Here is a 142,847-nt window from a genome sequence, read left to right as displayed (position 1 = left end):
GAAACGTCACGGCTAAAAGAGGCTAAATGCTAACGTTAACGTTAATAATTTCAAACTAAAAACATCACGATAAAAGGGGACAATAGGAAAATGAAAAAGTAAGCGGATCTCAAAAGACATTAAAGAACTGTGATAATACATTTTAAGTCCATCCAATAGATGTTACACTGTTTTGACCAACTGATGTTACACCTTAGCATAGCCAAAAGAGGCTAAGTGGTAAGTTTAGCATTACCAACTGAAAACTTGAAACAACGCAGAGGCACTAGAGGAAACATTATGGCTAAAAGAGGCCGAATGCTAGCTTTAGCATTACTAACTGAAAACTACAAACAACATGGAGGCGCTAGAGGAAACATTATGGCTAAAAAAGGCGAAATGCTAGCTTTAGCGTTACTGACTGAAAACTACAAACAACATGGAGGCGCTAGAGGAAACATTATGGCTAAAAGAGGCCGAATGCTAGCTTTAGCATTAATAACTTAAATAGATATTTCTATTGATTTCGTAGCGGCTATTGACAGAATACTAAACATGTATTTGTTACCAACGCCCTTAAGAGAATTCAGTGTTTTACCCATGGTTCAAAGTATGTCTGTGAAGGTTCTCAGTCATCCAGGTCATGGTATATCCAAAAAAGGTTAAAAAAAGGCAACTGGACTTGTAGAGTTTTTTCAGAAGACGTTTCACCACTCATCCGAGTAGCTTCTTCAGTTCTGGGGGACTGGAGGGAAGTCTGAGGTTTAAATAGGAACCTGTCCTCTTCCCTATGAATGGTTCTCTAACGACTCTTGTCCGTCAGGGGCTCCAGTGTCAAGGTGTGAATGAGACTGAAACTTCTTGGGGACAGAAGTTAAAACTGTATTGTAAATAGATGGCAGATTAAATCTTAGTCCACCTCTTCTGTTAAGTGAAGGTTTTTCCAGTCTGACATAGACGGCTTCCTTTACTCCTCTTTCAAACCATCGGTCTTCAAGACGGACAAGAGTCGTTAGAAAACCAATCACATATCAGTAACGTGTTCCCTGAGGTTTAAACTCTGACACACAATAATGTGCCTTTTATTACCATCGCAGTATGATATTGTTTTAACCGTTTTAAAAACAGGAACAAAATTGAAAATGACAAAAAAAAAAAATATTTGATAACAAGGTGATAAAACTTTGAAATAATAATAAAGAGAACCTTTACCTTTAACGATGTATTACTGACTTCCCCTTTTAGGTAGACGGACTTGTAGACGACATGTGTGATGTGGGATAGTGAGTTTGTGTTACGGATGGTGGTCTTTTCAGAAGATTGTGGGAGTAATAGCAGCATGAAACCCACATTGCTGTGAATATCTGTCAACATGGTACTTTATAAACATGCCAGAAAATGTTTTTGTTTGTCTATGAAGTGAAGTAAAGTCCACAGAAAATTACACTGGAGTGTCTCTCTCTTGCTTGTCCAAACACTGAAGCTAACTACCAGCAGTGAGCCAGGCCACATGCGTCCCTATTGGTGTATGGAGCCGTATTAAAAGCTATTAAGCTGAGGTTTGTTAAACAGCTCCTGCAGTAAGAAGTTAAGATATATTTATTGCTGAAAATCCCCTTAAACCCCCTGTAAACATCAATCATATCTTTGGTGCTTGCCAGAGGTGCGTGCACTCTAGTTTCCGATTATCCTGAGTCTTCCAGGTCATGATACGACCTAAACCACAGATGCCACATTCCGTAAACTCAATCAAAAGACTAAAACCAATGAATATTTCTCCAATCGTATGATATCCTCTGACAGCTCCGGGCCTAGTGATGCCGGCAGCAAGCCTGCAACGGTCACGAGAAGGACCTATATCTGGAAATATTTTGCTGAACGTCTGTTTAAACCAGAGCAGACGAGCAGAACTGTAAAGCATTGAAAGTTGGCATGCGTGTTAAACGGGGAACCCTCTCTGAACAGTGGAGGTGGACTCATTCATTCATCTTCTGTAACCACTTATTCCTGTTAAGGGTCGCGGGGTCTGCTGGAGCCTATCCCAGCTGTCATCGGGCAAGAGGCGGGGTACACCCTGGACAGGTCGCCAGTCCATCGCAGGGCTAACACACAGAGAGACAGACAACCATTCACATTCACGCTCACACCTACGGCCAATTTAGACTCACCAATGAACCTAATGAGCATGTCTTTGGACGGTGGGAGGAAGCTAGAGTACCTGGAGAGAACCCACAGGAAGAACATGCAAACTCCACACAGGAAGGACCAGTCAGACCATGGATTCGAACCCGGGACCTTCTCACTGTGAGGCACCACTGCTAACCACCTCTCCACTGTGCCGCCTATAGGTGGGCTGAGAGAGTTTCACCACCATTCACGGCTTTGAGTCTGGAACGTTTCCAAGCCATTAACCCCTTGACGTCTGATTTGATTTACAATTATATAAAAAAAATTAATTATTTGTGTTTGTGCTTTGAAGCTGATGATAAATTAAGTGGAGATTGTTAATTTGTCTATACAGTACACAATATAGATATAATTTTAGGTATGATTCAAATTAGACAACAGGCGCAAAAGGTAAACACGGTAAAACATTTACTGAAATTACAAAATCGATATGTACAAATACATTAAAAATTCAAATTACACACTATACCCTATAACACCAGCTATTATAATCCAATTTGAATCCAATTTGAGTTGAAGCGTTTCACTGAGGACTTCTAAACTTTAAAATGTTAATTCACAAATGAACTTCCTATTTGTCAGCTTCCATTAACCGGATGTAGTTCCTAGGTATGTACTGAATGTGCACAAGCCGACATTGGAGGATTACATGCGTTATTTCGGCTGCAGTCTGAGCGGAAACAGTCCGTCTTAATGGGTCGCTAGAGAACACCTAACCGTGGTTATTTACCTGACCAGAGTAGACACCGTGATCAATAAGGTGGTTTAAAAAACACTGTGAATTTCCAGATTGTGTAATCGCCAGTGTAGTGGATAGAGAAGCAGCTCTGGGACTGAAGGGTCACAGGTCCATAGTCTAAACTGTTGTCCCGGCATCCCACTCCTCTGAGTGCAAACATTACTGTGTGAATGACAGAATGAATGAATGAATGAATGGGTGGGTCAGATGCACGGGGGATTGATAAAGGAAGAATTAGTATTTATTGAACAGCTTCCTTTAGTTGCAGGCGAGTCAGTCTCTGGTTCCTGACTGTTTTAACTTTTTTAACAAAACACAAGCTAAGTAACTTCATTGTGAGAAAAAGATGCGAAGATAAAAATTAATAAATAAAAATAAATACCACCTGGTTATGAAATGCTGAGGGGTTTATCTGGAATAACATTTGAGTCGTGTGTCGTGTCCAAACAAACAGAGCTTGTCTCTGTTTCAGCTCGCTCTCGCTTTCAAACTCATTACTTCAATCGTCGCGTGTAGAGGTGTAAAGGGTATTTAGCTCTGACATGTAATGAAGAGGAAGCAGCAAATAGCACAGAGGTGTAACTATATCCTGGATGATGTCAGTAAATTTTAGTAAAATACATACTTTACTTCTCCTGTGCGAATGCGTCACATGCAACACAGATGTACAAAGCATGGCCATATGTAAAGCACCTGTTGCCACGGCAGTCAACTGTGAACAGGGCTTTATTCACTGTTTGGACGAGGAGGAAGTAAAACCTTTGTGTTTTATCTGTAGATTTGTGCCCAGTCTCACTGTGGTCTGGTGATAATGGTGGTTTATATTCAATAAAAGTCTCCCAAATGTCTCTCATCAGAGGAACCCAAAGGTTTTTGGCCTTATACACTCTCCGAGCTGATACGGACTGTTTCAGTAGCAAGCTGCCTGTGACACCAAAGAGTGCCGCTGGATTTCTGAGATTTGTGTCTTTGCTAAATACTTTAGCTTTGCCCTAAATCGTCAGGCTGATGTATGGCTTGGATGCAGCTGCTCACCATGGAAACCCATTCCATGAAGCTCTCTACTATTCTTGAGCTAATCTGAAGGTCACATGAAGTTTGGAGGTCTGTAGAAAATTGACTCTGCAGAAAGTTGACGACCTCTGTGCACTATGAGCTTCAGCATTCGCTGACCCCGCTCTGTCATTATACGTGGCCTGCTACCTTGTGGCTGAGTTACCGTCGTTCCCAATCGCTTCCACGTTGTTATAATACCACTGACAGTTGACTGTGGAATATTTAGTAGTGAGGAAATTTCATGAGTGGACTTGATGCACAGGTGTCATCCTATCACAGTACCACGCTGGAATTCACTGAGCTCCTGAGAGCGACCCATTCTTTCACAAATGTTTGTAGAAGCAGTCTACATGACTAGGTGCTTGATTTTATACACCTGTGGCCATGGAAGAGATTGGAACACCTGAATTCAATTATTTGGATACTGTTAGAGAATAATTTCTCTTCCCTATGGATAGTTTGTGTGGTTAATGTGTGATTACTTCTGGCGTCAGTTATCTGCCCTATTTTCTCTCTGAGGAACATACCAAGACCAAGGTCCCTCTGTTGGCGTCTTCAATCTCACTCTCTGGGGGATACTTTGCATTACAGGCACAGCTGTAGAGTTAGATGATAATGCCCTCCGTCATTGTCTGACAATTTGTATTACCTAGCTGGTGTGAATCCTTATCTTCATGTTTATGTACAATGGCCAATTGGATGCTAACACATCTCCCGTTTGCTGCTTCAGCCTTGCTTGCTAGTATAAGAATCTGAGTTCACTGTTTGTCCCTTAGAATCGAGGTGGACTCATGCACTTATGTTGTGATGACGAAGCTTCTGTTCTCCTCGTACGGGCCTAAATAAACTCCTTCAGGCATAAGACATACAGGACTCTGGTACTTCTTCTTCTTCATCGGCATCACCGCAAATTCCTCCCTAACAGATACAACTACAGATACAAATTACAGTAACTGTGCTGCAAGATCTTTACTGGTCTCTGACGGGGAAAATCTTTTAGAGCGCTTAAAGGTTTAAGCAGATTCTCTGTCATTTGTGGGTGTCAGATTTTCAGTCATCCAGGTCATGGTATATGAAAAAAATTAAACCCAAACAAAGAAACCGAAGTTTTCTTAAGACGTTACCACTTATTAAACTCCCAACCAGTCATTTAGACCTGAAAAAGCCACTTGGATGAGTCCAGTTGCTTTTGTTTCACCTTTGTTTGCAGAAATGTGTGCGAGGTCAATGACATGAAGCCACAAATGATAAACATAATTTCATTTTTTATTATTATTTATGTGTTTTGTGAACTCTCCTCTCATCCGTTCAACAGATTACATAAAATTGTTAAACGTAATAATCATCCTGAGTGTCCCACATCCTGACTGGTTACATGCGAGCGAGCAAATCGTTTTGCAGACGATGCTCGTGGGGAAGCCGGTTTCCAGAACTCTGCAGAAAACTAAAAAAATTAAAACATCTGTCTGTTTCTTCATCTCAAAGTGGTTATCAGGTACAGTGCAAAAGATCCCCTGAGCATCTCTAAATTAGTAAAATAAAAACACTTTATAAACAGTGACTCTCAGTATACAGCTGATAGTCTGTAATATCAGCTGTCTTCATTGGGTCACCACCGCTTTCAGTCTGTCTTCAGGACCGACAGTGTGAGGACGCTCAGCAGGAGCAAAACAGCTGGAAGAGAACAAGACATTTTATCTATTAATAGTTGTAGATTTTATTTATTTATTTATTTTAATTCATCTCAAACTGAGAGGCCCTAAATCTTCAGCCTGAAAATGGAAAGGGCGGTGTACCATGTGGATGGAGAGCACCACTGGCTCCTGATTCTGTCGTCATGGTGTTGAGGTTCCCAAGGACATCCTTGAGGTTCCCAAGGACCGCTGCATAATAATAATCATTATTTTATTTTTTTATAGCACCTTTAAAATTAAATTCAAAGTGATTAATATATATAAAAAAATAGTAAAATTGAACACATAATAAAACATTGATAAATGTGTGGGTATGTTGCATTTTGAGAGCATGTAATTGTCTTGGTGCAATCATATATTCAAATGTGGGTCTATTTATATGGAAAGACACAGGATAAATGCACTTACCTCCGTTTACCTCTCCTGACCCAAGGATAGTGATGAAGGGGGTGTTCACAACGGGGATGTTGAACTCGCACTGGATCAAGTTGCCTTTTACCACGCCTCGAATTTCTGTCACGTTCTAAAGACAAATAGGACACAAAGTATGGTGAGTTAATGTGAAATGCTCCTATTTTTTGAGCAATCGAGAGATACGCGTGGTGTTTTTGAGCACAATTTGACCAATCCTCCTACTCCACTGTGTATTTGCTGGTATGAAAGATTTAAAAGTGTTTTAGGTGCATTCATTTCTTATTAATTCATAAGTACAATATTTAACTGTAATCAAGGCCTCACCCTCTCTAGTTTAGTCAGCTCATTGTTGCTGTTGTCTCTTTGCATCGTCTGGAAGAAGAACGTCTCATTGTCACTTTTGGAGCTGTTTTGACCGCAGATGAAAAGAATGGGGGTGCCCTGAGGAGATGAAGCAGTGATAATGAAAGGTTCATACGATTAGCATTCTTGAGGAGAACACAATGGCACATTTCAGTGTCTATGCCAAGGTTGGAAATACGTCAATAAAGTGATGAAATAGTCCAGACAAAAGCTGAGTTTCCGACCTTGTTTCGTCTGTCTAACCCATTTTTCTCCCACTTTCTACGGGTTTCACATAACTCATGGCCTTTGTTTCCATGTCAAGCTCTCTCAAAGTTCTGGAAAGTCTTTTGTTTCGTGCAGTGTTTTCATTTCATCACAGAGCACTTAAAAAAGCTATGGTCGTAAAAATGTAAAGGACTTAAGTTAGTTGTAAAACAAATCTTGGTGTAGCAAAGCTGCCTGAGAATGTTCCAGTCAGCCAATGACATGGCAGTGAAAAAGTCACTTAATAGAACATGAAGACAGCCTCTTAACCCAATAAATAATATTAACGCATTAAACGTCACATGACTATGTTCTAGATGTTTGCATTTGGACCGATCATAAGTTCAATAAAAGTTTAAATAAAAAAATAAGCGGGGCGGCACACTAATACGCTCGTTAGATTCATTTGTGATTCTAAATTGGTCGTAGGTGTGAGTGTGAATGGTTGTCTATCTCTCTGTGTTAGCCCTGTGATAGACTGGAGACCTGTCCAGGGTGTACCCCGCCTCTCGCCCATTGACCGCTGGGACAGGCACCAGCCACCCCTTGACCTTTCTCAGGACAAGCGGTTACAGAAGATGAATGAATGAAAAAAAATATATAAGCAGGACACTTTGAATACAGATTTATACTGTATGGTCATTGACCTTGGTAGAGTTTTTGCCATGAGTCAATCATTAACCTGTAAAATCTAGGATCATACAACTAAGTTGCCTATATTTGCATTATGTTGCTTCAACTTCCTGGTTCAAAAATTTTACTTTGAAATGTTTGTTCGAACTGCTATCTGTATGTTATATAAATTAAAAGATACCTATTTGTCTGCTTTATTTTTTTTTAAATTTCATTTGATTGTTGCACTTGGCTTTTTTGCTTATAAGTAATTAGGTAAGGTTTTGCCAGCTAGCTAAGACAACCAGAAACTGAAACACTACTGATATTGGAGCTTTTCATTAACAAAGTTTAAATTTGTATAATCTGTAGATCAGTAACCCTGACAAACATATGACTTAACGAGTTGTCAATATTTGGTGCACATTCCTTTGGCTAATGATACCAGAATCTGAATTAGTCTATAGTTTTGTGCGCTGTACCTGAGTTGCGTTCATGGTGAGCCCCATAGCGATGTACCCAGCGGAGTTTCCACTGAGTTCAAAACCCCGCTCGACACCATTTGGAGCCATTGGTTGGATAGCATTCATAGACGTAAACAGACAGTTGTCGTTTCCTACAGGATCACATTTATATGGCACCTCCACACACAGTTTAGTGGTTCCACAACCGTCCCGAGTGATGGACACCTGGTAGGGACAAACACATATCAAAAGTCAGTATTCTTATTTCCTTATGTCATTGAAGTACTTTTAGCTGATTCTGCATTTTATATGATAGTTTTAGGATATTACTGGTGGTGGCTAAATTAAAGGGCCACTCAAGAATTTTGACAGATTATAATTATACACACTCATCTCCTTTAGTGTTGAATAATGGGGCTACAATGGAGACAAATGACCTCTGATTATGTCAGCTTATAAAAGTTGTTGTTGGAATGGATTTTGACCCGTATTAGGGACTACAACTACTACTACGTTTTTTTTTTATCTGCTCCTTTTGAGCTTCTCAAACTTTACTTTAGCGCACTTTGTAAAAACACAAACATATTTTGACCTGTGACATGAGGGCAGTGTGAAGACTTTCCTCTTATATTTAAGCCGAACAAAACTGCTTCTCGGAAAAGAGCCATAACCGCATCAACATTTCTCAATAAAAGCAGGAGCAGAGAGACCTACATGCAAAAAAATTTACATTTGGACACGAACTAAAAACCATCCTAGCTAACTAACGGCTTTATGGGCCCCACTATAACACCTGTATTCTTTGTGTTGTTGAAGCTGGTGCAGTTAAAACTTGTCAAAGTGTTTTTTAAACAAATGCACCTTATCGGCTTAGGACAAAGGTCGCTGTGGTGCAATCTCCTGTGAGGATTAAGCTCAATGAAAACCTACCTGTGTGTTATTAGGAGATGTTCCTTGGACACCTATTGCCACAAAAACCATCACTGTGGTGATCGACAGGATTGATCCTCGCTGCATTTCTGCCAGGAAGCAAGAGAAAATTAAAATGAGTCGGGCAAAATCTATTTGAAAGATCTTAGAAATTAACTTTTTAATTAGCATCCCGCGACTGGGGAGCTCTTAAAAACTGTTGAAATAACACATCTGATTTTTGTAAAGAACAATAATGTACAACAAGAACAAAATCATTTTAGTCAGATCCACAATGCGATAAACTCATTTTAAGTCAAGAAAAAACGAAGACAAAAACATAAATTAATGAGAAAAACTACAAATATAATATAATGCTTGCTGGGAAACCATTTATAGATAATGGATGGATGATTGGATACTACAATATAAATAATTACCAATTAAATCTACCATCCTCACTTTTTTCCAGACTTTTAAATAAATTTAAACACAAAACTTCGAGCTTTGTCGAACTATTTGATGGAAAATGAACTTAATTAAATAAACACATTCTGAATTATGTGATAAATCTCGTTACACTTACATGAAATCTTAAAATTAATCAAATTTATAACATCAGGAAAATAAATAATGTAGGAGAAAATGAGATTGGATAAAGATTTGAGGGACTTACTTGTTTTTGTTGTTTTGTTTTGTGACGACTAAATGTTGAGTTGAAGAAATGTTCTCTGTCGGGCTGTTGTTTCTCCTCCGAGTGCACTTGATCCCTGCGGGAATGAATTAAATCAGCAGATGTCAGACTGATGCTGTGCTGGTGATGCAGGAACGGGTGGGCGGGTGTGGAGCTTGTTGCAGCATCCTAAAAAGGGGCGGGGCTCTGTAAGAGTACACCTGTCTACCTTCCTTTCCGGAGGGTGTTTGAGCCACAGCTGCAGCAGTTTCTCTGAAACCAGCCTCGTCACCGCTGAGATAGAAATACTAGAACTTTCTGGTACGCTGAGTTGGATTTGTTGATCCCACCACAGATTTATTCATAATTATGTTTCTTTACCTTTATGAGGAAATAGATCATCTTTTAGCTAAACCAAATTAAATTTGTATAAACTGCTTAAAAGTTTACTGCACTCACTATCTCACTGGGATAGTCAAAATAACGGAAACGTGTGTCGGCACAACACAATAGTTCTACAAACCACAGCCTCTACAATGAAAGAACAGTTGAATCAACAACTGTCTGAGTTATTTTAAACAAATGCTGAATGCCACAACCTTCCTGAATGTAAGATTTAGTGCAGGACTGTTATATTAGCATGCGTTAGTTTTCACTAGTGTACCTAATGAACTGGCAAGTTAATAGTTACAGTCAAAGTCGGACCGTTTCAACTTTATTGTCATTACACATGTACAGGTACAGAGCAATGAAATGCAGTTTAGCATCTAATCAGAAGAGCAATAGGCAGTAAGTGCACATGGCATAAATATTATGGTAAATAAGTATTGTTTTTACAGCATATGGACAATATTTAACGATCAGAACCTACGTACAGGTGAGACCATATATACAGGTTAATGAGCAGGACATACATAATGATTGAATGAGGTACTATGAGCATAATATACAGATGGATTTTGTTCGTTAAATGTGAGTAGACTATAAACAGGAACTGTAGCATAACATAATTTACAATAGAGGAGATGGGCAGATGATGAATTAGGCGATACAAAAACAGATAACGTGAGCAATTTACAGTGCAAAAATAAACAGTAAGCAGTAGCTATCTAAGTTACTAAACTAGTGCAATATTCGGTACATAGTACTGTGCAAACAGATTATATAAAGTGAGCATGTGCAGAGTAGTCCAATAGTGCGGGGGTTCGAGTATAATAAGGTCACAGCTCTGGGGAAAAAGCTATTCCTCAGTCTGCTGGTCCTTGTCCGGAGGCTTCTGAAACGCCTGCCTGAGGGCAGGAGGGAAAAAAGTCCATGTGCCGGGTGGGAGGAGTCCTTCAGAATGCTGCGGGCACGACGCAGACAGCGCCTCTTCTGGACGTCCTCAATGGCAGGGAGTGGAGTTCCTGTGATGCGCTGGGCAGTTTTCACTACGCGCTGCAGGTGTTTGCGCTCCGCAGCAGAGCAGCGTCCGTACCAGACTGTGACACAGTTGGTTAGGATGCTCTCAATCACGCAGTGGTAGAAGTTCACCAGGATGGCTGAAGACAGATGGTTCTTCTTCAGTGTCCTCAGGAAGAAGAGGCGCTGGTGAGCTTTCTTGACAAGGCTGGAGGTGTTGGTGGTCCAGGACAGTTCCTCTGAGATGTGGGTCCCCAGGAACTTGAAGCTGGAGACACGCTCGACGGCCACTCCGTTCATGTGAATGGGGTCACGCGTGCTTCTTCTCTCCTTCCTGAAGTCCACAATGAGCTCCTTAGTCTTGCTGGTGTTAAGGACCAGGTTATTGTCGGCACACCATGAGGCCAGGTGCTGTATCTCTTCTCTGTAGGCTGTCTCGTCGTTGTTGGTGACGAGACCAATCACGGTGGTGTCGTCTGCGAACTTGATGATGGAGTTGGATCCATGCACAGGTCTGCAGTCATGGGTGAAGAGGGAGTACAGAAAGGGGCTCAGCACACAGCCTTGTGGCACACCGGTGTTGAGTGTGACAGTGGTGGAGCAGACGTGATCCAGTTGCAGAGGGCGGAGTTGGTGCCCAGGGCTCCAAGTTTGGTGATTAACTTGGAGGGGATGAGACTGTTGAATGCTGAGCTGAAGTCAGCAAACAGCAATCGTGCATAGGTGTGGTTATTGTCCAGGTGTGAGAGTATAGAGTGCAGAGTGCAGAGCTGTGGAGACTGCATCTATGCTCCTGTTGCTGCGGTAGGCAAACTGGTGTGGGTCCAGTGTGGAAGGGAGGGAGTCCTTCAGGTGTGCCAGGACCAATCGCTTGAAGCACTTCATGATGATGGGTGTGAGTGCTACGGGGCGGTAGTCGTTGAGGCACGTCGGGTTGGAGCGTTTTGGCACTGGCACGATGGACGTCGCTTTGAAGCATGTTGGCACAGCTGCTTGGGCGAGGGACAGGTTGAAAATGTCCGTGAAGATCCCGGTGAGCTGCTCCGCACATGCTCTGAGCACACGTCCTGGGATGTTGTCTGGTCCAGCAGCCTTGCGTGCGTTGATCCTGCTCAATGCCGTGTGGACATCAGTGGAGGAGAGTGAGAGGGGCAGGTCTGCAGGGAGTGTTGTCTTGGTGGCGGTGTCTCCGTTGTCCCTCTCAAAGCGAGTGTAGAAGTTGTTTAGCTCGTTCAGGAAGGAGACGTCCGTGGCTGTGGAGGTGGGGTTGCTGGGCTTGTAGTCGGTGATGGCCTGGATGCCTTGCCACATGCGTCGGGGGCCGGAGTTGGAGAAGTGACCCTCTATCCTCAGCTTGTAGCAGTGCTTGGCCTTTTTGATGCCCCTCCTCAGGTTTGCCCTGGATGTGCTGTAGGCCTGTGCATCCCCTGATCTGAAGGCAGTGTTACGGGTCTTCAGCAGGAGCTGCACCTCCTTGTTCATCCATGGCTTCTGGTTGGGGTACGCGTGATCTGCTTCTCTGTCGTGACGTCATCGATGATGGTGGTGATGTAGTATCACTTTGTATATCACATGGTGGTGATATACAAAGTAGGGTTTCCAAACTGGTTCAAAGTGTTTTACATTCACTGAGGTTCTGAATCAATAAAGGAAATGAACACAGAATTCAGAAAGCATAGAGCGTGATTATTACTGTAAACAGTTTGGTAACATACAGGATATAACTGAGTTTATAGGAACTGTAAGTGGATACGTCTTGGTCTAGCAAAATAAAAAGACAAGGAACACATTCCCATCAGATTACACCAGCGTACCTTTTAGTTTTTCGTTTCCCCATGATAAATTACTGGTTTGTTTCCCTATGTTACACAGCATTCTACTTAATGTGGCTTAGAGTAAGTAATAAAACATAAAACAACAAAGAACAAAGAACATCTGGGGAAAATTTTAATATAACCAAAAAAAAAAAGCTTAAAAAACAAGGCCAATGGACTTGTAGTTTCACCACTCATCCTTCTTCAGTACCGAAGAGGATGAGTTGTTTTCAGCTGTTTTGGATATACTATAACCTGGATGACTGAAAACCTTATCATGACAACATTGTCAAATATTTTATGTTCCCCTGAGAATTTACCCAAAAACCTCTCAAAGCTATATTTAAACCCTTGTGGGAGTCTCCTTTCCTGACACCCAGGCCTGATCAGATTTCTTTTGTTCTTATCAGTATTCTTTAAAAGAGGGCGTGGACCTCCTTCAACAACAGGAGAAACCAGCAAAATGAAGAACAAACACCCCAAAAGACACCACTTCACAAAGAACCAGAAGAGGGAATCCTCCATTATCTAAGCGGTGGCTAATCTAAAGAAGGTCAGCGTCAGATTTATCTTAACTAAACTGCCCTACCCATAAGTACCCAAACAATTACTCTGAAGTAGTGATGGGTAGATGAGGCCTCGTGAAGCGTTGCAGCACATTACCCAAACGGTATCGATACTGTGTTGGTACTGTGTCACTGTTACTCAATACGGACACCTGCTGGGCCGTAAACATTATTGCAGGCAACCTCGTTGAGATACTCCAATGACATACCGATTAAATTACCTAGTATATACACAATAATATTATTTGTTATTATATTTTATATTGTATTATTTTATATCTTAATCTAAGTGTAAAATATCTTCGATAACTTTAAAATGTACAGTCAATAAATAATGTAAACATCTGAAAATCATAGTGAAAGTGTGAATGTAATGTTTCTTATATCTACTCGTCTTTGAGGCAGGGAGTTTGTTTTTTTTTAAACAAATTTTTATTTAAAAAAAAAAAAAAAGTTTTTCTAGTGTCTTGACATTCAATCGATTACGTTTCTTTGAGGCAAGTTTTTCATTCTTCAGCTTTGGAGAACACCCGCTCGCAAGGCACTGAAAAAGCTGCTACTTGACATTTGCCCTATTTGAGCTGTTAGCATGCTAAGATGCTAACTGAAATGGTGACTTGATATCAGTTTGTCTACATGCTAATATTAGCTTTATGTTGTTTTGAGTGAGTCTGCCCTCTAAGGCCTCTTCACGTTCTGAAATGTGCGTGTGGGATAAAGATGGGTTATGAGCTGCATGCTCTCATCAAGAGTTGCCAAAGTCAGACAGACATGTTTACATCATCTTCCTTCCTCTCTTTTACCGCTGAAACTTCTGCTAGTTTCATTAAAACGGTGTGTGCGGTTTGTTTTAAGCCATAAACAAACAGGGGATCGCCTCACCTTTGAATATGTATTTAAAGCATGGTACTCTGCTGCACATGGTGTCTGTTACTTTCTGTATTATTGGTGTTTCAGGGTCAACTTATGGACTTATAGAAGTTTTTATTTCACTAGAAAGTGACTGAGTTGTTATATTTCATGTAATTTAGCCAGGAAACGTAACAGGTTAATAATAATTAAATCACCTGACACCTGTTTTGTTTTTTAAAACTCACCTGCACTTTAACTCTGATTTATCGCTTCTTACTGACGGTACGTTTTTGTCTTCACCACTATTGTCTTTTTATGTTCATTGTATGTTTTTTTTATATATATGGGTGACGTTTTTTTCTATGGTGCTGGTTTCTTATTGAACAAATAAATTATCAAGTTTCTACAATGTCTGTTGTGTCTCTTTTTCTGCTCGATTGCCTTTGAGGTGCACAGCATTTGATCAAGTTCCAGTTTTAGGCCATGAGCTGATTCAGATTTCTGTAAATATGCTCTGAGCTGTAACAGCTGATCACCACTGGAGGGTGACAGAGAGCCGAACTAGGACTTCAGAAACCTGTCTAATGATCATCAAATACATATTTTTATACTTGTAATCTCTATATTAGCGTATATTAGAGTGGTACAGTTAAAAGCCACTTTATACTTAAACTTTCCAACATTTCAAAGGGAAAGATTTTACTTTTTGATCAAGGACTACATTTATTTAACTCCAAAGATAAAGCAGAAGCTTAAATATCAGTTAAAATTGCCTCCATCTCAACTACACACGAGTAAAATGGTAATTAATGTGTATAAATGCATTATTAATAATAATACAAAACATTAATATGTAACAAAATACCATAGAAGCACTTTTCCGCATTGTTTTATGCATTAATTACATTTTGCTTATAAAACTAGCAGATTTTCACTTTACTAATTATGTATTTTTTTTTTCCAGTAATACTACGTATTACTACTTAAGAATGCAAGCCAAATATGTACTAAATGTGAAAGACTTAAAAAAAAAATCATTCAGGATGAAGTACAAATAGCATTCTTTCAAAATCCCATTTTATTCAAAAGGTAAAAAAATAGAAATAAAGTTTATAAGTCCAGTCTTAACACAGAGGTTAAGCTGATAAGAACAGAGTGAATGAGGTGAGGCTTTGTTAATCAGTGGTGATACTAGAATAATATCTTATTTCCAGAAGCTTTGTGGTGCTTTAAAGTTTAAGGTTAATAAAACATTAACACAATCTTGATAAGCTGGCCTATTGTGTCTATTGTGACTCTAGTGTAGGTAGCAGTTTATGTAATGCAATAGATAGTAGTAAGCACCTTACACCTTACCCTGTATGTATAATTTATATTCTTCCTTCTCTATTTCTGTACATTTGTCCATATGCTAATATGCTAACTTGTACATTTTTGCTTATACTATTTTTATTTTATTTTACTTTTTTTTTTATTTCTATTTTATTTTATTTAATCTTTTTTATCTGAGGTTCTTAAGTGTTTTTTATGTGCAACTAAGCTACTGTGACCAAGCAATTTCCCTTGTGGATGAATAAAGTTAATCTAAGTCTAAGTCTAAATGCATTAATTATTCAAAAAACAGAATATTTAATGAGAAAAAATAGGTAAAACTGACAGATTTATTGTTTAAAGGTCATAAATAAAAGTGTTGGACAAACTAAATTGAGGTTAAGGCGTCTTTTTAAGAAAAATACTACTTCCATTTGGACCAACTGACGTTATATCCTCTAGCACGGCTAAAAGAAGCTAAATGCTAGCTTTAGCATAACTGACAGAAAGGAAAGCGGTAGATGAAACGTCACGGCTAAAAGAGGCTAAATGCTAACGTTAACGTTAATAATTTAAAACTAAAAACATCACGATAAAAGGGGACAATAGGAAAATGAAAAGTAAGTGGATCTCAAAAGACATTAAAGAACTGTGATAACACATCCAATAGATGTTACACAGTTTTGAGCAACTGACGTTACATCCTAGCATAGCCAAAATAGGCTAAATACTAATTTTAGCATTACTAACTTAAAACTACAAACAACATGGAGGCGCTAGAGGAAGCACTACGGCTAAAAACAGGCAAAATGCTAGCTTTAGCATTACTAACTGAAAACTACAAACAACATGGAGGCGCTAGAGGAAACACTACGGCCTTGCTACGGCTAAAAACAGGCAAAATGCTAGCTTTAGCATTACTAACTGAAAACTAGAAACAACGTAGAGGCGCTATAGGAAACACTATGGCTAAAAGAGGCTAAGTGGTAAGTTAAGCATTACTAACTGAAAACTTGAAACAACACAGAGGCGCTAGAGGAAACATCACGGCTACAAGAGACTGAATGCTAGCTTTAGCATTAGTAACTGGAAACTACAAACAACATGGAGGCGCTAGAGGAAACATTATGGATAAAGGAGGCTAATTGCTAACTTTAGCATTAATAACTTAAATAGATATTTCTATTGATTTCTTAGTGGCTATTAACAGAATACTAAACATGTATTTGTTACCAAAGCCCTAAAGATAATTCAGTATTCTACCCATGAGTCAAAGCTTAATGAAGTAGGTGTTTCCAGAACTTTCTCCATGACCTTTTTTATTTTCTTTCCAATATCCCAGCAGCAGTGGGCCTTCCCAAAACACATGATAATGTTTGGCTTTTGTTGCTCCACAGGAACTTCCAGCATGGAGGTGTCTTTACCCGGAAGAAGTACTTCTGTACCAGTGTCCAAATTCCCTCCACGACAAAGAACCTTACTTTTCCCCCATTTGTCCAAATGTAAGGTAAAATTGCCTTCATTTTCCTATTTCTCCTTTATATATTATGTGTTTTCCCCTTTTAGTTCCTGCAGACCATTATATAGTTTTCAAATAATCTCTGACTTGTATACAATAAGAACAATACCTTCAACATACCCGACTCTGCCTCAGCCCAGCCCAAATTGTTTTATTGTTTTATCAATGTAATACCTAACTTGTGTCCATGGGTTGGCCTCACTTAATGAGTCTTGTGTCTCCTATTATAGTTTGCCAAAGGATGTGGCGCCTCCATCTCCTTCTATTTAGCCACATAGGATGGATGGATATAGTTTCTAGGGCTTTAATCTGTGCTGCACTGTAATAGTTTTTCATTTTTGGAAGGTACCCTTCCCATGTATTTGTCCAGTTTATGACAGTTTTCATTTGGGGAATCAACAGGAATGGTTTGGAATAGATATGAAGGTTTTGTTAGAGTGTTCGCTTTTATTGATTAAAACGGGATTAAAACGTTAACACCTTTCTGCGGAAAGGAGGAGTTTGGTCGATCCAAATATATCAACATATCGTCTGCAAATAACCTTGTGTTCACACCGTGGGTTTTCCCATTCATCACTTGTAACAAGACTATAAATAAGACAAACAAGAGTGTTGACATGGGGCAGCCTTGTTGACATCATATTTCCAATTCAAATGAATCCGATAGTCTGACGCTGATTTTGATTTTGGCAGTTGGTTCACTACATAAAGCTTGTATTGACTGAACACATTTACATTTACACGGAAATGGAATTTAAATAAAACTCTCAGTGTGAGAGCTTGCATGTTATTGTTTTTTTAAGGGGTGAATCACATGTAAAATATGTCTGGTCGAATTGAATAACATCCGGGAGGATTTTTGTTTCCTAATCTTCGAGCCAGAATTGAGGTGAAGAGTTTGTAACCTTGATTTAAAACACTAACTGGTTTATAATGCGAGCAGTCAAGTCTGTCTTTAGGTATTACAGCAATAGCTGCCTCACGACAAGATAGTGGGATGCTCTCAACAGTAACTACAGTAATAGTTCTTTAAAAGTCTTGTACTGCTCTGCTCTATCCACCTCTTCCTGGGGTTTTGTTAGTTTTCAGTCAGTTCTTCACCCAATAAATCAGCTAATAGGGTTTTATTTTGATCATCTGAGAATGATGGAACTTTTAATGCATGTAGTAATGAATCTGGTGAACTATCGCTGTTCAGATTTTTATAGTGTTCCTCAAAGCATTTATGAATTAATTGTATATTTCGGTTTGTTTGTTTCTGGATCTCTAATTTTGTGAATTACTCTCTCTGCTTTTTGCTTCTTTAAGTTTGTATGCCAGTAATTTAGTTTACCTGGTCCCTGTTTCATAGTATATTTGTCTAAAGAATGTGAAACCCTTTTGAATTTCTATCTTGTATAACACATTTTTTCCTCTCTTTAAGTTCCTTTATCTTTTGTGTGCTATCTAGTCCAAGGTTGTCTTTATGTTTACTTTACCGTACTTTCAGTTCTTTTTCCTTTTTGTTTCTTGTGCTGTGCAGGTTTTGCAGTTAATTTCCCTCCCCATTATCATTTTCTTTCAGATAGGTCAGAATATCTTTGCGAATTTAAGTATGGACAAGTTAAGTCTCCATAAAGATGCCTTGAGTTAGGTTTAGATATCTGGTTCCATATAGATATAAATAGTTCCAAACAAATCATATAAACATGATCAGATAAATTTATCAGTCCTATTCTGCAAATTTCTTTGTTGTACATAAAAAAAAAATAATCTTAAATTGAACTGGGCGGCACAGTGGCGAGGTGGTTGCCTCACAGTGGGAAGGTCCCGGGTTTGAATCCATGGGCCGACTTGGCCTTTCTGTGTGGAGTTTGCATCTTCTCCCTGTGTCTGCGTGGGTTCTCTCCAGGTTCTCCGTCTTCCTCCCACCATCCACAGACATGCTGGTTAGGTTCATTGGTGATTCTAAACTGGCTGTAGGTGTGAGTGTGAATGGTTGTCTGTCTCTCTGTGTTAGCCCTGAGATAGACTGGAGACCTGTCCAGGGTGTTTCCCAGCTGCCCGATGGGATAGGCTCCAGCGGACCCCGCGACCCTTAACCTTAACAGGAACAAGCGGTTACAGAAGATGAACGAATCTTAAATTGAAATCACCTCCACATATCACTAAACCCTGGGCCTTTGTCATCAATAATTCAGTAATGTTTCTGTAAAATGTCCATGAAGACCCAGGGGGTGCATACACATCTAAAAGAGTGATATCTGTCCCCTCCAGTCTTCTATATTCCATGAACATATTATATCTTATGCAAGGACATTTTAAAATACTGCACACTAATCCACTGATAATAATCTCCTCCTCATTCACTCACACTGAAACACCACTATGTATAGTAAACACATTCTTGTTATTCAGGGAAATTTTCATATTGTGTCTCCTGTCCTCCCTCCCTTCTTCCTGGTTGTTGGTCTGGGCTTATTTAAATTTTGTATGTTTTGTCTACCGCAGATTTAAATTTTGGTTTACTACACGAAGCTCGCATGGACTGAACAACGTTTTTCACGGAAATGGAATTTAAATGAAACGTCAGCGTGACGGCTCGCATGTTATCATGAGAATTTCTTTTATAATCTTTGAACCAGAATTGAGGTGAAGAGTTTGTAATCTTGATTTTAAACACTAACTGGTCTATAATTCGCAGCAGTCGAGTCTGTCCTTACCATCTTTGGGTATTACAGCAATAATGGTGGGATGACAAACATTTCAGAACTGCAAGACTAACAGAGTTACAGAGAAGAGCGATCAGTGTGAACAACCCTGCAGCCTGTTTGATGAGGGATCACCTAAACCCGTTTTAAACTAAATGTCCTCAACAGATTCCCCTAAGGAAGAACTCGTGGAAACGCTCCTACCAGTATTCGTTTTGTTTTTCATAAATATTCCCTGATTCTGAGCATGTTTTCCCATAAATATATAGTAGAGCCGTAGAGGGATGATGAGTTGTTTGTTTTAGGAAATGATTTCTAAGATTCTGCTTCTGTCATTAATAGTTATCAACATTACTTTCAAAATGTAAAATTATCCAAGTAATAAATAATCCGTCGTATGGTGATAGGAGAAAAAAACGCTTTGGCATGCAGCAGGTTGAACTAATCTCAACTTTAAGGCGACGACCAATGGGAGCGACTCTTACGGTTGATTGACATACGACACTTTTGCTCCTACCACCAAATTCCCCACGCCTTCAATGTTGTGTATTTTCCTTTCAAATACATTGTGACGACAACAAGAGCTGGTTCGGAAACATTTGGGATGGGATATAAAGAGGGTTACCTCGGCAACCAAAGCCTGAAACGTCCACTAAGCTAAACAAGAAAGCCTTTGAGGTTGTTCAAACAAGATTCTGAAAACAAGTTGGCCACTTTTACACCTCGCTGGTATGTAATTATGGCTCATTTTCCTGAATAAACAAACACAAAAGTATAGTATTTCTGTTTTATTTTGTTTTCTTCTGTTCTACTTTCACAACTTGTTGGTGCAGATACGTTTAAGCGGCACTATATGTATTTTATTTTAGGCTACAGGAGGGCACTTCATTGTGAAATGCAGTAATGTGTCTTAATTTGCCGCCTGCGCAAACAAAACAGGGTGTTCTCTCAGGAAAATGGGAAGTCAAGGCTGTCATGTTTAGTCAAATCAACCCAACGTCTTTACATATCCAAATACCCAGTATCTCATATTTGCCTTCAAGTGCTTTACACGTCATCCTTGGGTCGTCCCTTGGTTTGTTGGTAGGACGCTTAATGCAAACATAAGGGATCTGAGAAAATTTTAATCTTATGTCCTCCGTATATTTCCCACATCATATGGCCTTGTCTTTGGTGTATACATTTACTGGTGGTTTCTACAGCTTCATCACCAGACGTTGTTGTTCACCATTCACAGTTGCGTCTCAGATCTATGCTATGTTGTCATTTAAAATGTTAAACAGTGAATGCATTACTACACAGTAGAAGAAAATAATTATTGTTTGATTGCATGTTAGAGGGGTTGAATAATCATAATCAGCTTGTCTGTCGCCTGTAAAGCTCCATGAATTATACTAAGTAATACTTAAAGTGCTACAATGTCAAAGTTGTGTTCTGTATCAACAAAGATTTCTTTTGGTTTATAGGAACATGTTGCCTCAAAAAAAGAATCGCGACAACAAAAAATACCTTAGTTTATGAATGAATAAGTTACCTTGGGATATGAGGAAAGGTTCAAATCATTTAGAAAAAGGATTGCAGAGCTGCCTTTGATTGAAAACCCTATCTTTACCAACTTTAAGAAAGGACAGACAAATCCCCAAGTCCCTGAGAGATCAACAGGGCTTTAGGGGATTTCCATAAGAGCAAAATGCAGCTTTTTGCAAAGAGGGAAGTAAAGGGAAGTATGTTGGATTGTGAGGCACTGATAAGACTCCACGTACCACCACATAGTAAGGGTCCGTCTTTAGCTGGGTACCAAAAACTCTTGACGAAGTCGTAAAGATCCCAAAATACCCTAATCTGGGTCAAGAAAAGAATATTTAACTCGAATATTCAAGGTAAGGCTTAGTGTCTCTGTAATTGTTCTGGAGCACCTTAGATTGTGTAGCCAAGGACAAGGTGTACTAAAACCTTAATCCCACGGTTGGGCTATAACATCCACTCCCAACTCCTACCCCCAAAACAGGTCTCACAGTAGTAGCCGAATGTTCATTAACAGCAATGAGCTGTCCATTACACCTGTCAGCCATGTTGAGTAGATCTCCCTTGTCCCTTGTGACACCTACCAAACCTGCAGAATTTTTGGAGGAATGATTTTAAGATTTTCTTGCGCCTCCAACACAGTTGTGACTCCTCAGAGAATGGACATGGGCCTTCTGAGGGTGTCCTGTGGTGTCTGGCAACAGAATGTTGTTAGTGGGGGGCCTTTGAGGGGAGGGGCCTCTGTGGATCATCCCACAGATACTTGATCAGTTTGGGATCTAGTGAATTTGGAGGCCAGGTCAGCACCTTAAACTACTTTGTTTTTTGTTGATTTGTTCCTACGCTTGTAGTACACGGAACAACCTTAGGGTGATTGTCTTCTTCAGTTTCTTCGGCTGGCCACGTTGTCCTACCGGGAGCGACTGGTAGGAGTGTCGTTGCTATGAGGTGGTGATTTGTGTCTAAGTAGATGTGGATGTCCACATGAATGCCAGGACCAAAGGTTTCCCAGCAGGACACTGTAAAGAGATGATCAGTGTCATGTGTTGGTGGTTTTACTGTTGTGTCTGATTGGTGGATCTTCTAAATGAGTGGTTTCTGATGTGGCATTATAACCCAAATGTCATCCCATAGCTGGACGCCAGAAACAAGAAAGAAACAAGTCTAAAGTCTAGGGATTGGATCTGAGAAACTACAAAAGCTGCCGTATTTGCGTAAATCTTTAATGCCTCAACTCTGCCGGCTTTCAGACATTTGGACCAGTTTTAATGGTCCTCTACTAGCTTGTAAGTAGACCTTGAGCTTACTTATTTGTACATATAGTTTTAACTGATTAAATTCCAACTTGCTTAAAACAACACCAGGTCAGAGTTTAATCTTCCAAAGAGGAAAAACGAGTTTTCTGTGGACAAGGTGAACTTCCCTGTGATATTTAGATACCACTTCAGACTGGTCCTCTCTCGGTATACTAACCTTCGGAGTAATTGTTTGGGTACTTATGGGTAGGGCAGTTTAGTTAAGATAAATCTGACGCTGACCTTCTTTAGATTAGCCACCACTTAGATAATGGAGGATTCCCTTTTCTGGTTCTTTGTGAAGTGGTGTCTTTTGGGGTGTTTGTTCTTCATTTTGCTGGTTTCTCCTGTTGTTGAAGGAGGTCCACGCCCTCTTTTAAAGAATACTGATAAGAACAAAAGAAATCTGATCAGGCCTGGGTGTCAGGAAAGGAGACTCCCACGAGGGTTTAAATATAGCTTTGAGAGGTTTTTGGGTAAATTCTCAGGGGAACATAAAATATTTGACAATGTTGTCATGTGTTAAGGTTTTCAGTCATCCAGGTTATAGTATATCCAAAACAGCTGAAAACAACTCATCCAGCTTCTTCGGTACTGAAGAAGGATGAGTGGTGAAACTCTACAAGTCCAGAGGACTTACTCTAAGCCACATTAAGTAGGATGCTGTGTAACATAGGGAAACAAACTAGTAATGTATCATGGGGAAAACGAAAGACAAAAAGGTACGCTGGTGTAATCTGATAGGAATGTGTTCCTTGTCTTTCAGTGTAACATTTGGCAAGAAGTCCCTTAACGTTATGACACTGAGTCAGTAAAGGTTGTCGCAGGTTGTTTATTTTGCTAGGCCAAAACATATCCACTTACAGTTCCTATTAACTCAGTTATATCCTGTATGTTACCAAACTGTTTACAGTAATAATTACGCTCTATGCTCCCTGAACTCTGTGTTCATTTCCTTTAATGATTCAGAACCTCAGTGAATGTAAAACACCTTGAACCAGTTTGGAAACCCTACTTTGCATATCAGGATATGAAAAGCCTGAAAATTAATGAAGTTAATTGTCTTAAAACGGTCCGACTTTGACTGTAACGATTAATTTGCCAGTTCATTAGGTACACTAGTGAAAACTAACGCATGCTAATATAACAGTCCTGCACTAAATCTTACATTCAAGAAGGTTGTGGCATTCAGCACTTGTTTAAAATAACTCAGACAGTTGTTGATTCAACTGTTCTTTCCTTTCAGAGGCTGTGGTTTGTAGAACTATTTATTGTGTTGTGTTGTTTCCATTATTTTGACAAGCGTAGACTAAACAACAGAAACACCTTTATGTTTAATTCAATCCAGTTTAACAGCACCACAAACTACATCCTCCACACAACTCATACAGTTGAATTACCACCTTTCTGACGCTGTTCGAACATTATAACATTATAAGCTGTTAATCAGTTAATATAAATTTAATTTGGTTTAGCTAAAAGATCATCTAACTATTTCCTCATGAAGGCAAAGAAACATAATTATGAAGAAGTCTGTGGTGGGATCAACAAATCCAACTCAGCGTACCAGAAAGTTCTAGTATTTCTATCTCAGTGGTGACGAGGCTGGTTTCAGAGAAACTGCTGCAGCTGTGGCTCAAACACCCTCCGGAAAGGAAGGTAGACAGGTGTACTCTTACAGAGCCCCGCCCCTTTTTAGGATGCTGCAACAAGCTCCACACCCGCCCACCCGTTCCTGCATCACCAGCACGGCATCAGTCTGACGTCTGCTGATTTAAGTCATTCCCGCAGGGATCAAGTGCACTTGGAGGAGAAAAACAGCCCGACAGAGAACATTTCTTCAACTCAACATTTAGTCGTCACAAAACAAAACAACAAAAACAAGTAAGTCCCTCAAATCTTTATCCAATCTCATTTTTTAGATTTGGATTCTCCTACATACTTGTTTTAAATGATTTATTATTATTATTCTTATTATTTTCCTCATGTTATACATTTGATTAATTTTAAGAGTTCATGTAAGTGTAACGAGATTTATCACATAATGTGTTTATTTAATTAAGTTCATTTTCCATCAAATAGTTCGACAAAGCTCGAAGTTTTGTGTTTAAATTTATTTAAAAGTCTGGGAAAAAGTGAGGATGGTAGATTTAATTGGTAATTATTTATATTGTAGTATACAATCATCCATCCATTATCTATAAATGGTTTCCCAGCAAGCATTATATTATATTAGTAGTTTTTTCTCATTAATTTATGTTTTTGTCTTCGTTTTTTCTTGACTTAAAATGAGTTTATCGCATTGTGGATCTGACTAAAATGATTTTATTGTACATTATTATTATTATTCTTTACAAAAATCAGATGTGTTATTTCAAATTCACAGTAGTTTTTAAGAGCTCCCCAGTCAGGATGCTAATTAAAAAGTTAATTTCTAAGATCTTTCAAATAGATTTTGCCCGACTCATTGTAATTTTCTCTTGTCTGTAATTGCTTCCTGGCAGAAATGCAGCGAGGATTGATCCTGTCGATCACCACAGTGATGGTTTTTGTGGCAATAGGTGTCCAAGGAACATCTCATTTGTCATTTGCCAATAACACACAGGTAGGTTTTCATTGAGCTTAATCCTCACAGGAGATTGCACCACAGCGACCTTTGTACTAAGCCGATAAGCTGTGTTTGTTTAAAAACCACTTTGACGAGTTTAAACTGCACCAGCTTCAGCAAGACAAACAATACAGGTGTTTATAGTGGAGCCCATAAAGCCGTTAGTTAGCTAGGATGGTTTTTAGTTTGTGTCCAAATGTCCATTTCTTGCATGTAGGTCTCTCTGCTCGTACTTTTATTGAGAAATGTTGATGCGGTTATGGCTCTTTTCCGAGAAGCAGTTTTGTTCGGCTTAAATGTAAGAGGAAAGTCTTCACACTGCCCTCATGTCACAGGTCAAAATATGTTTGTGTTTTTACAAAGTGCGCTAAAGTAAAGTTTGAGAAGCTCAAAAGGAACAGATAAAAAAAACGTAGTAGTAGTTGTAGTCCCTAATACGGGTCAAAATCCATTCCAATAACAACTTTTATAAGATGACATAATCAGAGGTCATTTGTCTCCATTGTAGCCCCATTATTCAACACTAAAGAAGATGAGTGTGTATAATTATAATCTGTCAAAATTCTTGAGTGGCCCTTCAATTTAGCCACCACCAGTAATGTCCTAAAACTATCATATAAAATGCAGAATCAGCGAAAAGTACTTCAAGGACATAAGGAAATAAGAATGCTGACTTTTGATATGTGTTTGTCCCTACCAGGTGTCCATCACTCGGGACGGTTGTGGAACCACTAAACTGTGTGTGGAGGTGCCAGATAACTGTGATCCTGCAGGAAACGACAGCTGTCTGTTTACGTCCATCAATGCCAGCCAACCAATGGCTCCAAATGGTGTCGAGCTGGGTTTTGAACTCAGTGGAAACTCCGCTGGGTACATCGCTGTGGGGCTCACCATGAGTGCAACTCAGGTACAGCGCACAAAACTATAGACTAATTCAGATTCTGGTATCATTAGCCAAAGGAATGTGCACCAAATATTGACAACTAGTTAAGTCATATGTTTGTCAGGGTTACTGATCTACAGATTATACAAATTTAAACGAAAAGCTCCAATATCAGTAGTGTTTCAGTTTCTGGTTGTCTTAGCTAGCTGGAAAAACCTTACCTAATTACTTATAAGCAAAAAAAAAGCAGATAGCAGTTCAACAAACATTTCAAAGTAAAACTTTTGAACTAGGAAGTTGACGCCTCAAAGGCAACATAATGCAAATACAGGCAACTTAGGGGCCGTCCACACAGAAACGCAAAAACACCAGAAACGCAGAAGTTTTGCATCGTTTTGGCCGATCGTCCACACGTATCCTGTAAACGCATAGCCCTAAAACGCACTTTTCTGAAAACGGGTCCCAGGGTGGAGAAATTCGCAAACGCAGCTCTTGCGTTTCTGTGTGGACAGACACAAACGGGGAAAACGATGACGTCATCGCCACACCCCCGAGCAGCCTTCCACCTCCGGCGAGACGTCTCATAACAACATCAACAACATTGGCGGACTACATGCTAGTTTTCCTGCTGGAGAAGATATTGAGCCTATTAGGGTTACCAGGGCAACATATCATGCTCCTGTGCCACCACGCTGAGCAAAAAAGGCGATTTGTAAACAGCGCTCAAGATTTGTGCGCATGCTCCGCCTCTTCCTCTCCGTTTTTGGTGAATTTCTGAAACCGAAACAGCGCCACCTATAGGCCTGGAATAGGAAGTAGCGTTTTCGGTCGAGCTGAAACGGATCCGTGTGGACGCGGATGTTTCTTGAAACGATGCCCTCGAAAACGGAGAGGGAAAAGATCGTTTTCGTACGTGTGGACGTGGCCTTAGTTGTATTATCCTAAATTTTACAGGTTAATGATTGACTCATGGCAAATATTGTACCAAGGACAATGACCATAGAGTATACATTTGTATTTAAAGTTACAGGACCATGTTCCCATCAAAAGAGACCATGTTCTGCTTATTTTTTTTTTATTATTTATTTAGACTTTTAATGGAAGTTGCCTCCTCAGAAGCAACATAATGCATATACAGGATACTTGTATGATCCAAGTTAATGATTGACTCATGGCAAATATTGTACCAAGGTCAATGACCATACAGTATACATTTGTATTTAAAGTTACAGGACCATGTTCCCATCAAAAGAGACCATGTCCTGCTTATTTTTTTTTATTTAGACTTTTAATAGACTTAACTAGGAAGTTGTCGCCTCAAAAGCAACATAATGCAAATACAGGCAACTTAGCTGTATGATCCTAGATTTTACAGGTTAATGACCGACTCATGGCAAATATTGTACCAAGGTCAATGACCATAGAGTATAAATCTGTATTCAAAGTGTCCTGCTTATATTTTTTTTTCATTCATTCATCTTCTGTAACCGCTTGTCCTGAGAAAGGTCAAGGGGTGGCTGGTGCCTGTCCCAGCTGTTAATGGGCGAGAGGTACACCCTGGACAGGTCTCCAGTCTATCACAGGGCTAACACAGAGAGACAGACAACCATTCACAGTCACACCTACGACCAATTTAGAATCACCAGTGAACCTAACGAGTATGTTACTGTGCCGCCCCGCTTATTTTTTTATTTAAACTTTTACTGGACTTATGATCGGTCCAAATGCAAACATCTAGAACAACGCCATGAGACGTTTAAGGCGTTAATATGTTATTTATTGAGTTAAGAGGCTGTCTTCATGTTCCATTATGTGACTTTTTCACTGCCGTGTCATTGGCTGACTGGAACATTCTCAGGCAGCTTTGCTACACCAAGATTTGTTTTACAATGAACATTTTTACGACCATAGCTTTTTAAAATGTTTTGTGATGAAATGAAAACAATGCACAAAACAAAAGAGTTTCCAGAACTTTGTGAGAGCTTGACATGGAAACAAAGGCCATGAGTTAAGTGAAACCAGTAGAAGGAAGTAGAAGAAAAATGCACACACACGCAGACAAAACAAGAAAGGTCGGAAACTCAGCTTTTGTCTGGACTGTTTCATCACTTTATTGACGTATTTCCAACCTTGGCATAGACACTGAAATGTGCCATTGTGTTCGCCTCAAGAATGCTAATCATATGAACCTTTCATCACTGCTTCATCTCCTCAGGGCACCACCATGCTTTTCATCTGCGGTCAAAACAGCTCCAAAGGTGACAATGAGACGTTCTTCTTCCAGACAATGCAAAGAAACAACAGCAACAATGAGCTGACTGAACTAGAGAGGGTGAGGCCTTGATTACAGTTAAATATTGTACTTATGAATTAATAAGAAATTAATGCACCTAAAACTCTTTTAAATCATGCCAGCAAATACACAGTGGAGTTTGAGGATTGGTCAAATTGTGCTTTCAGATTTTTCCTTAAAGTCCTCAAAAACACCACGCGTATCTCTTGATTGCTCAAAAAATAGGAGCATTTCACATTAACTCAACGTACTTTGTGTCTTTAGAGCGTGACAGAAATTCGAGGCGTGGTCAAAGGCAACTTGATCCAGTGCGAGTTCAACGTCCCCAACGTGAACGCCACCACCACCAGGAGCAGCCAAGACACCGCCTTCACCATCATCCTCGGGTCGGGAGAGGTAAATGGAGGTAAGTGCATTTATCCTATGTCTTTCCATATAAATAGACCCACATTTGAATATATGATTGCACCAAGACAATTACATGCTCTCAAAATGCGACATACCCACACATTTATCAATGTTTTATTAATCATTATATGTGTTCAATCTTACTATTTTTTACATATATTAAATCACTTGAATTGAATTTTATGGATTAAAGGTGCTATAAAAAAATAAAATAATTATTATTATTATGCAGGGGACCTTGGGAACCTCAATGTCACCCTGACCAGCAGCCTTCTGGATGTCACCGACCCAAACAGTGACACTCCTACTACACCAGCAACCACCGCCACCGCCGCCGCCACCGTCACCGTCACCATGACGACAGAATCAAGAGCCAGTGGTGCTCTCCATCCACGCGGTAATCAGCAACACCGCCCTTTCCATTTTCAGGCTGAAGATTTAGGGCCTCTCAGTTTGAGATGAATTAAAATAAATAAATAAATAAAATCTACAACTATTAATAGATAAAATGTCTTGTTCTCTTCCAGCTGTTTTGCTCCTGCTGAGCGTCCTCACACTGTCGGTCCTGAAGACAGACTGAAAGCGGTGGTGACCCAATGAAGACAGCTGATTTACAGACCAGCAGCTGTATACTGAGAGTCACTGTTTATAAAATGTTTTTATTTTACTAATTTAGAGATGCTCAGGGGATCTTTTGCACTGTACCTGATAACCACTTTGAGATGAAGGAACACACAGATGTTTTAATTTTTTAGTTTTCTGCAGAGTTTTGGAAACCGGCTTCCCCACGAGCATCGTCTGCAAATGGCAGATTTGCTCGCTCGCATGTAACCAGTCAGGATGTGGGACACTCAGGATGATTATTACATTTAACAATTTTATGTGAATTTACTGTGACTGTAATCTGTTGAACGGATGAGAGGAGAGTTCACCAAACACATAAATAATAATAATAAAAAATGAAATTATGTTTATCATTTGTGGTTTCATGTCATTGACTCGCACACATTTCTGCAAACAAAGGTGAAACAAAAGCAACTGGACTCATCCAAGTGGCTTTTTCAGGTCTAAATGACTGGTTGGGAGTTTAATAAGTGGTAACGTCTTAAGAAAACTTTGGTTTGTTTGTTTGGGTTTAATTTTTTTCATATAACATGACCTGGATGACTGAAAATCTGACACCCACAAATGACAGAGAATCTGCTTAAACCTTTAAACGCTCTAAAAGATTTTCCCCATCAGAGACCAGGAATCAGCAATTTGTATCTGTAGTTGTATCTTGCTGTTGTTGAAATCTACTGTTTACTGTTATTTTTAATCACAACATGCATTTTCCATCTTTACAGTGATGTACAGGAGTTAATTAGATTCTGGTATCTTTAGCCAAAGGAATGTGCACCAAATATAGTCAACTAGTTAAGTCATATGTTTGTCAGGGTTACTGATCTACAGATTATACAAATTTAATTTGTATAATCTTTGTATAATTTTAAACTTTGTTAATGAAAAGCTCCAATATCAGTAGTGGTTCAGTTTCTGGTTGTCTTAGCTAGCTGGCAAAACCTTACCTAATTACTTAGAAGCAAAAAAGCCAAGTGCAACAATCAAATGAAAATAAAAAAATAAAACAGACAAATAGGTAGCGTTAATTAAGGTTAATTTGCACTTTTTTCACAGATTATAATACACTATATTGCCAAAAGTATTCACTCACCCAACCAAATAATTGAATTCAGGTGTTCCAATCACTTCCATGTCCACAGGTGTATAAAATCAAGCACCTAGGCATGCAGACTGCTTCTACAAACATTTGTGAAAGAATGGGTCGCTCTCAGGAGCTCAGTGAATTCCAGCGTGGTACTGTGATAGGATGACACCTGTGCAACAAGTCCAGTCGTGAAATTTCCTCTCTGCTAAATAGTCCACAGTCAACTGTCAGTGGTATTATAACAAAGTGGAAGTGATTGGGAACGATGGCAACTCAGCCATGAAGTGGCAGGCCACGTATAATGACAGAGCGGGGTCAGCGGATGTCGAGGCTCATAGTGCGCAGAGGTCACCAACTTTCTGCAGAGTCAAGCACTACAGACCTCCAAACTTCATGTGACCTTCAGATAGGCTCAAGAACAGTGTAGAGAGCTTCATGGAATGGGTTTCCATGGTGAGCAGCTGCATCCAAGCCATACATCACCAAGTGCAATGTAAAGCGTCGGATGCGGTGGTGTAAAGCACAGCGCCACTGGACTCCAGAGCAATGGAGACACATTCTCTGGAGCGATGAATCACGCTTCTCCATCTGACAATCTGATGGATGAATCTGGGTTTGGCAGTTGCCAGGAGAACGGTACTTGTCTGACTGCATTGTGCCAAGTGTGAAGTTTGATGAAGGATGGATTATGGGTTGTTTGTTCAGGAGCTGGGCTTGGCCCCTTAGTTCCAGTGAAAGGAACTCTGAATGCCTCAGCATACCAAGAAGTTTTGGACAACTCCATGCTCCCAACTTTGTGGGAACAGTTTGGGGATGGACCCTTCCTGTTCCAACGTGACTGCGCACCAGCGCACAAAGAGTTTGGTGTTGAAGAACTTGACTGGCCTGCACAGAGTCCTGACCTCAACCCGATAGAACACCTTTAAGATGAATTAGAGTGAAGACTGCGAGCCAGGCCTTCTGGTCCAACATCAGTGTCTGACCTCACAAATGCGCTTCTGGAAGAATGGTAAACAAATTCCCATAAACACACTCCTAAACCTTGTGGAAAGACTTCCCAGAAGAGCTGAAGCTGTTAAAGCTGCAAAGGGTGGGCTGACGACATATTAAACTCTATGGATTAAGAATGGGACGTCACTTAAGGTCATATGCGTGTAAAGGCAGATGAGTGAATACTTTTGGCAGTATAGTGTATCTGAGGTAATATACATAAGATGTTAATGTACACTGCTACGTACAAGTAGCATTCAGTGTACATGTAGTATATATTTTAAGATTTAGACAATCTTTGTACATTTTTTTCTACTACATTTGATAAATTGTTCCCTGGCAGCCTTGCTATAAAGATACCTCTTTTTCAACCAAATAAAAGCGCTAGAGCCTGACGATTTAGGGCAAAGCTAAAGTATTTAGCAAAGACACAAATCTCAGAAATCCAGCGGAGAGTGTATAAGGCCAAAAACCTTTGGGTTCCTCTGATGAGAGACATTCAGGAGACTTTTATTGAATATAAACCACCATTATCACCAGACCACAGTGAGACTGGGCACAAATCTACAGATAAAACACAAAAGTTTTACTTCCTCCTCGTCCAAACAGTGAATAAAGCCCTGTTCACAGTTGACTGGCGTGGCAACAGGTGCTTTACATATGGCCATGCTTTATACATCTGTGTTGCATGAGACGCATTTGCACAGGAGAAGCAAAGTATGTATTTTACTAAAATTTACTGACATCATCCAGGATATAGTTACACCTCTGTGCTATTTGCTGCTTCCTCTTCATCACGTGTCAGAGCTAAATACCCTTTACACCTCTACACGCGACGATTGAGGTAATGAGTTTGAAAGCGAGAGCGAGCTGAAACAGAGACAAGCTCTGTTTGTTTGGACACGACACACGACTCAGATGTTATTCCAGATAAACCCCTCAGCATTTCATAACCAGGTGGTATTTATTTATTTATTTATTTATTTATTTATTTTATCTTCGCATCTTTTTCTCACAATGAAGTTACTTAGCTTGTGTTTCGTCAGTTTGGGCGTTTGGGGGAAAACGTGTAAGAAAAAAACAATGTAAAGATGTCTTTGAAAGGTTTTGCCAGATTGGGAAGTAAAAGTTAAAACAATCAGGAGCCAGAGACTGACTCGCCTGCAACTAAAGGAAGCTGTTCAATAAATACTAATTCTTCCTTTATCAATCCCCCGTGCATCTGACCCACCCATTCATTCATTCATTCATTCTGTCATTCACACAGTAATGTTTGCACTCAGAGGAGTGGGATGCCACGGGGCAACAGTTTAGACTATGGACCTGTGACCCTTCAGTCCCAGAGCTGCTTCTCTATCCACTACACTGGCGATTACACAATCTGGAAATTCACAGGGTTTTTTAAAACACCTTATTGATCACGGTGTCTACTCTGGTCAGGTAAATAACCACGGTTAGGTGTTCTCTAGCGACCCATTAAGACGGACTGCATGTGTCGGCTTGTGCACATTCAATACATACCTAGGAACTACATCCGGTTAATGGAAGCCAACGAATAGGAAGTTCATTTGTGAATTAACGTTTTAAAGTTTAGAAGTCCTCAGTGAAACGCTTCCACTCTGTTTCAAATTGGATTATAATAGCTGGTGTTATAGGGTATAGTGTGTAATTTGAATTTGTAATGTATTTGTACATATTGATTTTGTAATTTCAGTAAATGTTTTACCGTTTTTACCTTTTGCGCCTGTTGTCTAATTTGCATCATACCTAAAATTATATCTATATTGTGTACTGTATAGACAAATTAACAATCTCCACTTAATTTAGCATCAGCTTCAAAGCACAAACACAAATAATATTTTTTTTTATATAATTGTAAATCAAATCAGACGTCAAGGGGTTAATGGCTTGGAAAATTTCCAGACTCAAAGCCGTGAATGGTGGTGAAACTCTCTCAGCCCACCTATAGGCGGCACAGTGGAGAGGTGGTTAGCAGTGGTGCCTCACAGCGAGAAGGTCCCGGGTTTGAATCCATGGCCCATGGACTGGTTCCTTTCTGTGTGGAGTTTGCATGTTCTCCCTGTGTCTGCGTGGGTTCTCTCCAGGTTCTCCAGCTTCCTCCCACCGTCCAAAGACATGCTGGTTAGGTTCAGTGGTGATTCTAAATTGGCCGTAGGTGTGAGCGTGAATGTGAATGGTTGTCTGTCTCTCTGTGTTAGCCCTGCGATGGACTGGCGACCAGGGTGGACCCTGCCTCTTGCCCGATGACAGCTGGGATAGGCTCCAGCAGACCCCGCGACCCTTAACAGGAATAAGTGGTTACAGAAGATGAATGAATGAGTCCACCGCCACTGTTCAGAGAGGGTTTAAACAGACGTTCGGCAAAATATTTCCAGATATAGGTCCTTCTCGTGACCGTTGCAGGCTTGCTGCCAGCATCACTAGGCCCGGAGCTGTCAGAGGATATCATACGATTGGAGAAATATTCATTGGTTTTGGTCATTTGACTGAGTTTACAGACTCTACCGGTGCTAAAAAAGAATGTGGCATCTTTGGTTTTCATCGTATCATGACCTTGAAGACTCAGGATAATCGAAAACTAGAGTGCACGCACCTCTGGCAAGCATTTAAGATATGATTGATGTTTACAGATGGTTTAAGCTTCTCTCTAAATATATCCGAGTGGCCTGGGGTCTAGTTTACAACCCGTTGTCAGGAGTTGAAGCTACAAAATGTCACTCAAGACCTTCTGTAAAGTCAGATATTTATAGCTGTGCAGTTTTTATTTTGCATCAGCCACACTGGGCTCCCTTCTATCTGTACTATTATATTTATTGACAAATTTCTCTTATGTTTATATTTTGATAAAGCAGATTTTAACAAAAAAAGCATAGGCATTAATCAGATTTTAATATTTTATTGCAATTTATTCCTTTACAGTCAAACTTAAACTGAATAGTATAAAAAAAAAAAAACTGACACCGACATACAGACACACAAGGTCAAACGAACTGATGCTAAAAACTGTTTACTGTAGCTGAAATATTCGTCCTCGCGTTAAGACAATGTCCGTCGAGCTGTCGTCTCTGAGAACATTAGCGGTCCGCGTCGCTGCCTTCTCTCTCTCTCTCTCTCTCTCTCTCCCGACGAAGGCAAGTAACGACGACGCAGTAAAAAACACAAACCTGCTGTTACAGTGACACCGGACAAAAAAAAAAATAAACTAACAAAACAAAAAGAAAGAAAGAAACTGCTTTAGGGACAATGTGACGATAGTTTGTGTGTGTGTGTGTGTGTGCACCATGCTTGTGTTTGTTTTTGTGTGTGTGTGTGTGTGCGCACATTTGCTTTTCTATCTACAACATGAGTGTTAAAACAGGAGTCCGAGTTCCTACGGGAAGCTGCGAGCACGCTGCGGTCCGAGCGCCTACGAGTCGTCGTCGCCGTTGACACTGTCGCCGTCGTCGTCCCCTTCCACGTGCTCGCCTTCCTCCTCCTCCTCTTCCTCCTCATCCCTCTCTTGGCTCTTCACCTGTTTGTGTGTGAAAAAAAACTGAGGAATCAGTCATTATGTCTGATCAAACGGCTGCAGGATTCAAAAATATCTCTGCCTAGGTGACCGACAAATGCGTCTGATGAGCAGCGTTATCAAATTTCCCCCACCTCTTCTTCCTCCAGCAGGTCTCCCTCCTCTTCCTCCTCCTCGTCCTCATCCGAGTCGTTCATGTCCTGGCTCTGCCGTTCTCTCTTGATCACGTCGTCCTTCTTGTTGCTCGAGTGTGGGGGTGAGGTCACCTCTCCCGGCTCCGGTTTTATGCTCTTAGCTTCTGCCAAACACGAAGGTACGTTCATAAACGATTCTCTTGTCACACTGAAGCAGGTTAAAGGAACACGGCGAGGTCAAGCGATTTTATTTGCCTCGGTCGGTTTCCCCTCCTACCTGACTTCTTGCTGTGGTCCTTCTCCATACGCTCCAGACTCTCCAGCAAATCATCCACTTTGCTCTTGATCTGGGTCAGCTCCTTCTTGATGGTCTGCAGCTCATCCACTTTCACTGCACAGACAGAAAGAAGGGAGGGACGTAGGGACGGAGGTTAGAAAAGACGTCCCATTGAGCAGTGTTCACAGTGTTCACGTTCAAACACTCACTCGTCCTGGATGAGTAAGTCCTCTGACTGCTCTTGGATGAGGAGGAGAAGCTGCTCTTGGTTCGCCGGCTGCTTCCTCCGCTCAGGCTGACCCGCGGGCGTTTGGACGGGATCACGGCCCGAGACAGAGGGGGAGGCGGGGCGGGGACACGGGACGGGTAGGAGTACATTCTGGTGTCGAGACAAAAGGGAAACAGATAATGAACAGAATTCGGGCTGTGATGGACGTGGATGTTTTTATAGATCTGAGTGAAGGCCCTACACTCAGATGCCACTTCATTAGGTACACTAGTGGAAACATTCTTCATCTTTATGAAGGTTATGGTATTTAAAGATTAGTTTAAAATAAATGAGAAAGCTGTTGATTCAACCGTGCTTTCTTTTTGGGGGCTCTGGTTTGTAGTACTATTGAACAGACACGTTTCTATTATTTTGACCACCCCATTTTAGCACTTAAGCGCTCAGTTCAGTCCAGTTTAACAGCACCATTAACTGCATCCTCCAAAAATGATCATAACAGTTGAATCACCACCTTTTTGACGCCGTTTCTACATAAACTGAAGATTCAGCGTGGGACTGTTATAATAGAATAAATTAGTTTATACTGGCGTACCTAATGAACTGGTGAGTGAGTGTACGCTACCATCCCTACGCTCTTTTTAAAGCTTTGTCAAGATGAAGGTTACGAGAACATTTCACTCACCTGTCGTAATAATCTCTCTGAAAATCGTAGTCAAGGTCAAATGATGAACTGCTACTGTAGAAGTAAAAGACAAATTATGATTAAAATATTATTCCAGGCGTTTTCTTAAAAAAAAAAAATATATATATACATATACATGTTAGTTATTACTCATACTGATTATGTTTTATTTTCATGCAGATAAAAACTCATTTCTGGCTAGCTCTGTGTCTGGTGTTGCTAACAGCCGTGACATTGCTGTGCTACTCTCACTGAGAAATGACCTGTACATGTCTCCAGCGGAGCGTTTGGTGGTTTTTGACCTGTGTGGTTTTGGTTCTCCAGCCAGGTTGATGTCTGAGGGGGAGAAACAGAGAGAACACAACACACAGAGACTTCAGATTTAGTCGCAGATTATCAGAAAAACAACAAGCATTGAAAGTTATACTCTTGCATCCTGCATATCTCACAAAGCTCAGGGGGTTTTCCTCAAACAAAAATACTCAGAATATTGACAGAGAGCCCAGGATCCAGCTTTAAGCATCACTTAAACAACTTTATCCATCTGTTATCCCAAATTTAAGTGCTGGAACTATAGATAGACAAATATACTAAGGAGTAACTATTAAAGTAGCTTCGATGCTAAATCCTCACCAAGTACTTGTCCAACAATCATCCTTCCATCCTCTCCCGCGACGGCAGCTCGGGCGTTCCTCTCGTTCGAGTACTGAACGAAGGCGTAGCCCTTGTGGATGGAGCAGCCGACGACCTTCCCGTACTTGGAGAAGATGGCCTCGACGTCCGCCTTGGTGACGAGCAGGGTGTTGAGGTTGCCGATGAAGACCCGGGAGTTGAGGGAGCGCGGGTCGGTCTTGTTGGTGACGTTGCTGCTGGCCATCAGGCTGGAGGTGGTGGGTGATCGACTGGCGGGGAGACACAACAGACACACGCCGCTCGTTTAGTGGGCAGGGCGAGACACGCGCGCCGCTCTCGGCGGCTGTCGTCGAGGCAAAACTCTGTGGCTACCCCAAGTGAAAGGACCAAAAGCGTGAGCGTTTGCGGCGGGTATCCTTTCTTTAGCTAATGCGTATTGGCTTTGGTATAATCAGCGAAAACAAGTAAAATATTTTTCAAAAGGAGCCCGAAAAGAAAGAACTGAGAGTAGTCAACTCAAACAGACAAGATATGAAAGTGAGGAAGTCTTAGCCTGGAAGCAAGACCAACAGCCCACCACCCACAATTATTATTATTATTTTTTTTTGCGGCATAAATCGGTCTGGAGTTGCTCCGTTGGAAAATGATTATGCTCCAGCTTTAGATCTTGGAGGCTAATCTGATTATATGGAAGCACTTTATGTTGTGATGGACAGAAGAGTATCAGCAAGGTTTGAGCACCATGGAGTTTAATTAGTTTACAACAAAATGGCTATTATTATTGGTTGTAGGACTATCTAATTGCATGCATTTGTTTTTTTTCCTCCTCTCCTCTGCATCGGTTTAAAAAAAAACGCGCCCTATAATGAAATCTAAATCTGAACTCATATTCATATATTTTGTCAGAATAATACCACAGTGTATTTGCTAACAACTAAACATAGCAGAAAAGCCTTTAAATTAAAAACACGTATAGATCTTTGCTAAACATGGAGCAAAACACAAACAGCTCTGCTATAAGAAGTGCAAAGGGTAGAGTCTGCACCGTTAGGATGTTGTGATTATAATAAGCTGCCTACCGATGGTTATCGTTTGTTTGGACACACATTCATCCAACCAACCAACACTGCTCTCTGGTGTTGATTTGAACATGCAAACTAAAATGTCTGAACTACTTAATTTAATCGGAAGGTTATTGAGAAAATTTACGAAGAGCAGAGATTTATATTCAAAGATATGCAACTGTTATAATCACACCAGATATTTGTTAATGTGACATTTATAACGTTTCATACCAGAAGTTCTCAATTTTTTCTCGAAGCTCAGTGTATTCAGGATTTAAAAGTTGGGTCCTACTCACAAACTAAGTATTTTAACTGATTATCTTTAATTCTGTTTATGCTTACGTACAATATTTAATTTCTTATGCTCAGAGAGTTGTATTATTTAGCTATACTTGCGGACAGAGTACATTTAAGCTATAATCAGATGGTGTTTTATCACAGAGTTTCCCTACGGAGCTGGTAGTTAATTATTAGTCAAGCAACAACAAAACCTGACTTATTAATATCCACTGTTATCTTTGAGGCTATGTATATGTGCTTATCTGGCGCCGTGTAGCTGAACAATCCTCTAAACGTTCCCTAAACAGAGTGAGCAACGTTCCTAACGGACACAGAGAAGAGTGTGAAGCCCAGAGGTGTGAGTGAGGGAGACGTGAACATGAAAAGCAGTGGCATCAGTAACAGTAACCCCCCGGCTCACAGGGGGGGGGGGGTTTAACATTCATCACTCACTCCATAGCGTCTGTGTGCAGGGCTGTCGTCTGTCTGATGTTTGACACTGGGAGGGGGGCTGGGTTCAGTTTGGGCTGGTGTCTCGACCTTCACCTTCGCCCCTCGCGATTTATACTGAGGTGACAGAAAACATACCTCAGTCAAGCTGAGCAGGGTTATCGTGTACCAAGTCTTACCTGGTTGGGAGGGTTGGGGGGTGGGGGGGGAAAAGCTGGAAGCTAGCCACAACTAGACTGGGACTAGATCTTAGTACAGGTAAAAGGGGGATCATCTAGTGTTTAAACATGAGCTGTGTGAGGAGGAGGAGGAGGAATACATGACAGATCCAAGACTAAAAGCAAAAATTATTACATTATTTTATTTTTTATCTGCAGAAAAGTGCACCTGTTTGCTCCACACGTGCTTTGTTTATGTGTAGCCCACAAAAAGCACGGTTGTACCAGCACATTTGAGGAGTAGTATCTGTAGAAATCTATTTAATCCTCAAGTCCTTTAACAAGAATAGATGCATAGATTAAAAAAAAAAAACTGTAAAAAGCTAAGGTCATGTTAAAGAGCGTTTCCTGTTTAGACAAACGGAAAGGAAATACTGATTAATGACGTGTCAAATCAACAAAACAGGAAATTTCTAGTTGGGTTAGTTTATCAGAGATGTAACAGATTAATAATCACTTTTAACCTAAAAATAAATTGGAGTGTAGCTTATAATAGTGTACACATGAGCGCTGTTATTGTCCACATTATTATTATTATTAGCCTTATTGCAGCTCTGATGTTGAGATTAACCACCACCATTATAGCATAGGGGACAATGCTAATTAAATGGGCGTAAAGTATGTGAGCGAGTCACTATTAGCTCTCAGTAATGTCATAAATGTTAGGGTGCATAATTACTTCCTACGTTACGTAAAAGGGCCCCTGTTGTACGTGCAGTTTCCCCTCTTATAAACATCATACAGTCACTTGCCAGTTCATCAAGTACACGTGAAAGTATTCTAATATAACAGCCCTGAAGTAAATCTTCATGATTTTTGTTGTGGCGATTTAGCATTTGTTGAAAATAACAGCTGTTAAATCAACCGTTTTCTCAAGTTGGAGGCTGTGGTTAGTACAGCTATTGAATTGCATTTTGAAAATCCCATTTTAGTCAATGGGCTCAGGTAAATAAACACTTTTGTTTTTTTAATTAGATTAAATTACTACATCCTCTTGAAGAACCACATTTTTTAAGCCATTTAAACAGCGGAGGATGGAGGATTTAGCGCAGGACTGTTGGGTTCCTTCCAACTAGTGTACCTAATGTATTGGCAAGTGATTGTATTTATTGGCTGCATCTCTAACGAACTGATTAAATGGGTTTAATGTGTGTTATCTGCGGCCTAGGGGTGAATGTGAAGGCGTCAGTAGATTCTTATACACATAAACAGCCATAAAACTCTTTCAGTTTAAAATGTTTAATTAATCGTACACTACCGGTCTAAAGTTTTAGAACACCACACTTTTTTCCAGTTTTCTACTGAAAATTATTCAGTTGAGTGTCTCATTGCACTCTGAAATGAAAGCATAGAACAATTAATTAATTTGAGTTGAAAAAGAAATCATGGAATCAATTTATAGACCAAAATGTAATCTAAACTTTTGACTCATTTTGGCAGATATAACAGCTGAACACACTCGTGGCTTTCTTTCTACAACAGAAATCAAATATTCTTCAGAAAGTTCTTCCCAAGTCTGTTGCAGAAGTTCCCATAAATGTTTGGCACTTGTAGGTTGCTTGGCTTTCACTCTTCTGTCCAGTTCATCCCAAACCAGCTCCATGGGGTTTAAGTCTGGAGACTCCATGGAGCCACTCCATGTTTTCAAGCTCATCATCTTGTTCTTTCTTCCTGAGGTAGTTCTGGCATAGCTTGGACCTGTGTTTTGGGTCACTATCTTGCTGTAGGATGAACCTCTGACCAACTAGGCGCATACCAGAGTGTATTGCATGGCGCTGCTGAATGCTGTGGTAGCCGTTTTGGTTCAGGATGCCTCTCACTCTGGATCCAGCAAAACAGCCCCAGACCATCACACTTCCTCCTCCATGTTTGACAGTCGATGTCACACACACAACCATCCTCTCGCCTACTCTTCAGCAGCCCAATGGCCCAGACGAGCCTTTTTGTCTTAGTCTGACATCTTAGCAACGGCTTTTTTGCTGCAACTCGTCCTGTCAAACCTGCAGCTCCAAGTCTTCTCTTCACAGTTGAAACTGAGACTTGCTTACTACGACCACTATTAAGCTGTGCTTGAAGCTGTTGTCCTGTGAGCCGCCCATCACGCAAGCTGTTAACTCTCAGAAACTTGTCCTCTGATTCAGTTGTGGCTCTGGGTCTGCCAGACCTCTTCCTGTCAGAGTTTCCCCCAGTTTCTGAGTGCCTGTACTCACTGACACCTTCACTTTCTTTGCAATTTCCCTGTAGTAAAGACCTACATTTTTAAGTTTTATGATGGTCTGTCTCTCTTCCATCGTTAATTGCCCTTTTGTCGCCATTTTTGTATCAACACACTACTTTCTGAAGCACAATACTGTTCACCTGACGCTCATGAGGGTCTGGTACCACAGTGTGTTCCAACGCTGCTTTTATGCAGACAGAGGGGGTTGTAAGTAACCAAGGAAAGTTGGAACACCTGTAGGAATTAGTAGCACCAGCTTTCAAGGCTGATTTAAGCTTCACTGCTGCAGAACAGCTTTAAGTTGTTAACCCACTCTGTGTTCCCTGAAAGAGGCCTTTTTGTATAATTCTGAAAAGTACATTATTTTTAAGATTTGGGTAACCAAACCTTTTTTTTTTTTTTTTTAAACCTCTGGCTGTTCAGTACTTATCTTTGTACCATTTCAAGCTATTCATTGGACTTGAATTGCAATAAATAACTGGAAAAATTATGGTGTTCTTAAACTTTTGACCGGTAGTGTATGTGTATTTGTAACATTATGCAACAAAACTGGCAGTCCAAAGCTTTCAAAATCAGCAAAATCCCTCTTCATCATCAAAGGAGAAAAACACGAGAAAAATCTAATCCACAAAAAAAAAAAAAAAAAAAAAAAAAAAAATCAGCCAGAAAAGTAAAATCTAATAATAATTAAAAAAAAAAAAAAAAAAATCCAAAAAAATCCAAAAAAATTACCTAAACCATCCACAACACACCCGCCTGGACCACGACAGCGCCCCCACCAGGCCTCAGTGTAAAACACAGGCCCCGCGCTAGCCTTGCGGGCTCAAAGCCGGCTAGCATGGAAACCGTTAGCCAACCACCAATTGAAAATCATCCAAAAAAAAAAAAAAAAAAAAAAAACACACCTCAGACTCAGTTCATTTGCTTGAGGGGAAAAAACAAAACCTGCAAAATTCAAGTAAACGTGTAGTCGATAATCTGCAATCAATCTGGGATCAGGATGACGCTGCAGCTATCAAACCAAAGGAGCCTCTGACGCTGTTAGCTAATGCTAACGTTAGCTGGCTGAAAAGCGTGCCAAAAACAAATCAGTCCAGTCAAGGAAAAGTCTTCACAATAAAGGCTACAAAAATAAAGCTACACAAACTTGCAAAAACAGATGAAACCGTAGCTAAGATGCATCCAAAGCGTCGTGTTTCTAAAAACCACAACCAGCGCTTTTTTTTTTTTTTTTTTTTTTTTGAGGGAGATGGGGGTTGAACGTCTCCGAGTTAGCTAAGCTAGCTACCTCGCTAGCCAGCACATAACGTCCTGTCCACTCGCAAAATAGAAAAAGCACCGTAGAAAAAAATCCAAAAACAAAAGAAAAAGGAAGGAAAAATGAAAAATGTCTGGGAACAAAATACTCACCACGACCTTTACGAGCAAAATGTCTTGCTTTCAGTAAAATCTGTCAAATTGTTACTTAGGTCGTCCTGTCGGAGCACAAACGGTTCGCCCCCTGAACAGCGAGCTAGCTTTCTTCTAGCCACACAGCTAACGTAACTGGCTATGGCGCAGTAGTGGCAAGGGGTGCTGGTTTTGTATCACGGGGCAGCCCGAGGGGGAGGAGTAAGTAACCACGGCATCACTCAAATAACACCGCCCATTTCGGTGTGACACGGTACATAAAACATACCCACATTTTGTCTTCGAAAATCAGCCCGTCTTGCCTTCACAATAAAACCTCCACAGACGTCGTCTTTTGTTTGTTTTTTTAAATCTACTTAAAACGTCGATTTAGGAGACAAGCGAGTAAGTTTGTGGTCACCAATTGTAAATTATATCCGTGTGACGTTACAAACACATTTTATTTATTTTTTCCCTGTTGCTTAAACACAAAAAATAAGCTATTTTTTTAATGAGGTACATTAAATTCTCTTTAAACATCGTTAAACTGTGATTTAATGTATTCAAAGAGCCACTGATGATTCCAATAAATAGATTTGTATTTAGAAATGATAATTATATTATAGTTTTTCTGCCAATCAGTCTAATATAAGCCATCTTTACGTATTCCTTTTCACAAATGTCTGCACCACATGTACAGCTTGTATTTTGCTAAATTATTATTTAAAATACGTATCGCAAAAAGAACTTGGCGTACAAATGGTACTGTGCTCACATCCTGTAAAAGCTTGCATGTGTCTTTGAACTGTGATGTTCTCTATAAATATTCTCCTTACTAAAGATTTAAAGACGCCTTTAGAGACTGGGGCCATGTGAAACTATCAGTATTTTATATTAAAACTAAATAACTGAATGGATGATTGAATTTGCCAAACAAAACTATATAATCTAGTCCTGTGAAATGAATTTATTTTTATAGGAAATTGAATTAAAACGTATGCAACCTGTCCCTGAGTTTCATCTGACAGGAGATAATGTCACAAGGTCTGCAAAACCTTTATGTTAATGAATATATAGGAAAGACAAATATTTAATGTTTTATTTCACTCAAATTACACGAACAAGGCCGGGAAGTTCTTGCCAATGTATTTACTCTGGAAACAGAATTTTGTAAATGGATATAGTGGATTATAATTATTATATATAACAAAAAACTGCTCATATGAAATAGTGTTATGTGCCTGACTTATCAGGTTAGTTGACGTATTCATATAATCATTGCATTGCTGCTTTCAAATGGTGGATCATGAGAACAATGTAAAAACAGAAGGTGGCAGTGTTGTTACAAAATTAAATGAATGAGATGAACGTTAAACAGCTCAAATTTGACATATTTTGACCTCTGAAGAAATGATTTGTAAGAAGGCTGTCTGGTACCCCCTGAAACAATCACAACAAAACACTCAAGTCACAAAAATGCAGATTACGATACAGTTTAATCTCACTGCAGCAGGTCAGGTATGTGCAAGGGCTGCATCCCCTTTATTATTAAGACTAAAATGCCTGGAACAGTGTGCTTTTGTTGTCTCTGCGTTGGGAAAAGGTTTGGGAATAGTGCGGCAAATGAACTGATCGCCTTTACATCTGTCTCTACTGCACTCACAAATAAAATGATGTTCGATAACTGTGAAGACGAAAAGTTGAAAGCGAAATTTGCTCCTGGGATTTGTAGAGACGTTACAACACACCTGTACAGTCAAAACAGATGTAAAAAGCACATTAACAGAGCTACGCTTTACATATTCACACAAAAATACAGGTGTAAATGTCCTGCTTTGGAAACCAGCCATCCATGTGGTTAACACCTACCTAAGCATTGCACCCTTTCATGGAAAAGGTATTCCCTTATGACAGTGGACTCTTTCAGCAGGATAAACCTCCTCAACTGTAGTAGGAGTTGCCCTCATCAAACTATGGCCCATCAACATTTTCTACAGTATAGTGAAACTACAAACAGGATATAGAAGTGTAGATGCACAATGGGTTTCTTTAACTTTACCGAATGACTTTATAGTAATAAAGTAACCTATAAACTTGAAATCCTATGCATCACGTAGCAAATAACTGGGTTATTAAAAGCTAAAATATGTATATGTATGTATGTATGTAGTTTTGTAATTAAGACAAACGTTTAAAGCGAAATTTGCTCCTGTGATTTGTAGAGACTTTAAAACAAACGTAAGAAACACATTAACAGAGCTACACTTTACATATTCGCACAAAAATACGGACTGAACAAGCCACAGGTGTGCAGGCAGGTGGCCGAAACAAAGAAAGTCAGGTGATCAACAGATGGGAGACTCACTGAGGACATCTAGTGGACAGGTGCACTACAACACATATTTTATACAGGAAACACCAAAACACTTTGACATGTGACTTAATAATAGTAATAATAATACATTTTATTTATAGACGCCTTTTAAAACACCCAAGGACACTGTATAAAGTAAGATAGGGTTTAAAATACATAACAGAAAAAAAGCTTAAAAAACTACAAGTATAAGACTTATTATTTACTAAAAACTCAAATAAACCAAGCAGGGCAATGGAACCAGGACACTTACTTCAATGCATTTCTTAGAGACATGTTTTGTTTTTCAGCCTTTTTCTCATTTAAGCCTTGAACACGAAGCCAAATCTCCTCGCGACCATTATCACAGCTTGAATTTTCATTCATTCATTCATCTTCTGTACCCGCTCATTCCCGTTAAGGGTCGCGGGCGGGGGGTCTGCTGGAGCCTATCCCAGCTGTCCAGCTTGAATTTGTCTTCACCAAACAAGGATGTTTTCTGCTAAAACCTAAAAGATTGTTTTTAGAGGCAGGCAGATCCAAAACTATCAGTATTTCACAATAACAGTGAAACTCAAATTGGAAAAAGCGTAGAGAATTTTATATGGTTTCACGGGGTGAAACAAAAAATATGTACGTTTTTGTTTCAAAAGAAGTAGTTGACGTTAAAAAGCTTCTATAAATTCAGTTTATATTATGTTTTTGTGTGTTGTGTCTTGTTTCCTACGCTCTTAATCTCGCTTTGACCTCTTAGATTTATTGTGCAACCATTTGAAGAGTCCCATCTTGGGAGCAAAATGTCTGAAAAATCGTTTTATATGAAACAAAAATAAAACTTTTGCGTCAAAAAGTTGTGTAACCTCTTGTAACATCAACACATCTCAAGATTTAAAAAAAAAAATAAATAAAAAATGAGCTGAAGATCATTAGTTTTGTCTTGGTTAAATTCTCATTTTGCCACTTAAGATTTTTGAATGAGTTTAGAGAGAAAGGAGAGCAAGCGAGTTAGACCAGTACCAGCTGTTTTCTGTGTCTAGTTAGCAGTGAAGCCCCTATGTCCCGGTTGTTCATGGAGAATATGTTCTTTTGTGAATTGTTTTTGCCCATCTGGTTTTGTTCGGACCACGGTCCCAGAGGACTTGTTTACAGCTCCGTGCATCATCTCAGGAATCAGAAACGCAACTCTGACTCTGACGTGTAATCATAAACACAGATGAAAGGTTGCTCTGCTTGTTTGCCTCCTTTGTGTATTTCCTACAGCCTCAACAGGCCCAGATGTTTGACAGGCTGTCACGCGGCGTGTCCAAGTTTTGATGTGATCGGTACATACGTCAGGACGGAGTATACGCCTCCCGCGTGTCAGAGCTGGCAGGGATGAGACGGAGGTGTGTGTCTTTAACTTTTACCTCAGCGTGAGTTATACAGAGCGGACGAGGACGCAGATACTGCAGGACACTGTGCGAACCAGAAACCAGAGTATGGTCGGTGTATGGTCAGTGCTGAGCACCTCAAATGTACTGAGCACAAAATTACAGGGGAATCACTGGAAATAAAAACACCATAAAGCTAAGAGAAGCCATGAGAACTCAATATTAAGTCACTGTCAGTTATTATACAGGGACGGTGGTAAACCATAGGGGCAGAGACGACCATATAACATTTTATTATATACTCGTTTGGCGTTCGTCTGGAGGGACTTGCATTCTTTTTTTTCAGCACATCTGGATTTATTTTAGGTTTCTAATGTCTGGTTTGATCTGTGTGCAGCAGGTGTTGATAATCGATATGAAACACTCTCCTAACACACATTAAAATCTGGATATATTTTGACGCGAAGATAAGATCCGTCAGTCTGTGGTGCTCCTAAAAAGGGTATCAAGTAGACCACCGATCCAACAGACGGGCTGCTGTAGCTCACACTGTGGCTCAGGACACACAGTAGATCACTGTTTGTGTTGTGTGGAGTTGTGAAGCTGCAGCCTTTGTCCACTGCTACTGAACCATGGAGTAATGGAAGCAGGCGGTCTGTTGGATGTCTGGGGGAACATACGGCACCAGGATGCACTAGGGGAAGAAAGCAAGTCGGCAGAGGTGGTGTGATGTTTGGGTAAATGTTCTGCTTGGAAACCTTGGGTCCAGCCAGTCATGTAGATATAACTTTGACACGTAACACCTACCTAAGCATTGCACCCTGTCATGGAAATGGTATTCCCTGACGACAGTGGACTCTTTCAGCAGGACAAAGCTAAGAGTTGCCCTAATCAAACTATGGAACATTTTGTAGTAGGTTATGTAGTAGTGTAGATGCACAATGATTTTCTTTAACTTTACCGAATGACTTTTAGATAAAGTAATGCATTATGTAGCGGATAATTGGGTTATTAAATGCAAAAATATGTATGTATGTAGTTTTGTTATTACCCCGAAGTTTAATATATGTTAAAATATATGAACAATCATCTTCATTCAGTGATGGTTTTAGATGTTATGTGTTGTGTTGAATGCAAAAAGACGTGCAATTAAAGAGAAAAGTTAAATGTTTATGCTTTATACGATGTTAAAACTTTATTAATTTATTCCTTAATTGTTTTTAGAACACGCCTGATGTCGGTGTACCTAATGAACCGGCCAGTGGGTGTATCTCCGTGCCATAAATCAGCAAGGAAATTTATGGGTTCAACATAATTTTTTTGGGGGAAAATAATCAGCCCTGCAACATTTTGTGTCATTTTTTTTCAGCTTGTTAAATACGGAAAATAAAAATCACTATTCTTTATATAATGTTCAAACTTTATCCCTTTAATTCAGTGCAGTATTAGTTTAATTCTCCAAAATGACCATACAGTTGAATTACAACCTTCAACTGAACACAGCCTGCGTGTAGCTAAGATTAATTAATGCAGGACTGTTATATTATAAAATATAAAATATTACACTAGTGTACCTAATGTTTTGGCAAGTGAGTGTACTACAGAGCAGATCTCCACAGACGCCTCTAAATTAATATAATATTAACCCAGGTCAAAAATAAATAAATTAATAAATAAAAAAATAAAAAAGTAAATAATGATAATTCGTGCATGTGCGCGCGCGCTCACAGGCAGATGTGCTCGCGGTGCTGCGCGCGCTGCAGTGACAGTGGGAAGTACAGTCCGCGTGCAGCACCGCGAGGAGGCAAAGACCTTCCAACGAGCAGATGAGAGAAGACAACACGGTAAGAAGAGCGCTCCTTAACGACACTTTATTCCAACTTACAACGCGTTTTAAACCGCTTTAATGAACGGGAACAGCGTTGACATGTAGTCTAACACTTTACCACGTGGTTTAAGCTGCGTGTTAGCTGTTAAAGTTGGAAGAAAACTTCGTTTTTAACTACTTTTATCTTATCTGGAAATGTAAGATGTTGCTGCAAATGGAAAACTGACACAAAAAACTGTGGTTAGATGGATGCAGATGAGCAGTAATCTGTCCAAAGCTTGTGATAAACGAGGAAAACCCTCCCTGGATAGAAGGGAATAAGTCCACAGTGGTTTATTTTTTAAAAGAAACGTTATATTCAGGTCTAATTTCACCTCTATATCATGGATTACTCAAGAACTTGTTTTGATTGTGCAACAACAACGACTTGAGGACAGCAATTAATAGAGAGGCTATACTGTGCATGAGCTCATACCCAAATGGTTCCTTTGTGATATTTTTTCCCCTCTTATTACTTATGGGACTCTTCCTTTCCACTCCTCTGCAGTCCACTGATTTATGTAATGTTGCTGGAATGAGAAGTGCTGCGCAGGGGGTGGAAATCTGGCTCAGTGAGAGTCAAACAGATGAGGAGGCTTGTTTTAATCATTAGTCTCATGGTATCACTGACATGGAGCTTGTGCTCTCAGTGCCATGGCACAGAGGTGTGTTGAGTTACAGTTAAATGTATTATTTAGCTCATTTACTCCAATATATGTGGCTATTAAAGGGGCAATAAATTAGTTTCAGAAATGCCAGAATATCACCGTTAATGTGCATTTCGGGATGATGGGGGCTGTTGATCAATACCAGTGAATCACCGATTATTTCACCAGATGCTCAGATTGTTTGTTCAAGCGCTCAGATGGAGCATGGCGCTACGAGCAGGAAACGGCGGAGAGCCAAGGTTTGTTTCGATCTAAAATATTTGTTTGGCCTGGCAGTCGTTCCGAACGTTTGCCACAGTTTCACACCGGGGGGATGAAAATAACAAAAAGCTTCTCAGTTGTAGTGGATTGTTTTTTTTTTTTCTATTGCTGACTTTTAAAAATGTAAACAGCAGATTCAAAAATGTGTCATTGGGTTTCGACATGTGTGGCTCTGTGGCAAAGGCGTATGGTTTGGCCCCCGTTGACCCCTGCTATATATGGAGATGTGACAAGTGGTGCAGAGCTAGAATAATTAGTTGGTCAATCAATTAAATGTTTGGCAGCCATATCTCGTAAGTATTTCTAACCAATGATTTGAGAAAAAAATACTGGTACCAATGTCTCATATGGGAATATTTCATACTTTTCAAGTTTTCAGTGACTGGTCAGACCATAAAAGGAATTAGACTATTTTAGATATTTTTATCCTTTTTATTTTTACTCTTTATGGACATTTTATTCAGTACCAGACGGTAAAAAGTTTGGACATACCTACCAGCAGGAAACGTCGGAGAGCCAAGGTTTGTTTCGATATGAAAAATATTTGTTTGGCCTGGCACTTGTACCGTACGTTTGCCTCAGTTTCACACCGGGGGGAAGAAAATAACAAAAAGCTTCTCAGTTTTAGTGGATTGTTTTCCTATTGCCTGACTTTTAAAAATGTAAACAGCAGATTAAAAAATGTGTCATTGGGTTTCAACATGTGTGGCTCTGGGGCAAAGTTGGTTGGGCCTCTGTTGACCCCTGCTGTATATGTAAATGTCAAAACTGAGAGACCAACAAGTGGTGTAGAGCTGGAGTAACTAGCTGGTCAATCAATTAAATGTTTGGCAACGTAATTAATCAAGTATAAAGTATTACAAAATTTACTGTACCAATGTCTCATGTGTGAATATTTCCGAGTTTTCAAGTTTTCAGCGACAATAAATTCTCAGATTTTTGACCGGTCAGACCTTTTTTGGAACTTTTTTTACTCTTTGTGGACATTTTATTCAATACTAAACAGTAAAACTTGTGCACATACCTGCTCTTATACCTGCTCCTACTTTTTGATTGAGTGTTATTGTGTTGATATGATTCAACTTTTTGATTTATTCAGAGCTGCTTTCTTTTACTTTGCACACGCTTCATCATCTACGGGAGAAATGTAGAGTTTTTGCTGGGTGCTTTTCCATGACCCTAGCTTCCCAACTAAACCTAAACCATTTTAGTTTGGGTGACTGTGGATGCGTTGTCATCTGGTGCAGCCCCAACTGAGCCTGGAAGTGTGTTTTGGGGTCATTGTTCCGCTGAAATACAAATTATGATCCTGCTAAGCACAAACCAGATGACATGATGTGTCACTGCGGAATACTAGTTGAAGCCAAGTCCGCATATAAAGTGAATCGCTCGTCGTCCATCTCTTTGTAGCTGCTAGTGGGTCAACAGTGCACGATCCAGGCTCTGGTTGACGAGGTAACCTTCTTTTATATCATGAAACCAGCAGCACATGAAAATACTGTGTGGACGGAGCTATCTTTTCTTGCCTTAACTGCTCTCTATTTGAAAAGAAAACACCTTCAGTGCTACCTCTGCTCCATCTGGTTTCACCCGGTGCTTCAAGTCCACTGTCAGCATGATGAATAAAGTGGCTGGAACCAAAGATGACGACGCTTTTTGCCTCTTTTTTTGAAAGTTGAGATTAGTTCAACTTGTTAACAACCCACTTTAAACTTTCTTAACCAATCATCACTACAACTTTACGAATTTCATTAAAACTCCATGATCTCCTGTTGTCATATTGCCGCTAGTCTTATCCTATATTTATGACCTTTAAGTGTTCCCTTCAATTTTGAATAATACATATCCGACAGTGTCCCCAAGAAAGGAACCGATCATCTAAAATTTGGACTCATCGGAGCAAAATCCAGATTTGCACTGGTCTACTGCCTTTCCCTTTAGGTTTCTTGGCCCGAGCAGTTCTTATTGTTCCTCAATTGTGGTTTCTTTACGGCAATTTGAACCGTGAAGGCCTGAGTTACAGTTTACAGCCCCAGCAGTTGAAACAGGGACGCATTGATGTTGGCTCTAAGCTGAGGGGAGGTTAATTGTTGATTCCTTAAGGTGGTAAGAGAACTCTTGGTCTTCCTTTTCATGGGGTGGTCCTTATGAAAACCCTTCCAGGTCTTAAAGTAGTGAAGGACTTTTGTTTCTTGATACTTAGTTGAGTGGTTCTCGCCATAAGATTCCTATATTACACTGAATATAGGAGCTGAATTTGCTCTATGCAAGCACTATGGATGGGTGATGGTCTTACACACATTAAGAAGGCAAGAATATATATATTTTTTTATTTCTGTCAGTGGAAAACTATCCCAGCTGACGACCTCATGAAGTAGGTTAAGATATTGGGAAGATGCCATCAGTGCACTAGAGTCTAACCATTAACCAGAAGACCCCCATAGAAAAAACTAGGCATGTCCTGGTCTTCATTGGGGCCAATCCAGGCATTTATGAAATGACTGGACTAGGTGTGACATAAACCGAAACCACGTCGCTGTACTGTAGGGTCAAATCGTCTTCTTCTTCTTCCTCTGTTTTAATGGTGGTTGGCTAGCGTCAAAGCTGCCAAAAAATCGAAGAATTAGAACCAAAATGTGGCGAAACATGTCTGCTGTGTGGAAGTACTTCAGAAAATGAAGTCAGTCAGATAGAAATTGTGCAATGTGGATGTTTGGTGAAGCGGTAGTAGGAGACTGTAATTCAATACTACCGAGTTGATTGAACACCTACAAAAAAAAGCAGAACAAAATCCACGGAGTCCACTTAGGTAAAGGCTGCAGCGTCAACAACAAACACTAAACACTGCGTTTAAAAGAGGAGAAAAGTTTCCCCAAGACGGTGTCAAGATGAAATATATCCCATAGAGGGTTACGGAGTTTATTGCGTTGGATGACCAGAACATTTCTGGAGCGGAGGACACAGGTTTTTCTGGAGCAAAGGTACAAGCTACTCTCTCCACACTACATTAACTTTGACAGAAATATTTATTGGACTTAATACAGTCCCACGAGAACACAAGTAAGATAAGAAAAGCCTTTATAAAGTTTAGTTTGTTTAATCTGAACAGGACTCCGATTGGCCAATACTCAATATTAAATCGGTATCGGATCGGGGGTGGGGCATAAAAACTTCAGATTGGGACGTCCCTCATAAAAACACACAAATGTTTGAAAGTGAAAAGTAAATCATGAGGCAGGTTTGTAGTTCGGAGGCTAAACACCAACAGTAAGGTCAGTTCTGGTTTACGTTTGATTATGTAATCTTGTCATAAATACTTCACTGCATGAAATTAGCCAATGGAAAAACTTGCTTATCTAAAACTTTCTCGTGTTGACGTTTGTAAGTTTGATTAAACTTTTTGATGAACATCTGGATGGAAGCAACGCATTAATGCAATTCCCTCTGGTGGCCAGTAAGGGTCATTTAAAGTCGTAGCTTTTGTTACTTTCGCCCCTTTAATACTCGTGTTTACGTTACGCACCGCAAGATGACCTAATGTATTTAATTAAGTCGAGTTCAAAGCCACAGAGAAACTCTCATCATATGGGAGGCATTAGTGTTAGGCAAGAAATAAATTTGCTTTCTCATACATAAATATTTGTTACTCTGAAAAAAACAGCCCGGAGCCTGAATTTGTCACATCCGATCTAACGCGAGGTTGAAACGCTGTTTTATGACAGCCGTTGCTGTATTCATAGCACGCTGATGAAATGGTTCGTCACTTGTTTTTCTGAGCTGCCCGGCCCCTGCATACCTTTCACGGACATTAACAGTGATTGCCCTGCGAGCAGCGCTCATTTTGGTTTGGTTCGGAAATATTATTCCTGGCCAGAGGTGCACGCTCTTTTGCAACACCCAAGGGTGACACAGCTGGGTAATACAACCCACTGCAAGTATCAGAGGTAACTGTTTCAACATTGTTTCTGGTGTGTATTAAGTGCAGGCCAGTGTCTCTTTAAGTCGTGTTTACTTGGGGAAATTATTTCAACTCCCATAACTTTTTCTTTTAGGCACAGTCCAGTGAATTAGAGGGATTATAGGAGTTCCAGTTAATGCACGGAGGGTACTTTATCTCTACATGATGATTATAAACTCCAGATTTTTGCTTGAGGTTATTCTCACAATGCAGGAATGGAAAACAAATTTATTAAAGAAATGTGTGCGTGTGTGTGTGTGAGTGTGAAGCCTCTCTTTTTTAGATTTGAATCCAGATTCAGAGTTGGACCTTTGTAGAAACAATATTCAGATACTTTTAATTAAAGTAATTAAAGTGCCTGTGTTCACACATGTACAGTGGTTAGTAGCCAAAAGTTAGGAATGTACCCATTACTGAGTTGTTAGGTATTTCTGTCTGCGGCAGTGAATGATTCTGAATAACCCTTAAAGTTTTGGGGGTTGTTTTACTGTTGTACCGAGAGAGACAGACAGAAAAGTATTCTTGTGTTGTCAGTATTGTCTCAACATATTTAAGACTTTAATTCAGCTTGGGAATTAAAGCTGAGTTTTATGTTATTGCTGGTAAAGCTTTGTTGCTCCGTTTTTTGCGGCGTTTACTTCAACTTAAATACTTCAAATTATTGTTTTGTCTCTTGTTAAGCGGCAAAACCCTTGAATTATCAACAAAGTTGTCAAGTAAAACATCTAGCAATCAAAGAGCACCATTAACATAATTAGCGCCCAAGTTCACCCAACTCCACCATATGTTTGCCTCTTTAGTCGCTAAATGCTGTTTTGTGGTCACCAGATAGCTGTTAGCTGTTGCGGCCTTTAAATGTAACTCGTTAGCTTGGACATGGGAAGTCGTGTAAACAAAATGCTTGGAGCTCAAGTGGTGACATGAACCGTAAGTCACGACTAGACTAGGAAACTGCTAGGAAACTTTTGGCGCCTAGAAGGCACAGATGCTAACAGTTTAAGCAAGCTATTGGTCATTTAATGTGGGAAATTCATTCATTCATTCATTTTCTGTAACCGCTTGTCTGTAACCTATCCCTGCTGTCACTGGTTGAGAGGCGGGGTACACACTGGACGAGTCACCAGTCTATCTCGTGTTTTACAACCTGGGCCTTATTTCTGGCATAAAATACGATTGTTTACTCACCCATATAACTTTGGTGTCATTTGGAGTCGTTCGGACGATATTTAGATCCAGCGGAGCGCCGCGTATATCCATATAGTGGGAGTGACTGGGGCACCGAAACGCAGCCTCTAAATAACTCATTATCTGCCATGAAACTCGTTCATTTCACCAATATTTTTGCTATGATACGCTAGTTCTACTTTGGTGTCATTTGGAGTCGTTCGGAAGATATTTAGATCCAGCGGAGCGCCACGTATATGCATATAGTGGGAGTGACTGGGGCACCGAAACGCAGCCTCTAAATAACGCATTATCTGCCATGAAACTCGTTCATTTCACCATTATTTTGCTATGATACGCTAGTGCTATTCCCCGTTGAGTCATAAAAAACGATAATTCCCCTTTAATGTGGAAAATTCAAAGCCATAATGAAAAGATGATTTCCATCAGATATGCTGTATTATAAAATGATGAACCATTGTGAACTCTGACCTTTCATGAAATTTCCATTTATTGGGCGTGTGTTCACATTGACTCATCTCGTATACACTGCAAACACAACCCCATTTGGTAGTTGCTTAGCAGGTTGTGCTCTGCTTATTTATTTGAGTTTTTTCCCTGACAACAGATGCATTCTGCCTCCAAAATCAATGCCAGGCCATGAGTGTGAACACAAGTAATCAAGTTGCCAGCTAAAAAAAAAACAAAAACCAAAAACACTGATCTATCAGTGCCTCAAAGAGCTGCGGGGAACAGCAGAGTTGGTATTAATCCTCTATGGAGCAACCTCTCACAATACACATTCTGATTTGAGTCACTTCTAATATGAAACATATCAATTAATGCAGCTTTAAGTGTAAGATCATCCTCTGCAGGTTTTGAGGAGTTTGACAACCTCTTGATGTGACTTTATAAAGCTCTATTGTTTTTTTGTCACTTGACAATTCTGACGATAAAGACACAAGACATTTATAAACGCTAACACAGTAAAGTTAATTCATTTCATGTCCCGTGAGGCCGTCAGTGGGAGGTTGGAGCTGTGGCAGCACAAGCGGCGACAGAGCAGAGTTTGATTAAATCAATGAGGCAGCAATAAACAATATCCCAGCTAACAGATTGCTGAATAAACTCGGCAACAAAGAGCAACTGTACCTCCAAAAAAATGAGAAAATTATTATGTCAAATTAAAAGTATACATCGTACCGAGCCAGCACCGGCGTGATTCTTGGATTGGTTTATGTTGGGACACGTGCACTGAGGAGAGGACCAGACTCAATGCAGAGGGAGTTGTTGCAATAAAGTTTAAATATTATTACTGGGAGTCACCTAAGACTAACATACAAGCATAACAAATATAGCAGTTGAATTAAAGCGATCTGTCATGATTAATGACTCCTCGCAGAATCTGCAAAGCCGACGCTGTTAACCTCGTTTCATCCGCTCCCAGAGGAAAATGAATTTACACTTCAAAGTTTTTGTATAAAAAAAAAAAAGAAAGAAAGAAAGAAAGAGGCCCTGCTGGAACCACAGGGAGAGAGAACTCAGACAGAAAATTGTTGTTTTTGCATAAGTTTATGTTTTAAAGTTAAGACAGTAATCAGGAACAAGTGTGTGTTTGCAGTATTAATTCATTTTTGATGCATTTAGTATGTTTTTTTTTTTCTTGCAGCGCTCTCTGCCTCATTCCTTCCCCTGCATGTATTTGCAATTTGACTCCAAAAATGTCCCCGTTGCTTTTGGAGAAAGCTATTGTTCACATGCAGCCTCAGTGCACCTCCTTCCCCCCCCTTTTTAATTCACTCATTTCCATGCCTGTTTAAATAAGAAAACCAACAAGTAAACACATGCACCAACTTTTCAAAACAAACCATCAGGCAGAATTTCTTTTTTTTTTTTTTTTTGCAGCTGTTTGCCAGTTATTTCTGTAACTTTTAATGTGATCAATTGAGCAAAGATTCATCATTATCGCATATTTAAACTAGATTGAGTCTATTGTCACTTTTACGCCAAAGCTCCAGACCTTACGCCATAGCCTGCGGTGTAACCTGATGTGTACCTCCACAGAAATGTAGGGTATAAGTGCCTTCAACAGCCCCCGATGGCGTAGGCTCCACGTAGACCGGTTGCTTTAGCGTGTTGCCAAGTGGAATCCTAACCCTAACCCTTTGCTAATGTTGTATGTTATATAGGGATATCCCCCACGATACAATCCAGAATCCCAATATCTCAAATATATCCTCCCCTGGAGATTCATAAACGCTTTTCTTATCTTTCTTGTATTATCCTGGATCACTTGTTCACCCTGTGACCGTATTAAGTCCAGTAAATAGTGCTGTCAGAGCTAATCCTGAACCTTGGCTTCAGAAATGTTCTGGTCATCCAGCACTACCATAAACTCCCTAACCCCCTCTGGAATATTTTTCATCTTGACACTGTCTTGGGGAAACTTTTCTCTTCTTTTAAACACAGCGTTCAGTGTTGGACTTCACGGATTCAGTCTTGTGATATTTGTGTTGCATCAACTTGGTGGTATTGAATAATGATCACCTACTACCACGTCACCAAACATCCACACTTCATTACCTGTAGTAAGGTTCTTCCACACAGCAGACATGTTCAGTCCCGTGATGTTTCTTCTTCGTCTTCTTCTTCTGGGAATTGGCAGCTTTGACAATAGACAACTGCTTTCAAAACAGAAGAAGACGTTTTGACGCTACAGGGGCAAGGTTTTGGTTTGTGGCGGACCTAAAACATTTAAAAAATGCCCAGATTGATTGAGAGTTTACCTGCTTGATTTATTTATTCAACGCTGACCATGGTAGGAGCTTTTTGATTGGTTGGTCAGCAAACAATTAGAAAATCAGTCAACACAGGGTCTATTACTTTGTGTACTGACTAGTTCCTGGTTGGCGCCATGTTTGTTATCGTACGTGAACAAGCTGAATTGTGGGAAATTTGACTGATCGCCCGAGAATTAATCAGGCGACATGATGCAGATAAATACCAACTTTAAATCGAGGCTTTCTGATTCTGACTTTCCTGTTTTCGGGAACCTCTTCCCTCGCTAACTCTCCCATGACATCATCCGAGCTGTAGAGCGATGTCGCCCTGACCGATCTCCTGGTTCACCAAACATCGGCCGTAATAAACCGCTAGATGTAAAAACATAATCTGTTTTCACAACGTTTTTTTCAAACCCTTAACCACCCAAAAGTTGTTTGGAAAGAAACATTGGAGTCGGTCAGTACCCACCACACCAGACTCAGTCCATCGCAGAAGAGTTTTACCAGACGCCTTGTGAAGCTGCTCCTATTTCAAGACGCTGGCAGGCTGGCGAGTCCAAGTCGAGTCCATAGGCGCTTTTTGCTGCTGCCGCCGCTGCTGCTGCCGTATCTAGTCCACGGGCTCTGCTCACACTGTCTTGTGGTTTGGACTGAGCCACTGTCATTTTACTGGAATTTCCTGCCATCTGCACTCAGGCAGAGTTTCTCACAGATCCACACCTGCTTGTAAAATGTTAAGGTCTGCCAGGAGAAGCGGTAGGTGAGCCGAGATTGAGAGAAGACAGAGAGATCAACAAATACTTTATGGATAATTTAGAGGAACTGATGTAGATACAGTGAAGAAAGAAGAAAAGTTTTCTGATCCTTTGTCCTCAGTCGTCCAATCACCTGCTAATGCTGCCGTCATGTCATTGGTTGATTAAAGATGGTGGCTGCCAGTCCTCGTGTGGTTGTGCTCTTCTTTGCACTCACTGGCCTAAATTAGTTGCTCCAAATATTTAAACACAAACGCTGCGCTACATTTTCTTTTCGATATTCCCGACGCTGTTTTACTGCAAAAAACGGTCGAATGAAAAAGTTACTGTTAAAATCTGCATGGCATTACCAGCTATTATATTTCCTTTTAAAGTAGGATGTTGGCTGACACGTCCATGTTTGCTTACTTTTACAGACACTTACTGCCAAGTTGGAGACATCTGAGCTTTCACTTTCACTCAGTACGCTCAGTAACGACTTGGATGTTGACCTGAATGCTATTTACAAGTGTCGAGTTTTGGCTTTCTCCTCATGTTGGAATATAATACATCTTCTATAGTGAGAGAGATACTCTATATTTACTGAAACCAAAAACTGAAGAGCAAAAAGTTTTAAAGAATCTTCTATGTGGAGTGCCTATAAAAATAAACCGCTTGCCATTTCATTAGGTACGCTAAATCCACCTTCATGACTGTTTTAATGTTCAGTTTATGTTGAAACGGCATCAGAAAGCCGGTAATTCAACTGTATGATTAATTTGGAGGATGTTGTTTGTGGTGCTGTTAAAGTGTATTTAATTAAACACTAAAGTGTTTCTGTTATTTAGTCTAGCCCACTGACTAAAACGGGGTTGTCAAAATAATAGAGACGTGATGTGTCGGTACAACACAAGCTAAGATTTAGTATGGGACTCTTAATATTAGGATGCAGTTGTTTCCACCGGTGTACGTAATAAATTGGCAGGTAAGTGTTTTTTAAAAAATAAAAAAATTTACCAAAAGCTCCTCTTTACTGTAAAAGTGAAAACATATTTCTACAAAATAATTTCAATTAATTAAAATTATTTATAGTCAAATAAAAGTGGCTGAATTTCTAGTCATGTATATAATGTGTATGGCGTGTATATAATTAAAACAAATAATGCCACTATTTTAAAAGTTATAAATAAATTACAAAACAAGTGATAAGTCTGTGATAATATTATTTTTTTGGGGGGGAATTAAAATTGTCCCCTCCTGTACTGATATATTAAAATATTTTAAATTACTTGGTTCAAATTACTTTGAACGTTAAACAGTTTCGAATTTAATTTAAAATAGTAAACCTCTCCAACTTCCTCCTCTAGAAACAGTGTGTGTAAAGATAACAGTAACTCAAACCTCTTACTGTAGATGACACGTCTGACTTGTGATCCAATAACACATCCTTATTTCGTGCAACACGAGAGTGTGTTATCCACCTGCTTCCCACTGAGTTTACTTTGACCCAAACTGACTCTCAAAATCTAGAAAGCGCCAAAGAATTTCCTGGCTTCAGTCGCGCAACGAACAGCCCCGCGGTGTTATGGATTTGGGAGTGTTATAGATGAATGATACGATCAAATGTATCAAAATAACTGGGGGGATTTTAACAGCTAGTCTTCTGCACAGTGTGTGTCCACATTTATCACGTCAGAGTCTTGAGGTCCACAAGTTATTGACTGGTGTTGATATCCTCCACATCAGTGCTTTAATTCTAGACAGGCTTTTACCTTCACTTGCTACCAAGAAGATAATTATACAGTGATCAGCCACAACATTAAAACCAGTGACAGAAAAAGTAAATAACATTGACCATCTTGTGACAATTCAATGTTCTGCTGGGAAACTTAGACCTGGCATTCATTCATGTGGATGTTACTTAGACATGTAGCACCCACCTAGACCAGACCAGGCACCCCCACCCCATAGCAACGACACTCCTTGGTTCCCTAGATCCCTAACTGATCAAGTATCTGTGGGATGATCCACAGAGGCCCCTCCCATCAACCCATAGGACCCAAAGGCCCCCCACTAACAACATCCTGTAGCCAGACACCACAGGACACCCTCAGAAGACCCATGTCCATTCTCTGATGAGTCACAACTGTTTTGGAGGCACAAGGGAGACCTACACAATATTAGGAATGTGGTCATAATGTTATGTTTGATCGGTGTGTATCCGTCCTGCTTCATCCCGTCCTCTAGAGTCCAAATTACCTGGTCTTCTGCATGTCAATCAGTCACTCCCATACGTCTGTAGTTGTCTGACTCTTTAAATTCTGTTAGCTGTGTTTTTCTAAACGCGGTGTTCCCAGCTAGAGGTTTTCTTAATTTCCTTTAGTTTCGTCCATTTTCCCCCATAACCCTCCTTGAGGTTATTTGTAACACAAATAACACACTGTTGGATCTTTGCCTCTGATTCGTTTCTCACCTCATTGTCACATTTTGCCCTCTCCAGCTGTAGTTTCAATAAAAGCAGGGATGGAAGAGTAATCACATCCTCTGTTGGGGTCTTGTGCTGCAGGTTTGCATTCCTTGCTTCAGCTTTCGAGCTGAGCTGCCACCAGACATCGGTGGTTCTTGTCACCCGGACAGACCTCTTCTTTTAGCGGTGCCGCAGCATTTAGACATGACTTAGCGGCTCTGTCTTTATTGGCAGCGCCATTGAATTTTGTCATGGTGCTGCTGCTTGCTTCACATTGCCGCCTTCATTAAGCTCACTTGGATGCTGCAGGGATTTCTATTTGTCTGGAAAAAATGCATTCAGCGGCTTTTTTTTTCGCGCAGACTTGGCTGCGAGAATCTGACTGGCACGCCGAGTCAACGGGTCCAGAAACGAGGTGGCAGCTTCCAGCCATGTGGTCCTCATCAGTGGCTTTAATGTCTCCAGACTCTCGGAGCACCTGAATGTTGGCGTGACCATAATGCCCACAGGTGTTTCGGCACTTTCATCATCCTCTTAGCTTTGAAAGTGCTCAGTTTTTGAAGCCCTTTGCTTCATAGTAGAACTTTTTGTGAGCGAATCGTGTCACAGGTCTTTCTGTCTTTATGCTTCATGTGTCAGCAACACGTTTTCTGACGTGACGTCCATATTGGACGGATATATCACATGTCTGTAGCTTCCAAAACGGCTGTTGAAGAGTTTAGGCACTAAAACAAATTGAGTATGTTTGGGAATAGTTGTGGTTGTGTTTAAACTCTTAAGCATCAGGCTGTTTTTTTGAAAAATACTCCCAAATTTGGTCAATAATGACGAACACACTGAGGCCAAAATTAGCTCCGGGGATAAAGATAGTAGTAGAGGTTTCCTTATCCCCATCACCAAGGTAAAATAACATTTAAAAAAGGCAAAAATTTACATTTTACTTCTGCCTACGACCAACCCCTATGTCGCCTGTGTCTGGACCAAAAAGTTGCACTTGTACCAGGGGTTGCGTTAACCGAATATTTTCTGTCATTGACCGTTTTTTTAAAACGGTGACGGAAAAATCGACCCCTGACCACTTGAGCATATTAATTGGCTCTTGGTTAAGCAGGGGTCCACGAATCTCGGTTAAGAGTTGGTTAAGTTTCGTGTCTCTGCCGGCCGAGTGAGTGGCTGCTGACTCTCGGTTAAGCAGGGATCCAAGTTTCGATTCTCTGCGTAATGTGCGTAAGTGAGTGAGTGCCTTAGTTTGCTAGTGGTCAAGTCTGGTAGTACGTTTTGTTTCTCTGCCGAGTGAGATGTAAGATGTTTGAATGGTGCCGTTAATATCAATCAAACGTGGTAGGACTCAACTGAGCTGGTTAAACAGACTCTAGATTCATGATTCTTGAGTCGTCTTTGATGGCCGGTTATATGAGCCGGATCTTTTTTTCCACCGCTACTGAATATTAATTAAAAATGACTGAAAATTAAATGCTATTGAATATGTCATTGTTATCATTTTTAAAAAAATTAAAGTGACGGGTAAAAATAGATTATGACGGGAGTTTTATGACCCTGTCAGTCAAAATGACAGACAACGAAAAAGTCTAGCGCAACCTCTGACTTGACCACATTGCAAAGGCCACAGCCAACGGCCAGCTGGTACATATGTTCTGTGCCTGCTTGAAAGGAAATAAGTCTTCATACCAGTAGGTGGTAGTAGCCTGTAGTCGTCATTGAAAAAGAGCTGAGCTACTATTAGCTGAGAAGCTGGGAACAGTCATTCACCGCCGCGCTGATTCAGCCGATTGTCAGCTTGGTTTGTCCCGAGCGCAATAAATTATGTAAATCCGAGAATAAATAACAACACTTCATAAGAATGAATCGGCGAACTCTGATGCTGACCAAACTGGATGCAACAGATGTTTAGAAGTGCCACAAAACAACAAAAACAAATGCTTATTTTTGTATAAATAGATGACGCTAGCTGGTAAATAACGGGTTGCGTTTGCAGCTTGATACTCTAAAAGATAGAAAGCTTTTGTTGAGGTTTGAGGATGACGTGAGCTAGACCATTCGCTGTATGTGTGTGTTTTTAGCTTGTGTGTGTGTATATATGACAACCAGAAGCACAAACTACCAAGCAAATCAAGATAGATCGATTCACGTCAGTTACTCTGTGAGAATCACCACAGTGCTCCTCTTTGTGCAGCTCTGCAGCTTCACGGCCGACCTCTTCACTCTGTGTAAATAAATGCTTCCTCGCAACGATCCTCCCGTCTGAGTCTCTCACCTCTTCACAGTGGACAGACGTTAAACAGAGTTATGAGTTACTTTATTTAAAATCTTTAAAGGGGATCTTCTGCATCTTCTTTAATAGTCGGACCTGGATTCACCAGAATACTAATCTTCCATTTTTACATTTGTTGACTGTAAAACAACTTTCCCTGCGTCTTCTGAAATGAATCTATCAATCTAAAGGTCATGAATGCGAAAGTCTCAGGTGTATCTGAAGTGTTGGATGAATACATATATGATTTTAGTCTTCTGAGGAAAAGGGGAAACTGATCAGTGAGGTTCAGGAGGGCTGAGTGATTCCTGAAAGCTTGTCTGGTTTCATATCGGGTCAGTAAGACAGATGTCTGAAGAGGTGTGTTGCAGCTTGTGCAGATGTTAGCTTACTTAGAATAAGTGGCTCAATAAATATTTGTGGGAAGTTATAGTAAATTAGCTAAAAGTAATAAAAATGTGAATGAGTTTGTGAGACAGCACCACAGCTGGAGCTTGATAAAAAAAAATTGCTTCGTGTTAAAATAAAACATTTTGGACCTTTGACCTATATTGTAAAACTAAGATTAATCTGTGGTAACGCATCAGTGTTTTTCCTCCTATGATATATTCCAGTAAATGTTAGAAATATAATAATGCTCCAGTGTATTTTCATAAGCTGCGATATATACAGCAGATATATATATGTATATATGTGTATGTGCTATGTAAAGATATCTGCTGAGTTTTTCGGTGATGGAATTAAAACAGTTCTTCGCTCCAGGAAATTAGCATCTTCATCAATTTACATGAAAAGAAAGAAGCTTCAGAGTAGACTCTGGTGCAGATATGTGGTGAATATCCTGTAGGGATTTTAGAAAAGCACAAGTTGCACTGGTTTAATTTCCACTGGACAAACAAAGGTTAATAACCTAAGGGCAGAGCAGATGATTTATTAGCGCACCGCAAACCCACAGACTTGGCTTCACAGCACTAGAAGGACCTGAGGTCGAGTGTTAAGTGTAAACTGTCACCTCGCGGCCAGCTCTCTCCCCTGTCTGCAATAAAAACACAAGCGACAGTTGTGAGACCAGCGTGACGTAATTCAAGTGTTTTCTTTTAATGCGGAGCCAGCCACATTTATGAGATTTTGTTCTCCTGCAAACATATTGTCCGAAGCTAAAATTTATGTGAGTTTCCACCGAGATATCGTCCCCGAGTCTGTTTTAAAAGAGTCTTTTTAAAGAAACCAAAGATTGGCAACTCTTATTTTTCTTTCAAACTCGTATAATCTCACCCAAGACACTGTGTGTAGAAATAAACACTAATGCCAGGGCTGCGGATCAGATCTCAAATGGACCTTGAAATGAGCGAGTCTAATGCCATGTGGCTCGGTGACGTTATATTGGTTTAATATGATAGTAACTCCCTGCTGTAACTAATGCACGCAAAGAAATGTATAAATGCGTTACAGAGTTTATGATATCCAGGATTATACCCAGGTTTTATTTATTCAGTGTTTATTATCCCGTGTAGGTAGTAAACTCTTTGGCGTACTAAATGTTGCTCAACTCCTTTTAGCATTTAACATTTTAAAAGGGACTGAGATGTTGAATCTGAATCCGCTGATCATTAAAGCTGCAGTATAATGCAAATACGAAAAGCTTCCCTACTACACTCTGATGAATTTACGTCCAATATTGTCTCTCTTTTTAGCTCCGCTTTTGGTCTCCACCACCACCAAATATCTGGCTCCGAATACATAAAATCTGTGCAAAATTTGCTGGAGCTTTACATTTTTTCAGATTTTCTTCAGCTTTTCTCCAGTAAACGGTCGAATCAGCAGAGTGCTTGTTTACATTTGGCCCACGGTGCATCTTATGACTCAGCCACGGTGCATATTTATGGCCGGAAAACTTGAGTGCGGCAGACAAGTCTCATTTGATAACCACAATGACAGCTAACGACTGAAGATTCATTAAATCTGATGCAAAAAACACAACCCTTTACAAGGTGCACTGGAAATTTTGAAGGAAAGCAGCTGCGGAGTCGAGAGAGTTTTTGATCCAAAAAAACTCCTGTACGGACTGACTTACTGCTCTGCTGTGTTAAACAGCTGGCTGCTGATGCTTTCTGTCTGCGGAGCTGGTGCTTGGTAGGTTGTGTGCAGTCGGTTTATCAGAGGGTTGAAGAAAATGATGAGAATTTACATGACTTTAATGCGTACGTCGGTCCCACGTGATCCAAATGTGTTCAACTTGCACAGCATTCCTCTTGTTCTTAATTAATATTTGTTTGTTAGACTTTTTAAATGAGTTACGTTGATTCAACTTATTATTTATGTGCCACATCAATTTATTGTTTAGTTAGTTACTTGCAATCTTATCTTATCTTTGAATTTGTAATACTTACAATTAACTTTAATTAATCTCAGTTTGCAGAGGTCCATTATATCCCTAAAAACAGTTAGATCTATGAATCTTGTTCAAATTTACTCTCTGTTCTCGTGCAAATACAATATAATTAATGTAAAAGGTTGGCAACTCTGCAGCTCTGCATGCACGTTTGGTGTCAATACGTAACGTTAAAATATTTGTTATTGCATCTTTAGTAGTAGTAGTAGTAGTAACTGTGTCTGGCTGCCGTGCACTCAGACTGACGGTTGGTTTTCACTGTGAAAAGCTGAAACATTAACATTTTATCACAAGAAGGAAAATGCTGAGTTCACCGTTTGTTGCATTGACAGCGTTTTCTTTTCACGATATAAAACCAAATCTAAACTTTTCCATTATTGATCAAAGTCTTAACACCTCTATTGAGAGTTATTTGTAAAGAATAGGATTAAAAAGCTCATTCAAGTTTTATACTCGCATTTCTCGTTCCAATATTTTTCCCACGTTTCAACTGAACCCAAAAAAAGTTTGTAATTCAAGAACCAAAGTGCTTATTGTTGAGACAAGTACACATTTGCTTGTCCTGAAACGCCACAGCTGTGTTTAGCTAACCTCAGCAAGTGAGTCTTTAAAGACACCACATGAGATGAGGCTGCTATTTTACAGCGTTCGCTGGCTCAGTCGAGGCTTTTGTGGGACACTTTTCTTGGTTGTACTGTCTGACTCTTCTTTCTGGACTGGGACCAAAGTGGCTTGTGAACAGACACTGCTATATTTACCGCCGGATTTCTGCTATAATTGCGCCAGAGTGGATGTTTGTACGAATCCGGGCTTGACGCAGAAATGATCGGTTAGATTACAAACACAGATTGTTTGTCGTTGTTTTAAATCTGATGTTTTCCCCTGTCCTTGAGACTCTAATTTTGGTTTTAGCTCTTAAAGCTAACAGGTAACAGCCTCCAGTGATCGTGTTTCAAACATACCAACTATCATTAATCCAGTTCAGCTTGTTAACACAGACACGTCGTGGCCTCTCTAATTAAGATTCAACCGCGGTTCCCATGTCTGGTTTGCTACACGACTCTGGTGGGGGGGGACTCCAGCGATTTACTGGAAGAATCATAAAACTGTAAACCAAACTATACCAGGAAACTATGGGCATGAACCTACACTTAGTGACTCCTTCGTCAGCTAATATAACTACACAAGTGATCTTACTCATCCTCTTAGCTGCGGCTGTTCCTGCCTCGTAAAAACAAAACAAAAAAACATCAGCATAAAACATCCCATTGAATGTTTCCGATGACTAATTACACGTGGCGCGGAGCCTGCTGTAAATTAGATCATCAATATCTGGGCGGATGCCGGGGGGGGGGGGGGCTGTGAGGAAACGCTGCGAGGAAACGCGAGTCCAATAAACAGTCAAGGATTTTTGCACAGTGGAGCTACTGTATGTGTGACAGGGGTGTGGGAGCCTCAGCTTAGCCCACCGTTCTCCAGCCTCTCTGTGTTGCAGCAGCTCGTGCAGAGATGTGGTCCATTACAAGCATCTGGACCGGGTTCCGGGCGATCGGCTGCCGCGCGGCGCCCCGGCTGTTTCGCTGCAAGGGTGGCCTCATGTGCCTGCAGCAATGAATCAGCTCTGACTGTCACAGCAGCTCTCAAGGGAAACCAAATATACACTCTGACGTATCTGACTGAAGCCCGATGACAAGAGGCTCAGACTCGCTGTTTGTTTGGGTTTTACGTCCATCCAGAACCGGCCCCGCTGGTCCTCGTGGTCCACTGATTGTTAATGATTAAAACACAGTCGGAGAGCGGCGCACATTTCGGGAATGGCGTGACACCTTGTCGCAGCAGCTGAGTCACGGCTTTGCAACACGACAGTAAATCCCGACTCACTCCCGTCGATGCATGGGGAATGTGCTAAGAGCTGTCGTTGAAGGACAAATCCATCAATTCTACACGTCAGAATCTGTTTCGTGTAAGAGCTTTTACGGCTCCAGAGGGAGTTGTGTGAAAATCTTTTGCTTGAGTCAGAGCCTGCGGGGTCTGATGAGTTTTAAAAAAAACGTGCAGGAATGGCTGTGAGACACCACGCGAGCATCTGTGACACGGTTGTTCATCTTAGCAAAGCGGTGCACGTGAAGAAGGAGTTCAAAGGTCACACAGAATCCTTGTAGCTCCGGTTGTTAGCTCATCCTAGCTTCCTAGCCTCCCAGCTAACCGTAGCTCTTCCTGTTTACCCTTCTGAACGATGAATACAGATTACTGTCACCTGTTGTTATGAAGAGTTATTTCCTTTCATCCAGGTCCTGAATGCACCAGCTGGTCGTTGGCTGTAGTTGTTGTTGTGGTATGTTCAGGTGCAAATATTTAGTCTAGACACACACGACGTCACAGTCGGCCTTCGTTGCCGGTAGTTCCTGGATGTCGGTTCGGTTTGTCCGTACTTTTAGAAAGAAATTAAAAACCTCCGTAGCGCCTCTGATGGAAGATCGAGGCTACATTAGTCGATACGTGCCTGAATTGGCATTGCATTGTGGGTATTGTAGTCACTGAGTTTATTAGTTTACTGAAGAACCGTTACATCTTCCATAACTATAGACTATATCTTTTGAATTATAAGCTAACTTTTTGTACTTGTTACAACATTTATTTGTCAGACATGTCAAAATTATGCTCACTGGCCGAAACATTAGGTACACCAGTGAAAATAAACATATTCTAATATGACAGTTCTGCACTAAGTCCTAATTTATGAAGGTTATAATGTTCGGTTTATGTTGAAACAGCATCAGAAAAGTGGTAATTAAATTTAATTGAAGTGGTTCTGTTATTTAGTCCAGCCCACGGACTAAAACTGGGGTTGTCAAAATAATAGAAACATGTATTCTAAAAGTTAATTTCTTTTTTTTTTTTTCAACTTTCTTTATTGAAAAGGATAAAATTAGCTATTTTAAACAAATGCTTAACACCATATCCTTCAAGCAGCTGACATTTAGTGCAGGACTGTTAGATGTGAGTGTAAGTTTGTGAAATCTATGTACATGAAGAGGTTAGTTCTCAATTTTTTTGTCATGTGGCTTTTTAAATGAAACTAAAAGATGGATATATGGACACTGTTTCAGATGTTTGACAGCAGAAACTTTGCTTTTTTCTTCTCTATTACCTCCTCAGATTTGTCTTGTGAGCCTCTGGGTTAGGTTTGAAGCACTAGACTAGAATGACTAAACTAACGTTTCAGTACTTTGGTTATTTTACAGTAAAATGCTGCTTTTGCATCAGAATAAACAACCAGTGGCACATTTTTCCTCATATCCAGTGCCTTTACTTTTGATACTTATACTTGGCATATTTTCCTCATAAACTGTTACTGGAGCTGAGTTTTGAATGCAAGACTTTACTATAAGTGACATATCTGAATACTTTGTCCACCAGTTGTTCATAAAACTCTTGTTTCAGAAAGTGTTTTGTATTTGTGTTGTTTTTTTTGCTTTTTTGTTAGATGACTCATTTTAGGTTTGGTTTCTGTCTCCCGCAGCGCTCGAGTGATGGCTGAACACGCAGCAGCTTGGAACAAATGACCAAAGATTACACATCCAGAAGATGCCAGCAGCTGCACATCGGTCTAATTCAATTACCTTTGAGTACTACAAGATGCTGTGGACAGTTTTATCTCCAACGGCTTCTTAAAGTTGCTCCATCAACGATTTCACTGAAGGGATCCCTTGGTAGCAGTCAGTGAACGGGGGCCGGCATGTGGCCCCCCGACCTGGGGCCTCCAGATGTGCAGCTGACTCTTCCTGGCTTTGGGAGCGTCTTTGAGGATGTGGAGGATCTTCTGGAGGCGCCGCTGTCCTCTGGCGGCTTCTGCCAGACGTCGATCCATTCGGGAGGCCTGTGCTGCCTCCCGAGGACCTCGCTGTCGGTGTCCTCGCTGGGGCGTGACCTCAGCTCGCTGCTCAGCTGTAAGACAGCTGGATCGCACACAGAGAAGACTGTGGAGGACTTTGCCACCACAGCTCACACAGACCCCAAAAACAGCAGCCAGAGGTTCAGCTGCTACCCACAACCCTCCCTACCCATTTCCTACATGCTCACCAGCTGTGCCACATCTCCGTCCTTTGGCTCTCCGCCGTCATCCCTTTCCTCTTCCTCCTCGTCTTTACTCTTTACCTCCTGCCTGCCCATTTCTGACGATAAAACGTCTCAGCAACAACAAAAGCTGCAAGAAGAGTATCGCTCTATAAAACAAGAGCCGGCAGATGATTTCTTGCCGTGTAAGAGGGAACCGTTTCAAATTAGCAGCCAGCAGGGGGAGCTGTTCCATTTGGGCCATCCTTCTCAAGGCTACGACGCAAAGGACAGCACCCAGTCCCCTCTCCACTCCCCCAGGCTCAACGGACCCGTTGGGCCGGACCCCGTGCTGGACCAGCAGGAGCAGCCGTGCCATTGGATCGACTGCAGTGCCACGTACAGCAGCCAGGAGGAGCTGGTGAGGCACATCGAGAAGGTGCACATCGACCAGAGGAAAGGGGAAGAGTTTGCGTGTTTCTGGGCCGGCTGTGTGCGGCGACACAAGCCGTTCAACGCTCGCTACAAGCTGCTCATCCACATGAGGGTCCATTCTGGAGAAAAACCCAACAAATGCATGGTGAGTCGGTTTTTTTTCTTTTAGTCTGGGGCGCTAGTGACAAACAGAGAAGAAGCATAAAATCTGCATACTTTCAACTTCAGTTTTCCCCACTGCCCAAAAAATACAAGTTTTACCAAACCTATCAAGACGGGCAAGTTCTCTCTTATTGCCAATATTTATAGAGAGTACAGAGCTTTCTAAAACTCATATTTATTACTTTTGAAAAAGAATAAAAAACATATCTAAAGTAAAAGGATAGATGCTAACACTGTGATTGACTGTGGGGATATAAAGTGTTTTACAATATGAGAATCTAGATTTAAATCCTGTATTGAATCAGTTGTTTTTTTTATGGATTTCAGCATCTTTACCAAAAGTTTTAAATAATTCAAGTCAATCATTTACGTATGTTCTGGAGTTTCAGACCAGAGATGTGAGGAAACGTTGCCGATAATCACCTGACCCCACAATCCTCCAGCTGTGTGGGCAAATCCCTGAAAAGAAGTTGCTGTAAAGAGAGCAGCAACACATTTGAAACTGTGCTGGAGAAACACTGGAAAAAGAGAGTGGCCGCGGTGAAGAATAAAGAAAACCAAACTACAAACAACTTTTTCAAACATTGCGCAAGCTTTCAAAACTCAGTTTCAAGCTCACACATTTTTTAGCAAATTTCAAGCATAAAAAACTCCGCTCCTGCCTTTAAATAGAGCTCGTGATCTTGGACAGGGGAAGTCATACGTACACAAAATGTTCTGCATTCAAACGTCAGCGCTGACCGTAAGTCGTGAGAAGGCCGCTGCTAGGCAACGGTTAGCCTCAAGCAAGCTCATGACCAGATAACTTAATGTTGGAAATGCGAAGGCATAACAAAGACTTGAAGTCGTTGGGAGTATCAGCTTTTTATATTAAATTGAAAACGTCCACAAACACGTTGCATTTCATAAACTTGGACCTAGACCGAAATTGAACGTTAATTTAAGGGCAGCATGAGTTTCAACCTCTCAAGTCATATTTGTTTCATAGCGAAGAGTCCGTCCAAACATATCTCACCCTTTCCGACTCCACCTCGCCACAGATGAGCCATTTAGACGTTTATAACTGGGTTTGAAAGGCATTAAGCTGCTTACCGTCCGTCTCGACTTCACCCAGACTGATCAACAGTCTGTTGGACAGAGAGATGATCAAACAGTTTCCTGTCCTCAAGACAGGTTTCCCTTACTCATGTGAGCCAGAGGAAGAGACGTGGCACTGAATGAATGAAGGATGTGTCTGTGGCCCCGAGCGTCCCGACGCACGCTGATCATCCTTCGCTTATTCCGACAAATACCGTTCATTTAGTTTTGTTTATGTTCGGTGATTTTTATGTTCTCCCATAAAACACAGTTTCCTCCTCTGTGAAGCCTCTCGAGTATCTGATGTGGTTAAGGTGGTAACAGCAAACTTTATTTTACATAAACACTCCTTACACAGCTTCAGAAATACATCACCTGGTAAAACACGCTTTTTTTCCATCCTAGCATGAACTGCTTTTTCACGTTGAACTTAAACCGTTGGTCAGTTAATCAATTAGCGTTTGCAAGAAACTAAACAGCAGTCATACTACAAACTAAAAAAGCCAGTGTTTAGCTTGTAAAATTTGAGAATTTGCTGCCTTTTTTTTGTCATATTTGATCAGTAAATCAAAAGTCTCAAACCTTTCAACTATAGGTCGGACGAAACAAGCAAACAGCCCCTAGTAATGGCTTTAAAATCAGCTGTAATCGATAATGAAAATGACTGTAAAAGCATTTCAGATGAACCGTCACGGTTGGAGCCGACCAGATTGACTAGATGCCTTTTTTTAGTGACTGCTTCACAATAAAAGAGAGTAAGTGAACAAAGAGGCTGATATCAATGAGAGTAATTCCTCTTGTTCGACTTCATTCATTCATCTTCTTGTCCTGTGAGGGGCTGTGGGGCTACTTGAACCTATCCCAGCTGTCATCGGGCGAGAGGCGGGGTACACCCTGGACAGGTCTCCAGTCTTATCTCAGGGCTAACACAGAGAGACAGACAACCATTCACACTCACGGCCAGTTTAGAATCACCAATTAACCTAACCAGCATGTCTTTAGACGGTGGGAAGAAGCCGGAGAACCTGGAGAGAACCCACACACAGAAAGGCCGAGTTGTCCTGGATTAGAACATCTTACTGTGATGCGTCAGAGCTAACCACCACGCCAGTGTGGCGCCCCATGTTCAACTTATTATTTGTAAATTTTATTAAATGTTTCTTCATCTCTGGCCATGAATGACGGGTTGCATCCGCATCTGGGTTCAATGAGTTAATAGAATGTTTGTTATTCTTTTAACAAAGCCAATTTCAGAGTCAGTGTCAGACTATAGTGTTTTGACTGAACGGCTTCCACACTCTCACAGCTGACCCCGACTGACCCAAACATCTCTGCTTTCGCCATCACCGTAAATGGGTTCAGTTCCACCGCAGTTTATGGGCTGAGCGCAACACATAAATCAACCACCAGATTTGTCTATAAAGGGCGATAGACTGTGCCGTAAACTCAAAACTGCAACAAAGGTTGAAAAATTCAAGATGTGTAAAGTCCAAGGTGAAGAGAAAACCAGACCACATCGTTTCTGCGTTAGCCGTTACAACAGAGGGCTTCACCCTCATCGCCTCTGTCGTGAGTCATTCTCTGAATCTTAACTACTGAACACGAATGTCCCATGATGACCTTCTGCCCGGTGCCAAACCCCCATCTCTGAGAGTGACTGCCTCTCTGTTATTCCCCGCTGTCATCGACCCGGGACTCCGATAAATAATTCATTCAGAAGTTTGCACACGCTTCCTGGTCAAGTGAATTAGTTCATCACAGTGACCTAATCCTCTGCCAGCTTATAAATACATTACCGCGGAGAGTCGCCTGCAAGCAGATTAATAAGATTAAATCAGTGAAATTAGCCATTAGTCACACTTGAGCAGCGCGAATAACGTCATTTCATTTTCATAAAGCCCTCCGTGCCAAAACATGTAAATTAAGTCACTCCTGGTGCTGCAATGGAAAAATGAATATCTCACATGAATGTAGTCAGTGTTTGTAAATGAATTCAGCCTTATTTACCAGCTCGTAACGTCCAGCCCCAGATTCGGCAGGTGTTACCCGGGCTGTAAACACGAAGCGCCCGTAGGAGTCATCGTAGATAATTTACGGCGCTTTAGTGACACGCATACAGTACGTGACATTTTTTATAGATCCACAAAAAGACCTAATAACTAGTTTTTGTTTATATACTATTCCCTTCTGAGATACAGTTTTAAAACTATTAAAAACACGTAATTGAGCCACACTGATATGTACGGCCACTTAAGTTTGAGTCCAGTCTGTCTTAACGGTACATCATGAGAGGATTAGCAAAAGTTTAAAGTGAGAAAACGAACAAATAGCAACAGAAGTGATGATTTTTAACTCTAAAACAAAGCTAAAACAATGTTCTTGTAGCTTTATTTAGCTTTATTTAGCTATACCATGACCTGGATAACTGAGGATCTGCACAGACACATGAAAATGCAAAGGAAGAAGTGAAGTTATTAGAAAGCCCTAAAGTAGAGGGGCAGATGAAGGGGTCAAGAAAACTCTCAACATAAGATAAAGCTTTTAGTTTTAACCTTAACTAGATGGTTTTTATTTTAACCACGATCTTGGGGCTTCTCTGACCCAAACAATGACTGGTATTTCGCCAGTGGGCAGCTTCACATGGGGTTTAAAATGACAAGCGCCCAACGTGGGGCTCGAACCCACGACCCTGAGATTAAGAGTCTCATGCTCTACCGACTGAGCTAGCCGGGCTAACGGCTATGTTTCAAGACTGGTGGATTGCTGCAGTTTTAATAAGATAGATTTGTTTAAATTAAGTGTATTTGCCCACTCCCTGTGTTGATAAGAGGATTAAAACCTACGGAAATCATGTCATAAATTGTGATTAAATAACAAGAGCGTTAATAAATTAAAAACCAGAAGTTGCTTTCTGAGCTGGGATAGGCTCCAAATGTTTCAGTCCCTGGTCTGTACTTTTATATAGAGTCTGGGATTCATTAGAATTAATCACCATGGCTTTTATGTACGCACTCATTAAACTAAATAGGGTGACTGACATTTGCAGACTCATTAGCAAAAAACTAATAAAGTCCTGGCATTAATGTTAGGTAGAAAATTAAATTAAAAAGGATGAGACTCAGTTTATTCAAGCTTTTAGAATCAGACATTCAAGTATACATAATAATAAATATATACATTTTTTTAAAATCAAATTTTCCTGATGTTTCAATATCTGTAAAATTTAAGGAGGAATATATTTTTTATTTTTCCGTTTTTCTTTTATCAGTCATTTTGTGATAGAAATAGAAAAAAAACTTCAATTCATGGATAAAACAGTTATAAGATTAAATATATTTATTAGTTTTTTTTTTTTCTTTGATTTAAAGCTTAAATCTGTTTAATTTAATACACAAAGTGAATTCAGACAGTTTTATTTGTGCAAATATCTCCTGTGCTCGTCTAAAACTGCATCTCATTTACTCCCCGTCAAACATATACATTTAAGCTTTGACCCGAAGGTCAGATATGACAACACGGCTAATTTAAAATTTGTGAGATCCAAGATTGAACGTGACAGAGTTTCTGTAAAGTTATAAAGCGTTAGTTTATGACCTGCTTGTGTGTTAAACCTGCTGACGTTGATATTTGCTTCTTGTCTGGATTCAGTCCAACAGAAACACTTTTAACCAGAGGTTGCCACAGCCGACTGTCTGAGTGTGTGTGTGTGTGATTTAAATGGTGATATATTGCCTCCTTAGTATTTCTGTCGTCAACATCGTCATGAAAATATGATTTTATTACGTTACAGCTACAGGCCAACACTGTTTTAAGGCACAGAAGGGGATTATATGTGATCTGTATATGAGGATAAATGTTGTAATGTCTACCAGTGGGAAGATAAAACCTCGGAAGTATTATACTCAATGAATATAATATATGTAATATATGTGGACATGCAGGTTATGTAGTTATGTGTTGTCCCCCAGTTCTTCTGTCTGTTATTACAGGCAGTTGTGCCAGAATCATTTATAAGCAGCTTCACATTTTCTCAAGTCTGTGCCTACATGAACACTAAAAGGTTTATTGACCGGTTTAATGTGATAATATAGGTGATATACTACCATATCTACAGTCGTCAAAGTTCATCTAGAGTCACCGTGAGGCTTCAGGATTGTGACTTAGTCAAAGCGAGTCTTTTAAAGGGTATTTCCTTGTACATACTTTCACATGATAAAGAAGAAATGTATTGGATGCCCTTGCTATTATTCTCATCCACCTAAACCTTATCAAGAAAGTGTAAACTGAGTCTTTTAAATTTGCAGCAGCTGTAGTTCAAGTGGTTCTACATTAATCATGGGTGTTAAATGGATTAGATTTGCAAAACATTTTATTATGCGATAGCTCACCATGAACTGACAACTTTACTGCTTGTCATCGCCGCTCTCTTACCCCATAGTTTCCTGCCTTTTTCCGCTAATACCTATCCCATAAAGGCATAACAGTAAATAATAAAAAAGGCAATTCTATCTCGTTGCAATATAACCTACGCACAGTAAAGTGAGCCAACATCCTGTTGTATTTGGAAATCATTTTTAAAGTCAAGTTCGTTTTCTCATGTTAAAGCCCGATACTTTTTCTTTGCTAGTTTGAGGGCTGCTCCAAGGCGTTCTCCCGTCTGGAGAACCTGAAGATCCACCTGAGGAGCCACACCGGAGAGAAACCCTACATCTGCCAGCACCCCGGCTGCCTCAAGGCCTTCAGCAACTCCAGCGACCGGGCCAAACACCAGCGCACGCACCTGGACACGGTCAGTGAACGGCATCAATCGCCTGACAGGTTGCACTTATGTCCCAGAAAACAGTTTAATGTAGCACAGGTTTGTATATGTGAAACCACTTGATTTATGCTTCTGCAAAGAGCAGGACTCAATGGGGCGAAGAAACAAAGTTATTAATCAGATTCTTTGTGTGTCAGATCAGTTTATTCTAAAAGAAGTTAAAAAAATACACCATTCACACATGAAGAGATCAGGAAATCCAATCAGTTTTCATTTACACCTTCTGCATAGATGAATGACTAAATATCAGATTTTTGCTTTCAACACATGAGCAAATAAAAATATATGATCCTCTGACTTGCGTCAGCTGTTTCTTCATCTAGAGTAACAACTCTAAATGATGAAACTGATGGCGAAATTCATCGGAGGATCCAGAGAAGTGGGGCCAGGACGTCCCTCACAATCTCAACGGTAATAAATTGAGATTACAACTGAAAACTTAAGATATAAAAATAAACCTCCGATGCGGCCCAGGAGAGAACAGAAACCCAGCTTCTTCCTTAAAGTCCAAACTTTTTTAATCATTATGTCTCCCTCTGAGGGTACCACATGCCAAATATCCGGCCAGCATTACTGTTTTGTTTTCCGTGAAAGTACTTTATTGTCCAGTGAATGATGATGCGTTTATTTAAGAGATGTACTAAAAAGTATAATTTTTATGTGGCTTCATCTATATTTGCTACTTCGCTGTGGTTCTACTCGACTTCTTGTTAACAACCTCCTATTGCAGCCTACCTGCGCAGCTTCTGTTGGTTACTTATTGTAACCCTAGATTCTGTGAGTAATGGTAAGCAAGTTTCTGCAAAGTGGTGTATGGAGCATTTTTTTCTGAGTTTTGTAGAAGTAGGAGTACAAGAGCATACTGAAAAACACTGGACATAGTGTTTTGTAAGTATAGGTACTTAGATTTAAGCATTTTAAGAGATGGTTGTATATTTTTGTAAGGAACATTTACGTAGAAAACACACTGTCGGCTGCATAATATAAAATATATGCAGTAATACACAAGACTTAAATTTCTTAAACAATATCTTCTAGGTAATAATAAATGTGTGTGGGGCTCTTAACCCACATAAAATCTGTTTTATTTAAAGGGTCGCTGCTCCCTTTCCTGCATAGCTGCCTGACATACAGACTGAATTCCTTCAGATTGTGAAACTGCATACCTGCTGTGGATTTACTCTACAACCCACAGTTATTTTTACTCCTGCTGACAAGCTACGAGGATTTAGCGGTAATCCAGCCGATCAGATCTCTTATTACACGGATCGAGACGGAGCTACACGTTGCACTCCGCTGTTATTACAACAAGAGTCGAAAGCAATTTTCTCCCTTTTGTGGTTTCACGCTGGCTAATGGCGGCTTCGCAATTGCGTCACAGATCAAGAATCAGACACATCTGGCGCCATCACGGAGGCCCAGTGGAAGACTGTCTGAATGTAAATAATTGTGCAGTATAGCACCAGTTTCTACTCGACTCGTTATGTGGCCTGCACGATGGCGTCGTGTTACCAAACAAAACCGTAAATGCGACGTGAATTCTATTGTTGTGCACTACCGGGCGATAAGTCCATCTATCCATCATCTACAACCATTTGTCTGTTAGAGGGTCATTGGGTTGCTGGAGACTGCGCCAGCATTGACATTGGGCAAGAAAAGTGACTGTCTGGACAGCCCCACCAGTCCATCACAGGGAGAAAAACAACCAGTCACACTCACGTCTATGGCCAGTTTACAGTAGAAGCACGCATGTGTTTGGACTGCGGGTGGAAGCCAGAGTACCTGGAGAATAGAGTGCGAGGTCACACTGCAAACCTCTGTCGTTAATTAAACTCATAGCCTGCAAATAAAGATGTCAAAAGATGGGTTAGGGTTATCTCATAAAAAGATTCCATAGACTGTAGATAAAAATGGACGATGCGTCTCCACTTCCTCCCATTGGGGAAAAATGAGGCCGCCATCTTGCATTTGGTTAATACTGCACTTTGCTACTGCACTCTGCTCTAACTCAGCAATTACAAAGTCAGAATCCAAGTACAGTGTATAATCCAACATTTCTTTGTAGCTGGCATAGTACCGATTGCCAACTTTGCCAACTACTCTGGAGAGTTGTTTTAGCTAGCTAGCTATTTTGACGTTCCTACTCTCAATACAAATCTCTAAAAGGAGTGCGCAGGTGCATTCTGGAAAGCTTCACAGAGCGGTCGTCGTGGCAGCTGTCAATCACGGCTGTCTATCGTGATGTCATGGTCCTGTTTTTATAGCGTCAAATAATTGGACTAATACGAAACTGTACGAAAAATTGACACTTGAACATACATCAGCGTTATATTGATTACCGAAAATGACAGAAACTGTCTTTGAAAAAAAAAATTATTTGACGTGTATTTTAGTGTTTTAGTTCAACCCAAGTCCCATCCACCAACATGGAGGAGGTGGAGCTTATGACCTATACTGCAGCCAGCCACCAGGGGGAGCTCTACTTGCTATCATGCTGTTCACTTTTTTTTTACAGTCTATTCTTTTTATACAGTTCCCCCACTTCCTCCCAAATGCCAAACTGAAGCCAAAAAATACGAGGATACGAGTGCGGCAGTGTCCGCTAAACTCACTTTTGCGTACGTTTGCTGCTCGGATGTTGACGTTCTTTGCTGCTGTTGCATTGCGTAAGTTAGCTTAGTTTGCAAATTTAACCAATAATCCTTCGACTCCTTGGTTGGTTAGTTCATTATACTGCAGAGACGATGTTTTGTTTTTGTTTGAAATAGATCATTGAAGGTTTGTTAAGTTAAAATAAAATCTGCGTCTCTAAACTGTGTTACTACTGCCCTGAGAACAGCTGTCAATCCCAGCAGCCAGCATGATGGCATCGCTACTTAAAATAAAACTTATTAGGAGGAGCTCAACATGCTTTGGTTTAATTTCTGAGGAGCTGTAACATTGTCCATCTGTATATACAGTATGTAATTCTGTTATTTCACTTTCCAGTCTAGTAGTAAGGCTCAAAGATTTGCCTGAGGTCTGTGGATGTATGTATTCGTAATATTTTGGCACACATGCTATAAATTGCACACGGATACGCATATTCATGAATTTACCGTATCGCTCAATCTTCTCAGTCACTTCAAATCCCATTACTCTTCATTTAGTCTAAGTTTAGAAAGACAGCATTTCATTTTAAGTTGATTTGTTTAGACTCAGGCAGCGCTGAGTTGCTCTCCCAGGGAATCATTTTCTGGAATAGTTTCGAAAGACCCAAGAAATTGCCCAACTTCTTGACAGCATTGTAGATCAGCTCTTGCTCCGATGCCAGATCTATGTTGGAATTACATGTCTTAAAAAATGTAATTTATTATGTTTTTAGTCTGTAACACAAAAATGAGGACAGTAGAAAAGAACTATTGATCACACGTTCCTTTCTTGATTCTTATTAAAGTGACACCTGTCCATAAGCATGCAAACTTAGCTCTCTTTCGTTTTAAAATAACTTTTTAATGCCATCTTGAACTACATGATTTGTGTTGTTCTGAAAGCTACCAATTCTGAGAATTTCCGTAGCTGTAATTTAATAAACATTGTTTATTAGAAGTTGGTTTTGGATGAACGATTCTGAAATTTGATTCAACCTGCTGCGTTGCTTTTTTTTCCACGTGTGTGAGTCATTATTTTTGCAGAGTTCAGATCCCGTAAAGCTACAAGATTAAAATGAATACAGTACATGTGTTTTCATGAAATCCTAATTGACTCCACCTGTTGAGTACTCGGCAATGAAAACGGGAGAAAAATAAATCTGTCAGCGATTTGAATCAAGGAAATTCACTCGTCTAATCGCACAGCTTTTGATCAAATTGTGAAACGCGGGCAGATCAACATAACTTATGGGCTTTTTGTTTACTTTGGAATGACTCCATTGAGTGTAGCCTCGTATAACCTCACGAAAAGTTTATTTACACCAAAGGAACAGTGTGCAGAAATAAGTGTTGTTATATTTATTCACAGATTTGAAGTTTACCTTATGAATCAAGTGATTTACGGCTGAATTCTTCTTTCTCTTTCCCTCTTTACGCTCACAGATGAAGGGTAAGTATACTCCAATCTCACCTGAGGAGCTCATTGTGTAAAATGTTGACTTAGGGCGGTTGTCACAATCAGAAACCACATTTACAACGTTTATACCCAATTTCTGTGTGAACAATGTGAATGTGACTCAACCCAAGTTGCACTGTTGCTTGTAGAGACATATTTTAGGTTTGACGTCATATCTGGTGTGACTGATGTTTTGCAGTTTGGTGAATAAAATCCTAACTTATCCCAAGTAAAGAAGATGAAATCAAGCTCAAACATTAACCGTCCGTCAATCCCTATAGGAAGATATATGACTTTACATAGCAATACACTTTTACTTTCAGTGTGTAAGAGAACATATAAACATATTTTATGCTTTGTGGTTTGTTCACAGAAGCCGTACGCCTGTCAGATCCCAGGATGCACCAAGCGCTACACCGACCCCAGCTCGTTACGAAAGCACGTCAAAGCTCATTCGGCCAAAGGCCTTCAAGAGAGGGAAGTCAAGGTACTAGCTGCAACTACTTTCTTACAATGTGGACTTTAACCTGAGAACAAAATACCTCGCATAGCTTTCAGGAAACTTCTGAATAACCTTGAACATCAGCAAGTAGAACAGGAAGTCTTCCAAGACATGGCTAGACATGGACTTTTGGGAAAAGCAATTCTAAAAGCCACGATTGGGTTTATTTTAGGATTTCTTTGGCTATGTTTTTACTTTAAGGCTATGGTGCAATGACACTGCTGATTAGGTTAGGCAAGAAAATGTCTATGTTTTGTAGCGTATCAAAGTTTTAAATCTGTTTTCTGTGGCGACAGTCCTCCTCTGGCAGGTAACCATGTATTTTAGGTCAACCAGCAATGATTATTTGCCAGAACTGAAGAAGGGAGCAACAGTAGTGACTAAGGCTCGGTTTAAAAAATCAATTTTATGATTAAAATCTTGATTTGTTTTTTTAAATGCTGGTTATTTCCTGCAGCCTCTTAGTTAGAAATCTCGAATATGCAAGATGTGCCAAGGAGTGGTCAAATATTGTCAAAATGGTACTGAGACTGTAACTAGAGCAGGAATAGGAGGATGGAGGAGGTTGTGGTGGGAGTTACAAATGTGATCTCTTGATTTCTCTGTCGGTTTGGAAGAAAAAAAATCGAACCTCGAGAGAGTCCAAGAGAAGTTTCTGATGCTTCAGTTGAAAATAAAACTTCAGAGGAAGGATTAGTGTCTAACAAAGAACAGATTGATAGCGAGGATAAACATGGATTAGCAGTGGTGTGTCTTTCTCTTGATGGAGAGCGCTGAAAGTAAAAAGGGAACCAAGAGACTGGTGTGTATGTAAAAACAGCCACCGCCAGAAGGGGGAGACAGAAGCGCCACGCTGCAGCTTTAATGAGCAGTTTCAGTAGAGATAGGAGCGATGGGAAAGAGAGCCGGGCAACGACATGCAGCAAAGTGCGGTTTTAACTTTTATGGACCAGAGACAAATGGTAAACAGATGGAGTTGTCAGTGTGTCAGAGCTCTGAGACACCAGGGCAACTCTAAACTATAAAACATGATGCATGAATTAAGTGGCATCAACTAATTATTTCGCATCAGCTTAACATAGAAAACCTACATGTTTTATCAATTCAGCTTAAAACGTGTGGTTTATATTTTTCAGACCACTTCAGAAAATAAAAACACAAGTTGTTATCTGTGATCGATTTTGAGTGAAACATCATCAGTGCATTAGCTGACTTCCCGGAGAAACACACAATGAAAACTCTCCAGAGACGTTTCAGCACTTTGAAGAACGTGTTCACGATGGAAACCGGGTTTGTGTTTTCAATACACGTTAAATTAACTCCTGATTGTTTCTTTTTATTATAATGAAAACAGTGCAAACCACGATAAAGGCTCGCACCAAACTCAGTGCATTATCTGACGTTAGAATTTGAAAAAGTTATTGGCGGCAGCTTTGCATGATGTTTTTGTTTTGAGTTTGGTGCAAAGATTTGATTCCCCTAATTAACTCAAGGAGAATCTGTAATGATTGTCATGCTGAACAGTCTTAAATCTACTGAACTGGTTTTCTCAATTTGAGTCAAACATTGTAAAATGACTAACAAAAAGTGGTATTGCAAGTGTTTTGTCGACCCCTCCATCCGCCCCATCCACTTTATAGCTTTGTAATACACTGTTGCCCGTAAAGTTGGAATAAAACATCTTTTACCTCTTCTCGTGAACTTATTGTGACGATGTGATTTGTATAAATAGGAATAAAAAGGGGAATGTGTCTGAAAATAAAATTTTTCCAACTCTATGGGCAACGGTGTAGCGTCACCTGACCTCTTTCTTCATATGTCTGTGAAGGTTCGCAGTCATCTAGGTCATGGTTTGTCTAAAGACAAAGCGAAAGCAAAGACAACTCGACATGATTGAGTTTTATTGAAGACATTTCATCCATCATCAAGTTGCTTCGTCGTTCAGAAATGACTGGTGGGAGGTTTTTATCTGAAACATCCGTGGGTTTCAACATCTCACCTGCCATTAGAGGATGTTGTTCAGTTTGTAACCTGGTGGTTTACTTATTTTCCACAATTAGCACTTCTCTAATGACCTTCCTACTACAGAAGCCACTTACGATGAGTGGTGAATGTCCTCCAGAAAACTCAACAAGCCCAGTTGATTTTGGATTTAGGTCAGAAAAGGGGAATAATTAGCTAGTTATTCAGGGCGACTGCAGTGAAACAACATCGGCGTACTCACAGCCGTGCATCAGCCTCCCGAACTTTGAAATTTCAGGTGCAAATACAGAATAAGAGAGTAAACATTACTTGCTGATGTGTTGAAACAAAAAGACAAATTTTTTTTTTAATAAATGTATCTAACAAAATGAGAAACGGAGTCAAATTTTAGAGGAAATCAGGCGTAATGGTGAACAATCCGCATCTGTTGCTTCTTTTCTGACTCTTACTTGATTTAAGTCGACATCCAGTTTAATGATGAATGAGATGTTTGATCTTTTTTAACCTCAAAGCTCGAAAACATACATGTAGTTTCTTTGCATTAACAGTAAAATGGGTCTTTATGAAAGATGTCTCTGAGAGAAAATGGACTCCTCGCAGGTCAGTGTTTAAAGGTCCCGTTTCGGAGGAGGTGGAGAGCGTGAGCGTGTTTATAATTCAGTAGGATGAAATACAACAAAACAAAGTATTACACACACTCCCTGGAAGTCAGAATAGGGAGCCTATTGTTCTGCTTTATCTGGGCCTTGTTTGTTTTCTATGGACCGTGAGTGACACTGGAGCTTTGTGTGTATTCCCATGCCTTGTTTGGTTTAAACAGAACCACGTGTGCTTGTAAGTTGTGACAAGGCCGACACGCCCTGAGCTGCAGCAGACCCTGTGGGGTTTTGAAAAACATGCACTTCATAAACTCCTCACGGTTATACGTTTGTTTGAGCCGATGTGTCACGGCCGCTGATGTTTGCATCTTCATAAACACTGGTTTTGGGGGCTAACATTTCTCGCTGATTGTTCATGCTTCTTTTGTGGTTCCTGGGTGTCCTTCGCGAGCTTCTTCTGAGTCCCGGAGCTTTGGATAAAATTGTTTTAGAATGTCCTGGGGGACGCTCTGTTAACGCTGGATAATAGAGTAAATTGTCTTGCCTTAACTTTGTTAGAACATTTTGGAATAAGATTGCCTAACATGATTTCTGGATTTTGAAGCTCGGGAAGATATATTGCAAGATAAAACGAGAACCAGGCATCTGGTGCAGGCGTTACTCCTTTGAAAAATTAACAGTAGAAAGCCGCCTGCGGACAGCTCACCATGTTTTCAATTGATCTAATGTATGTGATCACAAGAAAAGTCAGTGCTTTCAACATCTAGCTCCACGGGAGTTGCATTGCCCAACAGCACGGTTAAAAGACAATTTTGCTGCTGCTTTAACTTCGTTTGTCTCATCCCTACATTCAGGCAAACATCCAAACATGCTCACAAACACAATATTGTCTATAATATGTATCAGCTGCTTCTGTATGAGCATCTGTCTTTTGTGTGTTATTGACAGGTTCAGGTCCATACAATGCTGGAATCGGACGTTTTGAGTGATTGTCTGGCGAGGCAGCATCTCCACAGCTCTGCCTCCTCCCACCAAGAAAACAGCTCACCTTTACCGGCCTTAGATGACTTCACAGGTACGAAACGATAGCATAAAGTCTCTGTTTTGCCGTTCTGGAAATGAGTAAAAACAAAGACATGGGTAATTTCCCTAACACCTGGCCTGTTAAGCTGTCTCCTTCATTTTCTCCCATAGCCTCATTTGCTCCTTTTCCTTTCCCTCCTCTCTCATTCCTCCGATGATAGCTCATCATGCAAGTGTTTACCTTGTCCAATTACCGGGCACTGACTGTGGGCAACTTGGCCCTCGCCCCGCCCGTCCTTCAGCTTCTCCAAACCGGTTTTCCAGCCAAGCTCTTTTTCTTTCCCTTTCAATGGCTGAACCGGGATCAAGAAGCTGTCAGGTACACTGAGGCTCAGTTGGCAAAAGGGAGGAGAGAGCGTCCAGGAGAGCTGTCCATGTCTATTACTTCAGACTACTTGCAGTTTTAACCAGAGGAGTTTGAGGGAAAAGCCTTAAACGGCACACTCCGAGCTATGTTTATTCAGGGCGAAACAAGCATGTCAGTGTTTAATTTTGAAAATATCCCAAGAGGACTTTGTCTTTATCAAAAATGTATGTGTGCTGGATTTAAGGTGACATATGCTATCCTCGTCAGCTGTGTTTAAACTCAAGGTGTTGAAAGCCCTGCTGATGACATGCAGGTACATGTGTTGCAGCTTTAAACCAACAGCACAAAACTGTGTAGTTAGTATTAAACACCGTAGTCCCAGTAGGCTTCAAAAAAGCCTCTGGAAAGTTTGAAGCTGGCTCCTCTGCAGAGAACAGCAGCTGTAGCTTTGATTTGAGAGTATTATCAGGATAAAAACTAAAAACGGCCATTAAAAACTGCTTGGACCTCTATTACAGCATTTTATTTTTATCATCTGATCATGTGCATGCTTACTGTGTAAGATATTCATGTTTCCATGCTAAAATAATGTTAATAATAGCTAGGTTCTTGCCAGCATCATTTTCCAGTTAGCTGCTAGCCTTGTCAAAAGCTCCTGTGTTAGCTTTAGAGATAAAAGAATATCATTTGCTCAGCTGAAAATTATATTGTGATAATTTTTAATAATTAACAAAAAGCTTCAGATGTTATCTTCTCACAATCAAAATACATATTTGATATGTAATGAAAAGAATATTAGACTTAGCTCTGGTGAAATGAAGTGGCTTTCAAACAAAAGCAGCTAAGCTAACTGTGCTAGCAACAATGTTTACCTAAATATTTGTATTCGGGTGAATTTCTTGTATTTTGAACAAACTGAGCATATGGTCAATCAACGTAGAGCTAGGATGTCTTGCAGGAGCAGTTTTTATGGACAATCTGATATAGTTTTTTTAAGCTGGCTTCACTGTTGCCTTTATTATACCTGTCACTAATCTAAGCTAACTGCACTAGCAACAACATACATAGGCCTTTGGTTATTTTTATTCATTGTTAATATTTTGAACAAACTAAGCATCAGTCAGTCAGTCAACGCGCTGGTAAAATATGCTGAGGTAGCAAAGTTTTTAAGTATGGTAAAGTGAAACTTATTTTTTTAAAACTAGGCCGCTATCACTCTTTGTGCCTGTTGCTAATCTAAGCTAATTGTAATTTTCCCATTTGCATATAGTCAGTGTAGAGATAAAATATGTTCCAGTGGTAGGTGGTAGGTAGTTTGCTGCTGTCGCTCCATTATACCTGTTGCAAATCTAAGCTAAATGTGTTAGCAACAATGTGTAGCTACACATTTAGCCGTATTTCGTTGTTTTTAATTTGTGTTTTGAACAAACCAAACTTCCAAATGTTCTGCTCGGGACACTGAAAACCTTAAGTGAAGTTAAAATCACCTGTGGTTCTCTTCTCTCAGGTGTGTACTCAAACAGCAGCACCACCCACAACAGAGGGAATTCAGAGTTTCTGCCTCCATCAGTCGATACCTGCTCCACCTATCCAGTCCTGGAGGGAAACTTTGATGCCAATAGGTCAATATCTTCAATGACAAGCCCGGGCAGCATGAGAGAGGGGTGAGTGTCAGATCTGAAGAGTTCAAATTAGATTATGTTGCATCCCAAAAGTAATTTACTCACTCATGCAGAGAAAATCGATTGGAAACAATCACCAGTTTCTACAACTGGCCTTTAGCTCATCTGGAGTAACAACAGTAGTTAAACTAGAGGGATTTTTTCCGTGCTTGTCCTTCCCATCTCACATTTCTCCCCCATGGCTTTGCCCTGTTGCACCATTAAGACTATTTTCTTTTCATATAATGATAAACAATAAATGTCAAAATATATTTTTTATTTCCTCACGTTCCCTCTCATGTCCTCTAACATGAGGTTTCTTTTATTCCTTTGGATGCAGAATAGTTTAATGATATTTAATGATCTACCCAGAGGCAAACTTGGTCAGTTCATCCAAATCACAAAAAAAAAATAAAATAGAATTAAAAGAAAGAAACAAAGAAAAAATATATTTTCCCGCTTACCCCTAGTGGCGTCTGGCAAGGTTTTGAGTTATCTGCTTCTGGGATTTTTCCTGTCAACACAACACAAAGGAGCTGAATGGGAATTCGTTTGGCAATTTTCATTCTGGGCTATTTTCTACTTAAGATAAAAATAGCTGAAAGTGACCATTGTTTTGTTCTTCTCTTTGGATCCGTTCTTACAGCAACACATTTTTGAGGGTTCAACCCCAAAAACTGTTCCCTTAAAATGTTTTATTTATTAGACAGATGTGCATTGTACATTAAATCCATTCTGAGCAGTCCCTCCTGTGCCAAACTTCAAAATAATGTCAACCACAAATGCGTGGACTCCATCAAATCCTGGTTTTGTGACCTTAAAGATTTTTACAATCACTGTGCCTTTGCTTTCTCTCATGTCTGGACAGCACATGCCCAGAAACATGGCCGACCGATGTGAGCGTACGCATTCTTGAATAAACCAGAGACATTATCACCAGAGATGGAGTTATGGCTTTGCGGTTGCGCTGATTGGGTAGTTGGAGGCCGCAGAACTCATGTGTACTGTAAACTGAGACAAATTTTGTCTAGCCCAGTATAAAAGTAGAAGTGAGACGTAAAAGATACAGCTGAAAGTCTCCAGGGCTTCTGGACAATATGGCCTCAAATCATTGGACATTGAAGTTTTGCCCGTAAACTGACTTTAATAGGCACTACGGTAACAACAAAGCGGTTTAGCGGTCTAATAAATGATATAAAATCTTCACATATAATACATATTCACGTCTTATTGTCCAGTTGTTTTCAATTGGACTGTAGCTCTTGGCTGAGATGTTAAGATGGATTGTTTTCTCAAACACAAATTCAGACCTAGAAGCTTGAAGGTTAATGGTTCACCTTGGGGAAAAAAATGTTGACGAAACTCTTCCAAGCAGAATATTTAGTTCATAGACTGTGTGTAAATATGAAGTGACAAAGTGTCAGTTCCACAGAAGTGGATCCAAAATATCTTGGAAATGGGCACCGCCATCTTGTGCTCTTGATGTTATTTGACACAAGAACTGGTGCCATAATGATTGGGTTTGGAAGCGTGGTGTTGAGATCCCGCTTCCTGCACGGCTGTATATGCATTGTCTGTCTATAAAGATGGACATGACGTTACCCATAAGATTCTTAGAGAACTGTTTTGAAGCTCAATGTGGTGGCTTTGGCTGACGCCATCTTAGCAGTGGCTGAATCCATCTAATTCCAGGCTAATTCACAAATGGGCAAAGAGGTGGAGCGTGAGGGTATCTGAGGAGGGTGAGTGACACCGAGGCAACTTGGACCTTATTTCTGCCTTAAAATACGATCGTTTACTCACCCATATAACTTTGGTGTCATTTGGAAGATATTTAGATCCAGCGGCGCGCTGCATATATCCATATAGTGGGAGTGACTGGGGCACCGAAATGCAGCCTCTGAATAACGCATTATCTGCTGCGAAACTTGTTCATTTCACCAATATTTTGTTATGATACACTAGTGCTATTCTCCGTTGAGTCCAGAGTTACCTGTTATCATCATCCAGGGTCTGTAGATTGACCTACTAACCTCTGACCTGGATGATGTCATCTCTGAGCGCCGCGCGCACCCACGACGGTCGGCTTGTTTACCTGTAATTTGCTACTGCTAGTTTTTTGCAACATGGCTGAATATTTTTCCGATTCTGAGGTTGTGGACGACGACTTTGTTTATGATGGACGTCCTTACCGTTTTGAGTATACGGATGAGGAGCTCATTGAAAGGAGGATGCGGAGGCAAAGAGAGGAACAGCTGGCCAAAGAACAACAAACCGCTGCATGTCCGCGAATAGACAACAGGTAACTCCGGAGTCAACGGGGAATAGCACTAGCGTATCATAACAAAATATTGGTGAAATGAACAAGTTTCATGGCAGATAATGCGTTATTTAGAGGCTGCATTTCAGTGCCCCAGTCACTCCCACTATATGGTTGTACGCGGCGTGCTTCCGAACAACTCCAAATGACACCAAAGTTACATTGGTGAGTAAACGATCGTATTTTATGGCAGGAATAAGGTCCAGGTTGTAAAAAACGGTAATTCCCCTTTAAGTTGAAGAAGTTGAACATTTTAACTTGTGGTCTGTGGGGACTGAGTCACTTTTGGAGCCTCAAGTGGACATAAGAGGAAGTGCAGCTTTTGGGCACTTCAAATAGTTGGACAACTAGCAGTTATTATTAAGCGTCCACACCTACAGCCAGTTTAGAGTCACCAGTTAACCTAACGAGCACGGCTTTGCAATGTAGGAGGAAGCCAGAGCAGACACAGAAAGGCCCCAGACCATAGACTGTATAAAAAGTGGAAATCATGACAGCTCCTCAGAAGGGAAGCAAAAGCATGTAGAGCTCCCCCTGGTGGCTGGCAGCAGTATAGGCCATAAGCTCCACCTCTTGGGCCAAACTAAAACACTTAAGTTCACGTCAAATAATTTTGTTATTTTGCTGTCCGTATCCCTGGAAATCTAGCGTCAGTTTGACCAATGGAAGGAAGTGGAGACGCGCCGTCCATATTTTATACGGTCTATGGTTTGAACCCAGACTCTTCTTGCCAAAGCCATATTTTAATAAATCAAATGTGTCTGTTTTCCGCAGCAAGCAGCATCTCTCAGCTTCTTTTGCCTCAAAGTGTGCAACCACATCTTCCATGAAGCTATGCACAATCTGCTCATTGACATCCCTTTATGGAGAGATGGCTGAGGATGTCATTGAATCCCACTAGTGGCCACAGTGCACGACGCCCTGCCAAAGGCAACAGCAGACAAGCACTTGCTTTTCCCCCCAAACGACTTAGTGAGACGTTTAATACGCGAAAGTAAATTCTCTTCGCTTCACGGCGCAGCCGGCATCACGCTCTGACCTCATAGCCTGGCGGAGTGTTTACTCTGGCTGAGAGGGGACGCTTCGACTTCTTTTAATACTTGAGGGATTCAGAAGGCCGCGCTGAGCCTTGTCCATCAGCGGGTATTTGTGATGTGCAGTGTTTGTATATTTTGCGGTCAAACAGGGGAGGCGGGTGTGGAGGTGGATTGGCTCTCCGGCGCAGTGTGTCATTCAGATACAGCCACACTAACCAGGATGGCTCTCGCACAGAAACACTATTATACAGTCTGAAGGGAAGAGAAGTAATGAAGTTTACTTTGCAGAAGCTCCCAGTGACATTGGACCTAAAGAGTCGGTTTAACTGAAATGTTTGACATGTCGGCACATTATTCTGTTTACCTTAGCTCTAACAAGAAATGAGCATGCTGTCGTTTCTGTAAGTGCTTCATAACGCTCTTAGATCACATTAAATCCACATTAAACACATCTAATATAATCCCCTTTGATCCTATGTATCCTGTAGGATCCTATCCTATATCCTTCTTCTGGCATCTTTTCCTCAGCTAAAACTGAAAACAGTCAAAGCGGTGCCTCTGCTGCGTCGGCAACAATAGCGAACATGAGCAGAATATCTTAAATTCTGCTCGCTGGATTCCTCCCATTCCAGATAAACAGTAACAATGGCAGCTGATTCTGATTAAAAAGAAAAAAGCGAGTTGCCGGTAAAATATGATCAACAGTTTCCCGAGGTCTTGCTGACAGCTGCTCCCCCAGGCGTGGGCTCACCGCTGGGCACTCCGGCCACAAAAAGACAGATCCACCCAGCACGGCTCAGACATCCCAGCTATGTTGTTGCAGTGTTACAAGAATGTAAGCCGTGGAGAAGCCGCCGTTGTTTATAGTTAAGGTCAGCGCTGATGTTTGAGGGGGGCCACCGATGGGGGGAATCCAGAGACCTGCTGAATATTTCGGGGCTCGCAGCCGTTGCAGCGCATTCGTTTTAACAGTCGCACTATATCAAAGCCCACTTTGTTTACATAATCCTATACGAAGCCTGGTCCCTATTACCACTGGAAGCCACGGCCATCTGTAACTTATATCAGTTTAGGTTTCAGAAACTCCTTTTGATTAATCTTGGCTTTTATTGTGTTTCTCCACTGAAAGCAGAGACTGTTAAACTAAATGTAATAGCATTTGACATGGGAAATGGGTAATAAAGAGACCTGGGGATGATAAACGAGAGATATGTAAAGAAATCTCCAAACATTTTGCTTTTTTTTATAGCCGGTCAGAAGCGAATATAGACAGCGTTTGGGCCGGCAGCCATCGGTATCTGTGACAAGGCCTGGCTTGTTTATGAAGCCCTCAAAAACCTTCCAGCAGAAACCAAGGCCGCTTGACTCTCCGGGGACCAATACGCTGCAGTTCATCATCCAGGAGAGCTCTCAGGCCACATGAAATGCTGAGATCGAGCTCTTTGAAGGAGGAAGGGGGAGGACTCACATACCATAGTGGGGGTTTTCAGCTGCACATCTCCTCGGAGAGAGATTCGGCTCTTTCTTCTTGTCGACTTGGCTCCGGTGACTCATTCGTTTCCATGTTGAGTCAGGGTGTTTGTGCACAGTCAGCGCATTCTTGCAGCGTAACGACGGATACAGCTCTGCACAAAGCCCGCCTACAGTAACCCCCACCCCAGGTGGAAACACTTCCTTATATAAACTGGACTGTTTGTAGATGAGAAGTATTTACATGTTTGCCTTGTAGAACAGCTGCAGTCACGCTCACGGCTAATGGTTATCTGACCTGAAAAAAAAAAAAACAACTTTGTCTTGGTTTTACTCGGTTGTTAAAGATTGATTTAGTACCACGGATGTACACCTGTATGTTACAGAAACTTTGAAGAGGTCAGCAGGAGGTTGAGCCAAGAAAGAGGTGGTTTTTATTTATCAACCTTTTAAAAACGGTTTCTTTCAAAGTTAAACTAACCATGAAAGTGTTAGCCAGCTTCTATCCAAACAAACTCCATCAATCACCACCTCTCTATTTACCTCTTAGTTTGGTTTGCTGACATTAACACTGACAACATGTCTTCAACCTGATCCGTCAGTCTGATCAGAGATTCCAACTTTGCTTGAACTCGTTAGCATACATAATAAATGAAATGATCTGTTCCGAAGCATCAATCAGAACATCCAAAAAACAAGCTGAAACAAAGGTGACTGGACTTGGGACTCATCCAAGTAGCTTCTTCACAGACTGGTAGAGAGCTGAGGTTTAAATAGGAACGTCTACTAGTCCAGTTAGCCTTGCTTCACCTTGTTTTTTGGATATGATCTGGATGATTGAGATCCTTCACAGGCATCAGTCACGATAGAACTGTTTGACAACATGTTTCGGTTTACTGTGGAGCGTTTCATTCGAAAGATCGCCAAGATGGAACCAACATTTTCAGCGCTGCTGCCCACGTGGCTTTCAGCTACGTTAATCTCGTTAAAATGTTGTCACTCGTCACCTGATGTTTACCCCACGTGGAGCAAACATGCTCAGAGGGAATTTATTTATTCCAACCAGAGAGAAATGATCAGATCAGAAGTGTTTACAAGGTTATTAGGAACTAATATTCTCCTGTTGAACCACTCTCGGTCTGATTAAAAGTCCCTTCAGATCAGTGAGGAGGACTATAATGATCTAATCACACTAGCAACCAACGACAGAGCAACAAGCTACACTTTGATGTATTTTCAGTGGAAGTCGGCTTTTATTTTCTGATGTCGGCCTGTTTGTTGCACAAAGTAAAAATAATAATTTCCTCCCGTCCTAAACGAGTGTACTTTTACCTTTTAATACTTTTTGATTATAGTTAAATTCATACAGCGTAGGAACAGTTTTTATGGTAATGGAGTACTTTTACTTTGTAAACTGCATAAATATTTATGTTGACGTACTAAATACACAATGTACCACTTCCAGGAACAGATCAGCGTCCTTGTTCGTATCCACTGACGTCAGCCCGGTGAGCTCCTCCTCCTCGGACCGGGCTGACGTGCGGCTGCAGGGCTACCAGAAGACCTACAACCACCAACAGCAAGTGTTCTCACAACAGCAAGGTAGAGCCAGAGCTCCCTGGGCTAATGCCACTGCCACATGTGCTGCCTGATTCAGTGCCGTCACCATTTCCTCTTCCTAGGCTGTCTGTACGGAGAAGGAAAGGTGGTTCCACCAGTCGGTGACGGAGGCTTTGATCCTGCCAGTTACTTCACGAATCCGTCCACCACTCACTCTACAGGTAAAAAATATATGTGTAAATCAGGAAAAAGGTGTCAGTATGCTCCAATCAAAGAGCTTAATGGGTAACAATGATGCATGGTGATTTAAAATCCACTGTTCGCTTGCTTTATCCTCTGCTTTGGGCTCCACCAACTCCTGAGAGAAATATGTCGTGGTTACAGCTTCACCAGGTTGTAGCTGTAACTGTGTCCATCTGCTGTTTGGTGCTGGGAAGACAGTGGATGGAAGGTTTTTGGAACTTTTTCACTGAACAGCTGCTGAAAATGATGCTAAGAGAGCGATGAGAGAACCACAGAAGGAGATTTATAGACTGGACGGTCAAACAATGAATTGGGCTCAGCACTAGCTGAGCAGAGCGGAGATGCACATTCAACTGATTTTTTTGTAATTAATCACAGTGGGAGCCCTTATTCTCATTGCCACAGTGTTGTCATATGGTTCTAGCTGCTTGAAGGGTTCAGCTAGATTTATGCTTCTGCCTTGGATCTATGCAGAAACTGCAGGAAGTGGCCTGAGCCTGTGTAGGTATTTATATATTGGTGCTGGTTCGTCACCGTTTATGGCACTAAAACACTAGATGGTGACTGGAACTGGAGTTGAATCTAATAAATGTTGAACAACAGAGAAGACGTCAGAGTAGATGATGTGAAGGAGGCAGATGGAAGGAAAACTTCTGTGCTTGTTCAGTCATTTACGAGGAAACGCTGTGCCTTCAGCATATTAGTACCTTCAGTGGCGATCAGCAGCATAAATCTAGCCTTAAAAGGTAAAAACAGTAGTATGCAAGACAGCTGACTGACCACCACGTCTTTACAGCATATAATGATTAAAATAACTCTGGTCACATAAAAAAGAACGCTGCTAATGATAAAACTATTTCTGCTTTTCTTTTCCCAGGGTTTGACTTGCTGCAGGACCTGCAGGGCCAGGCAGGAGGCGGCTACTCCATGTCTCCCTGCCCAGACGACAGCTTCCTCTTCCAGGCAGGAGGCGTCGATCGCTGCCTCAATCAGATCTACTCCATCTACCTGGACTCATGATGGCAACCCAGATCACTCCCATGAAAAACTGGACATAAAATAGAGCGTGAATGATGACGTTGTCAGCATTGTCGATGGGAATTTTAAGTCGGTAGAGGCTTGAAAGCAAACTGATAGAAAATACAGAGGAAATCTAGTGCAAATGTAAATAGCAATGATATTTTTATTCAGAGATGACCGCAGCGTTTGTGATCTGGATAGAAAGAGCTATACGCTTTATTCTTTTTAAACTCCACCTATGAGGATATTTCTGGCGCCCTGGAAGTATGAAAACAACAATATATAATTCAGTACTTTCCAGCTTGGGGTTGATAAGTAGACAAGTCACAAAACAACACAACCACAAATAAAATTTCGTCTTAACTTAACTAAAGCAGTGCCGCCCCCTAGTGTCCAGATGACTGTACAGAAATATAAATAACCGCGGGACAGTGGATCAATGTGGATGAAACTGATAAAAAAATAAAAAAAAAATAAAAAACTGCACTAAAATATATATATTAATTCTCAACAATCAAACAGCAGCATAATCCTTTCTCTTTGTAATATTGTCTTGTTGCTTCGCTGCCTTTATACTGTCGCTGTACAGTTTTTATCAGTGTTATATTCAGTGAGAAGGAGGTGTGCATCGTTTACAATAACTTCTCTGCACTCTTTTCAGTCTCGTCACTGAGACTTTAAGAAAGTGACCAACCAGAAAATGTTTACACTGATTTTGTAGCAATTCAGAGATTTCTTATTATTGTCATTGAACAGTGTATAGACTGTATAAAAAAAAAACATCTGTCTTTTATATCTAAATAAAAACAAACTGTTTGTATATATATATTTTTTTGTATTTAGTTACAATCTTCTTTTTTGTTCTCAGTTCATTTATTTGAAACTTCGGATGTCTTGTTTTATCCTAAGCCCACAAAACATTTTGTTCATTATCATGATATAAGAAATTAGTAAATACGTCAACGGTTTAAATAAGTGTATTGTAGAAACAATCAACCAATAATCCAAATAAATTCACAATCACTTTTTAGTTTCAACCTTTGTTGATGGGATATCCTGCTAGAAAGTCCAAAAGATCTGAGACTACATTGAAAATCTGCCATGTTTTCATGTTAATTTAAAAATAATCCTGAGGTTACTTGAGTTTTATCCTTTCACCAAAGGATAAGCTTCAAGTAAGTAGCTGTGCTTCAGGTTTCCATCAGAAGACTGCTGACTAAGCGTTACAATTGTGGGAAACAAAACATAAGAAGACGAGGAGATGGCACACACATGAATAAATGGGGAAATGAGAGATATTTTTAAGCGCTTCCCTCGTCTGTGATCTTCTCTGTCTGTTAGTTCACATGAAACATCTCAAGCTGTTGAGCGTGTTTAAACATTACAGATAACTAAATAACTATACAAAAATGTGGTTAATAAATAAACATCATCATAATTATTTCCATTAACTTTAAGAACTTCTTAAATGTCAAGTCAACATCTTAAACAGATTCAATCCGGCGTTGTAGTTTTGTTATGATTTGAAAAACCAAAAGTTTTAAATGGATTTAATTTCAAATCGAGGCGATTTAAAAAGTGCGTAGCCGTGACGTATAATATGTGCGCACTATAAATTAAATCTCCATGGGAACGGGAGTTTTTTTTTTGTAGGCCTATGCTAGAGTCATAAATCGTTGTTTTAACTGTATTAAAATCTCAGATATTTCAGGTGCAGATGGTGACTGCTGCAGGAAACAACAAATAATCTGAGAAAATCTTTTGTTTAGTTACAAAGATCAATTTAAATCAAACTAGAACTAGAAACCGTTGTCAGTTGGGGAAAATAGGCTAGTAGCCCGGATGTAACGCAGTCAGCCAGTTAGGGAAAATAGGCTAGTAGCCCGGATGTAACGCAGCCAGCCGTTTAGCTTAGATTAGCTTACTTTAGCTTCACTTCTTAGACTGTTAAATCTATGCTGCGCTTAATTTAGCACAACTCAACTATACCAACACATCCAGAGCGCACTAATTAATCTGTTACATATCTGTGTTAACCGTCTAAAAACCAAAAGTGAAAAAAAAAACAAAAAAAAACAAGTTACCGTTTCTTGAAAACAGTTAGCTAAAAGGTATCAACACAAAACATAAAGTAACAGGCCACATCAGTAGGCCCACATATTGTTATTATTTGCAGGGTATTTTATTTATTTATTTAATTGTTTTTATTTAAATTAAACGTTACCACCATTTGTCAATAACTTATAAAAAAAAAAAAAAAGTGCCATGTTAATCAACGAGTTCGTGAAGCGTCCGTTCAGCCACCAGGCGGCGCTCTTTCACCTGTTAAACTTTGAACGGGTCTCAGAGAGGATTAAATCTCTCGTCTTGAAAACGATAAACCACAAACCAGCTGATCATTGTGTATGGATGCACTGTATTAGCGCCTTCGTACAGACACACACACAAGCATGGGGCTTTGTTTGTTTCCACGTTCCGCTCGGAGAAAGACACACCCTCAGATCCGGAGGAGGACAGCTTCGGCCGGGGACACTTGATGGGATGCAGAGAGGAGAGAGAGACGCCTCTGCTGCCACTGCTGTGCGTGATGTTTAAATCCTCCATCGGAGCTTCAGAGCAACAGAGCTGCACAGACATGAGACCCACAGGTAAGAAAAGACATCTCAACTCTTTGTTTACACCTGTTTTGTGCCTGTAAACACGTGTGCAGTCATGATTTAAGAAGTTCTCCTCTGCTTTTCTTATTTGTCAACACCCTGTTTTGATGTTTTTTTCACATTTTACAGTAAAAATGTTGTGTTTCATGCAGAGCCGTGGCCAAATTTGACAAATGCTGAACTCACTGGCTCAAGAATTTCAAATGCAGCCACACCCGGCTATGAAAATTTGACCAAACACCAAAATATATGGCAATAAATAATCTCATCAGTCGCTAATTGCAATTATCGACTCGGTTAACCAACCCCACTCAGTTCTTTGCTTTAAAATGGTGTATTTGAACAGTTTTAAGTCAACAAAATGACATTTTTTTGACTTGAGGTCCCCGCGAAAAAAGTACCACAGACTTGCCCCTGTGTGCCCTCAGCTGCAGCAATGATTTGACTTTATGGGACAGGCTGCATGAGTGGAGAATGGACGTCGTTATTTCAGAGGAAGCTCCGCTGCCAGAAAGGATGTAGCAGCTCACATTGTTAGCGAGTGAGATCATCCATGTTCTCCAGATTTAAATCCTCTGTTTGGATGAAGGGCCTTCACTCTCACAACTCTTTGAATCTGCGAAGGTCTCGTGTTTTTTTTTGTGTGTTTAGTGTCAAAATCCAAAGATCATCCGTCAGGGTTTGGAGTTAAACGCTTGCTTGACACAAATCAACTGAAACCTCAGCTGTCAGTCAATTCTGACCTTTATTCTGCCGTTATCAGAGACAAGAGCTTCTAAAAACTAAGACTAAGATTAAGCTATCTTGAACTTTCAAACACAAGAAAAGGTAATTCATCTCACATTCAACCCACACAGGTGTGGACATTTACACCAAAGCATCCAAATCTAGGCAAATTATTACCCGCATGAAAGCACTCGGACCCGCTGCTGTTTCTGTTCCGCATGCAAGGTGATGGAGCTTTGAATGTGTCTGTCTGCTGATGGCGATCAGTGAGAACAAAAGCTTATCACAGAGTCGTGCAGCATGCAAATAAACACAGAGTTGAAGGGGGTATCAAATGCTGAGCAAAACCGGAGCGGCTACAGGGGCCTACGTCACGTGATACAGACCTCGGGAGTTTGAGATTAAGAAAGAGGAAACTCTAACTGATAAAGCTTAAATTTGATTTCCGTTCATGTCTTTTATCTACCCTGAAATTCAGAATAAACAACTCCGCAGAACAAGTTACGTCACATCCACCGTGCAAAAGTTTTAGGAAGTCTCGTTGTTTGGATTCAAACATTGGATTCAACCAGGGAGCAGCTTTGTTAACGGGCCAGCGAAAGCAGCTCGGGGGCCCCGGGCCAGTAGGGGGCCGCAGAGGGCTGACGATCTTCAAACTACAGCAGTGGCAATGCGCTGAGTTCAGTTTTCAATGAGCCACGTCTGCAGCTTTAGCTTTCAGCTTCAGCTTGGCCTTTAAAGTTAGTGTTTTGGTTCACTCACCGCTCTCATCAATATCAATTAAAAACACTGGCTGCTTGGCATCGAGCACAAGTCACAAAGTTTGCAACTCGCAGCTCCTGTTACAGCGAAATACTTGACTGTAAAATGTACAACCGACTTATTTTTCATTGATCCCGAGGGGAAAGTTTGACTCCTTTTTTGTTCACACTAGTGTGTACAGTTGGAGCAGTGGGCTGCAGCCTCTAAGCAGATTGCACTTCAGGGTTGGGTGCTTGCTCACGGTACTGCAGCCCCCCCTAAAGCAGATTTCAGGCCCCAGCGAGATTTGAACTCGCGACCCCTGGTTTACAAGACCAGTGCTCTAACCCCTGAGCTATGGAGCCTGAAATCCTGACGTTCTCGGGCACCTACACTCTCACATCTGCAGATGACACCAGACAGCGTATATAGATAGATAGACGCGTCACTGAGCGCTGCCGTCTACTAGAGCGGCGTGCCTACAGGGCGGCCATCTTGGAACAGGGCCACTCGCTCCTACAGTGCATTACATCTATGGAGGAATGGGGTTTCTACACAATAAAAGTGATCATAGATCGCTCAGTTGAAGTCCGGCATCTTTTCTTTACAATCCTCTGTCAGAAGCTAGTCTGCTGATAACATTAAGTAAAAATTATACTGTATTTGGGTAGTAAAACCATATTTTTATCATAGCTACATGTGTGACGTTTTTAACAGATCAGTACGTTTTGAAATCGGTCCAAAATTCAGCGAATAATTCTACTTTGAGATTGAGGAGTACCTCTTTCCTTCGTATGTTCATGCACCGCTGCCTCTGCGAGCCCTGTACCAAGATGGCGGCGCTTTAGGCACGTCCCTCCACAGTCAATGACGCGTCTATCTATATATGTCTATGGTATAGACTACAGGTAGAACAACTGGAGGTTTGGTGCAGAGCAGATGTGAAGAAAACTAAATGACTGTGGACTCTGGGAAAGTTAATCCTGCTCTTTGCATTGGAGGAGCTGCCGTTGAGGTCGTCCCCGGCTTTAAATACGCAAGAACACACATCAGCAATGACCACACATGGTGCAACAGCTCTGTCATCTTAATACAGAAGGCCCATCCATCAAAGGCTGGAGTTGGGTACCGCTGCAGTCCTGACATCCTTCTACAGGTGTGTGGCGGAGAGCGCACTCACATCTTATGTCCCAGTTGCAGACGGAAAGCCTCTGCAGGAGGTCGTTACGTCCGCACAGAGGATGACCGGCAGCGGCTTTCCTGCAGTCGAGGATATTTACACCTGCAGAATCAGGAAAGACTCTTCCCACCGAGGCTCAGGAACAAACTCCAACACCAGACTCATGTGCAATAACATTTACACTTTAATATTTGTAGAGTGACAGGCTGCTGTCTCTGTCCGTCAGTCCTTATTGGATTTTTTATCTTGAATCAATATCCCAAATAAATTTGACAACTCACATGTTGTTTCTGCAACAACAAATCAGCTACTGCAAGAACATTTTTATCCATGTAGTCCATGAAAGCATGTATAGTTTTAGTCTCATGTTTCTTTAGTGGACATTTTACTCCAACCCTACTTAGTACAAAACTGAATATTTCTAACTCCAAGTTATTTTCCATTTTTGAATTCAGTCTCGTTGAACATACACAGCCTCCTTCATACCGACCGTATCTCATCCTCCCTAATACACATACTGGATTTATTAGATCATCTCTACTAGCAGCAGATATCAGCTCCGGGCTGAGTGTTTCTCTCCACTGACGCTCACTTCCTGCGTTTGTTGAAGAGCCTCGCCGCTCTGCTGGTATTTTAAGCCATGGGGGGGAAAAAATCCATGTCTGCTTTCCTTGTTAACGTTCGGTTTCTTAAAGAAGAACTCCCATCACTGTTCACCGTAATGGACATCGGGGTCGGTTTATGAGGACACAGCTCTGGATGGTTTGGTTCGGAACGGGCGCATGAAGATGATGTTGTGGGTGTTAGACCAGGACGGTTTGACAAAACTGTGACTTTAGAGTTTGAGCCATTAAGTTAATTTCTTTCTACGTTAGAATAATAAAGCACCAGACTTCTCCTTTAATATTTGTTTAGACACAGAATGAGGATGGGAGGGCTGGGAATTTAGATGTAGTGCCTTTCACTCCCATTTCCTTCACTATCTTTTACCCCGGCCTCTATGAAATTTGTCTACAGCGCGGCCATAAAGATCTTCAGGAGACAGGTATCAGTCTTTTCTTTAAATCCCAGGTGTATTTCTAAAATACAGGAACAAAACACGAATGCGCACGACTCTAAAAGTCGCACTTTCTGCCAAAATGTCTGCCTAAGATATCTGAGCCACACTTAATTTGGATTTTAAAGCTTGTGCAGCCAAACCTCCTTATGTAATTACATTAACTATGTCATCAATTAGTCTGCCTACTTGTTTCTCCATTAATACAATAATAATTGATTGGTATAAAACCTCAAGATAATGAAAATCCATAACCCTGTCTGAGGCCTGAAGCTGAAATTAAATGGTTTAGCTGTCAAAAACAAATAATATTGTTGTTTTAGGACCTGGAAACAGTGAATTTCTCCTGCGCATTCATTTTCTTCCACTTTTTAATAGTTTAATCAAGAGTTGTTGCCTTTTAAACGTCAGCTGTGGTGAGATTTGTTGGCATTAGTCTCTGCCTGAAGTCAGTTTATCACCACTGCTGCTACAGTGTTTTGTCAGGAGGTGAAGGGAGGCTTCCTAGCGGTTGATGGAGGTTTAAATAACCACATAAGGCGCCAGCTGACAACCCAAACCCTCCACCGATAAAAGGGTTGGCGCATTCCTCAGAGCAGCTTTCAGTCCCGTTGTGGCGGGTGAAACAAACACGCTCTCCTTCTTGGTTTCTCTCGTCCCGTCAACGTCATTTGCGAGACATTTGGAAAGGACAGGCCTCGTTTATATGTCGACCACATGTGCTTTCATGTTCAGGCGCAGTTTTAGGAAATGACCGACAATTAGTTTATTTGTGTCTCCGAGAACAGGGTTTCCCCAAATGTTGTCACGTCACAGTCTCCGAGCCAGACACACGGCAGCAACGAAACCTGAGATTAAAGTGGAGGGAAATTACAGTGACATAAAACGCGTTATGTCGAGGACCATCCTCATAGTGATTTCAGTGTTTTTTTTACTGTATGTACTTTGATGTACCTGCTAAGTTTAGCTTTGCGGCTAACTGTGGCACGTTTGCATGTTTCTGATAAATAAGGTCGTGAAAAGTAATTAGCAGGTCCGTGTTATTGTGGCTAACAAGCTAAAAGCTATAAACATGTTGTGACTGTATTTTTAAAAACGGCTCTGTTTGAATCAAAATAGAGACTGAACAAGGAAACACAGCTAGCCTCATTAGCCTCTAGCTACCTGGGTTAGCTTGTTTGCATGCCTGCTACATTTTCCAGTGTCTTTACACAGTTTACTAGCATAGCAATGGTATTTTTTTTTTTTTTTCTAATTACTTAATTTAGGTTTATTTGAGAATTTAGAATTGTGACGCTGTTAGCTTGTTAGCATGCTGGCTAATCTTAACATTGTATTGTAGTACAGCTATGTTTTTATGCGCTAATGCTAATCTGTTTGTTTTATATTATATGATTGTCTGTAATGTTAAATCTCCTTTCTTTTAGCCTTGTGTTACACTTGTGTGGTTTGAAGTTATCAGTTTTCTTTTCTTTGTGTTTTCTGTCTGTTCGATCTTACTGTTTTCATACTGCAAACAATAAAAAGACCTGCCAGTACATTTGGGATTAATGGGATTAATGGTCCACTAAATTTACTTTGGTGAGTCTAGGCTTACTACAATCAGCCTGACGAGCCAGACCCACATTAAATGTAGGGTCTGGGCACTCTCCATAGACAGGGCTCAACCGGAGGGGTGGGATAAACGGTTGTCTTTCAAACTCCCTCTCCACGCGATAGGATAGCGCTACAACCAATCAGAGCAACGAAGAAGGTGACGTAGTCAGAGCGACGGAAAAGAGAGTTCCTTTCCTAGAGAAAAGCTTAACTTCAAGTCTTTCAGAGTGGCGGCCAAAGCCGATTCGAAAGAAAGTTGTTCGCTAGCAGCAGCCATCGCTCTGGTAGTTCTAGCAGGATGGGGAATTCACGCGTAATTCACGTAACTTATGGTCGCAGGTCAGTCGTCATCATGTTAAGCCCGCCCACCGACTCGTGATTGGGCCGGTCCATTTTGGATTTTCGAAATCTCAAGTCAACGGAGAGTAACTAGACTGACCCTGGAAGCAAATGTAATTTGCTGCCGCTAGGGGCGCGTCTAGATTCTAGGCTATACTACAATGACAAAGAGCAAAAATTAAAACAATATCAGGTAAAATTGTTTTATTTAGAACATTATAACTCGTATTATAAACCCATAAATGCTAGGCCCTGCTCCAAATTGCAGGTTTATTGTTTTATTTGGATAAAAACTAATTAAAAACATGCTTCTTCTTCTATTTTTTTAACATTAATTCAGATTTGAAGGGGTCTAACTACTTTTAAACAACCGTCTTGTTGAACCAGGCTCCTGCTCTGCCTTCCACTAATGTTTGCCTAACTGCCATCTGCCAATTAACAGCACAACCCTTCACGTGAGAGTCATCGTAGCATCTGTTTCCTTTCTTGCAGCCAAACACTGGACTCCTGATCCCCAGTGATCCGTTGTCACCATGCCAACTCCCACGGTCCTCACAGCAACCGGCGGTCCTCAGAGAAGTCGCTAGGTTTACAAGCATATTTGCATCACTGTTAACATAAAGCGGATCCTCCACCCCACCACCCTTGACGGAGAGACCTGGAGACAGGTAGAGGTGGAGGAAGAGGCAGAGGACACCACTGCAGTAACATGGTGTGATAAAGTCACATTTGCTCTGTCCTTCCTGCTGCAGTCATGGCTTTCCGGTGGACTCTACTGCTGTTTTTCACGTTGCTGGTGCAGACGGGACTCGTTGTTGGATGCGTTTGTCCAGCAGCCACCATTTTGTCCCGGTTTCCCTCCGAGGTTCCCGCTGATGTCTGCTGCTTGAACTACTCTGGCTCTGCTTTTAGCCACGTGAGCTGGTCTGTGTTTACCAATAAGACAAACATAGAGACACTGGATCTCTCCAGCTGTAATATCAGCTCTATTGATATTAACGGCAAAGAGAGCTCTGTGTTACAGAAGGTTTACTTGGGTCATAATAGACTAACAGCGCTGCCAAGAGGGTTTCTGTCCAGCCAGCCCAGCCTGATGGAAGTGGATCTGAGCGCTAACCTGCTTCAGGAGCTTCCTCAAGGCTTCCTCCAGGACTCTGATAACCTCCAGAAGCTGTATCTGCAAGGGAACCAGCTAAAGTCCCTCCTGAGCGCCGTACTTCAGAAGCCCAGTCTTCAGAAGTTGGAGCTGGATGGGAACATCTGGGACTGCTCCTGTTTGTTACTGGAAGGCCTGGAGGCCGGCATGCAGGCTAACAGGACCACCAAACTGTCGGATGTGGTGGGGAACATGACCTGCTCCTCTCCCCTGCACCTGGCGGGATGGACGGTGTGGTCGCTGAGGCAAAACGACGTGTGCCGCCCCGCCGGTCTCACAGCGCTCTTTATCGTGCTACCCCTCCTCATCCTCATCACCTTGCTGCTCTGCTGGTGCTGCGGGAGGAAGAGGAAGAAGAAAGAAGCGCCCGTGTTCAGCACCTCCAAAAAGAGGGCTTCCGGCTCCAGCTGCAACGGCCAGAAATACCGCAGCAAGCAGCAGCCTTCAGCCGCCGAGCTTCAGGGTAAAGCTGCAGGCGGCTGCAAAGAAGGGATCCTGAAGAACCAGCTGCTGCTGCGCCCGGCGTCCTCCCTCCTGGGCAGCTCCAGGGACATCTATGAAGAAGTGGAGATCAAGCTGGGCTCGGTGGAGTCTCTTCCCCGGGGCTCCTCGCGCTGTTCCAGCTCCACGGGCGGGAGGCATGGCTCCCAGGAGCCCGATGGGGCCAGCAAGACGGAGCTGGACGTAGTCAGCGTGACGGAGGTGATGAAGGACTCCACTGACAGGGAGAAGGCTTACCTGACTCAGTCCACCGAGTACTACAGCCTGGTGCCAGGCATCGAACTGGAAGACTCGGACCACGGCGAGTACGAGAACGTTGACCTCTCGTGACACGTCTTAAAGGAAAAGTTAAAACATTTTGGTAAATAGGCTTTTGTTTTCTTGGTGAGATTTGAATCCCTTAAAACTAAAATAAAATAAAATGTTCTCCATAATGTTTTGAATTGATTTGCTGAAATCAGAACCACACATCGATCCAGCCTTTGATTAGCTCTTTAATTTAGTTGTAATGAAGTTTTATTTTACTTTTACTGTGATCATTGCTTAAAGAAACATAAATGTGTAGATATTGTTTAAAAAAAGAAAGTTTCCAGTGCCAGAGCCAACGGGATGTTAGCCTAGCTTAGCATAAAGACTAGCAGCAAGGGAAACAAGTCAGCTTGGCTCAGCCTTAAATTTACAAATGCAGCTATAAAAGCTCAGTGAATGTCTATGTTGTGTTTAATCCATACACAATAAAAAAGGTTTAAAACATTTTTGTGGATCCTCATGAAATAGGCCTCGCTTCTTAGTATTATAATCACCACTAATAGGGCTATTTGAATGAGCTAACTGCTAATGCAAAAATGCTAGCACTAGCTTCAAACACTCAGCAAAGGCAGGAGACAGAAATGACAGAAACGGGGATTTTTTTCAAGAATAAAAAGTCGTTTAAAGTTTGACAGCTCTTAGTTGAACAAGTTGTAAGTAGCCTGTCCAAAAACAAAAATGTTTCTTCTTCATGGCTTAAATATAAACAGTTTAATTTGATTCAAAGTTAGATTAAACGCATAAAATCATATGAATTCATCTGTTCTGTTACTGCTAGGCTATTTAGCTTTTAGCTAGTTAGCTAGGACGACTTTTACTACTTATCTATCTTGTGTAATTTATGTATTGTCCTGTGATGACTTTCTACTTGAGTCTACTTGATCTAAACTACTTAACGCAGCCCTGCCTTTTGAGCTAGGTGGGTTCATAACCTTGGAACGATCCAGCTGTTTCCCCTCCTTCCTGTCTTTACGCTAAACTAAGCCAATCTCCTCTTGGCTCCAGCTCCGTAACTAAGGCACCGATAAGATTTAAGCTCTTACGTGCGTTTATTTCTCAACTAGAAAACAAATAAGTGTATTTTTTCCAAAAATGACAAATTCTCGTTTCAAATGCACTAAAGAGGGACTGTGTGTCATTGTGTTGCAGCGAGAGTCCTTGTGGCCCGACCTCTGTTGTATCACAATGTAAGAGGAAGTGATTATTTTCCTGTGGGACCTGAGAAATGCAGTGACGGTTTGAGAGGGAGGCGTAGTTTTTACTCCCTGGAAAAAAAAAGAAACAAAAAAAGAAAGCCAGTCTCACAGGCACAAGGGAATTTATTCATTAAATGCTCAACTCTTTGCAAAATGTACATTACAAGTCCACAAACAACAGGGTATATATTTAATTACTCTAGTATCCTCTCGTTACCTCACCCAGCTGCAGTCCTTACATGCATGCCAGTTTGACTTGCTACTAATTTTGCACACACAAGATGTATCCTGAAATTCCTTCACCATAAGCTGCACAACCAGAAATATATAGTTGCTGAGCAATAACTCCTCCCGTCGCTGGGCTCACAGGCGATTCCAGATGAAATGTGGAATGTGAAGCTTACGTGAGATGTCTAGATGTACGTGTCAGTCGGTGTCAAGGAGTGATAAACCGGGGACGTTGGCCCGCTCTCGCTTTGAGTCACTCACACTGAAATGTGCGGCTCGGTTGTAAAATGCCGGGGCGGCCGAGTCTAAACGCTGGTTTGAGATTAGGATCTGTGTAATGCAGGTTCAATAAACTGGAGAGGAGACCTGAACATAGGAGTCATTGTGAAGGTGCAGGACCATAGACGCAGACGCTCGATTGTTATCTTTAGATGTGGAAAGCAGACAGATGTCTCACTCTCACACTTTGCCGGCTCTGAAAGCTGATTGGTTTGTTTGTGTGCAGCCAGAGAGAAAGAGAGAGAGAGACATGGTGCAGAGGGTGTGGAGCTTCCATGAATTGAATAAAGTGAGGTGTATTTTCCAGACACAGCTCAATTTATTGACATGGTTAGGGTTACTGCTGTCCAAACGCCAAGTATCTGCAGTCAGAAGACAAACAGAGTACAATTGTACAATTTCTGCTCAGATACGTGTAACGTTAACAAGTCTACATATCCTCTGTGTTTGTATTTGAGTTTGTTTTTGTTGGTTTTAGCAGTTTTATAGCTTCTAAACTCTTCTTGTTAGTTGTTCACAGTAATAATATCTCATATATCACGGAAATCTTACTGTTTAGGTAATCACTGTTGGCAGAAATGACAAAGTTGTTCCTGAAATAGGTGAAAACGTAGTCGACAGGTGACTTTTTAATGTTTCCTCTTGTTGTAATCGCGCTCTTCGGCCTCCAAACCAATGCTTAGTCACAAGCTAGTTAGCCACAAATGCTAAAGTTTGAAGGTTAACGCTGTCGTGTAGAAAGGCTAAAACTAAACTCATTTTACATGCCTGCTCTAGTTAATTATAATGTAGAATTATTTTAAACACTTGTTATTACAGCCGCCGGTTAAAACGTTAAACATTGTGGGTATTTTAGACTCAATACATTTAAATTTGACCACAAGTTTACTCCTCAGCCGTTCGTTCCTGGCACAGAGAAAGGTTTTTAAAATTCAAATATTTCCTAAAATGTAGAGAAATATGAAGTGAAACTAGGGACTTGTGGAGTGTTTGAATGTTTCTTATCCTAAATACCAAAAAAAAAAATTAATAATTAATCCTTTTAAAACAACACGGGGACATTGATGTCATATGTAATGAAAGCACTGATTATTTTGTTATGTTTAAACTGTAAAATGCACTACTTTGATTGTATTTTAACACTCTTGAGAAGAAATAAATACATTTTTTAGAAAAACTGTTTCTGGCTTAATTAATAATAACACCACAAACACGTGACAGAAGAAAACCGGCTGTACCCGTGTCACTGTTTGTTGAGAACATGCTCCAGATCTTTTCATTGAGGCCCTCTCTGTCTCTCTCCGTCTCTCTCCGTGGGCCCCCGCGGCTCTTTCTGCCCCGACAATGACCCAGGTCGGCCCCAGCTCACCTGGAATCCCACTTTTCTTTTGAGCTCTGATTTCACTCACCGTGGGAAGTTGTAATTACAGCGTTGGGTTACAGAGGTGATCAGCGCTCAGCAGAGCTGCTCTCTCTCTCCGTGTGCTGTTCTCAGAGAACGGGACGTCCAGTAGCTGAGGCCAGGAAACGACGGCTATGAAGTAGTTGCTCACGGATCCTAATCTGGGAGTGTGTTTCGTCTGGACCGAGATCACAGACCAGTCATTGTCTGTAGATCTGATGTACAAGACCCAAACATGGGGGAAAAACTTGTCTGTCCATGAAAACAAGGTGTTATATATGAAACTAAATTAAAACATGGCTTAAGGAAGAGAAATCAAGGCATGTGTGAGCATTATAAACACTTTATTTACTCTGTCAGAGGTTCTTTTGGCTGTTTTCTGTCAATAAAGGAGCCTCTGGGTGTTTTTGTCTATGAGATACGTAGAGACCTAAGGGCTGAGGGTTAGGGTTTACAAGAGCGCCACCTACTGACAGGAATTAAAACTCTGCACAAAGTAATTTACTGAGGAGGAATCCATAAATCCACTGGTGGTAAATCCTCAGAAATCATCAGGTTTTCTGCAGATTCAGACAGAGAACAAGGAAGGAAGTGATCGGCGGCCCAGGTCCCCGACGGAGGATACATGGACTCATAAATATCCCGTCAGCGGAGAACAAACAGAGCTCAGCTGATAAAGCAGAGCTGCAAAATAAAAGAGGCTCTGATTTACAGTGGACTGCTGTAACGATGTGAAAAACAAACATGTGAGACGAACGACAAAAGACAGACAGAGAGTAGAGAGAGAGACGAGAGATGTTATCACAGTGTCCAATAAATGTAAAGTCTGTGTGTTTTATTTGATTTTCCGTGCGGATGACAGGTCCAAAGTGCTTTAAGGACGTGCTTAGCATCAAAATCTTATCTTCTACTGTCTAAATGTATAGAAAACATGCAAAGAAGACTAAAAACCAAAAGAAAAACTTTCAATTACAACTGATTGGACACATATAAGCTCAAAAGGATCCAGAAACAATTAAGGTTTATTCCAATAAATACATGAAATCACTACACAGAGTTGTAAAAGGTTAATAGCAATATATATTTTAGTCCAAATTATTATAAATAAAAGAAGAGTGTATAGAGATCTACTGTAAAGTAATAAATGTCGGTCTTGGACGTGAGGCTTGGACATAAAATCAGCTGTAATCAAATAATATACGGTGTGGGAAAGTGTATTTAATGATAATCAATTGATCTGCAACTGTTTTTTATTGTATATTTTATGATTTCTTTCGATTTGCTGCTGGAAATGTATTTTTTCCTGGAAAGTTTTTCATTGTAAAGCCTCTTTTTATAACCTGAACATGTGTTTGCAGGTTGGTTTATGCACAAATTAAATAAACTGTATGTAATGTGCATTATTTTTACCTCTTTTGGAACAAATAAATGGTGTTATTCATTTTCTGAAGCAGAAATGCCACTGAAAGATAAGGATGTTATACTTTTCCTTGCCTTGCGTGACAATAAAGCGAACATTTTAGCTTTTTCTCTCTCTTTTGATAGAATAATTAAAAAATAATGTGATAATTTAATTGTTTTTCATCTGTTTAAATGAACTGACACCACTGTGTTTGCTTGCTGTGAGCCTTATATCTTCTCTCTTCTATCTGAGGTGTGTTTCCCTCGAGCTGCAGGTTCCCAGGTAATAAATCTAAAGGTGTCAATTTATGACAGCTCCTCAGAAAGGTTTAAATTGAGCATCAGGGGAAGAAGGTCTCTTCCCAGGACGACTGTTTTCCACACAGGACCGGCCCTCGCAGGTGAGATGTAGTTTTTTTACGTGCATATAAATATTAATGATTCACATATTTCAATTTGTTTTTGATATTTCAGGATTTTTCTGCCTCAACATGACGATTTCCTACAGTCTTGAAGTGGCCAACGCGAGGTTTGGAGGCTTCTCCAGGCTCCTGTTCAGGTGGAAGGGGAGCATCTACCGGCTCATGTACAAGGAGCTCCTAGCGTTTTGTGGAGTTTATCTCTTCTTCAGTGTGTTTTACAGGTGCATTCACGCATTTCCTGTTTTCATTCGGCTCTTTGCTGCCGTATTGTTTGACGTCTAATTTGCTCCACAGGTTTTTCCTCTCACCACGGCAGCAGGATCTGTTTGAGCGCATCGCCCTTTACTGCGACCAGTTCACCAACACCAACTTCATCCCTGTTTTGTTTGTGCTCGGTAAGACTGACTGAACAAGCGAGCTTCGTCTCACAGCGGGCCTGATCTGAAGATGAATCCCTGTCGTTTATATCCTTCCTGTTATAACAGGTTTCTATGTGACCCTGGCCTTTAACCGGTGGTGGGGTCAGTATACCAGCTTCCCGCTGCCTGACAACCTGATGATGGTGGTGTCCGGGAACGTCCACGGTTCGGATGAAAGGGGTCGTCTGCTGCGACGGACCCTCATGAGATATGCCAACTTATCCTCCGTGCTTATTCTGCGCTCCATCAGCACCAGAGTTCACAAGCGGTTCCCAACTTTGGAGCACGTTGTGGAGGCTGGTAAGGGCCACAGTGTAAAATTTAACAAATCCTACATTTTATAATCTGTGCAACTTCTGTCCAAGACCCTCAGGACCCTTACTCTCTCTCTCTCTCTTTCTTCTGGATGGATGTATTGTGAATTTTGTGTGTTCCAACATGGCATATTAATATACACGCACCTAGACCAGACCAGACACCCCCACCCCATAGCAATGACACTCCTTGATGGCAGCAGGATGCAACCTGACACAGACACACACTAAAAAATGCTTTAGGAACAACTCAAAAAAACATGAAGAACAGCTCAAGGTGTTGACCTGGCCTCCCTAATTCCGTGTGCAGGATTCATGACGACCCACGAGCTGAAGAAGTTTGAGTCGCTGCACTCTGACTTCAACAAGTACTGGATGCCCCTGACGTGGTTCTCAAACCTGGCGTCCAGAGCCAGAGAGGAGGGCCGAGTGAGGGACGACATCGCCCTCAGGCTGCTGATGGATGTGAGCGGTTTGTTGTTCTGTACAGAAAAACATTTTCTAGACCAAACAACCAAACAAAAAAAATATATACATATATGTGACGCTGACGTGTAGAAACTTCTAACTGCAGGAGCTTAATAACTACAGAACCAAGTGCAGCCTTCTGTTCCACTACGACTGGATCAGCATCCCTCTGGTCTACACTCAGGTACGACCAGCCAGAACATTTATTAGTATTTAAAGAGTAACATCTGTAGGTACTTACTGAGAATGTACTGATATTATTCAGTAGGTACTGCGGTATACATTTGAAGTACGTTATTTGTAGATTATCTTCAAATCTGCTGCATTTCAGAGGGAAACAATTTGTTCCAAAACACATGAAGAGCTTAAAAAATCACAGATTCAATCTACGAATAGTGATTAAAGTTGGAACAATCAGTTAATTCATCGATTTTTATGTCATTCTCATGCAGAAACTTAAAAAAAGTCTTATGATTCCTGCTCTTTAAATGACCATTAAAATTAGACAGTATATGTGAAGGTGTCACTTTGGACTAACTGGTATTTCTCATCAAAAAATGCAGATAGAATTGCAGATAGATAGATAGATAGATAGATAGATTTGTGTTTTAACATGCTACTGCTCAAATAAGCTTGCTCGCTGTCTCGTTGCAGGTGGTAACTATCGCAGTTTACTCCTTCTTCGCCTTCTGCGTGATCGGCCGACAGTTTCTGAACCCCGAGAAGGGTTACAAGGACCACAAGCTGGACATGTACGTCCCCGTCTTCACCCTGCTGCAGTTCTTCTTCTACACCGGCTGGCTCAAGGTATCGTCACACGCCCGCGTCACATTATTATAACTCCTTCCTCAACACATGTCAGAGGAGTTTTTTATTTTATTTATTTAGTCTACTTATTTGACTAGATTTTCAACAATTTCCACAAGTTACAGAAATTAAAGTGTGTATCGTCACTACCCCGCCTAGTTGTTTGGTGACCCTTTGGAGGTCCCTGACCCCTAGGTTGGGCACCACATATAAAATCGCACCTAAAGCAGCGACATCGGTAAAATGCTGCACTGATGCATCAGTATTAATTAAATCTTAGTGGGGACATGAGTGCTTTTACTTTGAAAGGTTTGTTATACTGGTATCCTCCTGACTACCAGTAGTTCAGATTTGTCCTCTGTGGAGGACATTTGTAAACCTGAATGTCTCCTACCCACTGCATGCTACTGAATAAACTCCTTTTGGTATCTACAGAGGACATGTAGGGCTTTTCAGTGATACTAAATGTGAAGGTGTGGGGCTTTTCTCTTTCTCATTAATTAAAATGTTGTCCCATCAGTTATATGATATCTCAAAAATAAAAACTTTTTTCTACCGTACAAATATTGGGGGATTAAAAAAAAAAGTGATTGGACAACATATTTTTTTAGTCAGAATGACAAGGTTACCTTTCACTTCTGCATCCAGAGTGACTGTACAGTCTGTTTCTGCTCTGTAGGTGGGAGAACTGATCATCAATCCGTTTGGCGAAGACGACGACGACTTTGAAACCAACCAGCTGATCGACCGAAACATTCAGGTTTTCTTCCTCTCAGGTCTTTGCTCAGAAACCAACTCCTTAAAAGCTCCATTACTGAACAGTGTCCCTGCCTCCCGAAGGTGTCGATGCTGGCTGTGGACGACATGTACCAGAACCTGGCTCCGATTGTGAAGGACAAACACTGGACGCAGAGACACTTCTCCATCCCTTACACTGTGTCGACGGCGGCTGAGAGCCTCAGACCGGCTTTCAAAGGATCTACGTACGACATGAGGTAAAGTGACGGGGCTGGAAAGAAACTAAATACATTTTACTATTCTGTCCTGTTTATTCGTCAGAAAAGTTAAATTAGGAGGTTTAATTTAATGTGCAGCTTGAACACAATTAGAAGAAACTTTCTCACAAGATTTGAAGAAAAAATGTTTAAAAAAGAATAAAATTACAAACATAGATTCATCAATAAAACACAGTTTTGGCCCTTGACTGTTTGTGGTTCTGTGAATTATGATAATTATGTTAAATTATGAGAATGAATCATATTTTCTTTTGTATTGTCCTCATAATGATGACTAAAAAAAAAAAGCGCGGTTTATTTGTTTAGTATTATTTATAACTCTGGACCTGCTTTCTTTCTTTCTCTAATAATGGAGTCTTGTTGTTTGCTCTGGCTGGGCATATAAATACCTTTGTGTGATTATAACATGTGATTATTTATAATAATCATAATCAAATAATCATTTGTCATTTTTAAGATGCAGCTTTCAAACTTAACAGATGTGGGAACGTTTTGACATTTTAACAATTCCAGTTTTCCCCTTTGGTTTGATTTGTGAGTACCTGCCAGAGCCACGTCATTCATTAGTTTCTGCTTGTTCTGACAAGATGCCCTTCAAAAATCAACACATGGATGAGATACTGCTTTATATGAGGTTAATAACTATTTGAAACTTGTGAAGGTGACACTGCGATGTTGATTATTTGCCAAACAATGGCTTTGTACAGGAACTCTTCTCTAAAAGCATAAAACAGTAAAAAGCTGCTTACATGGAGACATTTTCTGTATTATTAATGATATATTAAGTACATTTTCCTGATCCATGCTCTTTAAGTCACTTTCTCCCATATCTACAGGATGAGCGCTGAAGATCTTGAGATCCACCATCCTGCAGACGCACCTGTAAACAAACAGTATTTACCCGCTCAGAGCTCTCTGGGAGATGGGCTCAACGGTCTCCTGCAGAGGGGGAAAGGCGTCCTGCTCGGCAGGAGCCTCCCTTCACTGGTGGACATCTCGCCACGCCTCTACGAGGAGGAAGACGAAGCAGACGAGGTTGGCAGCAGTGCCGGCAGTCACAAAGAACAAGAACAGGCGCTGATTAACCTTACAGTGGAACACGACAAGTGAAGATTGTTGATACTTGTGTGATTTTATTGTTTAAAATGTTAAATAATCTGTGAAATGAAATGTTTTTTTCTTCCTCCAAAACTTAAAATTCAAAGTCTTCACTTAAACGAACAAATAAACTTTTAGAAGACACAGGAAGTAAAATGTTGCCATGGTTACAGTGAGTAATAAGATCCACTTTTGGCTTTTGCTGGTTTACATCTTAGAAGACATGCATGATTAACTATCAATAGCTTCTTCTTGCTAAGACATGGTTGACTGACAACCATCAATGAATTACACTGATACTGAAAATAAAAAACTTAAAACCTGATTAAACCTGTTATCAATGAAACTTGTGTGTTTGTATGTTTTCATAATTAATATTGTGGGTGTTTACTTCATAAATTTTACACACTATATCTCATATGTGATATTCTGCTGCCTTGGAGCTCATTTCTGAGTAGTAATTTATATAAAACATGAGATTATCTTGGTTCTCCAGTTATTAATCCTGTCCGCAGACTGCAGTGAGTGATGTGGGAGATTTCTCGTTTCCATGAATCCACGTGGTTTATCTGAACACTGCAAAGAGCATAAAACAAAAGTTCTAACTTAATCTACACGCTCAAATCACAAAGATCTACGTCCACTTTATGGAATAAAAGCCCAACACTTATAAATCTGTGTACAAACCACTCGGTTAAAGTAAAAAAAAATAAGTATTTTAAGTTAAAAACGTGTAAATCGGGTCATTTGAGAAACTTTTATTTTGAAAAAAGGGAAACGACGGAAGTTCGAAAGGATCAAATGTGTCTCCCGCACTTCCGCGTTGTCAGAAATCTACAGAAACCCTACAGCACCGACAGAGCAGACTCACAAATCCAAACACTTGACAGCAGCAGGTACGTTTGTTGTCGCGACTGTGTCTTTTAGCTCATAAAGTATTTATCTCCCATAAAGTTGTGACAAATATTAAACCGGCCAACCCGCCGGTTCTGTTGATAACGGCTGTCGCACTTCAGCATACACTACTTTACCGAGCACCTAGCTAGCATGCTAATGTTAGCTCACTCACTTTTATCTTCTGGAAAGAGCAGATACTTTTGTCAGGGAACTTTAGTCGCTGATAAGCACATTTCAGACTCTTCAGGCTGTGTACACAAACCCATTTAAGTGAGCTAGAAAGAAATAATTAACTGCATTTAACTGGAGTGAGTTGACGCCTCTGTTTCTCAAGAATATTCTGTTTTGTTTGGGTTTGACAGGAGCATCCTTCCGCTGCCAGGCAGGAAAACAAAAGGCAGGACAGTGGTGTGATGTCAGCTGAGGCCCCCCCGCTGCTGAGCTGCTGAGCTGCTGACTGTCACCATCACATCACCACCACATCACCACCACCATGGCTCTGTCCGGCAATCCTCACCTGCTCCTTGGCAGGATCCGTTTCCTCAACAGCTGCATTGAGAGTTTCAGGAAGAGCGAGCCGGTGCCCGAGTGTCTGTGCTACGTCCCCAAAGAGGTGTGCTACAAAATCTGCAAGGACTCCTCGACCGCCAACTCCTCCGCCAACCCCGGAGCCGGTGCAGGGGTTGGCTCCACCGTTGGGAAAACAATCGTCTCCGTCTTTGAGAGTCCACATCAGGTTCCCCACAGCAAGAAATTATGCAAGTACAACATAGAACCAAAGAAGGGGACGTGTATCCGGACCACGGGGGAGGAATACTGCAACAGCCAGGGCCTCTGGGTCAAAATCAATAAGGTAATTCACTCTCTGGGTCCTGTCATCCTGCAGCTTCTCTCACGCTGCTGAATCAGCGGCACTATCTCTAACCTCTAATCCCTCTGTCGCCCTTTGTACGAGTATAGGTGTGTCAAATGCACTAGTAAATACAAATCATGTATTTTATCTTTTTAGTTACATCGTGTTATTTACACAACAGCAACCAGGGTTTTTGTAATAAGGAGTTTTGGGGGAGTTGCAGACACTCTAAAACTTCTTATTAACAGTAGAAAATGCCATAAACACATCTATCTTTGATTTAATTTACTACTTCACCTCACAGCAAGAGCTCCTCGCATCTGCAGTTGATTAATTCGAAGGTATTCTCATCTGTAAAACCTTCAGAAGATATGCTGGTGTTAGTTTGCATGTTCTCCCTGTGTCTGTGTGGGTTCTCTCCAGGTACTCCAGCTTCCTCCCACCGTCCAAAGACATGCTGGTTAGGTTCATTGGTGATTCTAAATTGGTCGTAGGTGTGAGTGTGAATGGTTGTCTGTCTCTCTGTGTTAGCCCTGAGATAGACTGGAGACCTGTCCAGGGTGTACCTCTGCCTCTCGCCCCGCAACCCTCCATAAATGTGATATAAACACAATGTCATGTATACACAATGCAGTGCAGTTGACACAGTAAGCCTTTATTTTAACTAGATCATGGTCACATTTTGCAAGGAACCATATTTATCCAAAAAAGGTTCAAAAAAGGCAACTGGACTTGTAGACTTCTTCATTTCTAGGGGACTGGAGGGAAGTCTGAGGTTTAAATAGGAACTCCTCCTGAAAAAAACTTGCTTGTCATGCTAATAAACAGAAACTGGTACAGCTAATTTCCATTAACAACTGGGTACTTACCTGTAGTTGAGGGGGGACTGTTTTGTCCCTGTCCTCTTCCCTATGAATGGTTCTCTAACGACTCTTGTCCGTCTGAGGCTCCAGTGTCAAGGTGTGAATGAGACTGAAACTTCTTGGGGACAGAAGTTAAAACTGTGTTGTCATTTACAATACGGTTGATGAGTGGTGAAACGTCTTCTCTAAAAATCTACAAGTCCAGTTGCCCTTTTTTGAACCTTTTTTTGGATGTACCATGACCTGGATGACTGAGAACCTTCACAGACAAGGAACCATATTGTTTGCAAGAAAAAGCAAAACGTGAGCTTTGTAACTAAAGCTTTCTTTATCTTGCACTTTTCAAAATCTGAAATACAGAAAGCAAAAATGTTGCTGAGAAATAACAACAAAATGCGAAGGCTTTGACAAATAAATACAAAAGGATTTTCTGTCCTGTCGCCCAGAGGGAAACTGTAGCATATTGTAAGAGCCACAAGGAGCCATTGTTCTGATTACCTTGCTCAGAGGCCTGTTGTTCTGACGGGGGATGTGGTGGAGCCACATTAGAAGTAATTAGAAGGATTTTAAAGCCAGTCCTAAATTTTATAAGAAGCCTTTGGTGTGATGTGAGAGCACAAAGGTGGAGTATTTGTTAATAAACTTGCAGCATGAGTAAAAATAAGTATTAAGCTGAGATGCAGAAAAAGGTGGATGATTAGTTTTAAGTTGATTACTATGGTGGAAGTCAGACTTAATATAGAACAAAACTATATTTGGAAGAAACACGTGTTGACCAAATAATCCCCGTGTGTTCCCCAGGAGCAGCTGGAGGAGCACCGTCCAGGCCAGGAGCTGGAGGAAGGCTGGATCCTGGTGTGTAAACACACAGAGGGGGGCGACAGGCTGGTGCCCGTGGAGTCACCGGAGACCATCGGCAGGCAGCAGAAGCTCTTCGGCTACGACCACAAGCCCTGCAGCCGCTGGGAGCAGGTGGTGGACGTGGAGAACGCACTTTACATCGGCTCCAAACCCAAAACCGCAGAGTGCGACGACACCGCCGTCCAGAGGCTGAGGTGAGCCCGTTTGTGTGACGTCAAACTGGATTATCCAAACTTTTCTGGAGCCGCAGACTTGGAACTTGGAACTAACTTTAAATCTTCTAGGTATGTTCCTCCCACCTGGACGTATGAATGTGACGAGGACCTGGTGCACTACTTTTATGACCACATAGGGAAAGAGGACGAGAACCTGGGGAGTGTGAAGCAGTGTGTGACCAGCATCGACGTGTCTTCATGTTCGGTGAGCGACATTCAAGACTTTGTACAAAATTTATATTTTAGGAGATTCCACTGTGTTTTTACTCTGACGCCAAACAATCTGAAGTCAGGCCACCTTCTTCCATTGCTCCATGGTCCAGTTCTGATCCTCACATGTCCATTGTAGGAGTTTTCATCAGTAGATGGGGGACAGCGTGGACACCCTGACTGGTCACAGCCCCACATTAAACAAACTGGGATCCACTGTGTGTTCCCACTCCTTTCTGTGTGCATCAATAAGTCTTGACCCTACAGCAGGTTTACCACTTTTCCTTCCATGGTCCACTTTTGATAGACACTGCTCTGACCCAGTCGTCTAGAAATCAAATTTGATTCTCGTCAAAGTCGCTCAGATCCCTCCACTTGCCCAATCTTCTGCTTCTAACATCAACTTTGAATACAGAATCTTCACTTGCTGCTTGATATGTCTCACCCACTGACAGGTGTTGTGATCAGTGTGCATGCAATTACACAGTAAATGTTTGTACACAGTGAATAAATGTGGATTTATTTTACCCATCAAACATACCTTGACGTTTGCTGACAGGAGGATCCCAGCGGAGGCGCGAGCTGCCTGACGGACGGCGACACAGAAACGTACTGGGAGAGCGACGGCATGCAGGGACAGCACTGGATCCGCCTGCACATGAAGAGAGGCACTGTGGTCAAGTAAGCGGCTGAATGAAAGTTTAAAGTTCAAACGATTTATTTTAAATGTGACCCTCATGTACTGAGGATGCTGGATGCAGATAATGTTTCTACACTACATAATATGCTTTTTTTTGTGCACTCAGTAAGCTGATATTGACCGTGGACTCGACGGACGACAACTACATGCCCAAGAGAGTCACGGTGTACGGAGGAGAAGGAGACAACCTGAAGAAGCTGAGTGACGTCACCATAGACGAGTGAGCTCAGTTAAATGTTTTTAAAAAAATAAATTAAAGCACCTCAGATTACAGTACCTGAGACATAAGTTGCTATGTTGTGCCCATCGTCATTAGCGTTATATATCTAACTATGTATAACGTTAGCAGTGCATTAAAAGATCTGATAAAACACAATAAAACTATTAAAAATGAGCACTTCCCATGTGGAACGTAGGAGAAACCAGGCTCTCAGACATTTCTTCACATGCAATAATATTCCTGGGGTCTTCTCCTCTCCTAGCAACCTCATTGGAGAAGTGTGTGTGCTGGAGGATATGACCGCCCACCTGCCGGTCATCGAGGTCCGGATTGAGGAATGCAGAGGTCAGGTTTATTTTTAAATGAATTCCGTATTAAATTCAACCTCCACCTTCAGACGGCTGGCTGTTAAACCTGAAACACGTTTTCTCCCTCCTTTACAGATGAGGGCATAGACGTGCGGATCCGAGGCCTGAAGATCAAGTCGTCCTGCGAGAGGGACCTGGGTCTGAACGCTGATGTTTTCCAGTCCTCTAACCTGGTGCGCTACCCCCGTCTGCAGGGCACGCCGTCTGACATCCTGTACCGCAGAGCGCTGGTCATCCAGAGGTAAGGACGGTGCAGCCACAATCACAGTAAAACCCCACGGAGCTAAATATTTGTCCTTAATTGTAATATTTTAATTCAAAGTTCAGGAAAAGTGTAGCTTGCCTTTAAGCAGCAGGTGTTTCAGCTTGTTATTTGCGTCTGTGTCTGCAGGTTCATCTGTCTCCTGGACAGTGTGCTGCCACACCTGGTGCCGGCCTGGGACTACAGCCTGGGCACCTTCAACCAGATCAAAGTGAGTCATGCTCAAAGTACAGCAAAGGCAGTAAAACTGGCAGCAGATTGTTCGCTGAACTCTGAGCCGACAGGTATCCATGACTAAATGATGTTAAACCAGCAGTTTCTTGTGTCCTTTGGCGCCCTCCAGAGCATAAAGCAGTTCTTGCTGCTGTCCAAACGCCGCTCAGCCCTCATCCATCAGTGCCTGAAGGACTCAGAGACCAGTAAGCCCAACTTCATGCCCCGACTCTACATTAACAGGCGTCTGGCCATGGAGCACAGAGACAACCCGTCCCTGGACCCCAGCTGCAAGAACGCCGTGTTCAGTCAGGTACCGATTATTAGAGGGAAGCCTAAAATTTACTGGTGGACTTTGGTGTTAAGAAATTTACTGTATTTCAGATGTTGTGGTCCTTTTGCAGGTATACGAGGGCCTCAAGCCGTCTGACAAATTTGAGAAGACTCTGGATTATAGGTATGTTTGTCTTGCATCTCTTAAAATGACCCAATGGCACCAAATTCCAATTTCTGTTTTAATGTGTCTGTGTTACTCATCAGGTGGCCCGCTCGCTACGACCAGTGGTGGGAATGTAAGTTCATCGCCGAGGGAATCATCGACCAAGGAGGTGGATTTCGGGACAGCCTGGCAGACATGTCGGAGGAGCTTTGCCCCAGCTCGGCCGAGTGCCCCATGCCTCTGCCGTTTTTCTCTCGGACGTCCAACCAGGTAGTCGGTCGGCATCAGTGCCTGCACGCTGCCGGGATCAAACTGGACGTCAGAGTTCTCACCATCTGTTTGCTTCTTTTCTCGTTTTGTCAGGGCGCTTTAGAGGCCAGAGATTACTACGTCCCCAACCCGTCCTGTAAAGAGTTCCAAAAGTACGAGTGGATCGGTCAGCTGATGGGAGCGGCTCTCAGGGGGAAAGACTTCTTGGTGAGTCGCCACTTTAAAATAAGAATGGGTGACAATATGAACATGGGACTTTTCAGACACAAACTTTAAGATTTAAGCAAAGAAAGAGAAACATTTCAGCCGTAATCTTGAGGAAATTAAAAAGGTTTCTTTGGATATTTGTTCCACAGGAACGGAGCAAATAACTCAGAGCCTCTTCTAGGTGCTTTAAAAAGCTTCACCGGAGAATCTAAGTGATCTAGCTGAAGTAGAGTCTGTGATTTTAAGCTGTGTATGAAGCTTGATGAGAGATTGGTGTGTGTAAACACTCTGTCTGCTCTGTTCTGTATCAGTTTTAACGTTTGTGATGAAAGCTTGTAGCTGGGGTATAAATTCCAATATATTCTCAGTTGCAGGATGACCTTTCATGAAAACCTACATGAGAAGGAACAAATAAATGACATATTACTAAAATTGCAGCACTTAATCAAACTGTTTGACCGTAATCTTTATGGTTTTTGGAGATATTTCTCCCAAAATGTCTTCAGCGTTGGACAAACTAAAATATAACGTGTAGATATTTGTGAGTAGGTGCATGTATTTGATTTTCTGACTTTTCTGTGTCCTCTCCTGCAGGTCTTGGCTCTGCCGGGGCTGGTGTGGAAGCAGCTGATGGGGGAATCTGTGAGCTGGAATAAAGACTTTCATGCAGTTGACTCAGTGCTGGTGAGGACATTCAGATCTTTTACGTCCTCTTGATTGTCATTAAATGTTATTCTCAACCCTTTGGAATAGACGGGTCAAAAGGCAAAAAGCTTCATTGCATGTCACACCTTCTTTTCTAATTTTCCATTTCTGAATTCAAATAAAAAATGGATCAGATTGCTAGTTCACTGCATCATGATAAACGTGGACGTGTGTTCAGGTGAACCTGCTGGAGGCCATGGAGAACATGGACAAGGAGACGTTTGAGTTCAGGTTTGGGGAGGAGCTCGTCTACACCACCCTGCTGACCGACGGCCAGATGGTGGAGCTCATCCCCGGGGGCAGTAATGTGGCGGTTCGCTACGAGGACCGCAGCGAGTTCATCCGCCTGGTGCAGAAGGCTCGGCTAGAGGAGAGCAGACAGCAGGTGGGACTTCACTTACATCTTCACAACTGTCATGAATGTGTGGTATGTGTGTGGAGTCAAGTCGCTGAAGCGTGTGCGTGATCATCTGTACATGTGCTACAGATTGCAGCCATGCAGGCTGGGCTGCTGAAGGTGGTTCCTCAGGCGGTGCTGGACCTGCTCACCTGGCAGGAGGTGGAGAAGAAAGTGTGTGGAGACCCAGAGATCTCTGTTGAAGCTCTGAAACGACTCAGTGAGTGACTCCGCTGGGAATTTAACCGAATGACAATATGCACCCTCTTTCTGCAGCAATTAGAGGAGGCTTTTTTGTAGAAGTGTATACATTTAAGTAAAATTACGGTTTAGTTTCACTTGTTTTATTTTAGTTTACTTTTATTTGAAGTGTATAGTCTAGTGTTTGCTATTATCCTAATCTCTTGATCTCTCCTCCAGCGCGCTATGAAGACCTGGAACAAAGTGACGTTAGCGTGCAGTACTTATGGGAGGCACTGACAAACTTCACCAATGGTCAGTTCATGGTTTGTTTTTACAAAGCAGTGAATATCTTTCACAACATAAACGATGCAGTTTGTAGCAGAGTGTCAGACGATCTTGAATTGTGTTTCCAGAGGATCGCAGCAGGTTCCTGAGGTTTGTAACTGGTAGAAGTCGTCTTCCTGCTCCAATCTACGTGTTTCCTGACAAACAAGGGTGAGCAAAGTGCATCCCTATAAACAGCTAATACTGTGGGGGAATAACTGTTTTAGAAAACACAGTGTTTTAACATGTTTCTGTTCCTCGGTGCAGCTATGAAACAACTGATGCACTCCCACGGTCCTCCACATGCTCCAGCACTCTTTATCTACCCAGCTATCCAAGGTACACTGATGACACATGCTCTGTCTTTTTACTATTTACTGATGTGTACATATGTATATAGGAACACATATGTTTATGTTTTTACAGCATGTTGATTGTTGATTTCATTTTTACCTGCAGTGCAAAGGTTTGTGAGGAGAAGCTGCGTTACGCTGCGTACAACTGTGTGGCCATCGATACTGACATGAGTCCCTGGGAAGAGTGACACGTCCCTGCTCCACAAACACTGTTGAACAGAGAAATCTGGACAATGTCATCACAATGTATTTGCAACTGCCAAATAATCAATAGCTGTACATAATAAAAGACTATATGGAAGCATGGACATTGACTAATTGTCTTTTTTGGACTTTGAAGTGAATGAGTGTGTTTGTGTGTAACTGTGTGGTCAGATAAATCAAGAAGCAACATGTCTTCATTTGATTTTTTATATCTAAAAGTGAATAGAACATTACTATTAAGGCTTTTTCTTTTTTTTTAGTTAGACATGCCGCAATGTGATACTATTTAGAATATATATTAAATGTTTAATAGTATAATATAGTTATTTTATTAATAGTTTTACCATGTGATTGTAACACAAGAGGCCCTGCGATGGACTGGCAACCTGTCCAGGGTGTACCCCTGCCTCTCGCCCGATGACAGCTGGGATAGGCTCCAGCAGACCCCCGTGACCCTTAACAGGACTAAACGGGTATAGAAGATGAATGAATGAATGAATGAATGAATGAATGTAACACAAGACCACAGCACAACTCATTCTGGCAACTACCTGTCTTTATATATACACAGTACATATGATATATTTATATAAATTCGTATTAAATATAATTATATATACATTATATAACTGTCTAAATTTAAAATGATTTTTTTGCGAATGATAACTAAATAAATAAATGCCAAAAACTGCTGTACTTTTTATAAGGTCAGCAATATACACATTAAAATAATAATAATTATAAATTGTTCTTTCACTATAAAACATTATGTCTGGATTTCAAAATATATAGTAAATAGAGAAAATGTATTATATTTATTACAGGTGCCATTTTGTACATTTTAATTAGTATAATAAATATTTCACGTGTAAAAACGTTTCACTTCGGCGAAGCTCTTTAAGCGGAGATTAAGCAAATCTCGTTCGACGCTCTGTTAATTCTCGCGAGAACACGTGGCTTCAAACCTCCCCATGAGCCTTTGCGATCCCTCTTTCTAGCCGGCGCCTGAGAATGGGTACGTGTTTTCGTGCTTGAGTCGGAGGCAGAATCCTTGTCCATCTGCTGTTTTATCGAAGGGATAATCCTAAAATGGTTTGCCATATTGAAGCTAAATGTTACTTAAATAGATGTAGCTTTGTCTTTGCTGCCTGTGTTCAATTTAGTTTGTTTTATTGAAATAATTTCCAGTGGATGTTTGAGGTGCTCCAAGATGGCTGCTCTCATTGGCCATGTAGCTAGCTACTGCTGCTGAACTGTAGTTTATTTAGCAGTTTGTCAGGGTTTGAGGTATTTTTAAACAGGAGCTATTTAACGTGTCAGCTACATTTCAGTAATATTGAGCAGAATTTTGTGCTTGTATGTTAAAATTATGCACCCTGGGACCATTGGAGAGCTGGAGTTAGCATTAGCTAGCATGCTTGTCGACATCATGTCATGCCGCAGCATTGAGATACTTAACAGACGAATTGAGATCAATGTATTTGTGGAAGTCTGGTGCATTTAGTTGTATTTAACTCATGTTTTTTCTTAAATCGTAAACTAGTTACCTAATACAGGTTTTGTTTTGGCTGCATGCTCGTGTGTAAAGGCCAGAGTTTAGTGTTAAGATTGTAACTTAAAGATTAGTGGTAAGAAGCAATGTTCATTCTCTGGGTTTTAAGTATTTGTAAGTGTAGTTTACCACCATGCTAGGAAGTTTAGTTTATGGCAGGTAAACTTTGGTTCATTCAGCTTGGTAAACTGTATCACAACTGCTTGAGTGACATGATGAAACTCTTTTTGCGGAATCCGAGTAAATAATGCGGACAACCTTACCTTGGAGAACTGATCGCTCAAGCATGTAAAGTCATATTGTGTGTGTGTGTGTGATGGAGGTTTTGTGAGCCGTCCATTGATCTAATTCCTGGTTTCTTCTCCTTTTCCCATTGATGCAGGTATCTCAAGGGATAACTGGCATAAACGCCGCAAGACCGGCGGTAAACGCAAGCCCTACCACAAGAAAAGGAAGTATGAGCTCGGGCGCCCTCCTGCAAACACAAAGGTGAGCGTGGATCTGTGGTTTCAGGTTTAACGTGTTGTAGCGTGGGTGATGAAAACACGACCTTAGGTATGTCTTCTTTTGAATCGTTTTGGTTCAAAGTTTGGGGCTTACCAATGTTAGGATCGTCATAGTTACACTGACACGCTTCAATGCACGTTAATGGTGCTGTTCTGTTTTCTGTGAGCTATTACATTACTTTTGATGAGTCCAGTAATCCTCATTAAACGTGTGTATATGTGTTTTAGATCGGACCTCGCCGCATCCACACAGTGAGAGTCCGTGGTGGAAACAAGAAGTACCGAGCTCTGAGGTTAGATGTTGGAAACTTCTCATGGGGCTCTGAGTGTAAGTTTCTCTCAAGATAACACCTTTTCACCTCTTTCTGATATTACACACATCTTTCCATGACGATAACTTTGTCCAGTTCTGCTACTGAATGCAAGTGCTGATATTAGCGACTCTGAGAAAAGACTGATCCAGTGGTTAAACAAAATGAATGGAAAAGTCTGCCTTTGCTGACGATGCATGCTTTTTTTTTTTGTATTCTCAGGCTGCACACGCAAGACCAGGATCATCGACGTGGTCTACAATGCCTCCAACAACGAGCTGGTCAGAACCAAGACCCTGGTGAAGAACTGCATCGTCCTCGTCGACAGCCTTCCCTACAGGCAGTGGTATGAGGCTCACTACGCCACTCCTCTGGGACGCAAGAAGGGAGCCAAGCTGGTACGTGGTGAAATGGTTTAAATTCACTGGGGATGAATTTAGGAATGGCACTCTAACTATAATGTTGAGATGTAACAAAGTGGTGTCTTGTACACGTCTTTCCATGAAGATAACTTTGTCCAGTTCTGCTACTGAATGAAAGTGATGATAATTAAGACTCTGAGAAAGACCTATTACCTTTACCGACATCTTATGTAGCTTATTTCCCCCCCGACAGCATCTGATTAAGTGTTTCATATCATCTAATGAACCTTGTGTCCTCTCCTGCTACAGACTCCTGAGGAGGAAGAGGTCCTGAACAAGAAGAGGTCGAAGAAGACCCAGAAGAAGTACGATGATCGCAAAAAGACAGCCAAGATCAGCACTCTCCTGGAGGAGCAGTTCCAGCAGGGAAAACTCCTCGGTAAGTCAGTCTGTGGTGGTCGTTATCTTGAATCACTCTAGATATCATCTAGTGCTGCTGCTAATTGTCGTGTTTCCTGAAAGACTTGTTATTCAGGGAAACAAATTGCTTCAGGCATGAATGAAAAGTAAAGTTTTGTCACCTCTGACTTAATAAAGTTAATCTCAGATGAGTCTAGTGTATATAGAAAAGCTTTTGTATCTGCATGAGGTCACTTTCTGCAGGCTACATGAGGCAAGGCCATCAGATTCTGGTCTAATGTTCTGCGAAAGAACAGGAATACCTTGAACTGGCTGACGTCTGTTTGTTGCTATATAATTTCTGTAGCATCAACAATATACACATCTCCAGGGAACTTGACTGACCCCGTTTCTGTCTTCTTCCTTCAGCTTGCATCGCCTCCAAACCCGGCCAGTGCGGCAGGGCAGACGGCTACATCCTGGAGGGCAAAGAGCTCGAGTTCTACCTGAGGAAGATCAAGGCCAAGAAAGGCAAATAGATGTACAGCTGTTTGATACGTCAATAAAATCCGAACGTCCCACACCTGTCTGCTGCTGTTTTTGTTTAGTAACATTAATCAGTGTTGTTGGAAGTTTACGCTAGTTTGCCATTTCATTAGGTACACTACTGGGGGGAAAAAAAAACATCCATTCTAATATAAAAGTCCTGCACTAAATCTAATGTTCATGAAGGTTATGGTGTTCAACAACTGAGAGCTGTTGATTCAGCTGTTTTTAGTTGAGGCTGTGGTTTGTAGTACATAAGAATGGGTTTTTATTTCAATGGTGTACCTAATGTTTTGGCAAGTGACTTCTGCATTCGATCGTATAAGGGCAAATTGCAGTTTTTACAAGCAAAGAAATGTATGCATACCTATTAAAAATATGTCATGCTTTTCTGGTTGATGGTTCATAAAGACGCAAGTCAGCAATTTCGGATTTTGCTCGAACTTGAGTTGCTTTCCGAAGGCCCCCGATGAAGTACTCGCATCTATGGAAGAACATTGACAAAGTACAGAAATAACAGCACGGTGTAGAAATAATCATTTGCTGTTAATGAATGTAACATGCTGCATTCAGCTTCAAGTTAGAGGGAAATGATGGTCATTTTGTGCGCTGAGATACCACTAGCAATAACAAAGTACAGAAAAGTATGAGTTCAGTTCAGTTCGTGTCATTCTCTGCTCATTCGGATTTGAATGAAAGTTGGTTTGTTAGCGCCATCTGCTGGCAGACATGCAGCATTTCAGGTTCAGATTCAGAAAACTTTATATGTCCCTGGGGGGCAATTTAAGGCACAAGTGAGCAGCTTAACGTGCAAGTACAGACATTTTAAGGTCCAAAAAAACAGAACAAGATACAAAGTACATACACGTTACCATGCCATAAATGTTACGACTACCCAAAATATCCATGGAGAATGTAAACAGACTGTATAAGTAAAGTGACTGAAGTGCAAATGTAAACAGTAGTTACAGGGAATATGTATTTACAAGTTATAGCCGAGGTAGAATGAATAAGCGCGGTTGTCTGCAGCCTCTTTAAATTTAGATTTAGACTTTATTCATCCACATGGGAAAGACAAGTAAAAACAAGTAAAAAGAAAAATAGGTGAAGATAGTTAATTAAAAAAATATAAGTAAAAGATCTATTAAAATAGCATAAGCATATGAACAAATGTGCAATAAAAATAGAAGTTAATATATATTATACATAGGATTAATAAGGTAATTAATAATTCATGTGAATTAACTTAAATAACATGGAGTTATCTGTTGCAGAAAGGTGAGTTGTTGTACAGCTGGATAGAGTTTGGTATGAATGACGGAGTGTCAGGGTTCTCAGTCATCTACAACCCCTGGCAGAAATTATGGAATCACCAGTCCTGGAGGATGTTCATTCAGTTGCTTTTGTAGAAAAAAAGCAGATCGCAGACATGACACAAAACTAAAGTCATTTTAAACTTGTTGGCTTTAAGAAACACTAAAAGAAATCAAGAAAAAAAAAATGTGGTAGTAACAGTTACTTTTTTAGACCAAGCAGAGGGAAAAAATTATGGAATCACTCTGTAAATTTTCTTTCCCAAAACTAACACCTGCATCGGATTAGATCTGCTCGTTCGCCTGCAGTTAAAAAAGAGTGATCACACCTTGGAGAGCTGTTGCAACAAGTGGATTGACATGAATCATGGCTCCAACACGAGAGATGTCAATTGAAACAAAGGAGAGGATTATCAAACTCCTTAAAGAGGGTAAATCATCACGCGATGTTTCAAAAAATGTTGGTTGTTCACAGTCAGCTGTGTCTAAAATCTGGACCAAGTACAAACAACATGGGAAGGTTGTTAAAGGTTGTTCTCAAAAAACTCTACAAGTCCAGTTGCCTTTTTTTTTTTTTTTTAACCTTTTTTGGATATGTGGGAGCAGAACTGAATCAGTCTGTTGGAGAATGAGCTCCGCTGTCCCTCTAAAGTCTGCTGTAGTGGATGTGATGGATTGTCCATGGATGGAGAGCAGTTTGTCCAGTGTCCTCCTGTTCTTCACTGAGACAAATGTCTCCCAACTGTCTGCCGCTAAATGTCCAGCTTTTCAGATCCGTTTGTCGATTCTACTTATGTCCCTCCCCCAACAAACCACAGCAAAGTACAGGGTACTCGCAACAACAGACTGATAGAAAATCTCCAGCAACTTGCTGTATACGTTAAAAGACTTGAGCTTCCTCAGGAAGTAGAGTCTACTCAGTCCCTTCTTGTACACAGCATCACTGTTGTCCCTCCAGTCCAGTCTGTTGTTCACATGGACTCCCAGGTACTTATAACAGTCCACGACTAGCATCCACCTTCCACAGTGACTGATGTAGACAAGTGGCTTGTAGCCTCCCCTAACACCACCACCATCACCATCACTTTGGCTCAGGTGAGCGGACAACTGAGGAGGCTTCATCCAAGAAAAGCAGCTGATCCTGTTTTGACGTTTTGAGTGTCACTCTGTCCACAGGAATGGTTGGTTCAAAAAATTAACTGCAGAGAAGGATACTAACTTTTAATCTGAACTCTGTCTTAACAGTAACATCTTAATCAGAGTACCGACCTCTAGGTACGTAATTAGAACTGAACAGATGTCATTTTGCATGTTTGCTGTTATTTTGTGATTCATTGAGAAGGTCTCCATCATTTTCTGTCTTTTAGCTTTTCTTTATTTTCGCCCTGTCTGTTTTTCCTGCATATTTGAGCTGACTTTATGTGAATTTTGTGGTAACTTTGGTTTCATTTTGAGTTATTTATTTCTGTTGTTTTGCATCCTCATGTCCCTGTGATCCTTTTGGAGCTGTTTTGAGACTATTTGCTGTCATGTTGTGCTTCTCTGCACCATTTGCTACCCCTTTGCTGGTGTCTTGTCTTTCTTTTTGGTTAATCTTAGCATCTTCATGATCGTGTTGTGTTTCTTAGTGTTCATTTTGAGTGTCACTAGGGTAGTTTTGTGGTACCTGTACAGTACAGGCTGTACGTCATCGTTTTACTTGGCTGAGCTCTGTAACTTTCCAGCTAGAACTATTTACAGTCACTAGACTGTCAACATTTTGAGTGAGTCTGCATTCCTTCAACGTCAAGCAAATGCATTCTAATACAGCAGTCCTGTACAAAATCTTAGCTCAATGAAGGTTATGCTACTCTGTATTTATTTAATATACCTGAGAATTGTTGATTCAGCTGTGTTTTCATTTTGGCTGTGGTTTAGTAGTAATATCATATTGTGTTGTGTTTTACCTTTGTGTTTAAATCAGTCCAGTTTAACAGCAAAACAAAATACATCCTCCGAAATGATAACACTGTTGAATCACCACTTATCTGATAAAATAAGATCCATCATCATGAACTATCAGCTGTAAACAGTAGAGGTGAATCTTCGTTAAGTAACAAACTGGGGGAAAAGTCACAGAGCGGACGCCCTGACGTCACACGTGACCAAAACCGGGCTCTGTGATTGGCTGAGAAATGCACCTATTTAGATCTGGGGCAGAGGTGACGACAAGTCTGTTCTGTGTTTATACCGAGGCTGCACAGTGTCATGACAATGCTGCTCAACAAGGTAAATATCTCGACATTAGCCTCCATTTAACCGCTTAAATATATCGTTTTAACTAATTAAAAACTGTTCTTAGCGGCTCATTGTCTCTTATTTTTTCTGTCAACAAACCGTTGCTAGCTACGTAACAGGCTAACGCTAGCTAGCTTAAACCTGCAACGGTTATTATGACACATTGGTTTCTCTTGTTTGTTTTGTTTTCTTTATTTTAATAACGTTTAGCTTAACGTTGTCAACATTCACTTACGTCCTACCTAAAGAGCTAAACATCCAAATATGTTCTCTGTAAATATGTAATCCAGCTAACTGCCTGAATATCTTAAGCTAACCCCAAGGTCTCTGTAAAGGGCCGGTCAAAATCGCCCCTTTTCCACTTTTCTGCCTTTCCTAAAACGGCAAACAATGTTTTTTAAAAGGCTTTACACTCTTCCTCTTAGTCCAGTCCACATTTAATAACACTACGAGTAGTGTTGTTTGATCTGGACCATATCTAGTGTGGTTTATAGAGGAAAAAAGGGTGTGCAATTACCTTTTTTGTGTCATTTCACAAAGGCTTCATGAATCTGAACATATTTTAAACTGTCTGTAACTGCTCCTTGTTCATTTAGTTTAAATTACAATGTCTAAAAGTCTAATATAATGATTTTTAATCTAGACTTGGTAAAAGCATGAAAGTGTACCCAGTAAAAAGGCCATTTTGTTTCATTTCTACACCATTGCTAGTTATATTACACAGTTTTAATAGATTATGCAAAGGTTTTGCTGAAAATATTTGAGTGTTTGTTTGTTTATTTTCAGAGAAACAGACAAATTGCACTCAACTTTAGTAGTGAAACATTAGAGAAACCAGTTGAAGCTAACTAGTGATTTGTTAACTTATTACTTGCTAAATAAGAAAGCTAAATAGCATTGATTTATACTCACAGGTGCTCAGAACCAGCGTGCGGTCTGGTATCCGTCTGCAGAGCTCCCATGCGGCTGCAGCCAGCGCCACAGCATCTTCCAGCGGCCATGCATCATCCCAAGGCTTCTCGTTCGGTGAGTAGGACGTGAGACGTGGTATAAAATGGATTGTGTTTTTTGAAGTTCTTCTTAACACGTCTTCCTGCTGCTTTCGACGCACAGAGCTGACGGAGCAGCAGAAGGAGTTCCAGCAGCTGGCCAGGAGGTTTGCACGGGAAGAGATCGTCCCTGCTGCTCCCGCTTACGACCGGAGTGGTGAAGTGAGTACAGCTGAGATGACCCCTGCGCTTGTGTATGTCGGATTAAATGTGGCTTGAATTGATTGATATCAAAGCTGCAAACGTCGCTGCATATTTTCCATCCGAGACTCTTGATGTTCCCATTTTACTGAAGGTTGCTTTAGCTGCGTTAAACAGAAAGAACCAGATGTAATCATTGAATCTGGCACGCTAATTGGGTGGTAGCGGACATTGCTCCAGAGTTTGCAGCTTTATTGATGTCAGTAAAGTGAATTAATTGCTTTGTATAGTCATTATCCTCAGCTGTAAAAAGGAAAAGACTGACGTTTTTTATCAGTGTCAACTCATTTCTGTCAGCAATGAGTTGTGCTACTTGACCTCTTTTCTATTTCAAATATTTGCACAACTACACACACACACACACACACACCTACCTCTCCCTCTCTTATTTCTGAGCTGTTCTAACGTGACTTTTTCCCCTCAATGATCTGTTAAGTTCTAATAACTCTAAATATATTCTGCCTATATTTCCCTTTTACAGTATCCATTCCCCCTCATTAAGAAAGCATGGGAGCTGGGTCTGGTGAATGGTCACATCCCACAGGAGTATGGTACGTTGTTGTGTTGATTGTTCACTTCTGTGCCATTACAAGGGAAGGATGCCACCTACTGCAGCAGTAACGCCAGGGAGACTTTTGTTAGGATGGTTTACAAAAACATCTCTAACTTTAAAAAGAACAGTGGTGGCTGCTTTTCAATGCATTCAAACTCATATTCAAATGAGGTTCCTTAGGACATCCTGTTGAATGTTTACACACACAAATATTAGGATTATGTCCAACAATTTATCATTATTGAGCTATTTTATGGATCCTGTAATGCAGTATGTCAGATTTGCTGTGTGAAATAGTAGATGCATAGATTGATACTATATTTATCCTGAAGGGAAGTACTGCTGTAGGTTAAATGTGTTATTCTGTCAGTGGATATGTTTAAGGTCGGATAAGTTGGTGGGTTTCTGTTTAACAAACAAAAATAGTTTCTACCTTGAAGCCGCCAGACTCCTGAACAGTTCATATAACTCTTCATCCCTCCCCCATCACTCCCACTGACTGTATCTGCAGCACAAGGCACAGAACACTTTCCAAAAAAAAAACTCTGAAACTCTGTTGTGTGTGTTTCTTTGGCATTTAGGTGGAATGGGTTTGTCAATCTTTGACAGTTGCCTCATCACTGAAGAGTTGGCTTATGGCTGCACTGGAGTGCAGACTGCCATGGAAGCAAACTCCTTAGGAGTAAGTTTGTGGATTTCACTTCATCTCATACCTGTGCTCTGCAAACTGTCTTAATGATTTCAACCTTCATAACGCATATTAATGATGAATGAACACATACATTTATCTGCTTCTCTCACACAGCAAATGCCCGTTATTCTGGCTGGCAGTGACGCACAGAAGAGGAAATACCTGGGGAGGATGACTGAGGAGCCTCTTATGTGTGTAAGTATTTAGTCTCAGAAGATTATTTATTTCGTTTACTTTGGTTTTAGATATATTTTCCCATTTATTAAATCACACTATTGTTAACAAATTAAATGCCCAGTTAAATTTGACCCGTTCGTGTTGGAGTTGTGCAGCAGCCCTGATTAGAAATTAGAAAAGGTTGTGGAAAACCTTTTTTAATTTAATAAACCTATAAGGGACATTTTGCATAGAGAAAACTTTTTAAAAGTATTTTTTTCACCATGGCATTGTTGCTTCCACTTGAGTAACACACTTGTTGCTATTCCCTCTTTTTAACACAATTGGCATCTCAAGCTGAAGTCACTTTAAAATTTGAAAAGAAGGGAAAAGTGTGTCAGTGTCCTAGTTTTGTTGGTATTTGGTCTATTTTTAGTGAGCCAGCTCTGCTTCTTAAATTTCATTATCCACTGATCAGGGTGAAGCTCAGATCAGTATTGATTTCCCTTTAACTAAGTAGCTCATAGCTCAGAGCTTTCATCTTGCTTCAGATCAGACCGTGTTAAGCCGCCTGGTTTTGTTTTTGGCAGGCGTACTGCGTCACGGAGCCCGGCGCAGGCTCTGACGTGGCCGCCATCAAGACCCGGGCTGAGAAGAAGGGAGACGAGTATGTTGTTAATGGGCAGAAGATGTGGATCACCAACGGAGGGAAAGCCAACTGGTATGTACTCACTGCTGAAGCTGTTGTCTCACATTCATGAAGGTGTTTGGAGGCTGAATTCATGATGATGAACTTTTAAATGTGTTGTTTTCTACTTAAACATTTCTTAGTTGTTTAAACAAATATACGTCTTTAATATTTCTAGGTACTTCCTCCTCGCCCGCACCAACCCAGATCCCCAGTGTTCAGCTGGTAAAGCTTTTACTGGCTTCATTGTGGAAGCAGACACTCCAGGAATTCAAATTGGCAGAAAGGTAAGATGAGATCACATCTTCAGGTTAGTGTTACGAGTGTATTTACTGAGGTTACAATGGAGAAATATTTCTGCAGAATTAATGGCTACTGATTTATATTTGCATGAAAGGTTGTAAAAGACGGTAGTAAAATATCCTCAGGATCTGTTTAAATCAAGAAGTTGGGACATGTTTGCTGAGAAAAAAGCCCCAAAAGAAATAACTTTTGATATGTAACAAGAGAAACAAAAAAACAAAATGTTCCGTGTTCGCTTTGCAAAAATGTCCAGGTAGACTTGATAAACCTGCAGAGAACAAACCTCTGATTGTTCCCAGGTAATACAAGATGCACGTCAGTCACATTTAAATGGTTCTTTTGTATTGTTTTTAGAAAGTTTAACAAGTTTAGTGTACATTTAAATAAGTTTCTTAGGTCAGTAACCTCGCTCTGTTATAAAATAATCACCACAAAAATCTCCATATTACGCAAGAAAGGGATGAGCTAACGATACAGAAAAGTCAGTGTTGTCATCTGTGTGACAGTGAAGTTAAAGAGTTAACGTATATGGTTGTTTTTGTAATTGAGTTGTAAAAATGCCATTTCCAGTTTTACTGAAATTCACAGAAATTAGTATTTCTCATCAAAGTCAAAGCACAGTCCATCTTCTATCCAACCAGGAGGTGACATGTCCTTGTGTTTCTTTTGTCCCTGCAGGAGATGAACATGGGTCAGAGGTGCTCTGACACCAGAGGCATCACCTTTGAGGACGTCAGGATACCGAAGGAGAACGTCCTGATCGGAGAGGGATCAGGATTCAAGATCGCCATGGGTGCCTTCGACAACACCAGGCCACCAGTAAGTCTCCCAGCTGGGACTGGACGTCTTTGAGACCTGCATCTACCGTGTATTGTTGAGGTCAAGACGCAGACGTGCAGTTTTATATGCAAATGTGTATGAGTCTGTAAAATCCTCCACGTCACTCAAAAAGATGCTCCATTATTTAAAAAAACAAACAAAAAAAAACAACCTCTTAATGTAAATGCGACAAAAACAAGAAAAGATCAGAAGAAAAAAACATCTGCGTCAGTATGAAGAGAATCAGTTTAATCAGTTTCTTGAGGCTCTTGTAATGTGATTTTTGCTGCTGCAGTGGAAATAAATTCATAATGACTGACGCCATCACTGCAGAAACAAAGCAGAGATAGGATATGTCAGACAACCAAGAATTATAGCTGTGACGGATGATGGAGTGAGTCTGTGACTGACAGAAATGAGTTATTGCTTTTTACCACAACAGGACTTTGATGATTACTCTCCTCTCCTTGGATCATATCTCAGAAACTTTCCAAATGGGAAAAAGAGTTTTTATCTACCTCCCAAAATCTTCACATTTTCTTTCTAACTTTTGATTCAACGCAATTTAAAGTAATTTGTGCTGAAAGAATCTGTAAAAGGCAACAGCATCTTCCCCTCCTGAACACAAATAACGCTCTGTATATCATGTCGCACATCTCCAAATTAAAAGACATTTCATCTAGGCCTTCTTCACTGTCGATTTCTAAGATATTCATAATGTAATGCAGGTGGCAGCAGGAGCAACAGGCCTGGCACAGAGAGCCCTCGATGAAGCCACCAATTACGCGCTGGAGAGAAAGACCTTTGGCAGACTTATCGCTGAGGTTTGTTTGCTCATCACTTTAAACATCATGTTCTGTCCCAGGCTTTTGTAGTATTTCTAAAAAGTGTGAACAACTACTGACTGACTTCACCTCCATCTCGTTTCACAGCATCAGGCCGTGTCCTTCCTCCTGGCTGAGATGGCGATGAAGGTGGAGCTGGCCCGGATGGCGTACCAGCGGTCTGCCTGGGAAGTGGATCAGGGCCGCAGAAACACTTACTTCGCCTCCATCGCCAAGGCCTACGCCGGAGACATCGCCAATCAGGTGGCGAGCGACGCCGTTCAGGTATTTGGCGGCAACGGCTTCAACAGCGAGTACCCGGTAGAGAAGCTGATGAGAGACGCAAAGATCTACCAGGTGAGTGATTATGTTCTGCTCCCGATCCGCCGTCGGTTGCCTCTGTTCTCAAACTTACTTTAATTTGTCTGATTTCTTTTGCAGATCTACGAGGGCACGGCTCAAATCCAAAGAATCATCATCGGCCGGGAACACCTGGGAAGGTTCAAGAAATGAAACCCTACGTCCTGACTTGTCCACATTCAGATGTACCTGTTGTAGTTTTTCTATATGTAACACGCGTTCCTATGAAATAGATCTGGCCACTTAAACTCAGGATACAGTTTTTGTTTTTGCCTTTAATATTTCATCCTGCCTTTCTTTTTGGTGACTCATCCAACTGTCAGCTCACAGGACACGGCCCTCCAGGATCCCATAAATCATTCTGAATGTACACCTCATCAACTCATTAAGTTACACAATCATGTCCTGTTTGCTTTACATCAGAAAGTAAATGCTGAGGCACAAACACGCTGCATCTGATTAAACATGGGAGGAAAAAATAGCATTAATCTGACGCTTCTTGCCAGTTTAACAGTAACATTTTAACACTTAAGCAGATAAATTTGGACATGTGTGACTCAGTAAGTTGACAAAGGCATTAAAAGTGTTTTTTAATTTATATGTACGAGACTAGACTGTTGAGTTCTGGGGAGCACGAGCAAGTTTCCGCCTTACACTTCTTATCATGGTAATGGTTTTGGTCACAGTTCTGATTTGCAGTAAAAATCAAAGATGGTCATTTGATCTCTTCATGCCTTACTCTGCCTTCGATATCAAAAGTCCGCCCGACCTTCTGCGCCTGTTCAAAAAGATCAAACTGTTAATAAATAAAATGTACAAATGCTTTTCTCACCAGAATGTGTGGAGCCATATTAATATAAGACTGCATGCTGTCTGAAAGCAGATTTTTATTAGTTGCTGTCAGTTCTACATTTTCAAAAAACAAACAATATCCAGCTTTACAGTGAAGTTGTGTAGATATAAGAGGTACTGTATGGATGTAATATGTAGGCTGCTGTTCGGTTGTCACACTCTGACAACCGTTAACGTAAGGAACTCTTCTGAGACTGTATGCCATCGATTCATTCAGTGTAAACAACATGAGGTTTTTTTTGTGTGTGTATTAATTGAAATAAAATATGATTCTCTATGCTCTTTCTAATGTAGTCCAATGCAGCCGTAAAAACAAAAAGGAGTAGAAAATTAATTGATTTTCTATTAGACATTCAGTCTTTCTATCTTATCGTCTCAGACGTTTGACTCCACTGAAGATCTAATACTGTGTTTAAGTGATAAATTACTTTTCATGAGTTTTAAGAATGTCTCAGTTGAGATTACTAAATAAATGTGGCATTATTGCGATTACATATGCTTTAATAAAGGCTGTTAAATTTAAATAAGTTTTAATCAGAATAGATGTACAAGTATCTAAAATAAGAGTACTTGGTGGACAAAAATGACTGTGATTGTCGTATTAATATATTGTTAGATTCTTATTAATGTACACACAGTATTTTACAGTTGTTTGAGGTCTTTTCCATTATTTTAATTACATATTAAGCTGCTCATTATGTTATATATCAGTCTCAGTCAACTGGTTTGTAAAAGTTAAATAAAAATAGTGAGAATCTGTGCATCCCAGATAACTCAAGTCAAGTCTGATCTTCACAATGTAGTCCAATTAACTGTCTCTAAATTAAGAAAATTTAATTTCTTTAGAAATAATTACAAGGAAATGTAGCCAATCTTCATGCTTTATAGGCACTTTTGTTTAAAACTGCAACATTTATTTTTTAATTTAATCTAAATCTCATTTCTTAAAATAAATAAATAAAACACAATACACGTATAAAATAAAAATATTTCAAATTTATATTTTAGTACTTGTGCACTTCCTCACTTCCTCCATTAGTCTGCAGTTCTTCCTCCGAAGCTGAAGGTGGCAGCACACATCTAAAAACCGACATCCGGAAAATAGGTAGTAGAAGAAGAAAAAGAGGAAGCGAAGAAGAAGAAGCCTGAACATGCAAAATATGCCAGAATGGTAACCAGCACTCTGTTTTAATGTAGGAGTCAATGTATTTTCAGATAACATTGTTACTGAAGCGGTTGTAAATATCCACTTGTTTCTATTTTATCCGTATTTAGCCTCAGTCTGGCCGTTAGCAGCTAGCAAAGAGGCTAAAACCTAGCTAGCATCGGCGTTAGCATGTAGCTCGTTGACAGCACAACCTGTCAACAAGCTGCTGATCCTTCGTACATTCATCATTTGGCTTCATAACGCCAGCTAACTCAGTGGCATTTAATAAAGTGAAAGGTTGGAAGTTCTAGTATTTAAGGTTCTGGCCTGTTTGACCTGCTGTGATTAATGTGTGTTTAATGTCAGGGTACCCAAATGAAAGATGTCATAATTAAGCCTGAGGCTCCCAGCACACTGTTACTGGACAAACATGCGGACTACATCGCTGCCTACGGCTCCAAGAAGGATGACTATGTGAGTAGAAGCTGCCTCATGGAGGTTATGTGTTTATTACGGACACCTCTGATCAATACCTTACTTTTCTATTGCTTCTAGCTGTGTTCTTGTTTGCTCTTGTTTTAAATCTTATGAGAGATTCAGTGTGACAGACGGTACCTTTTCTCGACTCTCGACAGCTGTAATAAAGAATTTATAGATCCCAGTTTTTCTAATGGTCTGGTGTGTGTTGGTCCAGGAGTACACTTTGTCAGAGTACCTGAGGATGAGTGGTATCTACTGGGGGCTGACCGTGATGGACCTGATGGGTCATCTGCCCAGGATGAACCAGCAGGAGATCATAGACTTCATTAAATCCTGTCAGCACGAGTGCGGCGGCATCAGCGCCAGCATCGGCCACGACCCCCACCTCCTCTACACCCTCAGCGCTGTCCAGGTGACGCCAGTCAGATTATTCTAGCTTTATCAGCGTCAAAATGTCTATAATTTGTAAATTAGTCTTCTTTGGTTTTTATCTCACTATATTTACGAACGTTTCTTCCTCAGATCTTGAGCTTGTACGACAGCGTGGACGCAATCGATGTGGACAAAGTGGTGGAATACGTCAAAGGGCTGCAGCAGGAAGACGGCTCTTTTGCAGGGGACAAATGGGGTGAGCAAGCTGTGCTGTGATTCACGTCATCTCATGAAACATATGCTTCTTAGATGCAGAAAGAAATAAATGAAAAGTACACAGCAAAAATTAGCAGCCCACCATTTTCATGTCTTATAGCTTTCAAATATCTAAGCAGTTACAACTGGATTCACTGTTGTCACATTTACTTTATAAAATAGATATATTTTTATGTATTTCTTTAATTATTTGCTTGTAAATGTTTATAACACCTTTGGGTCATATTGTGTAGAGGTTAGAGTAAATAATTACATTTCAAATAGGGCCTTTTAGCAACAAGAAAGTAAATAAAGTATAAGAGATGTCCTTTTGTAAACAATACCGGTTGTTATAAATAAAATCCCAGGACTGTTTGTGGTGTTATAATAATTATAGTTCTTTGTCTTTGCAGGAGAAATAGATACACGGTTTTCTTTCTGTGCTGTCGCTACGCTTTCATTACTGGTTTGTATATCATTTTTTTCTTTTTCTTTTTTTACAGTTTTACAAGTTCCACAACTGCATAAAATTCAGTTGTTTTATTTTGTATAAGAAGCTAAAAGTAAAGCAGCCTAAAACAGCAGTTGTGCAGTAAATCCTTCTTAAAGGTTATAATGTTCAGTTTTCCTTGAAAGAGTTTTAGAGAGCTCTTCATTCAACTATGTTTATATCAAGGTACATAACCAACACAATACAGTTTAGCTGCAAACTGAATCAGCACTTGAACTGTGAGTTTTAGCAGTTTGTACCAAATTGTCGTCTTTTCTTTTCTAGGGCAAGATGGATGCAATAAATGTTGACAAAGCTGTAGAGTTCGTCTTGTCCTGTATGAACTTCGACGGAGGTTTCGGCTGCAGACCTGGTTCAGAGTCTCATGCTGGTCAGGTGAGTGACTCTTTGTACAGAAAAACAGCAGTGTTACTTTGAGTTCAAATTAATAACTAAAGTGACATGAAAGAAACTATTTCTGAAATAGACTGTCCCTCATGATGTGAATCTGACTCATCACTGAGAGGCTGACAGGAGCAGGAACAGAATGAAATGTTCTCACCCTGGATGGTGACAGATCTTTCCATTTCCACCCCCGTTGAGGAGTGTCATGTATTAAAATCCTTCTCTCATAAAACATCTCGTGGTTTCTTTCCCTCCTCTCCATCAGATTTACTGCTGCACCGGCTTCCTGTCGCTCACCGGACAGCTGCACCAGCTGAACGCTGACCTGCTGGGCTGGTGGCTCTGCGAGAGACAGCTGCCGTCCGGCGGCCTCAATGGACGACCTGAGAAGGTTTGTGCTCTCCACATGTTACTGTTGGACATTTTTGTGCTTTAATGTTTAACATTATTTGCAGTTTGGGGAATTAGATTTGAATTCTTCTCAATGTAAGAGATAGAAATTCAGCAAAAGTAACAGACCTCACAATTGATCGCATGTTTTTGGTCTCATTCAGCTTCCAGATGTTTGTTACTCGTGGTGGGTTTTGGCATCACTGAAGATCATCGGCAGGATCCAGTGGATCGACAAAGCCAAGCTGCGGACGTTTATTCTGGCCTGTCAGGACGAGGAGACGGGAGGTTTTGCTGATAGACCAGGAGACATGGTGAGTGGTTGAACACAACTGAAGAAGCAGCGTGTTGGACATGTCTTTCCCCAAATCCCTTTTTGCCCCAGCACAGCTATTACTACATGACAATGCCCCTTTTTGTTTTTACTGACACTTATTAACACTAATTGTCTTTTGCAGGTGGATCCTTTCCACACTCTATTCGGAGTTGCAGGTCTCTCCCTACTCGGTGACGAACAGATCAAACCGGTGAATCCAGTATTGTGCATGCCTGAGGACGTCCTGCAGAAGATCGGCGTGCAGCCCGACCTCCTCAGCTAGCCCTCTGACGCATCGCACACTCCACCACACACATAGGCACACGTACAAACACTGCTGTCCCGCTGAACGCCCTCAGCTTCAAGTCAGCTACCACTAATGGATGTTGGAAGCAGAGAGAGGACCACAACGCATCGTGGTGGAGGACAAAATGGACATGATTCCCTCTGATCCCTTCTGTTTCATCAGCCATCGTTGCAAAAGTCGAAAAATCTAAATATGACATTCCTTAGCTTAATGAGTTTGACGGAAAACTTGTAGCTGTTAGCACAAAGTAGACACGTTTCCTGCTCTCTTCACCTTTCAGCTTGTCCGCAAACCAAGAAAGTCAGCACTATAAATTGAAGCCTCCGTTCTGTTGTGCTTTATTATTGTGATTATACCTGAATTACTGCGGAGAAGACATGGAAAAGTTGGATTCAGTTAATCTTGGCACCTAAAACCTGTGACAGTTCGACAGGTATTGAGTTTAGAGGCACTACATCTGTGTTTTCTCGTTTCCCCTGTCTTTTCATGCTGCTACTATTTCATTTAAAAGAGCTTCTGTTGTTGTAAAGAAGAAAAAAAACTTGTGAAGAGCAATCACAACATCTTTGAAAGTGTGTGCAGCTGGAAATGCAACACAGGACTTGTCGCAAAGGCAGTTTTAGACTCTTATTTTGGCGGGCTTTGGAGGAAGTGGAACAGTTCTCTTTGTGGCCAGAAACAGCTAGAGGTTGATCGGCGTATTAAGCGTCTTATCCACAGTCCCAGCTACACTATTTATTTAAACCCGGGTTACTCAGCTCAGATGTGCACAGCTGCGTTTGACCTGCCTCTGTGGAACGGCTTTTAGAAAACTACACTTTTACCTGATTTGTTAAACCCGCACTCTCGTTGTCTTACTGAATGAAAACATTTTATCTGGTGTCGGTTAACTGTTCAGTGTCTATTGTTACAGAAAAAGTGAATAAATCATGTGTTGAAAGAATTTGAAGTGCTACTAACATGCAATTAATTGTCTCTGATATGCAAAATTAACACAAAGTTACATATGGTAAAGCCTATACTGTGATAGTAAGGTTTAAATGACACATCTCAATAAAAGTCTACTACTTCTTGAATACTAAAAAACAAAGATTCTTTTATTTTACACTTCCGGTTTTTCACCTGAGGTGTTTTGTTTGTGATCTTAATGTGCCCCAGAAAGTTAAGTTTCAGCTAAAACACTGTTTTACCTGTTTCCAACATCAAAACAAGTGATCGCATTGAACAAAGAAGGTAACTCGACCGTATTTAAGATCTGCTATACATCAAGTGAGAGGAGGGCTGTGTCTAGATTTTAAATTTTGTCTTATACACTCACTTGTCAGTTCATTAGGTACACCAGTGAAAACAAAGGCATTCTAATAAATTACTAAATTCTCCTTCATGATTGTTATAATGTTCAGTTTATACACAGCGTCAGAAAGGTATAATAATAATGCTTATTAATAATCCCATTTATTTTAAATGCAAATAGAGATTAAGAAAGCAAAACCACAAAAGTGGGCACAGTTGATAAAAACAAGATAGAGGTAATAATAATAATAATAATAATAATAATTAATAATAATACACATGTGAAAAACTAAAATCTCAATAAAAGTAAAGCCACATTATTGCATATTTCAGTAAATCATAGCTACACATTTTCTTAACACTTTTACAAAATGTAATTATTAAAAATATATCACATTATGAATAAATATATCATACATATCCTTATACAGTTATACAGTATATCTGGCGCCATCACTACCGCTACGCTGGTGTGTTGCCATGGCAGCGCATCCTTTGGCACCACTTCCGGTCACATGATCTGTCAGTCCCGTGAGGACAGGCCTGTTTATAAAGAGGAGAAAATGTTGAGAAGGGCAGAGTCACTTCAGGTTAATCATCTTCCTCAAACCAAAGCCGTGGACGAGAGTTTAAATACTGTTTTATTTCAATCAACAACACGGACAGGAGAAGAGACCACCGCCTTTAAGGGGGTTACGTTACGTCGCACGTGCACACACCCCTAACGTATGAATGGTTACGCATTAAAATGGCGCGAACACACCTGTCCATGTTGTATGTAGTAAAAAGCCACAGGTCATTGGAGTTCATGGAGTTTAATCCCAGGAGAGCCCTGCTTCGTTTGGTCCGGACAAAGTGAGTTAACGCCAGAACTTCCGGTTACACTCAAAACGCGTGCTAACCGTTAACCTCAACAAGCCAGTCTCATGGTCTCAGGTAGCATACACTTCCGGTCCTCATCTGGGCCCATCTGTGCCAGATTTGTCCCAGTTCTGACAAAGGCAAGATTCATTTGATCCAAGTCTGGTCCGCAGTAAATACGTTTCAAGTTGAGGTTTGGTTTGATTTGGGCAAGATGTTAGTTTAATTAGTCAGATTATTTATTTATTTATTTGTTTAGTGTCTATTTCTATGTGTTTTGAATTTGAAAAAACAACAACAGGAGCAGCACAATTGTTGATACAGCAGGTACCCACCTGATACTAACACGACTAGGCACTAAATGTCATGGGATATTTTCTATTATGTCTTTCAAAACCTCATACAAGTCCAGTTGATTGTGTTTTACCATTACCATCACCTGGATGACTTAATATCCTTAGACAATATTGCCAGCAAAGGACCCAGAGGAACCACTGCTTCAATTTAAGCCCCTAACTCAGAGAAGTATTGGGTCTTTAACAGAACCAAGTCAACCACCAATCATTAAGAACTGAAGAAGTCACTTACATGAGTGCTCAAGAAAAGTCCAATCTGACACCAATCTAACTACATTATCCTCTGTGGTGTTTTACCACTAGATGTCAGCCTTAGCATTCACAATGTCTTCATGTTGTCCTGACCTGCCTGCTGTACTGAGACTTTTCTCCTGGGACAAACTGATTGTTAGTGATGATAAGCTAATATAAGTCTCTGAACGTGGTGTCTTTTATGTATAATACCAGCACACTGAGGTGGAAATATTAAACTTTCATGCTCTGTTGTATTTCTACATTCGCTGCACACTCTATTAGGTTCAGCTTGTGAGACTAATGAAATTCAAGACAACTCCCTAGATGCACTTTATATTTTACCTTTATAGAATTCACCGTGCTTGGTTTTCGGTGTCGTTAATGGAAATGGCTACTTTAAATTATATGTTCTTAACAGCGAAGGTGTTGCTGGACTAGATTCTTGTGTGATAGCTTCTGTGTGATTGCTTTTATTATATCCTATATTTTCAATATAAATCATTAAAAATATTATTTTAACAATGCAAATAGATCCATTTTTATACATCAATCAAGTTACAAAATCTCCATAGCTGTGTCCTAAAGCCGAGAACTATTATTAATAATAATAATTAAATAATAAACTCTCGTCAGATGAGTAAGAAAATCTGCGATTATTTACATATCAGAAGCTACATTTGTGTTTTTCAGTTATATAGATGTTGAATAAATAATCTTTCCCGTGACTAGTGATGAAACATTTGCTTCCTACACCACGTCCGTGTCCATGCCGTAGCAATAACGACAGCAGCCCCCAAATGCCACAGCTGATGCTGTGTGGAAGATTGTGTTTCACAGCAGCGGCAGACTGTAATAATGGAGGAGCATAAAGATGGATGCACTCCATCCGCCTCAGTAATTAGAGGCAGGTAATTCTCTCCTACTTGTTTCCCTCCGTGTAACGAAGATAAGAAACTTCCCCTGCATTGTGAGCGAGATAAGAAAATGACACTTTACCTGGAACAGTTAGTAACACTGGCTTTCATCAAACGTCAGACTAATGATAAAGCCAAAGCTCCATGTGTGGAACATTATTATCTCTAATTACTGCATCATGATAGCCCAAAGCATG

General features: G+C 40.8%; 8 protein-coding genes across 12 annotated transcripts; 7 read left to right on the top strand and 1 right to left on the bottom strand.

Moving 5' to 3' along the window:
* The first annotated feature begins 24,682 nt into the window (after positions 1-24,682).
* LOC311489179 (putative ferric-chelate reductase 1) lies at positions 24,683-29,705 on the top strand. The gene is made up of 6 exons (XM_084546127.1): positions 24,683-24,913; positions 25,617-25,823; positions 28,015-28,131; positions 28,357-28,498; positions 28,733-28,897; positions 29,028-29,705. Exons 1-6 carry the CDS (start codon positions 24,815-24,817, stop codon positions 29,078-29,080), a joined length of 783 nt encoding a protein of 260 aa, XP_084402253.1. The 5' UTR covers positions 24,683-24,814; the 3' UTR covers positions 29,081-29,705.
* Positions 29,706-34,099: 4,394 nt separating this feature from the next.
* Positions 34,100-42,513, bottom strand: LOC311489280 (heterogeneous nuclear ribonucleoprotein C). 4 transcript variants are annotated; one of them, XM_084546289.1, is made up of 9 exons: positions 42,322-42,513; positions 38,479-38,592; positions 36,683-36,951; positions 36,313-36,385; positions 36,050-36,103; positions 35,348-35,517; positions 35,139-35,252; positions 34,862-35,025; positions 34,100-34,751 (listed from the first exon to the last, which is right to left on the bottom strand). In XM_084546289.1, the coding sequence occupies exons 2-9, from the start codon at positions 38,481-38,483 to the stop codon at positions 34,626-34,628; spliced, it is 975 nt and encodes a 324-aa protein (XP_084402415.1). In that variant the 5' UTR covers positions 38,484-38,592; positions 42,322-42,513; the 3' UTR covers positions 34,100-34,625. The 4 variants fall into 4 exon arrangements, with proteins under 4 accessions (XP_084402415.1, XP_084402417.1, XP_084402416.1 ...); XM_084546291.1 differs by having other exon boundaries at positions 34,100-34,730; positions 42,322-42,494; XM_084546290.1 differs by having other exon boundaries at positions 34,862-35,022; positions 42,322-42,459.
* A 5,340-nt stretch (positions 42,514-47,853) lies between these two features.
* On the top strand, positions 47,854-93,824 carry glis1a (GLIS family zinc finger 1a). 2 transcript variants are annotated; one of them, XM_084547162.1, is made up of 9 exons: positions 47,854-47,867; positions 68,113-69,225; positions 74,947-75,108; positions 79,598-79,711; positions 83,257-83,383; positions 85,206-85,362; positions 91,652-91,788; positions 91,869-91,967; positions 92,867-93,824. In XM_084547162.1, the coding sequence occupies exons 2-9, from the start codon at positions 68,329-68,331 to the stop codon at positions 93,007-93,009; spliced, it is 1,836 nt and encodes a 611-aa protein (XP_084403288.1). In that variant the 5' UTR covers positions 47,854-47,867; positions 68,113-68,328; the 3' UTR covers positions 93,010-93,824. The 2 variants fall into 2 exon arrangements, with proteins under 2 accessions (XP_084403288.1, XP_084403289.1); XM_084547163.1 differs by lacking the exon at positions 47,854-47,867 and having other exon boundaries at positions 68,045-69,225.
* Positions 93,825-108,084: 14,260 nt separating this feature from the next.
* best4 (bestrophin 4) lies at positions 108,085-112,613 on the top strand. Its single transcript, XM_084547352.1, has 10 exons — positions 108,085-108,178; positions 108,252-108,420; positions 108,494-108,594; positions 108,685-108,918; positions 109,243-109,397; positions 109,507-109,584; positions 110,055-110,207; positions 110,887-110,967; positions 111,048-111,202; positions 112,060-112,613. Exons 2-10 carry the CDS (start codon positions 108,269-108,271, stop codon positions 112,331-112,333), a joined length of 1,383 nt encoding a protein of 460 aa, XP_084403478.1. The 5' UTR covers positions 108,085-108,178; positions 108,252-108,268; the 3' UTR covers positions 112,334-112,613.
* Positions 112,614-113,130: 517 nt separating this feature from the next.
* hectd3 (HECT domain containing 3) lies at positions 113,131-121,172 on the top strand. The gene is made up of 20 exons (XM_084545891.1): positions 113,131-113,217; positions 113,581-114,071; positions 115,736-115,989; positions 116,080-116,215; positions 116,780-116,901; positions 117,027-117,140; positions 117,403-117,485; positions 117,584-117,749; positions 117,900-117,981; positions 118,114-118,296; positions 118,388-118,440; positions 118,524-118,692; positions 118,786-118,899; positions 119,494-119,583; positions 119,783-119,989; positions 120,092-120,221; positions 120,422-120,496; positions 120,598-120,679; positions 120,776-120,847; positions 120,968-121,172. The coding sequence occupies exons 2-20, from the start codon at positions 113,712-113,714 to the stop codon at positions 121,050-121,052; spliced, it is 2,577 nt and encodes an 858-aa protein (XP_084402017.1). The 5' UTR covers positions 113,131-113,217; positions 113,581-113,711; the 3' UTR covers positions 121,053-121,172.
* An 874-nt stretch (positions 121,173-122,046) lies between these two features.
* Positions 122,047-124,779, top strand: rps8a (ribosomal protein S8a). Its single transcript, XM_084546809.1, has 6 exons — positions 122,047-122,083; positions 123,003-123,109; positions 123,355-123,454; positions 123,660-123,835; positions 124,109-124,238; positions 124,628-124,779. The coding sequence occupies exons 1-6, from the start codon at positions 122,080-122,082 to the stop codon at positions 124,735-124,737; spliced, it is 627 nt and encodes a 208-aa protein (XP_084402935.1). The 5' UTR covers positions 122,047-122,079; the 3' UTR covers positions 124,738-124,779.
* A 3,461-nt stretch (positions 124,780-128,240) lies between these two features.
* On the top strand, positions 128,241-135,314 carry acadm (acyl-CoA dehydrogenase medium chain). Its single transcript, XM_084546832.1, has 12 exons — positions 128,241-128,325; positions 129,249-129,360; positions 129,448-129,545; positions 130,066-130,135; positions 130,719-130,819; positions 130,943-131,023; positions 131,575-131,705; positions 131,851-131,959; positions 132,654-132,794; positions 133,523-133,618; positions 133,727-133,975; positions 134,060-135,314. The coding sequence occupies exons 1-12, from the start codon at positions 128,305-128,307 to the stop codon at positions 134,129-134,131; spliced, it is 1,281 nt and encodes a 426-aa protein (XP_084402958.1). The 5' UTR covers positions 128,241-128,304; the 3' UTR covers positions 134,132-135,314.
* A 647-nt stretch (positions 135,315-135,961) lies between these two features.
* Positions 135,962-140,072, top strand: rabggtb (Rab geranylgeranyltransferase subunit beta). Its single transcript, XM_084545688.1, has 9 exons — positions 135,962-136,001; positions 136,344-136,451; positions 136,672-136,869; positions 136,980-137,085; positions 137,498-137,550; positions 137,860-137,970; positions 138,245-138,370; positions 138,534-138,683; positions 138,828-140,072. The coding sequence occupies exons 1-9, from the start codon at positions 135,999-136,001 to the stop codon at positions 138,966-138,968; spliced, it is 996 nt and encodes a 331-aa protein (XP_084401814.1). The 5' UTR covers positions 135,962-135,998; the 3' UTR covers positions 138,969-140,072.
* Positions 140,073-142,847: the final 2,775 nt, after the last annotated feature.

Source organism: Chelon labrosus, assembly GCF_963514085.1.
Source record: "Chelon labrosus genome assembly, chromosome: 6".
In the NCBI taxonomy this organism is placed as follows: Eukaryota; Metazoa; Chordata; class Actinopteri; order Mugiliformes; family Mugilidae; genus Chelon; species Chelon labrosus.
Note: the sequence above shows the minus strand (reverse complement) of the source record. Positions and strands in the feature narration are given on the sequence as shown.

Excerpts from the sequence above, each read along its gene's own strand:
- LOC311489280 (XM_084546289.1), bottom strand. Across the intron at positions 35,026-35,138 it reads GGACCACAGCAAGAAGTCAG|AAGCTAAGAGCATAAAACCG; the intron begins GTAGGAGGGGAA and ends CGTGTTTGGCAG. Across the intron at positions 34,752-34,861 it reads ACCTGCTGGAGGAAGAAGAG|TTTTTTTTCACACACAAACA; the intron begins GTGGGGGAAATT and ends CTGATTCCTCAG.
- LOC311489179 (XM_084546127.1), top strand. The coding sequence starts at position 24,815 with ATGCAGCGAGGATTGATCCTGTCGATCACCACAGTGATGGTTTTTGTG. Across the intron at positions 24,914-25,616 it reads CATTTGCCAATAACACACAG|GTGTCCATCACTCGGGACGG; the intron begins GTAGGTTTTCAT and ends TGTCCCTACCAG. Across the intron at positions 28,499-28,732 it reads GTCGGGAGAGGTAAATGGAG|GGGACCTTGGGAACCTCAAT; the intron begins GTAAGTGCATTT and ends ATTATTATGCAG.
- rps8a (XM_084546809.1), top strand. Across the intron at positions 123,110-123,354 it reads GCCCTCCTGCAAACACAAAG|ATCGGACCTCGCCGCATCCA; the intron begins GTGAGCGTGGAT and ends TATGTGTTTTAG. Across the intron at positions 123,836-124,108 it reads GCAAGAAGGGAGCCAAGCTG|ACTCCTGAGGAGGAAGAGGT; the intron begins GTACGTGGTGAA and ends CTCCTGCTACAG.
- acadm (XM_084546832.1), top strand. The coding sequence starts at position 128,305 with ATGACAATGCTGCTCAACAAG. Across the intron at positions 128,326-129,248 it reads TGACAATGCTGCTCAACAAG|GTGCTCAGAACCAGCGTGCG; the intron begins GTAAATATCTCG and ends TTATACTCACAG. Across the intron at positions 130,136-130,718 it reads TCACATCCCACAGGAGTATG|GTGGAATGGGTTTGTCAATC; the intron begins GTACGTTGTTGT and ends TTTGGCATTTAG.
- best4 (XM_084547352.1), top strand. The coding sequence starts at position 108,269 with ATGACGATTTCCTACAGTCTTGAAGTGGCCAACGCGAGGTTTGGAGGC. Across the intron at positions 109,398-109,506 it reads CCCTCAGGCTGCTGATGGAT|GAGCTTAATAACTACAGAAC; the intron begins GTGAGCGGTTTG and ends TTCTAACTGCAG. Across the intron at positions 111,203-112,059 it reads GGATCTACGTACGACATGAG|GATGAGCGCTGAAGATCTTG; the intron begins GTAAAGTGACGG and ends CCATATCTACAG.
- rabggtb (XM_084545688.1), top strand. Across the intron at positions 136,452-136,671 it reads GCTCCAAGAAGGATGACTAT|GAGTACACTTTGTCAGAGTA; the intron begins GTGAGTAGAAGC and ends GTGTTGGTCCAG. Across the intron at positions 137,551-137,859 it reads TCGCTACGCTTTCATTACTG|GGCAAGATGGATGCAATAAA; the intron begins GTTTGTATATCA and ends TTTCTTTTCTAG.
- hectd3 (XM_084545891.1), top strand. The coding sequence starts at position 113,712 with ATGGCTCTGTCCGGCAATCCTCACCTGCTCCTTGGCAGGATCCGTTTC. Across the intron at positions 118,441-118,523 it reads GAGAAGACTCTGGATTATAG|GTGGCCCGCTCGCTACGACC; the intron begins GTATGTTTGTCT and ends GTTACTCATCAG. Across the intron at positions 120,848-120,967 it reads TATCTACCCAGCTATCCAAG|TGCAAAGGTTTGTGAGGAGA; the intron begins GTACACTGATGA and ends TTTTACCTGCAG.
- glis1a (XM_084547162.1), top strand. The coding sequence starts at position 68,329 with ATGTGGCCCCCCGACCTGGGGCCTCCAGATGTGCAGCTGACTCTTCCT. Across the intron at positions 83,384-85,205 it reads GGCCTTAGATGACTTCACAG|GTGTGTACTCAAACAGCAGC; the intron begins GTACGAAACGAT and ends CTCTTCTCTCAG. Across the intron at positions 91,789-91,868 it reads AGTGTTCTCACAACAGCAAG|GCTGTCTGTACGGAGAAGGA; the intron begins GTAGAGCCAGAG and ends TCCTCTTCCTAG.